Raw genomic sequence first — 101,924 nt, 5'->3', positions numbered from 1 at the left:
GTAGTTCTTTATTTTTACTTTCAGTTTCCTGAAGTTTATCTGAACATTCCTCAAGCTCCTTCTTGTTACTCTTGAGCAACTGTCCACTCTTAGCATTTAGGTCGTCACCATAGATTCTGAAGCTGTCTTTGAGATCCAGATTAGCCACCCTAAGTCTTTTAATTTCTCTTTGCAGCTTCTTGACCTCTTCCTCTGTTTCAGAAATTGTCTGTTCATATTGTCTTACCTCCTGTTTCAGCATACTGATCTTAGTGTCTGCTTCCTGCAGCTCCCTGGCCAACTGCTTTCTTTTGCTTTTCTCTCGGTCAATTTTCCCTATTGACTTGATCAATTCTGCCTGTTCGCTTTCTAGCTGTTCTTTGAGCTCGTCAGTCTCTAAATCAGCGACATGTTGGCTCCTCTCTGCTGCAGAATACCTTTGAAGTCGTTGCTCCAGCATCTCCACTTTTGCAAGAAGTTTGACTTCAGTTTTAACTTGCTCTTCACCAACTTTCTCAAGGAGGCTTTGTGTTTCACAAACTTCATAATTCTTTATCTGTAGCAGAGCCTGGAATACTTTGAAAATATGTATGATTTTGTTTGGAGCTTTACCTTCAATGTCCCACTCTTTGGTGGAAATAAACATGTCCACAATCATGTCAACTTTGTCCTTTTTCAAGTTGCGAAGAGCGGGTGGGTCAAGGGACAAAACTCTATCCCATTCAAAAATGGCTTCCATCCTGACAAGTCTTGTCGATGCTAAGATTTATTTGTACAATAAACTACAACTGAGCAGATTTGTTACTGAATCAGTCGGGGTTTGTGAACAGGTATAGAGAAACACAGCAAATTTACTCACCAGTTGTAAGGGCAATAAATCTCAAAGGACAGTCATAAAAAAAGAAAGATAAAAACCTTCAGTTTCGTTGTTGGACTTGCTATCTCAGTTGTTTGACCAGTGTCTGTTTATGTCAAATCACGTTTCTAGAAGGTTTTCCCTTTACTATAAAGCTTACTTTTACTGTTGGTAAGATCCACCAGTAAAATACTCCAAAATAAATAAATATGGCAAATATTGTATGTCGACTTTTGAAAAATCGGTCTGAATTTCAATTTTTTAAATAAATTTTGTTAAAAAAAATTCCATGAGATCGGTGATGATGTCATCAGTGTCCTTTGATGTTGCCTATTGACTAATATTCTCCGCCCCTGAATTCCATTACTTGTAACTTTTTCCCCTTTCTAGTGTTCAAAGCTGGAAGGGGTGAGAGTCACATGGGAAAAAAAATAATAAAATAAAATAAAAAAAACTGAAATTGTAACTGCAAAAATGTAGCCAACTTCAACAAGCCAATGTAAGAAACAAAGTAAAATGGGCCAAGTAAAATAAGATGGTATGACCATAATTACTTAAATTTGGGATTTTCATGAGGTGGGTCTAGGGTGCAATAACTAACAATGGATTAAAAAAATGTAAAAGTCAAACTCTAGACTGCATCTAGCTAGAATTGAACTGTGTAAATATTTTTGTATTTCTTCATTTTTTGCAGTTTCACCTTAAAACAGTCAGCGATTTTAGTTGAAAGAACCCAAACAGTTTAAATTTATGATATTCCTCACTCTTTGAAAAAATGCAAACAGATGATAATGACAACAAGAATTTCCCTCCTGCCTGGAAGTTTTCGGAGCAAGATAAATTTATGTTGCCACCTGTCCACCTCATCTGTAGGCAGGATGCTGCTTACAATTAGCACTTTCTGTTTATTATGTACTGTTTGACATGCACCCTGTGCACATATGCTGCTCTCTGACATTAGTCAACCTTTATATTAAGAATGAAGTCAGTGGGATCAGACCTATTTTGCCTACCAGCCTGATAAAGCCTCCAGAGCTGAATTAACTTTTCACAGTTCTTCCAATTTGACCTCAAATTTGGACTTGTGAAGTTTAAATTTGATCCTCTCTTTTTTGAAGTGTTTTTTTATGGAAACTTATTAAAGCCTAGCTGTGAAATCTCTGCAGGTTCTCTGTGCTGCTGCCATGGATTCCTAGCTTTAGTTTTTACCCTCACTTATTGTGTTGTCTGAGTTTTGTTTTTTCTTAATTTTATAATATAAACTTTCTGCTTTTGCTCCTCACAAATGATTTTTTTTATTTAATTTTTCTACAGTACTATAAAATGTATTCGCCCTTCACAGATTCAACATTTCTGTCACACTTAACTGTTTAACACAAAGACAATCCAAGTAAGTACTCTCTCTCTCTCTCTCTCTCTCTCTCTCTCTCTCTCTCTCTCTCTCTCTATATATATATATATATATATATATATATATATATATATATATATATATATATATATATATAATTATTATTTATCAGGATAAAAGCTAACATAACCTTCACATATATTTTCACATATTCCCAAATGTGAAAATATAATTTCTCCCTAAACTGAATAATTTCTCACATTTTTTGGAGCAAAACCAGTTACTGTCAGCTAATATTTCACTATCTTGCACGAGTCGTTTACATCATGTTGGGGAATTTTTTCACATTGGGATCTGGTTGACGTCAAACCACAGAATCTCAATTGAATTGAAGATTGGACTTTGACTAGGTCACTCCAGTCCTGAATCAACAAAGTCACTGACCTCTAAGGGATCTCTTCCTGAGAGAGCTCTCCGTCTCTGTGTCTTTGTGTTTCAGCTGCCGCAGGTGAAATGCATTGGAACTCGTCTGCCACCTCATAAAGAGCTTCATTCTGGAGATGCCAGATCCCTTTCGACGCTGGGCCCTGATGTCATGTGATCTTGTCTGACTGTGGGAACTTAAGTGGTTGTGCTGTGAGCATATTGGGAGGGATCTAGTGTTTAACTAAAGTCGTGTTTTTCTGTTCGCAGTGGAAGCCGGTAGGGGTTCTCTGCCATTTTTGTTTCTCCTGTTTTGTGTTAATCCAGGGAGTTCCGGTTTTGTATTTTCTTTTAGTGGTTCTTTAGAAAGTGGTTGTTTTATTTTATAGTTAAAAGGGATTGTTTTGTTTGTTGTTTTGGCCTTGGAGACCCTGAAGCTTAAAGCTTCCCTGTGTTTTCTGCCTCCCGTAGTTATTTTACCAGATTTGTAAAATAAACTATTTTGTTGCATCAACTGTTCAGATTACTGATTTTTATGTTAAACCCAGTGCCAGAACGTACCTTAGGGGTCTTGGGGTGGGGTTATAACAGTCCCAGACATTCACACTGTATGATTTTCTTTCTCTAAAATACATCCAATCATATTTATTAGGATCCTGAAACACATTTCTTGTCTTATAAGATAAATTTAAAACTGTATGTGATATTTAATCCAGTTTTCTTTATCAGACATTAAAATTGATTTGAAAACATTTCACTGTAAGCAAAAATAAAATCATAAATACTTTTTGAAAGGACTGTAGCTTCAAAGCATTGTTTGCATTTTATATGTTTTTACAGTCTGTTTTTGCTATTTTGCTAAATCTTGTCCACTATGACAACCTGGCGGCCATCTCAATGGGTTTTTATTTGGTTAAATGTAGGTTTAAAAAAAAAAAACTGCTTGGAGGTTCCATGTGTTCCCAGTGCTTAGCTGTAATACCTGCTATTTTCTGTCTCTGCCTTATCACCACCTTCCGGCTTGCAGTTCAGCCCCACCATCTGGTTTGATTTTTACAATGGAGTTCTGTTGTTCTTTAACAACATTAGCCCCGCAATAGTCACCACATTGTTCTCAATTTCCTCTGTATAGTACCTCACCTGCTTCATAAGCATCTTAATTTTATTGGCTCATGCTCTTTGATGGTAGTAATGTGATTTTTTTTTTAATCCAAGTCCAGCTGAGCTAAACTCAGACGTAGCCTGAGGTTTTGAGTCATCTGCTAGTAAGAACTCATAGAACAATTTTCTTTTCTCTTCTCAGTTTGAGTTTTTTGTTGGGTGAGTGAGTTTGAAACTTGATTTTTATTTGTAAACTTGAGGATTGAAACCTTTTCTTGTCTTTCGTCATCTGGCCCATGACCCTAATGAAGGCCACAAGCTGAAGCAAATTGTTCAACTATCTCGGTAGGATTTGGTTTTGTTTTGTAGATTTTATTGCACATATCCAAAAGGACAACAGACTTTTAGCTTTGAAATGGACAGCATTTACGTCACTCACTAGGAAAAAAATATATCACATTCTCCTCTTGAGACCTAATAAGAAAGTAAAACTGTTTTTTTTGTCAACACTGACACAATATTTTACAACTTAACGGTTTTTAAACTGAGATATGTAATTTTGTGCTCTAGTCAAGATTAAAATTAAGTTGAAACTCTAAAAAAACACATTCTGTCTTCTTACAACTGCTTCTTCAATTAGTGAATTTATTAATTTACGACTTAGAAGAGTCCGCCTTAAGTGTCAAGACACAACAGCAGATTTTGTTAAAAGATCTTCAGTACTATAATGTAACTCCAGAGAGTTTGGGTGAGTAGGATGATGATATGAAGGGAGAAAAGTATTGTACTCAAATCTAATTCAGAACTATTGAACGCCGTAGGAAAGAGAATTTGACCTCTTTTTCCTACCTAATGAAAGGAAAAGGTCATTTTTTACAGGGTGATCCTCTAAACAGTGTAGCGTGAGCTCAATCTATTGCACTTGAAGGCACAATGCTAGGAGAAACCACTTAATGCAGGTTATTATATTACAGTCTGCATGTACGTGCACTGCAATAACCTGCCTTCTGGAAGCTATGTCATTAATCATGTTTCTCTTTTTATTCTCTCACAATGTGGAAATTGCTTGACATTCACAAAATTAGTTTTGTTTACAGAATAAGATAGGTAGAAAAAAATCTATTACAGTAACAGAAATTTCCACTGTTGATACTGTGTCTCGTCTTCCCTGGATCCATACTGGTAAAGAACAACATATACATGAGCTTTTCTTAAAGCCTGCAGACTGATTTCTAAGTGAAGACCTGCTCATCAGTTCTAATAATTCAGAAGTGATGCTTTATGTTTACCTACCATAGATAAAGCATTTAAGTTTTGACTGCTTGAATGACATCTGTGCTAAATGTTCTGCAAAAGAGAGAGCAAAATGTGTCAAACCAGTGAGAAAGGGTTAATACGTTTCCAAGTGGTGAGTGTGTCTCAGTTCCTTTAAGCAGGTCAAAGCAATCAGGAAAAACTGTATTGTTGGTACATGTGATTTACAGCGTGGACGTCTCAGTCAGGATTGTTTTGGACCAATCTGGGTCACGCAAGGTTAGGTATTTGCTTACAGCAAGTCCCAGTTTGATACCAAGTTAATAAAATCAGTTCCATGTATATGCTTGAAACCCAGAAGCTCTATATTCAGAGGAAACAATCTCTCCTTCTTGTTTTTCCTGAACAGCAGCAGGTAATTTAACCCAAGTGGAGTTTAACATGCTAAACACACAAAGGTAACATTCCGAAAACATGTCACTAAATCAGGCATAATTTTATCATATTTAAAAAAACATATGTATATCTGACCTGACATATAGATCTTGTTGATGAATTAAGTGCAGTTTTCTGATGTGCTAGGCTAATGCTAACATGCTTCCTCTCTGTTTTGATAAATCTCTTTCTTGAACTTCAACCCCTGCCTCTTCTTTAAAGTATGTACACTGAAAAAAAGTGAAATAGACCCTGTAGCATTAAAAAAACAAAAATCAACAATAACTGATCATTTTAGTATCTCCTACATTTATTATAGTTATCTAAAAAATTCAACAACAATGATGATTTACCATAGAGGGGTGTATCATCATGACATCCTTGATTTTCTTTACTGGTTGTGTGACCAACTGTTCGACTGCATGTTTAGAAAAATAAACATCAGAACAAATTTTAATAATAAGAACCCGATTTCTTCTTTCTCCTTTCCTAATTAGAAATCCCAGAGTTTAGTTACAATAAATGTGATATTCAGTGAAGCTGCTTATTTATTCTCTTCTTTTCCACTTCTGCTTTCCCCCAGTCATTTTATTGAGCTTTTGAAAACAACAAATGCATTTAGTTTGATTTCCCTGCCTGATATCTGGCAGCTGCAGACCAAACTCCAGGCTATTTCCACTGAACTCATCCAGGTGGATGTTAAACTCTCCTTCCACCAGGAAATATTGTGCTTCTTCTCCTCCTCCATCACATTTACTGTAGCTGCAGTGATCTGTGAGCAGCTGGTCGAGTCTCACCTGTGAATGGCAGAAAAAAGGTTGCAGAAATTGAATAATAGCTGCCCTAATATTTGAAAATATGGATTAAAAAATCTCGATAAAAACCTTTTGCCTGTTCATTCCTCCCCTTTCATGCATTTTTGTAGATTAGTTTTATACGCTGTGTCCTTCATACATGGCAACCAAAGGGAAGCTTTCAGCCTGGAAATACACTAAAAAACGGGTATGCACATCCCTTCAAGGGTCTTTTACAGTTGAAGAATCACTTTTTATTCTGTTCCACATTTCCCCGTAATCAATTCACGTCATCTGGCCATATTTTATTTAACACATAATTGTGGTGCTCTCCATCCGACGTCCCCTGCAGCTCATTTGTTCCCATGAAGGAAGAAAGAATTAGGAGCATGTTCCTCCTCTCTCCTTCACTCACTACGTCCCATGTCTGAAGCACGTGGCAGAAACAGGCCATCCATTACTGGACAGGTTCTGTAATCAATTCTTCATTTCGCACAGCGGGGGGCTCATAAAGGATCAAGATGTCATGAAATAACCATCACACGTGTAAAGATGAACATTTCTCCTTTATATATATATATATATATATATATATATATATATATATATATATATATATATATATATATATGTATGCTTTCCACTGGTGTGACACATTTTCTTCCATAAAGCAAACTTTTTACTCCACTTTCCCTGTGCAAAATAGTTTGAACTCATCGGCCCCCGAGTCCTTATCACAGCCCCGTCCCAACTTTTATTACATACGGAGGAGAAAATTAAAATCTGGCTCTGTTTCTTCAGACCCGGGGGGAAACGCAGTGTAGACCCTGATTGTGCTGAAGAGGCTCATATAGAGAGCAGAGACTCAGCTGACAGCGCTCTAAATGGACATGTTTGACCGTGCACATTGCCAAGGCTGCTTTGAGAGCTACTCTGTGCACAAGTGGCAAATCCTGAAAGCCTAAGGCTGTCTGGACTGTAAATCATTGCATAATCAGTAATGAGTGCTAGGCACTGGCAAAAAGAAATTAGTTATACGGCATATAAATTAGTTATGTGGTATGGATGCGGGAGGTGAAAATAATACAGAAATGTTGGAAATCATTTCATCTTAACTCAACAATTTATGAATACTCCTTTTTCATATAATATGCATTTTGGAAACATCAGTACACTAAAACCATAACCGTTCTGTGAAAGGCAAACTGAGAGGGTTTCATGGTTGAAAGTGTCTCAGATTCAAGCTGTATTATTTTCAACCATAAGGTTTTTATGCCACATTATTCAAAACAGAAAACAGCATGTTTATAATGATTAATGTTTGAAAGTAATGTTGGAGTACCTCAGAGTTCCACACTGGGTTCACTGCGTTTTAGTTTGTAATTAGTTTAATGGAGTTAACGACTTACATGCAAAAAACAAGTGGCAGATTGAAAACACAAACAGGAAGGACACATTTGTTTAGTTTTTAATTTTAGATCGCTTTGCAGAACAGATTTAAAATTGCCAACACACTACCAGTTGTTCACTTAAGGAACTGAATATAGCTTAGAAAATATGTCAGCTTCACCGCTGTTTTCCCCTGGCAATGTCCTGGTTCAGGTTTCCTGCAGTTTCTAAAACATCAAAAGTCACCAGTTGTTCACTTCCAGTTGTGACAGAAATGTTTTCTACAGGACAGTGGACTTCAAAAGATTTCAGGCACGACAGTTAAGGGACAGGTGGAGATACTGCTTATCATCCCTTTGTCATATTTCCCCGCAAAATTGTGCCATGAATAACGCTGAAACTCCCAAAATCTGAACTGCTTCCTGACAACACAATAAGTAATACAGATACTATTTAACTGTTAATATTCATCCCATAATTATGAAGTTGGTCACTGCTGCTTGGTTAGGTCAGAATGCATGAAAAAAGCTGTAATGTTGTGTAGTAAGGAGAACCTAAAAGCTAGAGAAAGCAAGCGACTGGCTGCAAAGAAAACAGAGTGCTTGAGTTCAGTGAAATAAAGCCCAAAAACATACAAAAGTCCAAACAGAGGCAGCAGGGGGAAAATAACACATGACAACACAGGAAGCATAAATGGGACTGACAGACGGCAAACTAGGGATGAATATAGAGAAGAAGACAAAGAAGATATGGCAGGCACAGAATGAACAGGGAGGAATAACGAACAGGGAGACTGATAGCTGGGACAACCGAGTTTTGGAGGATGGATGGCAATAAATAGACCAAGGAAGAATAGATTATTAAACCAAAATAGCAAATCAGGATCAAATGCAAGACATGGAGTACCGAACGAACACGACAAAACCACACAATGAACACAAGTTCCTTTTTCTGTTGAAGCATAAAAAGGGAAAGAAAAAAACCACTCCAGCAGGGAATACAATTCAGGTTGATTGTAATCCTGTGAACCATCTAACCATCCAACATAGAGTGGAAGTGACCTGAAGGTCACAAGATCTGATAAGAAAGCTTGGGAGGATCTACCATCAGGGGCCCAAAGGATGGCACAGAGACATACACAACAAAAGGGAGTGATGCTGAGGTTGCAATTGGGCCAATTGGGTCATTTTGAACTGTCTAATGAAACACAGCAGCCTGGACAGGTGACCAAGCCTCAATTCTCTCTCAGGTTTAAACAGGTACTCGACTCCATCTGTGAGCTGAAAAGACAGACTGTCCTTTAACCCCAAACACTACAGAAGTTGGCACATAAGGAGCCAGTCTCCAATCCCCTTGGAGAGCACATGGAGTTAAAGAGACAGCGCGCATATAAGAAGTTCAAACAGGAGCAATTAGTACAGGTAATGAGTGGAAGATAGGAGGATTTCGGGCTGTGAAAGCCAGAATCCTTACAGGTTGGTAGATGACCAAAATGTTATCCACAGGTGTTTAAATATTTAGTTACATCTGTGTTTCTGGTTTTTGTCATTTCTTTATTGTTTATTTAATTAATTTCATACTTATTGTGTGTTACCTAATTGGCTTATTATTATTTTAGGCATTCAGATTTATATTTAAGGTTTCAGATGTGTGGTTTTCCTTCAGTTTATCTTTCACCTGCACTCAGGTTGTCCATCAGTTTTACATCATCTCATCCCTCAGCTGCTTCTACTTTCCTCTGATTAGCTCCACTGGTTTTCTTTATTACTTCCACTTCTCTCACTATTTAAACACTCTGGTTTGCTTTTTCCCCAAACGGTTCCTTCTGTGACAACTTCTGTAATTTGTTGTAATTTCCTCATTTTTATCTTGCAATAACCAATGGGTTATTGTCGATAACCCATTGGTTATCGACAATAACCAATGGGTTATTTATTTATTATTTACTAAAGATTTCATCATGAACTTCCCAAATTCTTTTCTGAATTTTGGTCCAATCTTCCATACACGACAGCAAATCAATTTCTTAAAAATCATACAATTTGATTTAATGGACTTAAAATAAATAGATTCTGTCTCTCGCAGCTGAAGCGAAAACTACAGACCACTTCATTCTTTGGGAATGAGGAAACATGAAATATTGAGAGTGTGTCAAATACTTATTTCCCCCCACTGTTTCAAATAATCCACTATTGAGATGCCGTATCTAAACCTTTAAATAAAAGCTGAAGTAAAGCTGCTTTTGTTGCATTTGCTTCCCCTTGTAGAAACTATATTCTGCAGAAACCTCGGCGTTGCTCACTTTTTCAAGTTGCAAACCCACTGACCTATTCTAAAGATTGGCTCAAGTAAACTGTGAATGACCCCAAAATGAAATCTTTTTCACTTGTCTGCACAACGATAATGATTGAAGCTGGTGTAGGCTGAAAAAGGGAACAAGTGGGGCAAGAAAAACACATTTTATTTCACATCAACGGCAGCATAACGGTCCTGAGACCATTATGTACTGATTCTTACTGCAGCAGTCAAATGTGACTATTGCTCTTCAGGACAAGCAAATTATCTGCCTGTGAAACAGATTGCATTCAGCAACACAAACTGCTGTAATTGCTGCGGGAGGCTACATTAGACCTGTGACCACGAGAACAAAAAGCCCCTTTGGATGTTGACCTTTACTGTCCCCACTGTTTCTGTCTGATTTGACGCAGAAATGTGTTACATTATATGACACGGCCATACAGCAGCCTAAGCAGTAGGGAAGAGCTTGTTCAAGTTTCAACAAGAATAGCCATTGAAGCACCAAATGATGAAAAAAAAAGTAATTTTTTCATCTGTACAAAGCCTTCATTTAATTAGCTGTTTTAATGAAGTGTAGTTCGGTTTCAGAATTACCATTTTACATGGTGCCAATTTCAAGAATGTGCTCTGCTGCTTTCTCTCATTAGACGGTAAGTAAAGACACCAAATGTTAAATTATTCACGTCACGCAGTTTTTTAAGTGCTGATTGTTTGTGCTGTTTACATGCAGTCTTTCAAAACAAACCTCTTGAACTTTTTCATATTTTCCCCATGACTCTATCGCAAGTTGTCTGGGATTTTAGGTGTTGGATCATTTGCATGTTTGTGGAAGTAGAAAAACCTGAAAATGTTCAACATTTTTAATGAATACATATTTATAAACTGTGGCATGATGTGTCAATCTTTGATAAAGTAAAAAACATTTGGGCTATGTCTGCACCGTCTTATCTGGGAAAACAAAATTCTTACCCACTTAAGTAGCTTAAGATTTTTTAGACGATCATTCAATAGAGCCTTATTTGGATTTACCTCTGGACTTTGACTACACCGTCCTAACCCGTCTTTAACATGGTTTCTTCAAGTATAGACCAGTACAAGCATCATTCAGTAACCTCTGACCAGCTCCCCTGTCTCTGCTACAGAAAGGTAACCCATATCTCTATGTCACAGTGGCAGTGGTGTGTTCAGGTCGCCATTTTAATTTTTTCACCACATACTGCATTTTACCTGTTGTGTCAGTCTTCAAATGGGACTTCTCATGGCCTTCATTCAACTATTATTTCTTTTTTTCCACCACTCTTTCATGAATGCAGATAAAACGTTGCTTGATGGGATTTTACGTCTTAACCCTGCTTTGAACTTCTCCTCTACTTCCTCTCTGACCAGTCGTCTGTGTTCCTCGGCCTTCGTGATGCAGTTTGTTCACTAATGTTCTTTTACAAACCCCTGAGGCCTTCCCAGAACAGCTGGATTTAAATTGGAATAAAATGACACACAGTTGGACTCTGAAAGCAACCGGTCATGCTCAATTTTACTTAGATGTATCAGAAAAATGGCGCCCGAGTAGCTTTTTAAGAAATATTGCAGATTTTATTTGTAATATATATATATATATATATATATATGGATAAATACATGAGCACGGCACAGAAGGGCATCGGCATAAATAGCAGAGGAGCCAAACACCAACTCCTTGTAGACCACACAGTCGCCCGAGACTGCAAAACCCGACACACCAACCTGTGCACCGCTTGGATTGATTACAAGAAAGCCTATGACTCAATGGCACATACCTGGATCACTGAATGCTTAGAGATGTACAACATCAACAGGACTCTGAGAGCCTTCATTGCAAACTCGATGGGGCTGTGGAAAACCACCCTTGAAGCCCACTGCAAACCACTTGCACAAGTGTCCATCAAATGTGGCATATACCAAGGAGATGCTTTGTCCCCACTGCTGTTCTGCATAGGCCTGAACCCCCTTAGCCAAATCATCAACAAGACTGGCTACGGATACCGACTTAAGAATGGGGCCACAATCAGTCACCTCCTCTACATGGATGACATCAAGCTGTACGCCAAGAGCGAGCGAGACATCGACTCACTGATCCACACCACCAGGATCTACAGCACTGACATTGGGATGTCATTCCGACTAGAGAAGTGTGGCCGGATGGTTACAAAGAGAGGGAAGGTCGTCCGCACAGAAGGGGTCTCACTCCCAGAGGGAACAATAGCAGACATAGAGCACAGCTACAAGTACCTGGGAATACCACAAGCAAATGGCAACCTCGATGAGGTCACAAGGAAAGGAGCCACAGCCAAATACCTCCAACGAATAAGGCAAGTCCTGAGAAGCCAGCTCAATGGCAAGAACAAGATCCGTTCAATAAACAGCTATGCCTTACCAGTAATCAGATACCCTGCCGGAATAATTAGCTGGCCAATGGAAGAGATAAAGGCCACAGACGTTAAGACTCGGAAGCTACTAACCATGCATGGAGGGTTCCACCCCAAATCCAGCACCCTGAGACTGTACACGAGCCGTAAGGAAGGAGGCAGAGGACTAGTGAGTGTGAGAGCCACTGTCCAGGATGAAACATCCAAGATCCATAAATACATCAAGGACAAAGCCTCAATGGACGATGTGCTCAGCGAATGTCTCAAACAATGGGGAACAGAGGACGAGGTGCTGGAGGTACCATCATGGGAAGACAAGCCCCTGCATGGGATGTACCACCGACAAATAACTGAAGTGGCTGATATCAGGAAATCCTACCAATGGCTGGAGAAAGCTGGACTCAAGGACAGCACAGAGGCCCTCATCCTGGCCGCCCAGGAACAGGCCCTAAACACCAGAGCAATAGAGGCTCAGATCTACCACACCAGACAAGACCCAAGGTGTAGGTTGTGCAAGGAGGCCTCTGAGACAGTCCAGCACATAACAGCAGGGTGCAAGATGCTGGCAGGGAAAGCGTACATGGAACGACATAACCAAGTGGCGGGCATAGTGTACAGGAACATCTGTGCAGAATATGGACTGGAAGCCCCGAGGTCAAAGTGGAGAACACCCCAAAGGTGGTGGAGAATGACCGAGCTAAGATCCTGTGGGACTTCCAGATCCAGACAGACAAGATGGTAATGGCGAACCAACCGGACATTGTGATGGTGGATAAGCAATAGAGGAAAGCCACTATGGTGGATGTAGTGACTACAACAAAAGGAAAAAGGAGCATGAGAAACTGGAGAAATACCAGGGCCTCAGAGAGGAACTGGAGAAGGCCTGGAAGGTGAAGACCACAGTGGTGCCTGTGGTCATCGGGGCCCTCGGGGCAGTCACCCCCAAACTGGAGCAGTGGCTCAAACAGATCCCAGGAACAACATCAGACATCTCAGTCCAGAAATGTGCAGTTCTAGGCACAGCCAAGATACTGCGCAGAACCCTCAAGCTCCCAGGCCTCTGGTAGAGGACCCGAGCTCAGAGGATGAAAGAGACCACCCGCGAAGGGTGAGAAGGGAATTTTTTATATTTTTTATATATACAGCCAGTCTATAACTTTTCTTCTGCTAGGAGGTCGTTCACTATTTAATGTTGACAATCATATAAAATCCCAATAAAATGCATTTTGTGGCTGTAAGAGGACAGAAAATGAAAAATGTCTGGGTTGTGAATAGTCTTGGAAGCCACTGCATAAAAAAAATCCTCTCCTGCTGTTTTGGGTATTAGTTTTTTTTTCTTTTTTCTTCCAGATAGACATTTTAATTATTTTATCTGAAGCAAAGGAATAAACAATGTTGCCTGCTATTTCTCTCCTTTGTGTGAAATTCCCCAGTGATTCTGGCTAAGTAAAATTCATGAAGATATTGATGGCAGTGCGCTGTAGTTGAGTTTGGGGAGTAAGAACACATACTGCCTGTCGCTGCTACGGAGTCCAAAAAGAAAAAAGAAAAAAACAAACATAGATTTAATGTCTTTCTAATGTTCCAATGCAACATGAACAGGCTGATGGTTCAGCCTGTTCATGTTGCATTGCAGCCACATGTATGTTTTCTCCATGTTTATGTCAAACAAAGAGGCGTCTGTACATGTGTGAAGGAAGCTGTGATGTTTCTGAATCATTAAAAAGTGCAGAATTTCACCCGCCAATAAAGAAATTGACTGACAGACAACCAACAGCTCTGTCCTCTTCCACAGTCAACTTAACCCTCCTTTTATCTCCTTTCATCCATCACATCTGTCTTCCTGTCAGTTTTATTATCTCTCTGTCTCTGTCCTCCAACACCTCCACCTCCCACCTGCAACCTCCTCTCTTTCGCTCCCTCTCTGCCCTTTCTATCCCTCATTCCCTGCCTCCCTCCCTCCCTCCCTTTTCATCTCTCGTCCTCCTCCTGCTGTGCTGTCTCCTCTCGCTCCCATTCCCCCTCCAGCTCTCACACTCATGCAGCATCCTTCCCTCACCTCTTCTACCTTCACACTCACCTCCTCGAGCCTCCGTCTGCCCGCCGCCCTCCTCTCCATCACCTACTAACACACATCATTTGTCGCCTCTTCCTCGAGTCTCGTCTCTGCCTCCTCCTCCTACTCTTCCTCCTCCTTCTCCTCCTCCATCTCCCGCTGGTTTTCCCTCCTTCTCACAACACTCTGCACCCACTATCCACACACTCATGCTCATTGGCACCCAAGGACAGAACAGCTTCTCGTCTGAACCGGCGATGGTTTGATCCTTTTGGCCAGACTTCTTGACACTGAGCTCAGCTGAGGAAGAGGACAAGGACAGAAAGAAGGCATGGAGCACAGCCACATCTTCCCTGTGTCCCACCACAATGGAAGCGCCAGGGGATGCCCTCTCGGACCCCTGCCTGTTATCTACTACAGCGTCCTGCTCTGTCTCGGCCTGCCTGGTAAGAAAGTCTGCGTTGCTGCCTGCATCGCTGCTCTCTCCCAGAGTTACGCTTTGCATTTCGATTTGTTGTGCACTTGTTTGCAGGACTGAGTAAGACTGCTGTGCACCGCTGCACACACACGCTTGTTGATTTGTCACTCTGACCTTGTGGCTTGTCACGCATGCACATGCTTTATGTGTATTTGTTTCTACTTGTGCCTGTCATTCTATCTTTAGAGTCTTAAAACATCACAATAAGCACAAAATTCCACCACTACTGTCTTTTTTTTTTTTTTTTTTGAACGTCAGATGAGGTGTAAGTAGGTGCAAGCAGATGCTTGAGAAGTTGTGTGAGTAATCTTACTGGCTTGACCTCCAGGACAGGTGTGTGCTGCACGGCTTTTTCTCCAGGGAGCCGATTTGATAACACATCTGTCCTCCCCGTTGAATGATTAGTCCATTCACCATCGCTGTCAGACTCATTTACTGCCTCTGTCCCACTGCGTGATCCATGAGCAATGACTCGCTCTCACACGGGGAGGCAAAACGACGTCTGTGCATGTGCGAAACAGAGAGACAGGGACTCTGACGGAAAAAAATTAGAGGTCAGACTAAAGATTAAATTTACTGATGTCTGAATGGAGGTCAGGGTTTCGATGTCAAAAACCTACCAATACACACATCCAGTTTACTTAAAGACACCAAGACATTAGAAATTTATGATTAAACAAAACTAATTTCCTGAGTGCTTACTGATATTTACTTCTCATGCTGCTAGGAGAAACTTATGCTTATTTTATTGGGAATATATATGATCAACCAACACAAAGTGAAAATGAAAATGTTGCATGTTTTTAAGTATTTGTGTGGTGGGAATTTCTATCAAGTTACACTTACTCTAACATCAGATCAGTGCAATCAACGTGCGTGGGTAGAATGGAAAGATTATGGCAAAGCTAACCTGTCAAGACTAAATTAACAACAGAAGATGTCTGTGGTGCCTCTGGAGGAGCTGCATAGATCTACAGCACAGCAGAGAGAATTTATCAACATGACAATCATTGATTGTGCACTCTACACACCTGGCTATTATCTAAGAGCAGCAGGAAGGAAAACGTTGTTGAAGGAAAACTGTAAGAAGCCAAAGAGAAAATGTGTCAGACCCAAATAAAACTTTCTGACCTACATGCAAAACCCTCTGTGTGCCAGAAAACTCACCCAACTAATCACCTGGCATAGACCACCCCCGATATTTAAAACATGGTGGTGGGAGCATCTTGCTTTGGGGAGGCGTTTCTTCAGCAGGGGCTGATTGGAGTTGATGGGAGGATGGATGTAGCTGGAGGGAAATTACAAATGCATGCCAAAGTTATGAACCAGTTATTACCAATAAACAGTTGCATGCAGTTTTAACATGCATAAAATCCCAGTGAAATTTATTGCAGTTTCTTGTTATAATAAGAGAAAAGTCAAACATTTCAAGGAGTTTGATTACTTCTGCAACTTACCCAGTATTTACAATTTTACTCAGCGAGTTTTGATGTCTCTCTCAGCCAGTTGCCTCAGATTAGCAAATCTCCCTCAGATCTGATTGCTTTCCCTTGATAAAGATTGAAAATGAGATGCTATCACGAGCGTAAGCCGTTTCGGTCGGAAATAAATCTGCAATGCAAAGTCCAGCGCTTTTGTGAGCCAAGACTGCAGTTGCCCCAGAGATTTGCTGTCTTGTAAAAATAAGTCTTTCTTTCTGATCAAATCCTGCCTAATTATTTAAGTCAGGGGCCAGCAATTTGCCTCGCTGTCATTTCTTTTGATTCTGCTGCCGGGTTGCCTTTAGAAATGCAACTAAGGCTGTTTATTTAATCACCTAGTAAGAGTAACCAGGGGAGAGCGAGGGAGTACAACAATAAGGTGCCTGAATTGATGGCTAAGTTAAGTGCAGCAAGCTGATATTTTGCAGCAGCGACTTGTTCAATCATTATGACACAGCTCATTCCACTCAAGCTGAATCATGAATGTTTCATGGGAGCAGCGTGCACGAGAAGCAGCCGCATGACCTACAAACACACATGCAATAAAACCTCTTTATTGACAGGAAGCTATGATTCAGGTTTTTCATCAGCTAACTGGGGTCCCTTATGCATCCAAACACTGACTCAGAGCTGCATGTTGCGGTGCAGGCAGGGGTCACATCAGAAGTGGAGATTTGAGGTAAGAAGGCGCTGAGAGAGGGATAATGCATGTCAAGTCATGGAACAAAATAAATCAGTTCGACCAGTTCAAGGAAATTATAAAGTAGGAAATACTGAATATTAATGGCCGGAAAAGGAAGGGAAGAAAAGGGCACAGAGAAGAAGAACATTGGTGTTAGAAGAGGGATCAGAGCGCTAATGGGCAGAGCGATGTAGCAGAAGTAGCACCTCAGAGCACTGAGAGCGGCTGAGATGACAGAGCTGAAACTAATTGCCGCGTTTTTAATTAATTGCTAACTTGAGCTTTCTGTTTGTGTCTCCACACCCCACACCACGCTACTGGAGACGGTGGACACATGTGCAGGCAGGGCGAGCGGCGTAGCGAAGCTGTCGCTAACAGGTTGCGATTGTAGATGTGAGGGCCTGCTCCTTGGATTGTACGCCGTGTCTTAAAGCGCCGGGTACGCCGTGCGCAGGAGGAAACCATTAGCTGATGAGCAACTCTACGGGACACGGAAAGAGTGTGATGAAGTTCCAGTCTCTCTTTGTGGTTCGACATTTCTGCACACAGTGTGCTTCTGGAAATTTTATCGCCAAACTCGTTTAAAAAAGGGAAATAAATAAATGAAGAATGTGCCAGGCAGTTTCAGCAATAATAACTCCCTCAACATTTATTAACACCCCTGGTAGAGATGAGTGATGTACAAAATACATTGATCTTTTTTTGTCAAAGTGGCACAATGTCACAATGAAAAATGTAACTGAAACTTTTTGTAATTTATAATGTTACTTTTTATGGGAATTCTAACATTTTCAGCTGTAAAGTTATTTTAGGAGCTAAATTATGAAGACAATGTAAGAGCAGCATTCAAAATATATTTTTAGCTCTTTTGCTCTCATTCTTTGTAGAAGTAGCAGAGGGACTGTCACACCATGTGTGAGAGGCTAACATTTACTTTTTAAAAGACACTAAAACTGTTTTAGCTTTCCTTTACCATCTTACGTTAGCGCTGTTAGCATCGCTAAACAGCAGGCTCCAAATCTAGTCCTTTACCTGAACACTAAGATGTTCAAATGGTTGAAAAGCTAATTAAACTGCTACTTCTCTGCCTTCCTATTACTGGATATTCTTTGAGACGTGCACACTGTCCACAGATGGTTGAAATTTCGTATTCAAGCATATCAGATGTGCGCATTTGTTGTGCAAAACTCCAGATTTGCATCAAGAAGATTCAGTTTCCTTTTGAACAGCTTGTTACATCTTTTGACTTTGTCTGACTTCATTTGAAACACCGTAATGATAATTAAGCCAGTCCTGACATGTGGTAGTGTGTTCTGTCTGTGTCAGAATGGACCCAGACCAGGTTCAAATATTAGTTGAGACGTTGCTGCACTGACTAATTAAGATACAGGCTAAGCAACACTTGCTGTTTGTCTCCCTGCATTACAGGGTGAGACATCAGGAAATAAATAAATATCCTTAACCCTAGACTAGATTTGCTTCCCCCGGTGTAACATCCAGCCACTGAAATCTGAATATAAGGTGGTAAATGATGGACAGACAATGTTTTAGTGCCTTTTTGTATGCCATTCGATAACTTAAAAGTCTTAAATTTGACTGTTATACTATTACAAAAACTATCTTTTTGTAAAACTGACAATGTTGATGCCTAATCATTCGATGTGTAATTTAGGGAGCAAACATAAAACTGTGATATTAGGTAAAATAATTTCTGGAAGAGTGCGGGTAAGAGTCGTAAAAAGGTGAAGGGAAAGAGGTTTAAAAGGTGCACGGGTGCTCTGGTGTGGAGGGAGATCATTTCAGTGACACGTGGGTGCTTTGCCTGCTTAACCCCCTCTTCTCTTTAAAGAAAAAGGTTAAATGACTTGAGAAAATACAGCCGCACGTAGGAGGAGTGGAGGTGTTAAACCTGGATGAGCGACAGACTAATATAAAAAAGGAAATCGGTTTCTGAGAGATGTGCTCCGTCCTTCTAAATCTGAGTTCTTTCATTTCTTTCAAATTACACACTTGATGCTCATTATTCTGTTTCCAGTGTCCTGCTGCTGAGGTGGTTTCGCACTGCAGCCTAACGATTTCACACCTTTAAACAAGTCTGACGTCGCTGAAACATTCAGGCAATCAAATTGCGTCTCTCCTTTTCTTCTCCCATGCAGTCATGCCCGATTTGTTTCTCTTTACAGATGCAGGTGTCTCCCCAATTTAAAGGATCAGGCTGTGAAATATAGTTAAAACAACCAGCCCTGCTAAAGTGAACATTTCTCCAACTAATTGCACAAAAAGTGATCCGACCCTGCACAGTTGTCACGGCTCTGGTGACTCCTCCAGAGGCTGACTGGTGTCTGAGCAATCTGGACAACATCTCCTCCCACGCCCACTTATCCGCCCGCTCAAGGGGAAAAGGTCGGGAGTCGTCAGCGCCAACAACCGCTTCTTCTTCCGCGCCGCGGTGCGGGCCAAGTGTCAGCCGCTACTTAATGAAGAGATGGGCTCCATCGATTTTCAGTTTGAACTATCGATCCATCAATCTGCACCCGTGACGGGGCATCTGGAGCGGGATGGTGTCTTGTTAATAGATGCTATCACTCTCGAAGCAGGGTTTGAAATTGGTTGAGATAAGTCGAGATAAAAAGGGGGAGCAATAACAGATTGAGCGTTGCAAATGAATAAATTAGGTAGGCTGAGATTGGAAACAGAGGTTTGTTCTAGAAAAGGAAAAAAAAAAAAATAACCCGACGAGGGAGGTGTTGTTTGAGGCAATAAATCAGAGATCTGCTGTGACAGATCCGACTTTGTTTGGCCAGCTGACACAGAAAACTCTGTCACAGCTGCTGGAAATGCACCAAGCTAAACCTCTGTATTTGTTTGTTGGTTTTCACAGCAGTAGCAATGCGAGGATGATAACAGAGATCTGGAGCTTATTAAGGTATTCGCTTTCCTCTTTTCAGTCAGTCGATGTTTATTTCATTCTGGTTTTACCTCGACTCTCTGCTTTATCTGCATTGCTTCACCTGTAATTTATTTTTTGTTTGGATGAAATTATTGAAAAATTGAGCTAACCTTTGATTTAGAGCCCATAAAAATCACTAAGCTGGCACTTCTCATGCATATCAAATAGGTAGTTTTAACAATACTTATAGTGTTGGTTCTGATTTGATCTTTTGTGTTGCAGTATTGTACAAATACATGTCAATACTTATTTTGTTTGAATATTTTCATTTCTTTTGCTTTAACTCTTTTTTTTTCCCCTCGTTGGAGCATTAATATCACATCCCGTAGTATTATTTACAACCTGTTTCTTTAGAGACATTTCTCTAAATGTCTCTGAATTATCTGTATTCCAGCCACTTTCTCCTCTGACTGTCGTTTGCAGTTTTTGCACTCCCTTGATTTGTTGATTCAGCATTGGATCATTCGTTAATGTCTCAGTCAAGGTCTGCTGTTTTCAGGATTTTTAAACAGTTCCTGCAAGCACTTTTTGTTTCCAAGTCTTAAGCATCCCCTTGATCCAGAAGTGTGACTGTTCTTAAACGAATAGCTGCTGAGGTGAGCAGGCAGAATACTGCATCAGTAGTTTGATGCAGCAGCTTCTTTTTTCCCCTCCCAATCTGTAAAATATTCTTCAATTTCCTGCTTCGACACAAATCTCTGCTCCCTTTTTTTTTTGTGCTACCCCCGTCACCACTCAGCCCACATGTTAAACTTATCTTCAGATTAAAACATTCTGCACTGATATCGCTCCATTTGCATGCGATGAAAGCATATAAATCAGAGTTTAAACTCTGAATGAAAGCTTTTCAGTGGGTTTGCACTGAGGACGTGCCCCTGCTTTTGCTCTGAGGATTTAATAGATCGCCTCGCTTTATGTCCGCTCTGACACTTAAGAGAAGACAAAAGAGAAACGGTTGTCATCAGGAACAAAGTGCCTGTGACCTTTGAAGCCAGCTTTGATATTCACCTCCTCTCTGTCTTTCGCCTCCCTTCTTTCTCCCCTGACAGTTCTCCTCTGCACCTCTTTTTGTCTTCTTTAGTACTTATAATCCTACCTCTTATTCCCTCTTATTCACCTGTTCTCTCCTTAATTCTGCAACCTTCATCAGAACAAGGTTTTCTTCTCTTCCTCTTTTGCCCTTCTTTGCTCTTCGTGGCATCCAGTCATGCTGCCAAGCTGCAAATTGCTCCAAATAATTTCCAAATGATTTCTTTCTTCTTTTCTGTGTTTGATACGAGAGCCATGAGCAACCCTCAGTCACTCATGTTTCTGACTTTGGTTTTTCTGGATTGAACGGTGCAGGGTCATATGTCGACAGCCCGCCTCTAATGGCGGGATGAGTCAGCCTCGTTACACGCATCAGGAAGCACGCTGTGTCTTCTCCCTTCCTGCTACACGACGTCAATGGCCATGGATGTCCTTATAATGTAGAGCAGCAGGGGGAGAGGAGACACAAACACCCACCTTGACAAATGCACAATCAAAAGCAAAATGAGGTCTGATAAAGACCGTGTTTTATTTTTCCTCTCAGCTGGAGATGCTTTGTTTTTGCTTTTTTTGTGTTTGTTTGTTTGTTTTTTTTAACTAAACAAAGAAGGTGAAACTTTGGATTCATCAATCTGTGAGAATGATTTGTGTGTAGCGCCTCGGCTTTCCCCGCTGAGACAAACCTGGCCTCTGCGCCAGCATCCCTGCTAAATGCCAAGCAGATCCACAAAGACAACGTAAAAAAAAAAAAAAAAAAAGCAGGAATCAATTGAAATGGATGGGCAACCCCGTTGCAGGGCGGCTGCAGCTAAATGGAAAATGTCAAGCTCGCAAGAGATCCCTTTTGTTCATCTGGAGAGGGCCCCTGCTGCAGCCCAAACAGAATAACGTGCAGGCAGGGACAGTAAATATCTCACATTTTCCCATTTTATGTCACTTCAACTGCAAGTGCTCTGATAGATGGAGATACTACAGAGAGAGAGGATTTGAAATGTACGGTGCACAAACCCGAAGTAGCACAAAATTGTCCAGTTTCATAAATAAAAATCTGGAAGGTGTGAGGTGTATTTGGTATTCATCCCTTCAGAGTCGATACTTTATTGAACCAGCTTTTGCTGCAATGACAGCAACAAATCTGGAGCAAACATGTCAAGCTCTGTCAGATTGGATGGAGATGGAGATTGCCCATGGGCATCTGTTTAATTGGATTTTTTTTTTTTCTGGTCTTTCACTTTTTAATGGGTGAACATTCTTCGACCCACATCGTCATATTGTAACACGGCTGTATGTTCAGGGTCTTTGTCCTGCTGAAACTTAAACCTCTGCAAACTCAAGGCTTTACTGAGTAAAAGGTTTTCTTCCAGGATTGCTACCTCCATTTATTTACTATTACCCCTGACCACTGACTGCCACCATGTTTCACTGAGATGGTTTGTTCAGTGAATACACAGCACTTTGTTTACAGGTTGCATACGACCAGAGCACCTTTTGCCACATGTTTGCAGCATCCTCTTTGTGACTTGTGGCAAACTGAAATGCAACATCTTACAGCTTTCTTTTTGGCATTCCTCTCTACAGGCCAGATTTGTGGAGTGCACACCTAGTTTTCCTGTCAGTATTTTCTCCCAAATGACCTGTGGCACTTTTAGCAGCTGTTCTGATTGATGCTTTGTTCACCCAGTCTGTAGGTTTGGGTGGATGCTTATGTGGGCTTGCAGTTGTTATTCTCTTTCTGCTTTCAGACAATGGACTAACGAAAGTTTGGGTTATTGTTTTATAACGTATCTATGGTCTCCCCAACTTTCTCCTTTGTCTATCTGTTGTGTCTATTGATCTCAATGCTGTTTGTTCATTAATGTTCTCAAACAAACCCCTGAACTCTTCCCAGAACTGTTGGATTTCCACCGAGACTAACGAACACACACGTGGGCCCTATCTACTTAGAAGTGTGGCTTCTGAAGAATCTTATGCGACGGATGTCAGAAAAAAGGGGTGTGAATACAAATACAAAGTAATAATTTTATCATGTCTAAAAACTAATAAAAACATGCATCATTTTACTTCCACAATTATGTTCTGCTTTGTGTTGGTTTGTCACATTGAGGTGTGTGGATGTGACAAGAGCTGTTCAAAGCTGTTTAATACAAAATTAATACAAAATTACATGGATAAAAGAGTCATCCTATTAGCTTTGAGGATATTGGATTGAGTTTTTGTTACATAACAACCAACAATGACTCTTTACATAAAATCAAATATGTTGATGAGACACTAAAAAAATCCCTAATGATCCATCATATAGTGTATTGAGTCATTTGTTGCATCAGAACAACCATTTTATTTGATTAGTCAACCAAAGGACTTGACACTATTATCAAATCTGATAGGAAGGAAGTAATCAATGCAATTATGATTAACCTTTTTTTTCTTCTTGTTGTTGCTTTGCCATCCCTGTGGCAAAGTGCTGTCAAAGTCCCAAAGGATGATACCATTTTGAATGCAGAAAACTGTGAAAAAGGTTTAAATCACACCTAATTTATTCATGTTTTGATGCCGAGGGAGCCGGTTGATGTATAATCTTGTAAAACGGTCTTAACCAGAAAGAAGATATGTAAAATTTGTTCTGCAAAAGAAAAGTGAACAGACACAGCCCATGAGAAAAAGAGATCCACCATCTGAATTTCATTTTTTTCTTCTCTCTTGTGTCGAAACTTGACAAAAATCCAGCAAATACCTGAAGCATAACTTAAAGGAGATATGACTTTCTGAAGTTTTAACATTTCTTCTTTTGTTCTTCACATGTCCTTTATCTTTAATTGTGCAGCCACTGCCAAATAAGTTATGACCAAGGACGAGCATTGGACATAACATCAGAATAAAAGCTGCCAACAAAAACTTAATTCAGTATTTTTGTGAAAGAATTATGCGTGAAATAGACCTAATTACTTTCCAAATCAAATGTGGAGTGCAATCATGTTGATATATCTGTTAGAAACCACAAAAACATAACCAAAATACTTATTTTTAATAGAATACAGCAACATTTTATGGAAAAAAAATACTCAAATCTTCCAGAAAACTCAGTGCTAAAGATGATTTTCCATATCCTTTTCTTGATATTAACCAAGCTGGAGAGTGCAGCATTCGGTAGCCCTTTATGTATTGGTGTGCTAAATCTTCCAAACAGCTTCGGCATGTCATTTATGGTTATTGATAGATCAGACCCTAATGAATTGGCTCGTCTCTGATGATCTGTTTGTGTGCACATGTTCAGAGTCCAGCACTTGCTGATGTGTGCGCACTCTGCTGCACAACCTCCCAGCCTTGCAAGCACATCTTTAATCATTATCCAGAGCCATCTTTGTAATTTGTAATCACTGGATAGTGGCTGAGGCTGTGAAGTGTGATCTCCCAGACTCCAAGCTGCCATATTTAATCCAATCCCAGATGCATTATTGCAGACAGGGACACGATCACACAAGCTTGCATGTACAGTGATGGCTGCTAAGTGGATTAATGTCTCCGAAGCTGCAGTAGGATGTCAGAAGTGTCTCTGTTTGAGGTAACTCACTGGACATGACTTGACACGGTGCCAACAGGTTGCATTGAAATATTCGTCTTATTCACTGAAAAGAGGACAGGTACAGTACTTACAGTGTTTTTGTTAGCTGGGCAACTGAAGCACAAGTTATCATTTTAAGGTATTTATTAATTTGTTTGTAAATGTTTGTGAAGAAAAAAAAATCCAAAAATTGTAATATTTTGAAATTCTTTATACATCCCACAAAATGGTTATACCCTTTCACTTAAATTATAGTGAATTGCACTTAAATAAGAGCCAATACGCCATTTATATCACAATTAAATTACTAGGTTACCCTCAGTTGTTATGAAAGTGCTGAATCAAAAATGACTTAAAAGAAATTTGACTGTCCATCATACCCACGTCTAATGCCTTAAAATTGTAGTGACTTCATAATTTCTGACATCGGTACATTCGTACATGTATATCTTGTTTCAAAAGGTTGATAATCTCAAAACTCAGCCCAGTACTTGAGTCTGTTTATTGCTTTGTTTTGGGTCATCTTTATGCCGTTGAGTCAAGCGCTACTTGGCTTTCATTTTTCACAAATGTCCTCACATTTTCATTTACACAGACGTAGAGGCTTCTTACAGCCAGCTTTGAAGGTAAACTGACGCATACTGCCCGCCCTGGGCATGTTGGCAGTTGTTTTTAATGCCCTCCATTTTTTCAAATTGTTTTGAGACCTATTTAAGTCCCTTATCTAATAATAGACAATTAAACTGCTACAATTTTCTTTCTTATGGCTTCAGACAGCTCTACTGCTGTCACAATGGTGTTCGTTTTCGCTTCAACAGTCAGGATTACGCTGACTGTCGAAGCAAAATATTTAAGTATAAGAATAAGTGGCTTTCAAAATACTTAGTAAAGGTCCTCTAATGACATTCACCTAATATAACACCTGTGTGGGATTTAACCATTATAAGTGTGAATAAATGTGGAGGTGTTCCTCTTATCAATTATATTTTTCATCCTGTTTTATGAAAAATGTAAGGCTATCCGAGTGTTTTCTGATTTTTTTTTTTTTCAAAAACCCTTAATTTACCAACACTATCTGACCTACGAATGCAAGGTAGATGCAAATTGGCCAAAGATCTTTGTCAACATCAGTGAAAATGTTTAACGATTATTTCTGGGTGAAACCATTGATCCGAAGGTGAGGCAGACTGGGGGAGGTGGCTTGACTTTGAGCTTCATTTCAGAAGCTAAATCACAGGCGAATGGACGGCAGACAGTACTGCCAAGACTGTGAGGCTGCATGTTGCCCTTGTCACTGTGTTGTGACTTTACTCCTGATTGGAGATAACAATCTGGCCAAAGGGAGATGCAGTTGCTCCTGGAATTACCCAGCAGGTGTCAATGAAGCGAAGAATCAGATAGGAGGAACCAAGACAGACAGGGTTGGCACACTTTTAGCTTGGCAGAATATTTTTTTTCATCTTGTTCATATTAAAATTGCTCGCATGCTTTTGTTCTGTGCAACTTGTGTCAGTGTCTGCAGCATTTCTGTCGCCGTTAGCTGCTCCTGCATTTCTGTGTTGTATATTGCTGGCTGTTTGCAATCACCAGAGTCCACTAACAATCAATCTCTCTGTTTCCCTCCCTGCCCTAACCCTATATCCATTTCTTTTCCACCTTCACCACCATTTTCCCAATTCCTTCAATCACCCTCTTGCTCACCACTCCCAGCTAACATCCTGACTGTGGTTATCCTGTCCCAGCTGGTGCTGCGTCGTCAGAAGTCCTCCTACAACTATCTCCTGGCTCTGGCTGCTGCTGACATCCTTGTTCTGCTCCTCATTGTGTTTGTTGACTTCATCCTGGAGGATTTCATCTTGGCTTCCTTCCTCCCTCCATCCATAAACAACGCAGTGCAGGTTCTGGAGTTCTCTTCAATCCACACCTCCATCTGGATAACCGTGCCTCTCACCATCGACCGCTACATCGCTGTTTGCCACCCACTTCGCTACCACACGGTGTCCTACCCCGCTCGAACACGCAAGGTGATATTTGCGGTGTACGTCGGCTGTTTGCTATCTGCCGCACCCTACTACTGGTGGCCTGAGTTCTGGCACAGTCTACCCGGGGTGGGCAAAAGCGATGAAGGAGGAGGAGGTGGAGGAGAAAGCAGCAGCAGAAGAACAGTGGCCGAGCACGTCCTAGTTTGGGCTCACTGCGCCACCGTCTACCTCCTTCCCTGCACCGTCTTCTTCTCCCTCAACACCGGCATCGTGCGGAAGTTGCGAAAGCGCCGCAACTGCTTCAGATTACGTGGCTATTCCACCGGCAAGACCACCGCCATTCTCCTCGCCATCACCTCTGTTTTTGCAGTTCTGTGGGCTCCGCGCACCGTCTTGATCCTCTACCACTTCTACTCTCCGCCACCCACCTCACAAAGCGCCGGCCGCCTGCTCCACGTGCTCACCGACGTGGCGAACATGCTTGCGTTGCTCAACACTGGCGTCAACTTCTTCCTCTACTGCTTCATCAGTAAGCGTTTCCGGGCCATGGCGACCAACATGCTCCGAGCCCTCATCCACTGCCGGAAGCAGCCGAAGCCATTTTACGCCAGTCACAACTTCTCCATCACAAGCAGCCCTTGGATTTCGCCGGCCAACTCTCACTGCATCAAGATGTTGGTGTACCAGTACGACAAAAATGGAAAGCCCATCTGCATCTCCTCTTGAGTCCACACCTACCAGCAGTGGTCCCTTGAATCTTTCAGGCAAACTGTGGCCACATGGGACTCATTGAGGCCACACAAGTTTATCCTGTTAGCGATAATAAAATAGATGGCTCAACAGGTGCAATGCACACATCAGATGCATGGTGCAAAATTTCAAAGCCTCTTGTGATCAACAAAGTTATCATAAAGCAGCAAACAGCATCAGTCAGATGCTGTTTGGTCCCTTCGTGCAAAAAACACATCTGCTGAGGATTAAACTTTAGGACAGATGAAAGCATATCACCACCATCGACCCGTGAAAATGAGCCGCCATTTGCAAAACATAAAATAACAAAACAAGATGACGATGAGTCCTTGGTGAATCATCAAATATGTTTTGGTCATGGATGGTCCTTCGTGTTCATGGCAGAAAATGAGGAAGAGCTTTTAACAGATGAGTCTTTTATCTGTTGGGGAAATTGTTGCCGGTCTGACCCCTGCACATCTCACCTGTGGGGGTGATTCACTCAGGCACAACGCAGACAGACTGCCCACTGCCCACGGTCGTGACTGTCTCTGTCCAGAAATGTAAAACAGCTCTGTCATTTCCATTTTAATATGCAGAGGAGTCTCAAATGCATTTTAAACAGGGCTCTTACGAAATGAACAACACGTTCTGACTCTTCTCCTGACTGTGCTGTGCTCATAGTTCGCCTACACGTCAACGCTCACGTCAGAACTCAACCCTGACCATCACTGGACGAAGGAGTTTTCATTCCTCTGTTTGTTGGTGAAATATTTACTCATGGTAGAGATGACTGTTACTGTAGCTTTGCAAAAACACAAGAAAAGAAATGTGACTTGGTGTCAGTGTAGCACTGAGGTATTTTTAAACTAGTTATCACCTTTTCCATTATTAGAATGAGGAAATTTCTGCAACCAGGAGATAGTCCTCTATTAACTATTAATGGTCCTTGATGACTTACTGTTAGCCATCATCCAGATGCATTTAATGAAAGCAAATTAAGATGTCTTTAACCCTTTATCTTTCCAGGAGACCAAGACAGAGAGAGGTAGAGAGGACTAGATATTCTGCTCTCCCTTCCTGTTGGTTTGTTTTCCCCCATCTAAAGCTTTCTGTCCCATTATGCCACGCTGAATCCGGTCTCAGGGCCAAAGTGACGCATTTGAGGTCTCGTCATTCTGCTACTTGCTCTACACATTTTACAGCAAACCATAACCACATTAACTGCATGCCATTGAAAGAACACATTTAAATAAAGACATTCCCATCTCTTTTTTTTTTTTTTTTTTTTTTTGCTGTATGGCCCAAAGACAGCAGACTGAGATCAGTGCACGTTCATCCTTTAACCCTCCATTGCACATTATTAGGGATCATCTATCTAATGAAGCTCTGCTGAAAGGCAGAGTTCTACTAAAACATGTCTAAAGGGATCAGACACATTAAGCTTTTTCTGAGCCTGTAGCTGATCTGAGCATATTTAGGAGACAAATAAACTCCTGTTTAGCGCTTCGATGTCTGAGACACTTCAAGAAGCGTTACTTCGTTTTTGTTTGTACTCTTTAAACAAGACCTTCTAAAGGGTTCCTACATATTTCTCCAGTCATAAGTATAGATACAAGAGTTATCTAAAAATGGAAGATAGAGCAACGGATGGATGGATAGATGGATGGATGGATGGATGGATGGATGGATGGATGGACGGACGGACGGATGGATGGAATTTGTAGGCCACTGAATCGAGATTGAAGTCTTAAAATTGAAACAAATGTTCAGACTATTTTCTTTTTTTTCCTTTTTTTTTAATGAAAATCAAATTCCCTACATTTCTGCAGATATTTGAAAGCTAGAATCCTGTCTGTAGGAGAGATGGGATGGAGTGGAAAAAAGTAATCTTTTACCAGGTCAGCTTCACTGCCGGAGTAAATGATTGTGGCAAATGATTAATTTTGACTTTCAAATCGAGTAACATAACGATGAATAAAATATGACCGTTTGCATAGTAACTACCGTAGTATGAAGATTTTTAACAGTTGGAAATGCTTTGTTTGATCAACAGTATATACACTAGCAAAAACTAAATAACATAATTTTTTATGTATTTATTTATTTATGAAAAACTTTACACCCTTATCTTGATCCCTGCTGTATAGACTTTGAAAAAAATACCAGTGTTACTTTACATTTTATTCAAAATAGCATGTAAAAATAATGAATACACTTTTTAGTAAACAATAGAAAAATTTACTGAATACAATTACATAATTAATCTGTCTTTAGAATTGTGCTCCAATGCCTCCTTCCCATCCAAAATGGTAATGTCACTACTGGACAGTAATTCTTTGAATTTAAAAGATTACTTTAGACCTAAATCAGTCACAGTTACTTTTTTTTTTTTTTTTTACTATTATCTTGCATTTGTTTCAATTCAAGTACCATAATGATTGCCAGTAGAGGTTGGACTGCACTATGTTTACAAAAGATTTAAGAGAAACATATGATGATACCTTCGTCTGTGATTGAAAATCTGATTTTCTGAGTTAAAAATCAGCTGTGTTGGTTAAATTACAACTTCTCTTTGTCACAAGCCCAAAACTCAACATGCAGTATGGCTCCTCCGTGTACAAAATAATAAGAAAGCTGCTGGATTTAAGATTTTTTTTTACCGTCCTACTTGACGGTGTACATAGTATTATAGCATAACCTGTGGGAACAATCAGATCTCAGGTTTGGATTTAGTTTCAATACATCTGTGTCCAAAATACTGACTTAACTATGTTGGCTCAGCTGCCTGAGAAAATGTTAACATCCAAAAGATGTACTAAATTATATTTTACAATGTTGCAAGGTAAGCGCTAAGTTTATGTATGAAATAGGAGAAATGTAAGTCTTCTCTGTAAGTCTTCTCACACAATTAATGTAACCAAACTGAAGTGCTACAAACAAAATTATCAGCAATCAAAACAGATAGCAATCACGCCGACATTAGCTTAGCAGCCTAATGGTGCTGCACAAAAACAGAAGGAGAGATTCGTTCCAAACAAATGATAAAGCTATGCTCCTGATGCATCGTCAGGACAGTATCATAGCTTAAACTTTTAATATTGGAGAAAAAAAAAAAAAAAAAAAAGAAAAAAAAAAAAAAAATATATATATATATATATATATATATATATATATATATATATATATATATAAACCTGGAGAAACAGCAGTTAGGACAAATATTGGTTACTGTACAGAAAAAATCTACTAGAGTCCTGAGAATCAATGGTGAGTAATTGAAGTTTGCACAATCACAGGGCTGATGTCGACCATATAATACCAATGAAGTTTTGGTATTATCTGCACTTTATAGTTAGTTAATTGTCAAGCTTAAAGAAAGCATTAAGTTAATCTCATTAACACACACTTGAACGGGACTAACAGTATTAGCAAATGTCTAATCTTAAACGTCTGAGGTCGTCAAATGTTCCTGACAGGAACGTTCTTAATAACCTCTATTAGTGAAATGCAGAGAAATACATTCTTATTGAAATGTTTATAATTAAACTGATCCGAGAATTAGGATTTGTAAGGCTTTACTACAGTATTTAAGCATATTCCTTTTAATGAGAATATAGTCTCTATACATCAAAATAAAAAATAAGGACATTTTCACATATTAAATTTAAAAAAGGAGAAACAAGAATTTGTATATCAATCTAACATAAAATACAACATCTTAAATGATTAATATATATATAGACTGAAGTAATTAGTCAAGAGGTCCATGATAATAGGTATAGATGTATATATATATAGAACAGGTTGCCAACATTGTGTCTAAAGATATTTTTGCATTGAAACTGATTTGAAAATCCTTCCTTAGCAGTTTTACTGCAAAGGCTATTAAAAAATGAAAGTTGTTATTACAGAGGAAATATTTATATTCACCTTTAGATTGAAATGAGACGTAGTTAGCAACTATTACCTTGCAGGAACAGATTTTCTTATTTACCTAATTTTGAAAAACCTCCAATATCCCGCTTTCTGCTGCTCACAAGCCTAAAACGGGCTTGTCTTCTGCAAATTTCCCACTTTTTTGTGCTTCACTAATTGATTTTCTCCACAACTGCGAACTGAATGAATGATTGGCGATTGCCATCTGTTTCTCACCTCCTCCATCTCATTCCTCTTTTTCCTGCACGTTACGCCTTAAAGCCCTCGCTCAAAGTTAATTTCTCAAGTGTCCTCTTTTACTCCTTCACTGATTACCTCGGAGTCTTTCATGCTATGGGCGCACTAATGATTTTACTCCATGTTTTGTCATCAGAAAATTGATGCCCGTTATTGAAGACCATGAGGGGAAGCCAGTGGATGTTGTGCATTATTTAATGGAGATGAATGACCAGCGGGTCAATAACCAATAATCACTCAGTGAGCTCCTTAACTACCCCCCACTCTTCCCCGGCACTGAATGTAATGGAGCTAAAATTTGTGCTTTATTTTAATCAATACTGCTAAATGAGCAGGTTGCGGTCATTAGGAAGGTAAAATTGCGGAAACATTGTTTCTGCCTCGGCCCTGAGGAGCTGGTGCCAGATCGGCGTTGCGCTGACATTCATTTCCGCGTCCAGCTTTTCTCTCATGTTAATGTGACATTTGTGAGGGACTCGCACCTTAATGCCATGCTGGAGGCAGACATGCTGGGAAACCAAAACAGTGGTTAAGTGTAACATCCAGCAGTCATCTCCACTCTGCAAGGTGAGGTCTCTCATAGAGGATGGGAACAAGTGTGGGAGGGGAGGTCATTGCCAAGAAATATTTCCCAGTATGAGGGGGAAAAAACAGGGGCTTTATATTTTCTGGAGCCTGATATTAAGAAGATAACCAAGCATAGATCAATGAGAGGGGTAAATTGTATTTTCTCTCCTACACATCCTCAGTTTCCTCTCTTTCTCTCTCTCCTAGCTCAGCTCCTCAGAGTGAGTGACTGTGTGCGTGGGTGAACAAGTGTACGCACAAATAAAGCTTGTCTTAGACTGAAGCTTTAAATCAGTTTGTGCCATAGAACTAGTAACATATAAAACCTATGACGTATTTAATATAAGACGAAGATGAATACACACAGCACACTGTCATTGTTATATATACCTGAATGTGCAAATGAAGCTTCTTGCATTTCAGTTCAGTGTTTTATGGGATTGTGATTTTCTACAGAAGTACTTTCTTTTTATTTCTCTCCATGGCAGTATTTAAAACTGTTTTATGTGACTGTACAGGCTTGCATAATTAAACATTTTTTTTCAGCCTCATGAATGTATCAAAATGTATTACTGTGCTGTATAGAGTATGAAGTGAATTATTGCCTCAAATTTTTTGAATAAAGGAATAAATACAAATTTGTCTAAAGGTTGAGCTGTTGGTGAAATGTGTCTTTGTGTCTCAGTTCAATAAGCTATTCTACAATTAGCATAGAAGATGTTTTTTTTTTTTTAATCACACGCAGTCATAAAGTAGGCAGACAATTATGGCTAATAGTGTTTTTTTTTTATTAGTTTTGATTCATGTCGCTTGCAGCTGAAGCCAGATATTTACATTTACTGTTTGAAAAAGACACACAATCCATTTATTTCTCACGTCAAGACATTAAATCAGTTTAAACTCTTACTGCTTTTAGTCAGTTTGCCAAATCCAATAATAATCAGAGAACTGCCTCTTGTCCATTTGAATACTTGGGTCCAAGATAAACTTCACGGCTGCCCTCTTGAATGCTTTCGTTGTCCCCTGCACCGTTTTTATTATTAAAAGTTTGAAAAGAGCTGGCAGATTTAGACATAAACTTTATTTTTTCTTTAACTATATGGTAGGAACTTGCCGTCCTTTTGAAACAAAAACCCAAATACTCACGTAATAAGTCCATTACTTCTCCAATTTACATTCAGTTTCAGGAAAGGTAACTATGATGATTAGAAACAAGAGCAGGTGTTTTCGTCAGTGATAAATGTAATTATTTGGACAGTGTTGACTCAGCCGAGCGCAAAAGGAGAAAATCGTCTTCATCAGATGACGCACACACAAACCGCACTGTGCTCGGCAAAAATCATATTAGATTTAAATTGAAGCAGCAACACTTTTTTTTTTCCACCTTTCAAACAACATCCACAGGCACAGAGTCAGCCTCTCTTATTACCATATTCACAGCCAGCCAGTTGTTAATCACAGATCTCAGGATAAACCAATTAACACCTCTTGCAAGGGAAGAAATTCTGCTATTTTCGAACATTATGCACAAAACGCCAGCAGTAAAATAAAAGAACATTTGTCTGTTTCAGAGAGACAACCTTTCACAACCCCCTTTTTTTTTCAATAAACCCACATTATTGTAGATTATATGAGCTGAGGTCACTGTGCTTTTCATCTCAAGGTAATATAAAATGGGTTCATCTGATAAATGTCCTGTCGACTCCAAACCAGGAGAGGCTCTTGCTTCTCTGTAAGGAGAAAAACAAGGAGAAAAGAGAGAATGAGAGGGGGAGGTGGAAAAAAATCGAGGAAAGATATGTGGCTTCATGTGTGTGTCTGCGCTTCATGTCTGGCGTGGAGATGCAGTAATAAAGATTGATGGGGCTGCCTGATCGCACTGTGATGGGGTTTGCTGCTGATTGCATGTACGAGAGTGCACGTGCGTGAGCGCACGAGCAAATGTTTCTTAATTCATCAATTCCTGTACACCTCAGGCTCATGGAAAGACCAGTGGACCAGTTTGCTGTTTGTTTGTTATTATCCAAATCAAAGGCTGTAAATATTTCAGTGAAGTAATAATTATATGGATATATTTAAGCTGAGCACGAGCCTAAGATGCAGATCCTCCATGCATTGTCCTCATCCGCTTATTCCACATCAGAATCATTCTTATTAAGCTGGGTAACCTAAAATACATTACTTTAGATGACATTGAGTGTCTACACATGCACAGAGAGAACATGCAAACTCCTGACAACATGCATTTTTCCAGCCATTTTCTCCGTGCACAGAGTTTGCATCTGTTCCCATGTACTCCAGCAGCCCAACCCAAGGTGTGTGTGAGCGTGTGTGTTCTTAGTTGTTGTTCTGGTGCACTGATGTTTTACCCTGGGATAAAAATGCTCTGTCCTGTCCAGAAGGTAGCACACATCTCACACCTTGACCCATTGGTGCAACACGGCTCAATGGAAAGTAAAATTGCACTTTACTTCCACACAGAAATACTGTTTTCTCAGAAATACAAAATTTTTCTAAAACTGTGTCAGCTGTGTGATTGATTTCTGTTGCTTTTTTATGCTAGAAACTGAAAAAGTAAACTTAATTTCTAATATTCTGGCAAGTTTTTGTGAAACTTTTAAATTAATAGAAGTGAAAGGGGGAAAAGATATGCAATCACAAGGAAAAAATCTGTCTCCACATTCAGAGTTTTGTTTACTATCTGTTTCGTGATTGTGTTCTTCAGGCTGAGCTTTGATTGAATTCTTGTCAGCCATCTGGTTGTTAATATTTTTTTCCCAAAACGAGTCCTTGAAAGAAACAAAAACCATCTGCACTTGTGGAGAAAAGACTTTTGGTTTTCAGTTCCATCAGAGACATAAATGCTCCTCTTGCACATGCTGGCTTTTAAAATAATAATTAAAAAAAGTCTTTAAAAGTCCCCAAAAATGTATAACTTAAGCAGTTTGAGATGGAAAAAATGAGAGTGAAATTTTAATGAGACAACCACTCTGATTTAAGGCCCAGAATAAGCTTTCCACCTAATGCCTAATGCTGACGTCCTCAGAGGTTCTGACAGAAATGATAAAGTGGATAATGGCAAATTCAGACGAAATGATGCCACTGATAAAACAGAGGACTGAGCAAATGTCACAGCTGCTACGTTCTACTCAGAAATGGACTTAATGGAAGTTTTACAGTGAACTTTTACCACCAGGAACAGATGGTGAGGCCTAACAGGGGAGATTTCTGTCATGATTTAGTGATTCAATTAAAGCGTTGATGAACATTATTCACATGCTGAGCAAAGTCATTTGCTTTTTGCAGTTTTTACTACAGGATGGCACTCAGAGGAGGAGGTTGGCAGGTTTGTATAAAGTGAACAAACACATCCACTTAACCTCAATAATGCCTCACCTCAAAAAGAAAAAAAAAGCTTTGATCCACAATCAGCTAATGGAGTATCAAGGACAGTCATAAAAACAAATGTTAGAACATTCAGTTTTAAATACAGCAAAACTGTTTCTGTTTGGATTTCATCTTGAGCAGCTTATGAGCATCTGTGGATGTTTTCTTTTTATATTATTTTCTTCTCAGAGGCTGTCTTTATTGCGGCGATGTCGAAGCACTGTATTACATTTTGTCTGTGATGTACAGTAGGTGTCCGTGCCTGCGATTGCTCCAGGCTCACTCTCTGAAATACTCAAGTAATCTTCCTTATTGAGCAATAACCGTAAGATTTTTTTTGTGTGTGTGCGTGCAGGCCTTGAGTTTGATATAAAAAAGAATGACGACTATAAATCAAATAAGATGCAAAAAAAAAAAACGGAGCGGTTCCAACCTGCAATAACGTGACTCACGCTTCCTTTCCTACTGAAAGTTGCCGAAATATTGAAACAGATTTCTGAGATAGTTCCTTGCACATCATCCACATCAGTAATCTGCAAAATTACAGTCACTGCATGTCACACCTGAGCCCTCCCTCTGACTGTGTCTGCCGCAGGTGGGAAATTACGCTGTGAGGGCGACAAAATGACAATCTGGGGTAATGTTTCTCTTCAGAGAGGTTCATTCTGCTTTCAGCGAGGAAGTGACTCAGGCAAAACATGCTGTATCGTTCCAGGCAGCTTCGTGAACAATTCACTGGGGAAAGAAATAAAGCAAGTGATTATCTCAGAGAACAGGAAGGAGTCGTGTTATTCTCAATTGAAGGGCCCTTACAGACAAAACCAAACTGTTAGAGATTGTTTTAATGTTCCCATTATTGGTTCCACGATGTCCTCAAGATACCTTAGCTTGTAGTAGCCTAAGCCACTCTAACTATAAGCTTTATCAAAAGGTAAAGTTTTATGGCTAGTCTTAAAGGTAGAGGTGTCTGCCTCATCGACTAAAACTGGAAGCTGGTTCCACAGGAAAGGAGACTGAAGACTGAAAGATCTTCCCCCCCATTCTTCTGGAAGCTTTAGAAATCACCAGTAAACCTGTAGTCTGAGAACAAAGTGCTCTGTTGGGAATAGGTTGAACCGTCAGATCCCTGATGTTTGATCTGAGATAGACAGACACTAGTTACTTTTACTCAGATTATTCTTTTAAATACTCCCAGGCCAAAACTTATCCCTCAACGTCAACCTCTTTCAGAGAAATCATTGTATATCTCTCGGAAAACCAATTTAATCCCACTGGCAGCAACTGTTGCGAAACATTTTTGTTTTACTTCAGGAAGCTCTAAAGGTGATGTTTTGGCTTTTGGCAGCTGATTTAAATTTAGAAATAAAATAACAGGTTGTCTACTCTAAGCAGTATTAATTTAATTTAGCTAGTGAATGGTAACATGACCAGACCTCTTTACTTATTGCATGCACTGCTGGAGGTAAATCTGTTGCAAACTTGTCAGTAAAATACATTAACAAACATAATTAAACTATTTTTGTACATATGGTCTATACAGGGTCTTCTGCTGACGTATAATAAGAATTGTATCCCTGCATGCAAGTAAAAGTAAGCATGGCAACAATTGTTGCCGTTAGCATGCTACACAGAAATCGCTACTCCAGCTGTCAAAGATTTGGCTGTTTCTTCTGTTTATCTAGTGTTTTTCCATGTAACTTAAACAAAAGTTTCACATAGCTTAAAAATGTTTGAGATCTTCCAGAGCTGATAGAAAGACAGAATAATGTGTTGTACATCATTGTCATTCCCAAAGTTGAAAGAGATGTTTTCATTGTCATGTCCAAAATAAAATGTAATAATTCACAAATACTGTGTTTTGGAGATCTATGGATTGAAATTCATGCACTTATTTTGCAGGGGGACATTTTCAGATTCAACTTGGTGGTCTTGGTGGTCTACCAGTTCTAGCATAATGTTCATCTATCCATGTAATCATCTGCAGCCGTGGTCGCTGAATCCCACCTCACCTGACTCCTCTACTGAGGCCAATTTGAAACTGGAGACACCACCAGGGGTCAAAGCCAGATAAAGCATCGCCCCTGGCATCATTCAGGGAACTCAAAGCCCTCCAATGTGTTTAGCGACATGTCAAGCCACTGTAGATTATAATCCAGCTATTAATAAATAAAACCTGCAGAATTGGGTGTGTTTGTTTCGTTAAACTACCCTCGCTGGAGGATTTTCCTGTTACTTATGTTTTGTGTCTACAAACAAACTTGGTGCATCTCTCTCATTAATAGTCAAGTTTCATATGACTCTGTTTTTACCGCTGTGAAGAATCGTGAATCCATGCTAATCCTCCTTTTCATGCAACGCAGATCCCCGCTGCAGCTGCCCTGCTTTTGACCGTGAAAGCCGGCCTGTTTAATGTATTACGAGCAACACAGTTCCCTCTCCTTTCATCCGGCCAAACCACATCACCTTGATGTTGGAGTGGCGCTTCATCCGAGCTGGTCTGAGCATCAAACACACTGCAAGTCTAAGCAGAAACAAAGGATCACCTGTGAAGATGACACACATGATGATAAGCGTTTGCACCTGAACAGCCTGTTTGCATCATGAAGGATTTGTTTAAACACTGGAAATCGATGGAGCTCTGCAGCTTGGTGGGTTGATTTATTTGTCATATAGCACTGTTGAAACCAGACAGATGGATATGCAGCATAAAAAGAAACTCCATCTTTTTTTTTAATTGTTCTGGCATTAAATCAGATTAAGAATTAATGTCCAGCTAAGAACATTGAAATTATTTTTATTTGCAGAATGCTGGGGACATGGTCTTTTTAGATGTTTTTTATTAATGTGTTTAATTACAATTACCATGCCTTAAAACACTTTTGAAAAGTCTAGGCGATAATGTTTCTGATTCTGGTCATTAAGTTTCGAGATTTTATATTTGAAGACAACCACTTGGATATATCCTAAACCCTCCCACACATTGTTTTCTTGTTTGACATCATAGACAAAGCAAAACAAATCAGCCAAGTTTCCAGGAGAAAAATGATGAACCTTCAGAAGTCTTATCCATTATTGATTGAACTTTTCAGATACCTGGAAGTTCAATTGTTTGACCAATTCTGTGTAATATAACCAACATGTCCAACCGTCATATCATTCAGAAAGGAAATAGGCTGTGTGTCCCAGTTAAGAGCATATTTTTATATTTCACAACAAAATATGGGCATCAGAAGAAACAAAAGAACCTGCTGAAGATGCTGTACTAATATGTGCTGAAATACCACTCAGCAATAAAGATGCCATTGATCCTTAAAACGATATAAAAAGCCAGAATACAGTTTACATTTTCATGAGAAAAAAGACTTAATTTGCCTATAATGACCGCCGTCATGACATTTGCGGGGATAAAGGGAAGAGCTTGTAAACCTGATAACCTCATCCCAACTGTGAAGTAAAGAGGTGGGAGTGCCATGTTTTTGGTGTCAAGGGGAAAGATTATTGTGTGGAAATACTGAGGCAACTTTGCAAGATTTTAATCTGAGACAGTGGAAAACATGTCTACTTACAGTGTATGTAAATATATGTATTTTACTCTACAAACTACAACAAAATAATCTTTTTCGAATCCACACAAAAGACACAGGTCTGCTGTAACCCTTCTGCCTGTCGGTTCAAAACAATCAAGTCAAGGTTTATTGAGTGAGTCCGGCGGTCTAACAGTAAAGCTGTGATTCATGGCCACAGAAGCATCCAGGCCTTCCTGAGGGAGTTATGAAGTGACGGGAACTACTGGATGTTGGCACACCATCCATTCCCCTCCTCTTTACTGTGATCCATCATTGTTCTCTTTATTGTAAAACACAAAAGGCCCAGCGAACAGGGGCCGCATCACCCCTGCACACCCGCTTTTCACCTTTAATTCCTCCCTCTTTACGTTTTAAAGTTTGGCTTCTCATCCTGCAGCGACTTTCAAACATCTCCCCCCTTTAATCATAATTCAAGCGGTAAATCACAATGCGAGAACACACGGCCGCGACAGCCATTCATCAAACTCCGAGACGCTCAGAGACAAACTGCAAATGTGATGAAGCTTGGAAACAACACCAGGCAACAAGATTTTGCTGATCGGCTTCAGCCTCTTTTATTTTTTATTTTTTAAACCCGATGACCAGGCTTTTTGAGCTTCTCCCCCCCTCATGCTTTGTAATTCAATCAGATCTCGTTGAATTTGTAACCGATGAAAGTGTTTTTGGTCGGGACGCGCCGGCAGTGTTGACTCGTTGTAATTTAATGTCGTGAAAAACTCTGATTAAATATTGCAAATTTAATTACAAAGCTTGATGAACAGGACGGCTGAGCAAAAGAGACTCGCAGATTGCTGGTGGAAGCAAACAGGCGACCTAAAGCATACATGCAGAAGGATGATAATTGGAAAGGAGTTCATAAAGAGATTGATGCCACTTGGATGTCAGTGTATAATTTCCACGGGGAATAAAATCCTATTTCCTGATCATCTTGCTGTCATTGTTGCTGGGGTGATTTTCTCACTGTAAGAATTACCTGCTGGCTCAACACAGCGTCTAACAAGTGTTTCTCTGACTGTATCAGATGAGCATGCTTGGAAAAGAAATGGCAAAGCACACCTTAAGAGCTCTTGCAGATGGAAATTGCTCATGAAATATACATGAAGATCAAATTGATAACACAAAAATGGATTTAGGGTGATGCTGAGCTTTAGAGTAGATTTTATTATACTCCACAGTTCCTCTCCTTGCCTCTTAAATCACAAAACTGGGTATTCATTATTTAAAGCAGTAAATGAAGTTCCTCATCTGCAGCAAAATGCAGGAAAGTACTCGCACCCCTTCATTCAGCTTTTATGGGACAGGTCAACACAAAGAACATGACTGTGAGTTTAACAAAAAATGATCGATTATTTTGAAAGTTTTTTAACACTCAAGCGCCATCTCAAAATTGTGACATGCATTTGAACTCATCCACACGAGTCAATATTTTATTGAACCACATTTCACTGCAATTACAGAGGTTTATGTTCCTGTGAGAACATAAACCTCCATGCAGTCTCAAGGCTTTTGCAGCCTCCAGCATATTTTCTTCTAGGATTGCCCTCTATTTAACTCTATTCATCTTCCCATTCGCTGCGGCCAGCTTCTATATTTTATGTATCTCCATCTCCTAACACATTTATCTACTTGCGTCCTTACATGACTTGTCGCAAAAAGACTTCTAATGGCTTTTATCTTGCCAGTCCTCCAAAAAGGAGGAGTAGAAATGGAGTCCACAACTAATAATCCCCTCAGTAAATTCTCCCACCTGAGACATGGACCAGTGCAGATCCTCCAGAGCCTCTCTGATTAATGCTCTCCTTTTTTTACAGAAAAATAACAATAAAAAAATCTTTAACATCAAAGTGAAACCTGAATTCTCCGAAATAATGAATATTAGAGATTTAAAAAAAGTAACATAAAATAATTGATCACACAAATATTCACCCCTTTTAAAGAGCCAGTTGACGTCAAAATGTCTCACAATGAGTTGAGGGGTATTTTTATATATTTATTTTTTGTATAGGCACTGTGAGTGACTTCCAAGGGCATTTTTCCTGCACAAGACTTTATTTTAGGATAACAAAGTAAAGGGAGGGGAACCAATTTTCTCTCAATCTTTAGATTTTTAGAAAATTGTGAAAATCTAACTTCATTTGATGTCACACAAAATCACTCAAAAAAAACAACATGAAAATATATCTGTGTAGTGATACAAGATGATATAAAGTTCAAGTAACACGAATGCTTTTGAAAAGTAATTTATTCAGTCACTCCGGTGTTGATTATATCTTTGACCTCATCCTAAAGTGCCCTTTATCACTCTGCAGGGAGTTTCGTTTGAGCCATTTACTCTCCCCAGTCAGAATACTTGTACCAAAATCATCCCCTATCATCTAACAAAATCACCGCCACTACTGTCAATAAAAGCCATCCTGTTTGACACTGGGATGACTCTGAAGGAGATCTTTTTTTCTTGTGGGGCCAGCTGCCAGCTGAACACCCTTTTGCAACTACAAAGGGACATGAACAAAGTGAGCACTTGCAAAGAGGCAGAGGTAGGAGGTACGAACAGACAGTGAGATGGAGAGGTTTGGGTATCAAGAGTGACGTACAAAGAGGAGAAGAAAAGGCACCAGGTTGCCCTAATTTCTCTCATTAAGCACAGAAAGCTTTGACTGCCGAGTGTCAGCGAGGGACAGACGTCAGTGGGACACGTGTCTGGAAACCTCACATAAGGTTGCACGTGAACTGGTTATGACTGGCTATGGCAGGAGATTTCCAGCTCCTCATTGCCTCTCCTCCAGGCAGTAATTAGGTTTTACAATCACGGGATGCAAATTGGAATTTGCTGACAGCCCATCCATCATGTTTTGGTTACAATCTGTTGAGCAGGGCAACGCAACCTAGCAGATATATCACACACTCAATTTGCTCCCAGACAGTTGAATGCATTTCTTTGTAGGACTCGTTGAATATTTTCAGTTTTCATTAATCCAAACAACAACAGTGTTCGTCGCTTGACGTCAACAAGTGGGACATCTGACAGAATAAATCCGCGTGAGCCTCAGAGATCACCAGATTCCTTTGGAAAAGCACTAATTTTGTTGAAAAACCAACTTTAATATTTGTGGCTTTTCTAAACTAAGTGGATTTCTAATGGTCCTAGACTTTAAATTGGGGGTGGAGAGTTATCTTCAACCTTGAAACATATAATCAGAGCTACAGCGGAATCATTTAGATCCATTTGTCAAAATGGCCTAGTCAAAGTTCAGACCTAAACCCAATTTAGAATCTGTCAGAACTTGAAATTTATATTCTCCTTCCAGTCTGTAGAAGAATAAGCAAAAATGTCTGTATTACTTTCTATACCAAGTATTAGGAAAAATCTTGGATGTCAAACGTTCACGTTTATTCATTAGAAACAATATCACGCAAACATATTGTCTGTATTCTTTTCTGTTTTCATCAACATGTATATTTGCTTAAAACCCCAAAAGATTCACAAGATAATTAAGGATTTAACACTTTTAGTTCACTTAGTTTCTTTTGCTTTGATTCTGCCTCCATGCAACCACTTACTCTATGTGAAAAACAGATTGTAAATAAATATTTTTGAATGTCCTTTGAAGAGCTCTGCCATGTCTCTCTCTATTGAAGTAACAATGGCAATAAAAGAGTCAGTGAAGATTCTCGAAAAGTTGCACTATGTGAAAAGAAAAAGCCATAAAAGTAATACTGTGGAAGTCAAGGCGACAGCAGCAGAAATATTGAAAGTAATAATTGGTAGCTGCATACACATTTGCACAACCCTCTCTTCTGTAGCTCCTGCAGTATTGGTTCACTGAGTTCACAGTGTTTAGCAGTCTGGAGGGATGGATGCCGGCTCGCTCCCATTTCTCTCTCACCAAAACCTCCCCTCCTCTACTCAATACAAAACACTGTGATTAATTAGAAAGGCCGGCAGCTGTAAAGGCTCCAAATAAGTTGTCATTGCAGGACCCTCAGGGTGTTTATTGGTGTGATTCAAAACCAATCACACTGCCCCTTCACTCACTCAGGCCTTACAGGTATGTACCAACACACATTTAATGCTGTAAACTCAAAGGGCTCGGCTTAATTTACGAGTAATTCTTTCCTTTGATGGAAGTAGTAAGGAGTGGTCAAGACGCAGTTCAGTCCCTGGAGATTCTCATCATCCACCGTCTTCGCAGTGAAATGTCTCTGTTACCATATGAAGGCGACTCTACTTTTTATTTTATTTTTTCTGACGGTCGTTTCGGCCTGATGGCTGCAAAGCAAAAATGGAGCCCTGTTTCTCAATTTCCTGTAGAACTGCCTTGATTTCCCTCATGAAAAACCTTCCACAGAAACTACATATTGCCTCACCTATAACCTAAGGCATCTTGCGCTTTATGTGCTCCTGTTCCAAGAAAGATAATGTCACTTGTAATTGATTTATTTTCCTAATTACATTAATGAAAAATGCACAATCTGCCTTCAGTAATACACACACATATAATCCTATAGTCTGTCACTGAGCCCATAAACATGAATTTATGTTTTTTTTTTAGCTCAGTTAGGCAGACAGGGTGCATACCAGCATTGTTTCATGGACAACAATACATTTGGTTCAACAAGTGGTGATCAAGTTGTACATAATTTACAGCGTGCATGGAAAATGCAAAAGACAGAAAATAAAAACTTTCATGTTTTGATGAGACACTTTTAAAATATCCTCATCTTTTGTGTTTTTGTCTTATTGTGATTGCACGGTAAAACAATGTGATAATCACACCGATTACCAGCAAAGAGTACAAGACAGTGAGAAGATTGAACTAAAACAACTCGACTAACACAATGTATTGTTGCAGTTTCCAAAACTAGACACAAGAGGGAGGCATACCATTAGACAATCAGGCAGTAAATTCAGTTAAATATAAATGTCAAGTCAGTTTTTTGTGTACATCATATTTCAGCAACGAGGCACTTCAAAGTGCTTCATGTGATAAAAACAAATAAAAACAACACAAATAAAAAATATTAGAGTGGCAACACGAAGAGAATTAAAAAGTTGTAAACCAGAGGATTGATTTATGTTCCAGCTTTCATTGATCAGATGCAACTTGAAAAAATATTAAGATTTCCCTTACACATATGAAACCATAATTTATTTTATTTAGAATAAAAATATATCCAAACCAACCAAGTAATAGCAGTTGTGCCAAGCATTTGCTATAATTAACCAAGAGTATCTCAGGAAAAATAATGAACCCCAGGAACCTATACATTTTTTAAAAATTCTGTCTTATGTTTGAACTAAAATAATTCATAGGAAAAAAACCACAAAAACAGGGGTCAGAGGTTTATTGATATGTTAAAACTTAAATAAAACGTTTTGGTGTTGGTATTAGATCAATACCAACATATGCAGTAGTGCACACCTCTATTACATGGTCAGAAATTCACACTACTATTTGTATTCACTTTTGAAAAGACACAATATATTCAACCTTTACTTATGTACCATCTGTGATAAACGTAACACACACAGACAACATCTTTGTATCAATTTTTAATGGAATTAAAAGGTTTTATTATGCACAGAGATACACAATTCTTGATCTTTGGAGTCTTTAGACAACGCCCAGTGTCCTGTATGTGGAGGCTGTGGAGTTCTGTGCACTGTTTCAGTCACATTTTCTGTTGCATGAGATGAATTTGATCAGCCAAGAGAAGAAGTTCCGGGTCTTCATTGCTGATGTCTTCCGAGCTTTAACTTCCACAAAATCAGAAGGGTTCCGGTTTATACAGAAAATGCCTTTTCTCTCTGCAGCAGAGCATTTCTTGGGAGTTTTAGTATCAGTGGACCCGGCTTTTTCTGACGAAACATCTTTCTTGTCAGCTCTGTCTTTTCCGCCTTGATCAGCAGAAGAATATGGCTTTACTTTGATAATGGTCCTTTCTTTCCACTCTATATCTTTCAGAGGTTTTCCAGAGGCTTTTGACTCAGACCCCTTCTGCCCACTTCTGTATCCAAAGGCTGGGTCAAATGAAATGCAAGAAGTTGCTTTAAAACTTGAAGCAAAAGAAAAAAACGTACTCCAGGGTTTTGGAGACAAGGTCTTACCTGGGGGTATAAATTTACTCTTGCCTGACGTTTTGACGATAGTTTCAGCTGATTCTTGGTAAGCAAAAATATAAGGCCTTACTTTGATGATGGTCTTCCCCATCTGCTCCTTATCTGGAAAAAGGTTTATCATCTGTACTGGAAATAATTTTTAGTATTTGAGATATATATATATATTCTCAACGGTTTTAGGTAGAGATGCACCGACCCAATAATAATATCTGTATTGGTCCTGATATCGAAAAAACACTTCTAGATTCTGTATCATGACCATGTGCCTCCTAAGTGAAGCAGCTCCCCTGCCCCTCTTCCTTCTCCAAATCAGACAAAATTGGTGTCAAATGTTTGTATTATGTTTGTGCAGCAAAAATTTCCGTTTGTGCCGCTATCATTTTAAAGATATTAAGACATTTTCCCAGAAGTCATAAAAGGTCAACCAGCCCCCCCAACCTTCTTCAAATTGGTGTCAATCAACTCAGGTATGTTTGTGCTGATTTGTGCAGCAAATATTCTTGTTTGTGCTGCTTTGGCTTTGAAGGTATTAATGAAAGTTTAAAGGTCATTTTGATTTCATAAAAGTGGGGGGGTTGGTTGACCTTATGACCTTTAAACTTCCATTAATAACTTCAAAGCCAAAGCAGCACAAACAAAATTTTTCACTGCACTAACCAGCACAAACGTAGTCAACTTGATTGACACCAGTTTTGTCTAATGTGAAGAAGGAGGGGCGGGAGGCTGATCTATTCAGTCTAATTCTACGTGTTGTGCTCTGAGCGACACCATGCTTTATTACTTATTTTACATTATACTTAGAATTTCTAATTGCATTTTCTAAACCATTTGGAAGGTGTGTCGCAGTTTATTTCTACACATTTGCCCAAGGTAGTCAACCTACAGTTTTGTCATTATGAATCTATGTGTATTTACTAAGTATGCTGTACTGGTGCCGAGTTATCAAATAAATTTGTAATTCAGTACATTTGTCTGACTCTAAAAAAATGTTTAGAGTCAATTCTGCACTGATTACTGTATTAGATCAGTATTCAGTACACCTCCAATATCTGTATTGGTATCAGAAGTGAACAATTGGATCGGTGCATCTTCTGTTTTAAGTGCTGACGAGTTAGTGTGAGCTTCACCTGAGGGTTCTTCGTTTCTTCCATCGGCTGCAGTGTCTGTCTGGTCCACACCTTCTTGCTGAGCTTTTAAACAGGATGATACTTTCATTAAGGCCCTTCTTGGCTGTTCTTTATCTGAAAAAAGAGGGTTTGTAAAAGTGGTTGCAATGTTTGATGATGGGATTTTTGTACTAATTATGAGGACAGAATCTCTAGCCTCACCTGGCAGTCTTTCGGCTGCATCTTCCATTGTTCTTCCAGCTTCTTCACTTGACATGACATAATGGTCTACTGCAAACTCGTGAATTTTGCAGTCAGTCACCATTTTCGAAGCTGATGCTTCACTGGAGTTATTTCTCCCACCTGAGAAACTTTGCATAGTTATGAAACGATGACCGAGAGCCTCTCCTGGGGTGATCCGGGCATCTGGATCTACCAACAGTATTTGTTTTAGCAGGCTAATAAATCCAAGGGAATCTTCACGCTCCATTGGGTCTATCGGCCATGGGCGAGTCTTGAGCAGGTCATCGAGGCCGGATATGCGGTTGTAAATGCCGCTTTTAAATTGTGTTCCATACCCTGTTGCATTTGTATATTCAGCTGGCGTATTGAGTCTGAACGTACAGTGAGAAGAGTCAGTGAGTTTAGTGAAGAAGTGTTGCACATCCATGCCATCTTTCAACACATCATCTGGGGGTTGACCATGAATGTGGACGATAGCCCTAATGACCTCATATATGCAGTGTGTAGGATAGAGGTTGTAACCAAGGTACATGTAGGCCAAACTGCAACCCAGAGACCACATGTCGACACTTTCATTCATTTTTAGACCTAAGATGACTTCAGGGGCCCGGTAACCGATGGCTTGAACAGTGCCCACAAACCACAGTTTGGACGCTTTCACAGCCAACCCAAAGTCAATCAACTTCACTTTCAAAGGCTGTGACCTATGGTTGACAAACATGATGTTGTCTGGCTTAATGTCAGCATGAACCAGACCGGCGCTTTTCAAAGCATTCAAAGCTACAAGCAACTGTTGAGCAATTACTCTGATTTCAGGAAGACTGAGCGGTACAAAATCTCTGCTCTTTATAAAGTCAAAGACACTCACATCCAGAATTTCAGAGGCCAAACAGAAGTAGCCTTTATATTTGAAGCTTTCAATGAACCTCAGCAAGTTGTTTTTCTCAGGGTTGAGTTGCAGGATTTTCCTCAGTATTTTTGCCTCTTTTTTTCCTTCTTTGAAGCAGTCTTTGCGCAAAACCTTCACAGCTACAAGTTCTTCATTGTCAAGCTTGGTGCACTTGACCACTTTCCCATAGGAGCCCTCACCCAGGAACCCTTCAGTGTGGTACACTGATAGCTTACCTTGAAGAACCACATATTTCTCAAGTTTGATATTGAGTTTTGTCCCTTCTTCCATGATATTCTTTAAATTCGCTATCTCTAGGTTGAATGGCAAAAGCAAAATGCAAGTCTTAAGTTGGCTCTTCTGAAGCAAGTGTTGAAGAGAAAACAGAATGTCATTCTGTCATAAGCGACAGAATGAAGTTGACGGGTTTCTTCGTTGCGTTCTTGCTGACGGAACATTGACAGAAGCCACGCCCACAATTCGCACGATCAGAAAATTAGACATTTTACATTTTATTTGAAATAAAAAAAAAATACATTTTAACAGAAACAAGTAATCAAAAGTGTGGGAAAGATTGGAACGTGACGAGTATCCCAAACAACCATTGGCTTAATTGGTAACCTACCAGTTCTTTAATTAATAATATCGGGCAAATAAATAATTGTTCAATTTACAGGCCGCAGTGGGACCATTGTAAAGCAATAACAATTCCTGTATGGGTCGGAATTATTGAAAAACACTTCATATCTAAATGCGGTCCTTGTTGCATGTACAGGATGGTGTGTTTTTAATTATCATTGTGTATTTAAATGGTCTCATAAAAATGTTTGATCCAGTTCACAGCCAATATTCGACTTTTATGGTTATTTTAATGTTCATATTTCAACTGTTAAGCATTATTATCATGCAAAGATCCCACTTCATTGCAAATTTATTAAAGTCACAATTGCTTTTCTTAAATTAAAATAATCCTCAGAACAAATCTGGCTAATTTGAAAGAGTTAGTTTGTTTTTAATTAAATAAAAAAAGATCGTCAGAATAACTGTTGTCTTCTGTTGGTTTAAAAGAGGTTGGGTTGGTTGGTTCGCCAAAAAAAAAGAAAAAAAGTCATGCTCTTTATAGACTTAAGCACAAAAAGCAGAATTAGTAATAAACAAATGCATAGATTAAATTAATTAATTTATAGAAATAGCTAGGGAGAAATTGTTTTGGTCTGACTTTTGGTATGCTCATGTATCCAAATTAAAATTCAAGTCAATTTAATTTCATTTTAAAAATGAAATCATCCCGGTATATTCCTAATACTAAAAGTAAAATACAAAAGTTTCCAGAGCGAAGATATTGGAAAAACGTTTAAATAGAGTAATGTTTGTCATCTGTTTCTGTGCTGATTGTGCTGCTGTAATTTCTTTGTTACTAATTAAACATTTTCTTCGGTCCGAAAGAAAAAGCAAAACAATTATCATCAATTAAGTCTCGTTGATGAAAACATAAGCTCACGATAACCACAAGGTGGCAGTAGAGCATTAAACACTGGGCTGGGCAAACCAGTTTATGGCAACTTGCGTCTTTAAAAAATAATAGTAAAATAATTTGAAATATATACCCGATAGCTTGGTAAACATTCTAGCCTGTCGGTTAAGCTGTTTAATGTCAAATGAAATATTGTCAATCGGATTTTAAATAGTACATGAATGTCTTGTTGAAAACCGCTTGTGCTCCAGTATCTTTAGTCAACAGCAGAGGGCAGCAGTGAGTCCCAGCAGCCGCTGCATGAAGAATCCGGAGGAGGAAGATGGGGGAGGAAACAAAGAGGAGTGCTTATTTAAAGGGTGTGTTCCTCACCATGGTTTGTAAGAGCTGTGGGAAGCTTCAGGATTTGGTGTTTTATGCTGAGAGCAGCGAGGTGCTGAAGGTCAAAGCAGGGTCACTGTGAGCGTTTTTCTCAGGTATGTGGATCCAGCAGAACTTTGTCGTGACTCCAGAAACATTAAGTTTAGGTCTGTTTCTGATCGTATACGTGTCAGTAAAGTGTCTCGGATTGCGTAAACCTTCATTTCAGCATTATTTTAATTAAATAGATACTAATTCAGATTTAGCCTGCATCTCTTTGTAAAGACTTGTTGGATGGACTCGTGATGGCTCTTCTGTTTCAGACGTGCACATGAACACGTTTCACTTCTCCACTTGGGTTTGTTTACATTTTACAGCTCCGCAGCTCATTCATTCCTCTTACAGTATTAAAAATTTAATTGCAAACGTTTGAATGTTTGCATTTAAACCTTAGATTTTGAGTGTGTCTATGTTTTCGGATTATATGGGTTTAATTAATACAGGTACAAATTGCACATTTTTGGTGCGCATAGTGTCCTGAGATGTCGTTTATTGCTGACCTGACTCAATTTATTGTAGCCTATTATGGCCGAAAGATGTATTAGTAAACCTCAATCAAGTTAAGATTTGTCTTATATAGTGAGTCGTTTGGAAAAATCCAACATATCCCACCTTGAAATCTTTGTTGTGAGGAATTTCTGAATTAGCTGAAAGCCACTCTAAGGATATTCTCTTAGATATAAAGCTCGGTTTCTAATTTTCATTTAAGGTGGAAAGAAATGAACATGGAAAGAAACAAACATTTTCAATATTTAAATCAGAAAACGTTTATTTCTCTTTTTCCTTTTTAAATATGTGACTAAGCATCTTAAAAAAAGAAACTACACAGTTGAATTTGTCAAAAGAATACATACACCTATTCATCAAAATTAACTGAAATGACTGAAATATAACCCTGTGTGTGTAAGCAATCTACTTAAGAGTTTTACTTTTTGAATTGCATTGCAACCGCAAAATAACATTTTTACACTTTTGTCTCCCTGTCTGCATCAAGGTTGAGTTGTGTATTCAAGAAGGTGCAGTCAGACAAAGGGGGGAAAAAAGCTTTTAAATTGAAAGTTTTGGACAAGAATTCAGAGGCACAGTCAGGTTAAGAACTATGAATATCTCTGAGAGTGTTTTGTGGCTGATTTTGTTTTCACAGGTGTGTTGAGATGCAGCATCACAGCAGCAACAGCAGCTTGACTCAGCAGCTGGGAGAAAGATGGCTGACCTTGATGAACCGCCTTCAAGAGGATCCCAAGGTCAGCCCAAACGTCCCACCTGTATTTGTCTGACATTCCTCAGTCATCCATTGTGTTTTCTCCACTTATTTGGCAAATTGGAGCTTCCAGGTGTGTTTTCCTCTCCTACAGATGGCACAGGTGATGAGTACAAAGGCCGGGCAGTACCTCCGCCGTCGGCCTTTCTTAGCTCTCGCCCTGCTGCTGTTCAGCGCCATGGCTGCTCTACCTGTTGGGCTCTTCCTCTTGTTTGCCCTCATTACGATAGTTATGTCGGTTGTGGGGTTTGTTTTCTTTGAGGGTACGTTGCAACATCTCAAACTCAACAATGTGTTTTTGTTTTTTTTTTCTTTCTACGTCAAGCTGATTTTAATTCTTCCGTTTAGCGTTTCTGCTGTTAGTTGGAGGAATGACTCTGCTGTCTGTGCTCTCCGGCATCGCCCTCTTCTCCCTGGTGGTCTCGATCATCGTTACCGGTGTGTTCGTCACCATTCCCAACCTGCTGAGGAATTACTACCCTCATGTGACAAAGGTAAAGGGAACAACCCCAGACAGATGTAGAGTGCCTCTTTTTAACATTTAAACCAGAAACTTTTCCTTATTTTATTGGGAATGTGAAGAAAGCAATTGTAGAAGGGAAGCTACAAGTAGTCATGTTTGCATTTTGGATTAAGACGTGTAGAAACCATGAGGGTTCTGATCAGATGAGACAAGCGGTGAACTTTTCTGCAGGCACACACACACCATGCAGCGGAAAACTCTCACTGCACATAACTCTGAATGTGCTATCCCCATGGCGAAACATGCTGCAGTAAGGTCTCTTAAAGTAAATGCAGAAATATCCAAGAAGATGCAAAAGTTTAGAAACTGGAGAGGAGGGTCTCCTTGCTCCATCCCTGAAGATGCAGCCAGACTTACAGTGAAAAAGTGTAGATCACACCCTTCAGTGGTGAAAAGCGGCCAGAATAAAAATGCATTGTAAAATCTACAGTTTGTGGCCTCTGTTATTAACTTTTGACCGTCATTTGGTCATTTGCTTCCTTTTCTCCTGAACTAGAAGAAGGAGAGTGAAGAAGAGACTCCAGGACTGAAGCAGCATTAGGGAAATGTCCCCGTCTTCTCTCTGCCTGGCGTTTTGGCGCCGCTCAACAGAAGATGCTCAGGATCTGAGCCGCTAAGCTTAAAACCTCTGCCAAGGTCTCTTCTTTATGAACACCAAGTGTCCTTGCTGCATCAGTGAAAGGAGTGTGAAGTTTTACTTGTTTACAGTGCAATATATGTATGAGTTTCTATACTGCTCACTTCTCCCATTCGGGCTTAAGAGCTGATCTCTGTTGAGCAGGTCAAACCTTCATCCTGTTTCAGGACAGTGATGCAGCTACAGCAGCACATTTCCTCCAAATGTGTTCTAGGTCCATTTTTAGTTACAAAAAGTATATTATATTTATATAGTTTGTTAAATAATAATATTACACAGTAAAAAGCATATCCGACCACTAGTCTCCTTCATGGTAATTTTAATCATTTCTAGGAATCTAATATTCCTTTTTCTTACAAGAAATCCCAGGGGCAAATGTTGTGGTATTAAGAGCCGAGACCGTACTTAAACTAACCGGAGCATTAAACATTTAGTCATCCTCATGTGAGCTGATGTTTGATGCTGGAGGAGGAGAGATTGTAACCCAGACTTTGTGTTTTATGTGCCGTCTCCTGCCAAAATTTCTACGTTTATGTTAAGAATTGTTTCGGGGTTTTGTTTGTTTGCATCATATTTATCATCCAAGTTATTAATTTTGTTCTCAATGCTATAATAAAGTAAAAGTATTTTTATCTTACATTCTTTCAGTCGTAATTCTATAGGTTTTTAAATGAAATGCACACGTGGAAAAACTATTTTCTGACAATAAGAGCTCAGTTTTAGAAAAAATTTGTTTATTCTAGTGCTTCAGGGAACCAATGCAAAACACTTAATGCTGACGATTAAAGAGATTCTTTTTCTTATTGTATAATTTGTACTTCAAGTGTGACCAAAGTGTCAAAACATTAAGACTGCCTGCCATGTATGTGGCGCGTTTGCTTTCAGCATTATGTGGGATAAAAGCCAAGATTTTCCGGCAGAAAGTTGCTTTATCATACGATCAATTATTATGAACAGATGGAAAAACATGATTCACCGATTTCAATCTCTATTAACACGTTCACTGAATTCTGTGCTCCTCATTTAATTATCATGAACTTCAGACTAAGCTGCTTTTTCTAAAGGTTTGTTCAAAAACACTGTCGTGTTTTGAAGTACAGTTTTGTAAAATCTGTTTTAAGACATTTTGTGTATAATTAACATATTTTGCTTTCTTTCTTCATTTGAGTTTTCCACATATTGGGAAGAAATAAATGGATTTTGTTTAAAATGCCCTTCATATACAGTACTTTGCAACTGCACAATGATTTACTGATTTTGAGGTGGTCTTATGCAATACACAAACACAAAGTAGTAAATATTTAAGAGAAAAGGAAAAATTATATATATGGTTTTAAGTTTTCACAAAAAAATAAAAACTATAAACATTCCCTGATAGGCTAGAAAAAGACAACATATGAAGAGAATGGGTCAAGAGGAGCAGCTGCAGAGAAACCAAGACTTGAGAATTGCTTGCCAGGAAAAACATGTTTTGATGGCCACAAATTTGGTCTGTATCATAAATGGGCAAAAAAAAAAAAAAAAAAAAAGCCACAAGTCAAGGACGGGACAGAGAACGCATGTGGAAGAAGGTGTTCCTGTTTGATCAAACCAAAAATATAACATTTTGACTACCTGTAAAAAAAACCTGCAATACTTGCATCTGTGATTGCACGTAAAGGTGCTTCGAAAACTATTATAAAGACAATTCCATGCCACACTTCTCAGATTTTTATTTGTGAAAAATTTTGAAACAATGTCATTTTCCTTCCTCCTCCCAGTTATGCACTCCTTGTGCTTGTGTCACATGACACACCAGGGAAATGCATCAAAGTTTGTGGCTTTACTGTGAAAAAATTATCAGTGGATTTGTGGAGCGATTGGCCAAAATACAATTTGCTCGATCTGTGTCGAGTGCTGCACTTTCTTAGAAGTTTTTGTCATATGAAACGGTGATGTTCCCATCACCTAAATTTTGCTTAAAATGTATACTTTAAACTTTAATGGAGTAGAGGGCAGAATTAAACAGAAAACTTAAAACATACATCAAAATCAATGAAAGTATTTGTGATTTTCCAGCAGCCGACTTCTGGAATTTCCTCTCAAGTTTGTGAAAAGCGTCCTCTCTTCTGTCGAGGTCAGGTGACTGATTCAGTCCTTTCAGAACATTCCCCTTCGTCTTTATCTCTGGTTTTGTGTCATCATCCAATCCCACATCCATTTAAGTCCTCTGGTTCTCCTTAATGTTTGCCTCTTTTCATGAATGAGCTTTAGCATGAATTTGCTGCACCTAGTTTGAAGTTTCCATTGCCTGCTTGCTCTGCAAGTATTTGAAGTTTGAGTCAAATGATTAAACCTGAGGTGGGACCTGATAGTGAATTTTCAAAAGGTACTTTTGATCTCTCAACCTTGTTTCACTTAGGTTAAACCTAATTAGGTCTGCCGTGTTTGTTGGTCTTCTTGTAGCTGCAGGTTCTCTAATGTTTTCTAACAAACCATTTAGGTCTTCATAGAACAACTGGATTTCCACTGAGCTTAATTATAATACTATATACATGATTTCTGAAGGTAACTGATTGCAACAGATTAAATATTGTATTGTAATAAAAGCTGCTGAACAAAAATTCATAAAAAAATGGTGAGAATTTTTTTTGCCTCAATTATGCACCATTTGTCAAACATCAAATTCTAATAAAATCCCTCAAGATCAGTGGTTGTGTGACAAAGTAGATAATTAAAAAAAAAAAAAAGAGTATGAATATTTTTTATAAGGAATTTTACAATTATATGCAGTGAACTTCCAGTTTTTTTGTTTTTTTTTCAGTAATCAAACAAGCCACTTAATTTTGATTATAATAAAATCTTTAATGGAGGTGATCTCATGCAAAAGAGAAAAAAAAATAATAATTGACAAAATTTGGAAACCCCTAAGGAATGCCTACTTAGATAAAGTTGACAGGGCCTTTTGATTTAACAGAAATGCACTTGTTGAACAACATCACACCTACTCAGAAAGCAATAAAAAAAAAGGCAGAACTGTGCTCAAAAGCCCATTTAGAACAGAAACCAATCAGCTGAGATACAAAAGTTAGTCAACATGCCAGAGGATTTTTCTAAGAAACATGGCAATCTTTTCTTTTTAACCCCAGTTTCAGGTTTGGAAAAAAAAAAAAAAAAAAAAAAAAAAAAACTATGGAGAAACTACTGGAAGGTGTTCATGAGTTTGGTTCTGGAGTGCAATAACAGCTAAAACCAGGCCTGAGGCTCCATCTGCTCCGAAAATGTGACAATGCAACGTTTTAGGATTTTATTGAACTCTACATATAAGTGATAAAGACTAGTGAACACATCTGAAATGGAATTTTAAACAAAATGAGCACCATTTGAAAATACTGATGTGCCAAAATGATTGCTGGTACTTTGATCATCCAGTCTATACTTTACATTTTATAGTCAAAATCCCTCTATGAGCTCCCCGTAAAAATCTGTGATGTTTAAACATATAACCTGTTAAAATGTTTTTACTAAAGCAAAGTTTACAACAAAAAAAAAAAAAAAAAGCACTTCTAATATTGGCTTCGCTGAATGTTTTTCCTCAAAGCATATTTGCTTATAGCTACACAAATAATCGAAAGATTTTTAGATAAATGAACAAAAACACTGAGAAAATGGACATAATCCTCATCAGGCACTCTGATACATTATGTTTTATCTCACTCTTTAATAAGACTGTACATTTTGTGCATTTTCTTACTTTACCAAGTTAAAGTCAAACAAGGTACTCAGAGTCTACCTTTTGTGTGACGTTATGTAATAACAGAAAACAAGGGTATACACCTCACATGTAAAAAAAAAAAAAGAAGAAAAAAAAGAAAGGAGCAATGCATCCTATTTTGAACAGCAATGAAAAGAAGTTTTAAGGCAAGATGCTGAACATAGAAATCCAAAAGTCGATGATCTTTGTTCAGCGCCGGTGTTTTGTTGGCATTTACCAGTTCCATGAGCAATCATCAAGACGACTAGTGTTTTTATTCCCCCCAATAGTTGGTCGTTCCAGGTATCTGTTGCTGTCGTTCATGAGACTCCACAACGTCATCTCCGCGCCCCCTGAGTCTGCTGGGACTGCCCCGTCTCCTCCAGTCTGTCTTTATGCCGGCAGGCTCAACTTCTTACCTTTCAACACTGCAGGGAGGGAAAAAAAACAACAAAAAAACTTGGACGTCACTTAGAAACCATAACTAGAACTGCCTAGGTTTAGAGGATGTCCTTTTCATAAATCATTGTCAGATTATTTAAAACCACAAACTGAAGCAAAGTGCTGAACATGAAAAGGAAACATAAGATTCAAAAGCATTAAACACTTAAGCAGTAATGGAACTGACCGTTATATAAAAAGTGATTTTTTTTTGTCTTTTTTTTTTGCAGTGCCACCACAGACATTTTGGTCATTATTTTTGGCTCTTTAAGAAGCTTTAGATTAGTTTTTTTAAGCATATTTCATAAATTTCCAATATGGTTACTCTAGAAACTTATATACATTCAAAAGCCATTTTAGTTGTGCATTTGGGTTTATTATAATTTAGGAACACCCAACTGTGTCCACGTTTTAACCATCTACATGATGATTATTATTATTTTTTTTTTTTAGGTAGCCCTTCTTTCATTTACCTACTTTGTGCAATGAACAATCACCTCTGACAACTAAAATCACAGCACAGGTTTACTAATATTTCTCATTTCAAATTCCCAGCATCAAGTTTAAAATTTTTTGTGGTAATTTAAAAACGAATTGAGCACATATGACGTTTGCCTAGTTGAATTTTATTGTCTGCATGTTTCAAAAACAACACGATATTGATAGTGGATTTTGATTTAACGGTTTGGTAAAGGACCATTTCCCAATTTTATTTGACATCTGGAGCTTCTTCAAAACCTGCATGCAAACTTATGAATAAGTAAAGGGTTCTGAAACGTCTCTACTGAAATTACTGTCTATAGTAAGTCACAGCAAGTGAAAACCCAAAAATGTTAAAATATACAGCATGTTTCTAAGTTCTCGCTGTGGTATCCAGTGGATAGTTGTGATGTCAATACCTTGAAAATATCTTGAACCGTGGCAAATTATTTTAGCTACGTCTCAGGCACATGAGAGGAAATTCACGGAGCACGTCAAGTGTTACAGCACAACAATTTTTCTGTGAGGAACTGGGATTATGTATCCTCTGATTTATTGCAGAATGACGGGATCATAATCGGCAAATATGACTCGAGACTTTGTAAAAAAAAATAATTGCTCCTTTCAGAAATTTTAGATGTCTGGAACCTCCAATCAGCTAAGGATGAACTTTCCAGTGAGGTTTTTCAGGGAACAAGCAGAGACGATAACATGAATGAATGTTATTCTAGGAGAATCAACAAATTATCCCAACAAGTGACTAAGAATTCACTTTCAATTTGTCTATAAACAATAAAACAGATGTTCATCCTTTTTTTTAATGCTTTGAGCCATCGTGTTTGGCAATTTCCAGGTACAAATTGAGAACATGACCCACCTTTGGTAACATAAAGGTAGAAGAAGTCACAGTAGAGGACAGTCTGGACCACGCCAGCCACAATGGCGATCATGTCGAAGAAACCCTCGAAGTAGTAACGCCAAATCCAGTTGAATAGGTAGAGGGCCCGATACAGGCCCAGGCAGAACAGGTAGTGGGTGGTGATGGTTTCGGCCTCTCCAGTTTTGCTGATCATGAAGAGCTGTGGCAGGATTGCCACAGACTCCAGGTAGATGGAGAACGTCCAAAGGATCTGCAGACAAAAAGATTTCAGTTAAAAACACCACAGAAAACAAGTCGGCAATACGTTCTGAATAATTATTGTTGACAAAGTCAATATTGTTAATCCACCAGTTTTACATTTAAAATTTCCAGTGGGAAGAAAAAAAAAAAAGCCCCCCACCATCAATGATCCTCTGCCGTGCTTGACTACAAGGTTCTTCTCCACAAACTCAATATATTCTCATTATGAATAGCTGTTTATAACCTAGACAAGTTAGTCTGCATACCCTACAGCAGTTTTAAACAAACCTCAAGGGGAGAGAAGTCATGGTTGATGAGAACAGCGAGACCCCCAACAGGAACAATCAGGAACTCCACCCTGAAACTGTCATGGTTTCCATCGTAGGTGGCCCTGAACTTCATGTAGATCAGGTAAACGGTGGCGTACGAACAGCCGATGTATATTACCTGGTGAGCAGCAAAGAAGCGCTCATCAGTGGCGACGCACAAAGAAACAGCACTTGTGTGTTTGGTTAACAGTAACCTCACCTTCATGAATGTGTTGTACAGTGAGATGAAAGAGGTGAGGAGATCCAGGTAACGTGTGGTGAACACCAGGGCAAAGAGAATTTGGCTCTTCCCAGAGATGCCTTTAACAGGAAAATATCAGCAGATACAAAGTTTCAGTTCGGTAGGCTGTGGGCTGGAAAACAGTCTGGAAAACTCACAAGTCAGGCTCATTGTAGCATACTGACATCTACTGGAAATGACTTCAAACCATAACAAAAATATTTTTTTGATAATACCAAATCCCTTGGATATTATCCTCAATATACTTTGAAACTTGTGTAAAGTTGTATAAGAAAAAAAAATAATAATTCTAGCTTTTTTTTCCTATTGGAAACTGAACCTTAATCAGGCTAACTGACCAAACGCTGACATATCAGATTGTGGGTGTTTGAACACAATAACCCACAATTAAATTTTCTGTAGTGAATTAGATAAAGAATTGTTTTAAACACGTCAAACGCAAATACTCATAAGGCTATAAATCAGATTTCTCAAATTGAAGTAAAGTATTGACCCTATATCTGTAATCTAACAAGTGAAAATACGAGGGCATTTGAAAACCTTGTTTTGTATACAAACAATCTGTTAATCAGAAATTTTCAACTATGTGAATCAATGTCCAGTACATAGTGGTGTTCTCTGGACTGCATCGTTTCATACTGTCTCTGCTGTTGGTCACTGATGTTGGATATTGTGTGATATTGTGACGTTTTAAACTTTTTACATCTTTTTTTTTTTTTTTTTGCAACAAATGACGTTATACAGTACTGTGACAAAAACTAATTCCCTCCTTGGATTGTTACAGTTTCCGTCTCGCCTTATTTTAAAAGAGAAAGCTTTAGCATGTTGCTAACTTCCGTAGCTTCTCCTACAGCGCCACGTCAGAGAACAGACCAAAAGAGTCAATCCACAAACCTCAGAGCAGGATCTCTGGGGGTGTAGAGCTGGCAAAAACCACCCAGTGTGAATTCAGCAGTTTATATTTAAAAGATTAACTTAACCTAATCATAAATAATAATGATATTAATAATAATCTCTACTAAGCAGCACAAATACAACGGAGTGCAGCTCGCAGCAAATCAAACCAGTTACTCAGCAAAGATCATTCATATAACGTTACAACAGTAGACATTCCCCCAAGCTACAACATATGTCTTCAAGTGAACAGAAATCATTGATTAGGCGGGCTGTTTTGTGGATGTATGGAATTACAAACAGCAGTTTTTGACTGCCAACAGTTAGCTCTACTTTTAGCCGTTAGCCTTTGGCTCAAATGAATGACCAATACCATTAGCATGTGAAGCTAGCTGGCAGAAAGGCTACTGATCAAGACTCATAACACACATTCTAGTTGAAGACAGAGGTCAAGCTTAACAAATGTCATCAGGAACGCCACAATGTAGCATATTACAATACGACAATACTTAAGTCGAAGCTCACCTGCACAAGATCTGCTTTTCCATATTTTAAGTAGCAGGATGATGATAGCAGCCAGATGAGAGAGGTCTCCTGTCAGTCTGAAGATGTTCATTGTTGCAGAGCGGAATTACAAGGGGAAAGAGCTGGGAAGATAAAGGTTTCACTATTTACTCCGACTTAAAGTGACGCGTTCTGCTGCCTTACAAGTCTTCTCCTAGTAACTTAGAGGGGGACACAAATCTGCGGGATCCACAGGGTTGAAAATATGGCGAAGGTGCAGGTCGACGTGGAAGGAGGCGGGCTGATAACACAAAGCTCATCTCTGATTGGATGGAAACGTGACTGACAGCACAAATGGCCCCGCCTACAGAAATCGAAACAGAAGAGGGAACATCACAAGCCCTTATACGGTGGGTCATTTAGTTCATTTTCGTTCATAATTTTTGCATGGTAGTAAGAATTAGTATACGTAGAGAAAGCTGATAAAGGAGCTTTCCGCGGCAGGTTATAACGCATTACAAGCCAATATGTCAGCTCTGAGAGTACTAGTGACGGCTCCTTTTCAGGGTGAATTCATATTTTTGATGATTTTACGTCTTTTCAGTTTAAGCACTAGGCCTTTTTATTCTTAATAGCACAAAGTAGAGTAAAATACTGAAGAAGAATCGATTAATATGTTTTTTTTTCTTTTTTTAAAAAACAAATGAATGTGAAAAGTGTGGTAATCATTTGTATTCAGCTCATATTATTCTTATACTCCAAAATAAAATCACAGTGCGAGCAATTGTCTTAAAAAGGCAGTTATAGAGAAAACAGTGTACCTGCACATGACTGTGTGGCACAACAAAGAGCATAAGGTTCAAGAAGAGCATCAATGAAGAGGTATCCCAAAATCTACAGGACAACTATTTGCAGTGTAGATCACAGATCTGATCCTTATGGAAAAGTGGCAATAAGCCATAGTAAAAAAATAAATAAATAAAGGTTTATTACAAACCATACACAGTGAATATCTAGAAACCTTAGAGTGGTGACATAATGTTGTGAAATTTTTTTTTTCTGCACAGGACAGCCACAGAGTTATGGTATACCGACAAGGGGAAGAATATGTGCAATTAAACCGTCTGGCTTACAATACAAAGTGGAACAAAATTATCACTGCAGATTACTCTAAGCAAACAATTTTCAAATAGAGACTCTTCAGCAGGGGATAGGGAAGTAGGAAGCAGGACAGACTTAATGGAAAAATTGATATAAATAAAGGACAATCCTGGAAGAAAACCTACAGAAAAACAACTCTAAAACAAGCAACTGGAGCTATAATGGAAAAGTTCAGACCAAAATAAATCCATGTGCAAATACAGGTAAAACACAGGCCTTAATTCAACAGGAAACCTGTCGCAATCATTAAAAATTGTGGTTGATAGACTTCCTCCATCCAATTTGACTGGAATCAAGAAAGTTTATATATATATATATATATATATATATATATATATATATATATATATATATATATATATATATATATATATATATATATATATATATATATATATATATATATATATATATGAGAGGGGAATTTTATTAATCCTAATAAAATACATTGACATTTTGTAAAATTACAAAATGTGGAAAAGTTAAGCAGCTGTGACACGGTAATAAGCTTAGAAATGTGTTCCACTCAAAATGTTGTAGCTGTAATTTGCTTAGTGGAGTTAAATAAGGAAGTTAGAGTTGAGGAAGTTTAATACAACCTTCTTCCCATGTTGTAGTCATTTCTCATCACCTCATTCAGGAAATCATAAGATCACTCACAAGCTGTCAAGCTACAGACATGAAGCGAATGCTTTGGCTGCTTTTCCTGCTTGTGCACCTGGCCGGGACAGGTAAGAAATGAACATATCTTTTGGTGAATTACATACCTATTGATTCCCCTGTTCCACATTAGTACAATGTAAATCCTTGAAAGTGACTTTTGATTTGACAGCAAACCTGCTATTGTTCTAAAAGACTTTAAAGGTGGAAGATAATCAAAGGTTATTTCTTGCTCTATATTCCAGGACACACAGAAAAATCAGAGAGATGCTTGTTTCAGAAGCAACAGTTGATGTGGAAAAATATAGGTGAAAAAGCTGTTCTAAATTGCAGCATTTATTCACACTGTTCAGCTGGAGAACTGGAGTTCGAATGGTTTCTTGTTAAAAAGGATTCCCATAAGCGTCTTATGCAGACCCAAAGGTACAACATACAAAAAAATCTTTTAAACATCGATTCTGTTAATGGCAACGACACTGGGCTTTACCTCTGTGCTGCAAAAGAGACAGAATGCTGCCAACCCTTTGTAGCAAATGGGACTCTTCTTGTAGTGGGAGGTAAGGAGACCGTAAGCTTGGAAAAAATATAGCTTATCGACGCTTTGGTGACGTGAATCAGATAACTAATTTCTTCTTTTATGTTCCAGGAAAACCTAAGGTAATGCTGTGGAAGATTCTTGTGTGGGTGTTATTTACTCTCTTAGCCATCTACAGCTTGGCTTTGGTTACGCTCATCATAGTAAGGAAGGTAAATCATGAATATCTCTTATGTCAACAATCATGCATAGAAAACAAAAACTGAAAGTTTGCAAAAAACTTTTATTTTTCTGTTTCCAGCGTGACTGTAACTTGACCTTCAGCAACAAGAGCTCTAAAACTGAAACGGTAATTGAAGTGTCTCTTTTTTTTTTAAATTGTGTTTCTATTGTGTAAACTGTTTTCTAAGTGAGGGGAAAAGCCCATGCGTAAAAAGAGGAACAAAATCGAAGGCGCAGTAAATCCCTGACTGAAAAGGCTCTCGAAACACAGCGACTGCAACTCTCGACGTACCTTCAAATACACGTGACAAAAATTAAACCTCTGCATGTTTTATTGATCATTTGAAACATTTACCAGCAGAATAGCGTAAGGAAGAAAACACAGTTCAGAGACGTACTGCAAGAACTCCACAGCAGGTCGATGGTGAACAAAAGGAAACAAAGCACAAGAGGAAACGGTTCCCAAGTTGGGGTAAATTATGTTGCAGCACATCAGCGTCAACATTACTCAACAGAAACACTGCAATAACACCTACTTTTGCATTATGTTTAAACAGAAAAAAAAATGTGTTAATGTCTTTCCAGGCAGCAAGTGGGCACAGCAACATCTCTACTGATGACATCTACCAAAATGTCTAATGGTCATCTCACCCTGTTAAATAACAGGAGGATGTTATAAAGCTACGAAACATGTGCCTGAGGTGACTGTTCTGTTGCAAATGAAAGGACAAATGAGTCAGGGGACTGGTTGGACCTTTGCTCAAGTTTACCAATGAAATGAGACATTTACTGCACAGTAATGATGCTGACTCAGGGTTTTCAGCAGCGTCACATTGACTGTCTCTTTCCATAGTTCTGTTCAAACTTTCTGCTCAGATGAACTAGTCCATGCAAGTTTATTCTGGAGCTGTAATTGGAGGCATTTATGCAGCGCAGAACAGAGGATTAAATGAGAAATAGTTGTTTCAAGCAGTCAACATAGATCCAAAAGTTGAACATGGCATGCATCCTTATGTAATAGGTGGTTTTAGACAGCAACATTAGTAAAATAATACATTTTAACAGTGCTGTGTAAAGATCCTATGTAAGATTTTGTTGTAAGGTTGATGTTTTCTTTCTTTTCTTTTTTATTTTTAATTCAGTTTGTGAATTTTAAAGTCCTGTCACGCTCTGTAAATGATTGACACTGTATTGCCAAAACTTTCGGTCACTTGCTTTTAATATGAACTTTGATGACGTCCCGTTTTAATTGCAGATTTAGGAGTTTGTTCATGAGAATTTTTGAACCATTATTCCAGAAGTGCATTAATGAGGTCAGACACTGATGTTGGACGACTTTGGTCATAGTCTCATTCATATTAAAGGTGTTCTGTTGGGTTGAGGTCGGCAATCTGTGCAGGGCAGCCAAGTTCTTTCACACCAGACAAGATTATCCATCACTTTATGGGTTTTGGTTTATGGTTTGGTGCCCAGTCACAGAAGTGAACATCCCAAAATTGTTCCTACAGAGGCAGATGTTGTTCTGGCATGTAAAGCTTCTGAACTAATATCCCTTCTTCACCAAACTTTAATCTTGACAAAAAAGTAGTCATGGAAACCCAGACTCTGGTGGGTTGCGTTGCTTCCATACAGAGAGCCTTGATTCATCACTGCAAAGAAGACGGTCATAATATTTTATATTTCTTTTAGGAACTGGTTAATTTTTTTTTCCTATTTGAAAGAAAAAGCTGCATTTTTGAACCAACAAAATACTTTTATAATAAATATGCCAAAGAAATCTTGTATTAAGGAGTTTGTTCTATTAGTTTTATTCTGCTATGTTTAAAATTTCTAACAGATCAATAAGGCTTGGAATGTAGCATAGACAATTGTTGCTGTGATATTCCTATAAAGCCTTGAGAATAAAATGAAAATATTACAAATGTCTCTAAAAACAGTAGAAATTGTTAAATCTTTTGAACACGAATGTCATTGCACATTGAGGCCAACAATCCAGTTTTATCATAAACCTGGTTCTGGTAAAGTTTGCATATGCCTTTTTCCTTTCATAGTCTTTGGTGCTGCTGCAATACAAAGATATCATGCTGTTCTTTAAAACGCTTTCTGTTGTGCATGTTTGATAACTGATCAGCAGTTTCTTTAACTTCCTCTTTGAGAACTTAAAACTGGTCACACTCCATGTTCCCTCTGTGTTACATAGTACTGGACTATAACAATAATTTGTCTATTCTGGTGTTCAAAATCAGGTTGTTAGCATCAAACTTTGTTAGGTTCTGCATCTATTCTACATATGCTGTATGCATGTCAGTCAGAAGAGCTGTTGCCTGCAGAAACACACCAGGAACTGTGCCTCCTTGTAGGTAAAACAATAGAAAAATAAAGATTACCTTGGGGAATTCTGCTTGTTACTTTAAGAATCATGTTTAAAATTGGAAATATGTTTAAAATCTCTTTTAATAATACCTCACAATGATTTGAACAAATAAAAGCAGAACAGGTTGGCATTGACATTACGAAATAAGCAAATATCATCTTTATTGCACCAGTTTATATTAAGGCAACTCTAATAATAATTCAGCTGTGACAGTGGACAGTGTACATTTAAAGTTTCATATGCATACACAACACGGATTCATTCAGCATAAATTTCATTTGACATATACATCTCCTACAAAGGAATGGCTCTAATCCATTTTCAAATTAAATCTGGTATTTAATTTTTATTTCTGCAATTGATTTTTAATCATTGTGACATTTCCTACTAAACTTTTTTCCTGTGAAACCGTTTACTGCATGTTTTCACTTGTAAGTATAAAGGTCCTCATCTTTCATGTTTTTTTTTTTTTTACATTTTATTCTGTTTCTTCGAGGTAAATAAAGATTAACCTATTTTTGCATACACGCTGGAGTGTGTTGTCAATATTACATGCAACTGAGCTCACTGTCATTTATTATAAACATAACTTGCATTGTTTTTAATGCATTTTCTTCAACAACAACAAAAAACAGCTATCAGAGCCTACATAAGTAAAATAAATCTACTCATTTTCTATTTTATGAATGCATAGCTTTCAAAGAAACTTAAAATAACAGTTTTTAGCTTTATGTTAGGGCAGAAAATGGAAATAAGACAAAGACCAAACCTGAAATGCGACTGTAAAAGTGTGAAGGTAAAACATTAGACACGCATTAGTTCAAAGGAATCATGGGTTGTAAACTCAAAAACATTTCAAGATGATTTCTTTTGCAACAAAATAAGTTTGATTACTGTTGTTCTTTTGAGGTACTTTGCTCCGTCGACTTAATGCAGTGTGGGTGATTTTGATTTTTTTTTTTTTTTTCCTTCATGGATGTGCAGAGGACAGCACAGACCTAGAATCATGACTGGGTTTGTCAGACAGATCATTTAAAGTCACAGTTAGTTAACACACATCTTATTTTTACACCACAGCTAGAAGAAACCTGACACTGTGGATGTTGGAAATCACAAGAGGAGGTTGTCCTCCTTTGATAGATTTTTTTTTTTTTTCATCCATCCATTTTCTGTACCCTGGACAGGTTGCCAGTCTGTCACAGGGCAACACAGAGACATGGTTCTGGACTGTGGGAGGAAACCGGAGTACCCGGAGAAAACCCACTCCTGCACAGGGAGAACATGCAAACTCCATGCAGAAAGACCCCGGGCCGGGAATCAAACCCAGAACTTTCTTGCTTGCAAGGCAACAGTGCTACCAACTCCGCCACTGTGCAGCCCTTTGTATTTTTTAAATAAGTCAAATATTAAGAAGAGTTTGATTTCTATCTAACTCAATATTATTTCACTGAAAACTGTTATAGACACCGGGAAATAAAGTACACCCTGTTTGAGGTCAAGGCTTTGTGGATTAGGATGATCTGGTCTTTATCAGCTCCTAACATTATTTACATATAATCTAAAATGTACAAAACATACATCAGAGTCCAGTTTTTAAGAAAAGCAACACCACAATGGAAGCCTACATAAACCCTTTCAGATTTGGTAAAATTCAACAGAGAAAGTAGCAACAACAAGTGTGACCAGCACCTCTCATTAGACTTTAGGACCTGTAAAAGGTCAAATTATTACCTTATAATGTCTTTAAAGAGAATGCGCTTTTCCCATGTTTCCCTCATCACCTATCAAATTAAAAATACATATACTTTAGCAAGATTAATGAAGGAGGCCCCCGAAACACCAACAAAAAGAAACCATGTATTCATCCGTCATCTAACACGTTTATCCTTCCAGGGTTGGGAAGGGTGCTGGTGCCCATCTCCAGCAGTCACAAAAAGAAACCATCCAGTGGAAGCTTATCTTTTCCACTCTGAGAACACTGATACTAGGTGTCAATGTACTTGGAATCAACTGTGTGACTGTTGCGGATGGAAAATGGCCTCCAAGCCAGAACTTGCAGAATGGCGACACACATGGGTATCAGACAGACCAAGTAGAACATAACACTGTGGAGACTTTCCAGAGCTCTAGAAACAAGGAGATACAAAACAGCCATAGGTTACTTTCATTTGCAGCTGGTCCTCCCTTCAACCTAGTTCACCAGCAAACTCTTAAAAAAAAAAACGTTTCAAAAACATTTGTTTTCTATAATAATAGTACATTAATATTGTGCCATTTCTTGTATACACCTTATTTATATTTAGCACCCAAAGTAAATTATTATATTACCAGCGACTTTAGAGCTGAAAGAAGTAGGACACAATCTGTAGATGATTAACTGTGACTCAGCTGAAGATAAAACTATGAGAAGAAGTGGAGCAGTGCTTGGTTCAGTTGCCAGAATGTATTTCGTTCCACAAATTTCACCTTTTAAAGCATATTGATCAACTGTGGGAGTTGAACAATATGCTTAAAATAACAGTTTGTAATCATTAAAACACAAGAAAACACAGTAGCAATTACATTTAAAAACAGTTTAGAAAATATACTCAATTAAGAAGGAAATAAACTTAGAAATGATTTAATAAATTCAATTTTAAAACTTCTTAATTGTCACAAGGGCGATGGTTTACTTGCGAATGTGTGTTTTTGGGTTAACATGGGTTAAACTCAGTATTTTTGATTTTTTTCAAACATAATTAATAATTGAGTATTTTGTGAAATATTTTCTATTTTTTTGGAACTGTCCGTCAGAAGTTGATTTTACTTTTAAGATGATCAACTAGTTTTCATTCTAAACAATTTACGTTTCAAAACAAAAATTAATGGCAGAGTAATTATTCACAAAAGAATTCAATTCTGTGCTTTTACTGCATACTAAACGTTTTTACTGTTTATAAAATAAATAATCGTCGGTGCAATGAACTGTCTACCTTTGATTCGACTCCTGTCCCACATCTTTCAGCTTCTCATATCCAAAGTGGTTCATGATATTAAGGACTATCATGGGAGCCAGAGACTGAGCTGGTTTGGTGAACAGAGCATTTGTTCCAAACACCATGGAGGAGAGAGGGGAGCTAAAAAAACACAAAAAACAACACCAGTTATAATAACTTGAATGATAGTCCACCTTTATTGGAACCCAGTGAAAAGCTTTTCTAAATAAATGGTTGTTATGGAAACTGAGTGAGCTAAAGATACCACTCTTCACTGAAGTGGGCTGTGGAGACATTTATTTACATCTTTTCACATCCTCTTCACTAAGCGTGGTGGAAGATAAATATCAGTTGTAAAAAAAGTATCAGTATACAAGAATATTTGTCACATTTCAATTTTCTTTTTAAACTGAGAGTTTGATTGGAAATTTGGATTTTAAGTGTAAATGACAAATGGACTGGACATATTATTATACTACTTCTTAAAATTTTCATTTGCAAAAAATGAGATCATACTTTGCATAATTTTTCTACCACTTCTTCTTCCACTTGGTCTTTTACATTGAGAAAAACAAACTACAGTGAATTTGGTTTTGATACCAGGCATATGAAAAGTTAAGTCATGCAATTTTCTGAAATTTTCCAAAGGAAGCCACATGAAAATGGTTGGGAACATTTGTTGTCAAAAAAGGATACCTGTTGAGGTATTTCCAAGAAAGCTGGGAAATACTGTTAACCAAATGTTCACACATGCCTTAGAATAAATGCAGTACTTGTGTGTTTTCTTACCTGCGTTTGTATTTCTGCAAATCCGTGTCAATAATGTCCGCCAACGGCAAGCCAAAGAGACTGAAGGCTGCTTGTATTATAACCCTGCATAAATGAATCACACCACAAAATAAGCTTATATACAAAGGACAGTCTACAGTGCAATCAAAGCTAGAGCTTCTTACATATTAATAGTGAGGAAAAAGGCCAAGAAGTAGTAACGTTGAGGACCAAGAATAAACATGAGGACTGCCATCCCACCCTCCAAGATAAATGTGAAGAGGATGATCTTGTAGTAGCCAAGACTTTGCAGAAGACTCTGACTACTCAAAACCAAAAGCTACAGAGGGAACAAGAGGTTAAAATCATAAATATATATTTTTTTAAATTTGCAGAAATTTGACAGATGGACATAAAAAAAACACATAAGAATTTGTTTTAACCAATAAAACTTGAGTATTTAGGTTCTAATTGATCCTTTTATGCAAAACCTTGAAGCGTCTTAGAAAATTTACCTGTGGTAAGATGAATCCTGCTCCATACATGAAACTCTTGGCTAGCGACGGAAGCGCATCTACGGGAATCAGGTGCTCCATGAATATCATGGTGAAGTTATTAAAGAAAGCCAAAATGAACACCTGGAAGAAGTTCATGACCACAAACAGCTGGAAGTCCCTGTTGGTGAGAATCTGCCATGTCAGCGCCTTCAACATGGAGAGGGAGCACGCCGTTTTACTTGCCCCCTTGTCGGCACACTCTTGATCAACTAACTCATATATTTTACTATCAAAGCGGCTTTTACTGTAAATCCCAGTGTACATCATGCAGATGCAGCTAATTATAGCAATGAGCACCGTGAATGCCTGGAAAGCTTTGAAGTTTTCCATGTTTGTCGACACCATGCCACAGAAAAGAACGCTGGAGGACCCAATGAGAGAAGCCAGCTGAGGAAAAGACAAGACGAGGCATGAGTAGGATGTAGTGTTTAAACTTTAAAGAGTTTAGGGAAGAAACAGTGGGCTTACCTGGTTGTATTTTATAAGTCTTAAACGATTATGGTGGTGGCTTGAAATCTCTGCAAATAAGGCACACTGTGCGAGCAGCACAAAAGTCAGCAGCGCGTCAAAGGCACACAGTGCCACTGTCAGGTGTAGGCCACTCAACCAGTCACCACTAGAGTAGGTGCTCCATGGGAACCAGGCAATGAGAAAGGAAAGCGAGTAGAGAGGAGCGCCATAAAGGATGGAGAGACGTCGCTGAGAGCAGCAAGGCACCCTGGAGTTATCTTGTAGGTAACCAAACAGAGGGTCATTGACAGCATTCCACACCATGTACACCACCTGTGGGCACATATTATTTTAAACAGGTAAGGCCAGATTTATTCAGGTCATCAGGTTAATTTTTCCAAGAACACGTTTAACAAACAATGCTTTGAGACCATTTTCAAGTCATATACAACATAATACACTCAAAATGCAATAACGGCATTTAGTGAATTTGAACTGGGTGAACTGAGAAGTTTCAGGTAAAACATATTTACAGACAAAAGTGTTTTTATTATACATGCAAAACATACATATTATTATTATTATTATTAGTAGTAGTAGTAGTAGTAGTAGTAGTAGTAGTAGTAGTACAGTCTGTGTTTATAGAAAGATCATTGCAGCTCTAAATAAGGGCTAGTGTTTACAAACATGTCCTTGTTAATCTATTATGTAGAATTCTAATAAAATATAGAAGTTATGTAATTTCTGCAAGCAACCTAGTTAAAATGATAAAAACCTCTGGAAATGGCCACAGCAGACAATAAGACATTTGTAGTAAATTCTAAATTAGATGATAATATTTGGAAAAAAGTATCTAATTAATAGAATAGTTGATTGTAAAAGATTACTTGTGTAAATAACCGGTTTAAGAAAGAGCAGAGTATATAATACAATCTATAACAGGACTTTTAGGTGCGCAAAAACAGGAAGCAGTTTTTGCAAACACGAGTACGTTTAAACAGATGAATACTTTTACATACTCACTTGTGATTGGTGGAAAGCTGCCTCAGATATATTGTACTTGTTCAAAAAAAGTTTGACATAGTAGAAGCTAAAAATATTGTTGATCATGGATGACCCCAGTGTAGTCATGGCATATGCAAAAGCAGCATGGTTGATTCCACAGTTTATCCATTGTCGAGCCATCCTGCTGGCTATTCCTCGAAGGCACCAAGCGGAAACTGAGGTCTCTCCTATGTATCATGAACGAAGAAATGCTACACGTCATGTATTGCAAAAAAGCATTCTCAAAATGTGAAGTTAGTTGATCTTATGGAGGAAAACACGCCCAGAGTAGTTTTGGTTGTTTTCTCTTTTTTTCGTGCGTCTGTTCCCGTCAACACCACTACTGCAAGCCTGTTTGACAACAGGAAAAATCTTCACAAACTGCATGATATCCGCGATCCTGTCTAACTCGATTTCTGACTGGACTTCGGTCATGATAAACAAACAGTTGATTGGCTGCAGAAACGAATAGCACGCAGAGCTCTGTGATTGGATGATAGACAGGCCAATCCCGTAACACTGAAGACGCAGCTTGTCCGCCATAATGGGAGTGGCCCGTTCCCGTGGAAATCATGGCCTATTTCAATAAATGCAGGATATTAATGAAAAATGTGATTATTCTCAGTAACTCACTTAAGAACGTGAAAAACATTATACATATAAATTACACGCGTGGAGTTGTTGTTTTGGTCCTCCATACTTTTTAAGCTATTATTTCTTTCAATTCAGTCGTTTAGTATGCTTCTATGTTGTTTTCAAAATCAAGAGCCTCCTCTACTCAGATGGCACACTGAAATTTATTGAACATAACTGTATATATGATCCATAATGCTCTTAAGTATACCTTAATCTACCTCTGACATTAAGTCATAAACAATGCAGTTGATCTACTTAATAATTGGTTACCATAAATTACTATTTATACATTAACAATTTATGTACGTTCTTACTTCCGCTTTATTCCAGATATTTTTGCAAAAAATAAAAGCAAAAGTCCACAGTGTTACACATTTCTATAAAAAACTGGTTGTTACTATTATGTAAATAAATCTAACAAAACTTAATAGAAGACCCCTCAATGTCAGTGATAAAAATATTGTTTGTGCAGACCATGAATTGTTTATTATTTGCCCTTTACAATATGGCGGCGACGTTGACGGTTTTTCATTTCTATCCGCTAGTTGGCGCCCTCTAATGCCTCTCAAGGAAGGCAGGAAGTTGCGAAAACAAAAACTGTTTTTACATTTTAGACAGTTTGACATTATTGTGGGCTACATGGACTAATTGAGAATACAATTTAAATGAGGCGAAATAAGATAAGAGGAACTTTAAAATGTTTCTTCTAAAATAATTTCACATTTTTTGTTGTCTCTCTTCTGCCTCCTTCTGGATGCCGGGTGTGTGTAAAGGATTTTGCCACGTTGCCGTGGACAACAGAAGTTAAAACCTCTCTCTCAGACTCGTAGAGGATGTAGTCAGTCTACAGCCGGTGGAGGACACAGGACGACTCTGAGCTCTCAGGCTAACAGTTTTGAGTTCCCGCTTTCTGAGAGGAGGAGATTCTTCAGGCTGAAAGATGCTGACAGACATGATTGTGGAGGAAGAGTTTGAGAAGAAGGGGGATTCCTGGTACAACCAGCAGGACCTTGAGGACGGTAAGGACGCGCCCTAAAACCCACGTCTGATTGAGACTATGCTACAAGTGTTGTTTACGATAACCAGTGGAGAACATCAGCACAAGCTTTTATATTATAAACTAAACTGTTATTGATCACAAAAGAAAGTATCATTGTCTTCCTACATAAGAAAAATTATAACATATGTTTCCATGTGGAGAATAATGGACTCTTGTGATCATGTGTTTGAAGCTTGATAATTAGATAGGAAGGCTCAGGATTTCCTCAGGCTGTCACATCCTGTGTTCGTTGTTTTCTAAGAAATAAATCTTGAATGGAAGACGGAAATGAAATAAATAACTAGGATGCATTTCTATGCATTTATTGACGCCATCGTAAATATTTTCCGAACTTTTTTCACATATAAAACGTGTATATTTGACATTCAAATAAACAATAAACCGACCTAAAGTTTTTTTGGGGGTAGTGCATTAACCAGGTGGAAAGTGTGTGCATACTTAAAACTAATGTTTTTTACTCAACTTCAACACTCAGTTTTACTTGGAATTCAGTTAAAATAAATTTATTCTTTATGTAGCACCAATTTAGAAAAGTTGTCATATTAACAGTCAGTATGCAACTATTTTATTTTACTATGTCTTCCAAATCTACTAAATTGTTGCATGGAGGTTGTTTTTTTTTCTTAAATAATGTACAGCGGTTGTGTTTATGCAAATTGTAATCAGAAATTAGTCAGAGATTGTAGCCAGACTTGTACGTTTTCTTCAGAGATCAATAATTGTGTTTCTCAACCTTACTCCTTTGGACAACATAGAAGATCGTAATCGCATGTGAAACATAAACAACACTAGTTGGAAAGTCCTGCAGCTCCTTCAATGTCGCTGACCAGTTTCTGTATCATCTTTTCTTCAGTTTTTAAGAAGAATCTAGTTTTTGGAAGCTTAGAGTTGCCCATATTTTCACCAGTGACTGATTATAGCTTCCACTGTGCTATGATGTAATATTGTGAATTTTCTCCTGATACCTTTGCACAATAAAGTCCTTCTGGTCTAGTCTGCTAACTATGGACTTAGTTATTGGATGCAAATGAGAAAATTCCCTGAAATTCTTACTAGAACAACTTAGTTAATCAGATTCAATATCATTAATGGCACGGCTAGTCCTAATCCTAGTTATGTGTCTGTTCCCTTATGCAGCAAGGTGATTGCAGCTTTTTTATTTTTGAATTGTCCTCTTATAGATTTTTTTTTACCTGAACTGACAATAATCACAAAAAACGTAGCATTTGTGCAGTATGTGTACACTTTTTACAGCCTCTGGGTCTTATAATGATGATTGTTGTAATAATAGTAAAAATAACTTACTGAATATTTTAAAATGAGAATAGTACCAGATCAACAACAAAGCCTGCTCTATCTGTTCAGCAACATGTATCAGTACATTATTATTATTATTATTATTATTATTATTATTATTATTATTATTATTATAAACATATCTTAAAATGTTTATGTTCATGCTGTTTCAGGAGTGGAGCTACTCCTGGAGGCTGAATGAATCTTGTTGGGTTCAGAGTTTAGAGAGAGGCATTAGTAAGGAGTCACTGAGATGTTCATAACTAATTTAGTACTGAACCGTCCACCTGCTGGCGTCAGGGCAGAACTCGAGATCATGTAGAGATGACAAGTTTAAGTTGAACATTTCAGACCATAGTAGTTGTTTGGAATAGGTCTTTAATTTCATAAAAATATTTGTGATTCTAATGATGAAAACTGCAAAAAATTAGATTGACTATGATTAGCCCTTGATTTTAAGATACTTCTTATCCCTTCACAATTATACAATGTGTCGTATAACCATGGGAAATAAAGGCTGAAGATATGCTGGTATGTCTGTGTTAGACCTGCTTCAGTGCAGATCTGCAGGAAACACTGACAGCTAACAAGGTCCAGATCTGGTGGGAATGAAGCAGACAAAGGGAGTCACAGGACGTTCCAAGCAGTATTCCACGAGTGCAGAATATTTATAGTGTACAATAAGTTATGTGTTTGTGTGTGTGTGTGTTCCTTGTATAAGCCTATACTGGTCAATTTCCATTGTAAAGGATGTGGTTGGGAATTTGCTTCTGCTTTGTTTAGATCTCCATCTGGCAGCAGAGCTGGGCAAGACTCTCCTGGACAGGAACCATGACCTGGAGCAGGCCCTGCAGCAGATGTATTCCACCAACCAGGAGCAGCTGCAGGAGATCGAGGTCAGGAATGTTTGGGGAAAGGAAAACAACAGCTGCTTTGACCCTCCAGTTGTGACCAAATTCGCACTAGTGAGCATGATGCAATTTGCAGCAACGGGATCGAGAGGAGTCTACGTCAACAAAAAAGCTGAAAAACAGGGTCAAGTAAAATCTAATCCTGTCTGACCTAATGAACCATTTGGCAAAATCTTAGTTGACCTAATTATGTATAAAAGTCTTTGTAGAACGCTTGCCACCTCTTTGCATCCATTGATATGCAGTATTTCAATTTATCTAATTTACTGGATATAACAGTTAGTAAAGTCAGACAGTTTTCTGGCTGAATAGCATTATTTTTGCAAAAAGGCCAAAACTAGGTTTTATATTTCACTGCCAAGACGTCTCAGCATGTCCACACAGCACTGCTCTGTACAAGCTGGAGAACACGCCACTCAGTGGGTCAGCAATTGTAAGAGTCTTAATGTGTTTACGGCATCGAGAGGGCTGCCGTCTGAGGATTTATTGAAGTTGATATGCTAATCCCAATACTTCTCTGTGACCCTCGTACTAATGTGTCTGGCACTGGAAGTACCACAGAGCTGTGAGAACACGTGAGTTGGGGCTCTGTGGAGCAAGAGCGTGTTTCTGTTTGACTAAAACCAGTTCTGCAGCACGTGATGTTTGCTTAGAGACAGATGTCCAGGCTGATGTTGGTGTCAGTTTCACAAACTATGATTATCAGATCTGGAGAGCAAGCGTGAATTTATTTCCCGTTTAAAGTTAATCTAGGAAGCGACTTAAAATATGTGTAATTTGAGAAAAATACAAACCGCCTTTTTGTGTTACTCTCCCATTGTTTTTTTTTCACCTCCCTGGTGAATCTGTTTTATCCAGCTTTATTGTAATAAATTGGATTGATCTTGATTCTATTATTTATTTAAAGCATAAAATAAATTTTAATTAATCTCCTGTATATTTTGCTGTTGTACTCTGTATTTAAAAGACAAACATTCCCATATTAAACCAAATAACGGAAACTTTAGGTTGTTTTATTTTTCTTTCTTTAATTGGAGTAAAAATGGAGATGGTGCTGGAATGTTTTAAAATATGCATCTAAACATTTACCTGCTGTTTGATTAATAGAATATCAGCAAGAGTTGGATTTTTCATTTCTTTTTTCTTGTGCATCAGTACCTGACCAAACAGGTGGAGCTGCTGCGTCAGATGAACGATCAACACGTCAAACTGTACGAGCAGCTGGACATGGCCGCCAGGGACGTGGAGGAAAGCAACCACAGGCTGGTGCAGGACAACCGCCTGGCCCAAACCAAGATCAACAGGTTGCCTAACCAACCAATCAGCAAAACTTAACGTTATTTTTTTTCATTATCTATCCTTATGGTTAATTTTTCTCTCTTGCACCAGTTTAACAGATATGATCGAAGCCCTTCAGACCCTCATAGAGGACCTGCAGTCTCAGATGGACGAGCTAAAGGCGGCTCAAGCGGAGCGAAACAAGAGAGAGCTGGCAGAGCAGCGGCGTGGTTTCAGTGCACAGAGTGTGTCCTGTCTCAAGGAGCTGTATGACCTCCAGCGGGACAGGTAATACTCAAGAGAGGACTTCATTACAGCCTACGCTGCTGCAGGTGGAGCCTCAAGCTGTGACAGAGGAACTCTTCTCAAAGAGGAAGATGTGTGGTAGACCGAAAAATTGCTGTGTCATAGAAGCTTTGTTTATAGGTTTATTGGTGTTGTGTAAAATACAGAGACATCCATCAGCTGAGGCGTCTTTCTATACCCAACTGTGTCTATAAGAGCGTAATATAACTGCAACATGGTGCTAAGGCCTATTCTGTGATCCGCAATACTCTCAGCCTTTGAATGCTGAATTGACATCTGCAGGTCACCCAGAGCAGAGCCGTTACCTCAGAGCTAATCTGCAGGACAGGAAAGTTAATCCTTGCCTATTGTCAGCACTGTGTAAATACATTCAGACATACAGCTGCTACTTTAGGAAACCACTAAGCGTGCACTGCAAAAGGTATCGTTTCCATACTTTGCTCTTGGGACTTGTAACAGACCATCTGATGTCAAATAATTTTAGTTTTCAAGTGTTTTCAAGTCGATAACCTCCTGAATATAAAGTCACTATGTCCCGTTACCTAGCAACCCGAGCCGAGCCCAGTCCATCACCTTTCAACCCAAGCGGAGCTCCAGCACATTTGGTCAGCTGGTTGTAGCGTTGTATGCTCTGTACAATGGCTGCTGGAAAAGACAAGTGTTTTGTTGTTGACTTGCCAACCAGAAAGCACTAACCACAGAAATGTTGAGTTGGAGGGGCGTGGCCAGCTGCAGCTTATTTGGCAAGAGGCCCCATTCTGAAAGGAGCTCAAAATAGCTGAGCAGACTAAAATATTGTTATCTAAGAATTATTATGTGCAAAATGTGTAATGAACATGTTTTCTATAAACCATAGACTTGTCCTAACCTGTTCAAAGAAGCATAAGAGGTCACCTATAGAACACAGATCATATTCTCTTCACCTAAAGTAAACTTAAGAAAAGTAAATGTTTTAATATTAATGACTCTACAAAAAGACCTCATTTGTCACTGTAAACATGCAATAAACAAACATTTCTGTTGCAGGTATCTGACTCAGAGCGATGGACTGTGGTCTCCTCAGAGCTTCCTGTGTGACAGAGACAGATATCCGGACCCGGAGGAGGAGAACCAAGCTCTGCAGCGTTCCATCCAAACCCTCCAGAGGCAGATCGCCACCGAGCAGAGCCGAAGGGAGGCCGTGGAGCGAGAAATCGAGTTCACATCCAGGGAGAACAGAGGCCTGGAGGAGCGGCTGGCCCAGCTGGAGGGCTGCTGGACCCGGCAGGCCGAGCTGGAGGAGGAAGTGGAGCAGCTGCGGCTTCTGTGGCGAGCCAACAGGTTAGAGCTGCTGTGTTTCTGTTCAGCCACGGTGAATGTGTACTGATGTAGAACCGGAGTTTGCTGCAATTACAGCTTCACCTCACTACCAGTTTTGCACATTTAGAGATTGGATTTGTTGCCTGCTCTGCTTTGCAAAATACCCCCGATCTGGGCTTTAACTAGACCCTTTTAACGTATAAATATTCTTTGATTCAAACCATAAAGTTTCAACATCTCTTTCTTGTGAGACTTTTGGTTTTTCATCCTGTTTTTTCAGGATTGTGCTTTGCCTAGAGTTGTCCACCTTCTAATGAGCTCAGCAGTTTTCTTGTCTCTGCTAATGAAAAGCAGCTCCACAGCATGACACTTCCCCCGCCATGCTTTACATTAGGGATAAAAGTCACTCACAGCAATTTTGCACGTAAGCCAAAGTTTATTGTGTACCTTCTGGAGCTAATTGTTTGCACCAGATTTTATTTAGGACTGTCAGAGTAAAGGGTTTTGAACACAGTTGTATGCCGCACTTTTTAGATTCTGATTTGTAAAAAAAAATATTAAATCCTACTGCTTTTCTGTCTTTGTACTTAAGTTGGTCTATGTTGTAAAATTTCAATGAAATACAGAACAGTTGTAGGTCAAGTTTGTTTATTTTGTTTTTCACATTTCAGCAGCAAAGCAGTCCAAAGTGATTCACACCATGAAAGCAAAATAGAAACCAATTATGAAACAAGTCATAAACAATACATTCTGTCAAATGCCGTCGTCAGTGTTCATCCAGGACCAAATATTAAGAAGTTAACTCTATATCAAGGAACTGTAAATTCATCTTGTTTGATTATGTTTCCGTTTCTTTCTGCTCCCAGCAGTGTGAGAAGACCGAGCCAGCTGCTGTTGCCCGAAACTGTGTTTTTTGCCTCCGACGAGAGACAGAGCGAGGCAGACGAGACGTCGGAGAAGGAAGAGGAGCAGACGAGGCGAAGCCGACAGAGGTGTCACAGCGACAGCATTTTAAAGGCCACGAACGCGGACGAGCTCCGTCGCGGTCACGAGCAGCTGTGCATCAGGCGGGCGGAAGCAGTGAAACAGCGAGGCATCTCTCTGCTCAATGAGGTGGATGCACAGTACAGTGCCCTCCAGGTGGGAGAAGCAGACACGGTGTGAATCCCCCAAGTTATATACAGCATCAGGCAGGACTCTTATTATTATGAATGTGTTGGTGTTTTCCAGGTAAAATATGAGGAGCTGCTGCAGCGCTACCATAATCTAACAGACGGACTGAGCCACCAAGCTGTCCAGCTGTCCAGCTCCAGCGGTTTCTTTGCCACCGCCTGGGTGCGCCGCCGCCTCTCCAGCTCGGCTGCAACATCCGATCTGAAGGCTCTTCCTGAGGACGGCCACCAGCCCGAGTACAAGGTTCTGTTCAAGGAGATCTTCACCCGCATCGAAAAGACTAAAGAGGACCTCAGCAATAACAGGCACCCAGCACGCGACAATGATTCTGCAGAATGAACTTCACGCTTTCATCTTCTCTGGATTTGCTTTGATTTCTGTTCAGGAGATGCACTGAGGCTGCTTTTCTGAAAAGCTTTACAGAGGGTGCACAAGCTACATGTTTTACACTTTTGTTAGTTTGCACAGTTTGTTTTATTCTGTCCTGATGGGGGGGGGAAATGGTTGGTTAAAAAAAAAATTAATCCAATGGTTATGTTTTATACAAAACTGAAAACAATTATAGAAGAATTTGGTATATAAAGAAATTATGTTGGTGGAGAAATTTAAAACTGCATTTCAGTGCAACAGTCCAGAAGTGTTATTGTTTTCTGCTGTATTTATGTAATATGGACTCACTTGATCTTTTTTGGAGTTTGGAGGGGAAATGTATGCGTGTTGCTACAGCTTATAGATGCATTGTGTAAGCAGATCTGTTGCATAAGGACGGAAAAGTGCAGAAACGTAATCGGAGGTTTCTAAAAGTTGAAATACTGGCTGGGTTTTACGAAAGTTGATCATGGTTTGGTTTCTAAACCTTTGTTGGGGCGATAATATAAAGTATTTAGGGCGAGCTCTGTTTTTTTTTTTTTTTTTGTTCATTTCATATCAGCAGCAACATTTTTGCTCAACTACAAGATGCAAAAACTTTGCACAACTTCTGTTTATTTATTACCAAATGTATTTTCTTTGTATACAACTAATTAGATGAGTCTAATCAGCTGATTAGAAGTTAAACTCGGCGTAGCAGCACTGTGTTGTAAATGTATGTTATTTATAAAGGTATAAGCTGATGTTCTAATCTTTAAGACGATTCTAACAAAAAATAGATGAATTATAAATGTTCACAATCTCAGCTGTTGAAAAACTGAAATCAGAACAATTATGTCACATGGTTCATGTTTTTGCCCTCTTGTTACGTGTTTTGTTCAAAATTAAAACTATTTGGCATGTAGCAACATGAGTATTTGGGTTTTTGTGTTTTGGGGTCATAGTCTGAGTACTCCTTCCTGCATGTATTCCTGCCAGGTAATCATGAGAGGAAAGCAGGGGAAATTAAGTCCTTTTGGTCTGCATGAGCTGTCGTCGTGCCACAAGACCTTTACTTGGCCGACAAATGACAAACAGGTCAAATGACAAATGCGTCATTTGACCTGTTTTGAGGATGAAGTGTTTCCATAAAAGTGATTTCAACAACCTACCCTACTTTTTATCAGCCTCGAAATCCACTAAACCTTGGAGCAAGAGGATTGCATACCAAGCTCACAGAGACAGACAGGTCTTTGCAAAAGCTGAGCATGTAGGCTCAGATCACAAAACAATCAGCATGGATAAAGTCACAACAAAAGAGCAGACATCAGATAGAGCGTGTTGTGGCTTTAAATTTGTGCAAGATTACGTTTTGTTTCATGTACAACGTGTACTGTGGTTTTCTTAGATGGCAAGTGATACAAAAACTGTTTCTATTAATCGTTTCTCAATTTTTTTAAATAATGAAACAAATTTCAATAAGGCACAGCTAACATGAGGAAATACAAAAAAGCAGATTTTATACAATGATTTTATTTATGAAGGAGGAAAGGCAGTTACTGGTTGTGCCACCCTTAGCAGTAACTGAGGTGGTATGCTTTGACAATATACCAGAGTATCAATCTCAAGTTTAAATTCAGGCTTGGACTAGGCCAGTCAAAAGCCTTAATTAGGAGGAATACCGCTTGATTACTTTGGGATATTGGGAATTATGAAGGTGTTTGAAAAATATGAGGTTTTGTGAAACTTTTGCCCAGTCTCATTCTTTTTGAGTCAAAAAAGCTGACGTTAAGTAAGGCAAGTGAAGTGAAGTGAAGCTGTCGCTGTTTATTTTGGTTCTTTTATGGCCGAGGTCCCAAAGCCTTAGAAATGTCTGCATAACCCAGTCACTTATTTGTCTTTCCAGACAAATAAGTGACTGTTTCTGCTTCATGTGGTTGATTTCTTGATTTTTCAGGCAGACCTGTGTGTGGGTTGTCAAACAACTAAAAATGTGCTTACTGACTGTTAATTAATGATTAAAAGAGGGGGCATATGCCAGTATCTGGTTAGTGTTTCTAAAGAAGAACATTTATGAAATTGGACCTGTCTATTAATGTGAAAACTATAGATTTTTTTAGATCTGCTTGGTAGTCATTTAATATATTTTTTCACCCGCTTTTGATTACAAAAAGAAAAATAAGCTATTATTGTAATCCTTCAGCCTTTTCACAACTGAAACCAAAAATAAGTTATTGTTTAGTATATGTGTTTATTGTTCAGTACTGATTTCTGACGAGAAAATCAGTTAATTTTGCTAACTTTGGCAACCAAGTTGCCAAAATATTTTAAGTAGTAAATTAAACTATATGTCAAAGTAGTTATTTGAAATATCTGGGGGGGTTTCAGATTAAATCGTTTGTTTTGATGTAGAACTGTTTTGAATTAAACTGTAGAGCTCTAATTATCCCTTTAGCTTAGCAAGGATGGGTGACAGAAAGTAACTACTGTTTCTACATTATTATGCCACCCTACGCTGAATTAACCACATTTCTGCACGCCTGATGATATATTTGTGACTCCATCTCAGCGCAGATTCCTCACATTCCTCATCCTTGAATTTCCTGGAACTCAGTTCCTTATGAACGTGTACACCGCCAACAAAGGAAGTAAAGCTTACATCCATTTTAATTAAACCTCATTATATAAGTCAAAAATGAAAATCTCATTGCACTGCACTCCAGTTTCTGCGTTTTTTACTGTCAGTTATCTAAGAAAGATTTCCGCGATCGTGCAGTCACGGTAGCGTGGCCGAGTGGTCTAAGGCGCTGGATTTAGGCTCCAGTCATTTCGATGGCGTGGGTTCGAATCCCACCGCTGCCAAGAAGCTCTTTTATTCATTAATATTCGTTTTCCTTGAAAAGTGTTTATATTATAACTAATACATTGATGTCTATTAAGCATGTTAAGCATAAAAGCTCTGCTGACTTCGATAAATTCCTCATATTAACGGCTATATGTGCTATTAAAATGATTAGAAGTGCATCGGCGCTCTCTGGTGGGTATATTAAGAATAGCAGTAGAAATTTTAAGGAACTCTGAGTCTGAATATTTCTTTTATGCTTTTAAATATAATGTTTAAACAACTTTGGCTGTGTATATAACAGACGATTTGAAAAGACTCACTGTTTTGGTCATTTTTTTCTTTATTATTTTAATTTAAAGCCTTCTGTAAACCCCGTTTGAAATAAAAACGCCAATCTCTGTCATTTATCATGCTATTAACTCCAATTCAAAATACATTTTTAAATAAATTATTTTAATTTGATTTCGATTGTTTTTTTTATTCTCTATTGGTGAAACCGTTTCAGAATTTGACATTTTATGCTAATATTTTATATATTTTTCAATCTAATCCAATTTGCTTGCATTTGTTTCTACTTTTGATTCAATTGTATGCATGTTTGTGCTTTTTCATGTCTTATTTTATATCTAGCTTTCAGTAGGTTTCTTTGTTGTCATAGTTTTATGTTAGTAATTAGCATAATTACTAATTTGCAAAGTTTGCGTTAAAAGATTATGATTGTGTTAAAAATAAATAAATAAATATGCATTTAGGGGAAAAATACCTTTTGTATTTTTTTTTACAAAATAAAGAAGAAAGAGGGGAAAAGATGGAGATATTTTATTCACAAGATATAGAATTTAAAAAGATAGAATTACAGAATGTTCACAGCTATTTTCTGTATAGTGAGAACTGAATTTTGAAAGGATAATCAGGAAAGAATTGGGAAATAAAATATATGTTTCATGACAAAAAGGGTGTCTTTTGGAGGTGTAGCACAAAATGCATGCAAGCCCAAGAGTTAAGATTATTTTTCTTTAAATAGAAATCAATTATTTCAATGATAAATCTTTTCATTACTTTTATTAATAACAGAAAATGTTTGATTTTAACATCCATTAAACATTTCATTCATTATAATTATTATTTTATTTCTAAAAGTGTACAAAATAACAACCGCTGTAGTAAATAGCAGTCACTAAAGAATGTTATTATACAAACTGGAAGCATGCTTCAATAAATGACGATTAATCACATAGACCAAAAATTAAATAAGCTGTTAAATTCATAAATATAAATCTCCTTTAATACTTTCAAGCTTACATAATTTTAAAAGAAAAGGAAATTTGTCTAAACCTACATTCAACAAATGAAGTCTTATTTGAAGAGGAGAAAAAGAAAAAGGGACTCTTGATGAATTGAACTCTGCACAAGTGAGAGAAGAGTTCAAATTTGTTGCAACAATTAGTTTTGAGAGCCTCTCCATCCGACATTGCAACAACTATTTAACTCTAACTGAGGATGCCGTAGATTATGAGTAGCACCAGGCCGAGTCCCATCAGCAGCAGCAGGACGCCTCTTTCAGCCAGCTGCCTGACAGAGGGCAGGGATAACGAAATCGGGGTGTCACGACTTTGTCGGATCTTGAGGTAATGCTCCACGGAGTCTGCCAGGCTGTACAGCTGTGGGCAGTAATCCAGTTCTTGACGGGCCTTGTCGATTTTGAAGGTGTGGCTCACTGTGATGTTTCGGACCTGCGAGAGAAGATGGAACCCTCAGAAAATCATTTCAAGAAGCTCCCGAAGCATTTGCAGGTAAATGTCATCTCATTCTAATTTCTAACTCTGATAACCTGATCTGATTCTGAAGTAATCCCACAGAACTATGCTGCCACTATCATGTGATGTGTGTGAAGTCCAGACAGAGAAGGGGAGTTTTTCTAGTTTTGCATCTTCATAACTGGCTTTTTTTTTCCATTCTCAAAAGCTCACACCTTTTACAGGATGTCAGCATAAAGTTTTTACTGTATGACTCATGCACAGTTTATCCATATGATCTTGTAAAAGACACAGAACAGCCAGGGAGTAAAAGACTACGGAGTCTGGATCATCCGGTTGGACCTGAAGATAGCTGTGGCTTTTCTCCTCCTGTTGTCATTCCTTTGCGATGTCTTCAGGATAATGACAGCGTGTTTGTTTAACGCAGACTTACTAAAAGTACCTTGATTTGGCATGTGAAATTTCTTCATGTGATTAAATTACACACACAAAAAGAAATAAAAATATAAAAAATCCACATGGCACCATGGCAACGGCCACTCCACTGATGTCACTTCCTGTTATCAGCATGTCAAAACTTCCTTCTTTGACCCTAGCACTTTATGTTTTATTCATGGGGGCAACCATCGATCTGAGTGGCCTGCAGTCGCTGTCTGACAGAACGAGCGCCAGGTAAAGTCTGTGCCGCCTCAGTTTTGGTTTCGGTTTCATGACACATTTATGAAGACCCAATGGGCCAGCAACCAAGACTCCTCAATGAAGGCCTCCAGACGATCATTCAGCCTTACAGCAGCCACAGGAGGACTCGCTACTAGTACTTAGTGATTTTAGACAAAAGTGCTGCATGGTTTAAAAAAATAATCCACTCAGTCAACTGGTTGCATCTCAGACTAGATTAAATAGACAATGACACAAAACATGTTATTTCTAAACTCCACAGTTCAGATTTATGACAAAATAAAATCTCTCAAAAATAAATGTGTGGAACAGTTTTTAAAATGTCTTAAAATTATGATGGTAAAAATAAGGAAAAGGAAATTCAGTGCTCTACCAAAATATTCACAGCCCATCTAGAGACTGAATGCTTTGAACATTCGTCATGCAACATGTCTCAAACTCAGGCAGATTTGAAGAAAGGCATGTCAAATTAATTTAGGTCTGGACTTTGACTGGACCATTTTATCACATGAACAAACTTTTATCCAAACCATCCAACTGTTTTTCTTGTATGTTTTACAGCGTTCAAAAGGTTGTTTTTTTTTTTCTTGTCAGCTCTCACCAACTTCCTGGCTTTCTGAGGGAAAGTCTTCACTCAGCATGATGCTGCCACCACCATGCCTCAATGCAAAGATGATATTTTCATCAGGACCTATAATGTTAGGGTTTTTTTTTAAACTCATTTTGAAGGCTGTTAGCCAAACTTCATTTAGAAATAAGAGTAAAGATGCACAGCAAGCTTTCAGATTTTTATGTATCCCTCCCTTGTTGTCCCATCAAATTAAATTATAGAAAAAAATTAATAGAAATGTTGTAATGTGACAAACATATAAAACAGTTGGAGATACGAATACTGTTTTTCTGAGAGAGAAGACGACCATAAATCTGACCATAAAAGAAACCTTTTATTCTTTCCTGCATGCTGTGACATCAGCGTTAGATCAGGTTTTGGCATTTACAATTGTTCTTACTCTTCATTCTGGAGGATTAATGTCTGAAAACTAAGAGATAGATAAATTAAATAGGTTTTCATCTCGCCTTACAAGCATTTCTGCAGTTGTCATGATAATATTTAGGTTGGAATGTTATTTCCTCAAGCATTACAACAAACAGGAAATGTTTCTTACGTTGGAGAAAAGAAATCACAACCAGGCAGAAACTGGCCAAGTTGGTAGCCAGTTTGTAGAATGTGATCTGTGTACAGGAGTCTCAGCATTTTATTTAAATGACTGTGACGGCTACTCTGAGACAATTTTTTTTCCTGCTAGCATTTTTTGTTCTTAGGGCTAGAGGAACAGCCTTTACTTCTCTCTGACTTCTCCTAAGCCAAATAGAAACCCTAGAAAAGCAGAAAAAAATAGACAGAAGTGGGCTTACCTCACTCCTGGTAAAAAGCAGAGGCACTTCGATCACCGGACTCAGAATCACATGTAAATACTCCACCAGAATAGCTTGAAAAGAGGACAGTCATAGAGTCAGAGGTAAATCTTCGCATTTGAATGAAAATGTCTTATAAAAAAAAAAAAAGAAGAGGAGCGATGAGCTACCTGCTGAATAGACAAGAGAGACTGGGAGGGTTATCGATGGTCTGCTGTAGCCCAATTTTTCAAACTGCAAAGATTTTTTTAAAAAAATCACCTTAGACTAAACTAAATAAATTGTATTTTGTGTGTTATCACAAGTCCTTATAGGTTCACTCGCAATAATGCATAAATTTAACCCACAGCTTTTGACTCACCAAAGGTGTCAGCCACTCAAACAGATTGACTGAAAGGCCATCGTTAATAAAATATGCCTGCCCGCTCTGCAAAATGGCAGAAACATTTTTAAAAGGACACATAAGTAACTCCAACTGAGGCAGAGATGAAAGTGTGTGTGGAACCGTGTCTTTACTACTCACAGCGATGCAGCCTTTCTTCTTTGTGAGAGCCTCAGCTGCAAGCTTGTGGGCCAGGACCAGATTATCTATGTGGACCCAGTTCATCCTGGCTGCTGGGTCTCCAAACCTGAAGCTGAACAGGCGCCGCTCTACGTTCATCTGACACAAAAGAACAAGAAGTAGGCAGCTTTCATCAGATACATGTGACATAGTAACATGTTATAAAATGTGTCTACCAGTGTTTAATTCAAATCAATTTGATTTTTAAAAGTGAGACAAAATTAAGAACATAGATCTATAGTGGATGTAATTTAGGTATGTCAGGAAAAAAAACCTCACTATTTACAGGCTTGTGTTTTCTATTAAAACGCTCATTCAGTTGGTTAATTGGAAGTTGATTAGAATGCAAATAGTTTGCTGAAATGTCTTTGTAGCTGTCAAACCAAAATAATTTCTATGTTCATCGAAAGGTACCTAAAGAAAACCAAACTGTACAACAACTTTATTGGCTAAGTGCTGCCAGATGTAACGCTGCATAGCACAAATTCTTTGCCAAGGTTGCTACAATTGTACATCACTTGCAGAAAACTAAAAGTTATGATCTCGGCCAAATGCCAAATCCCTTACTACACCCAAACCTCCAACGACCGCTGCCATGCAGGTGGGGGAAAAACGAGAAGAAAAGGCATCGTAACTGGATGCCTGGAGAGCTCCATCAATAATGTAAACTCTTCTAACAGGAGTGTGCGCTGCCAGGGCGGCCCCTCAGACATGGCCGTTTCCTCACCATCACTCTGTGAAGATGTCTCCTTTCTCCAGGTCCATAGATGCCACATGGCCGCAGGACGCAGGTCTCCAGTTTCCCTCCACCTTTAGAAATAAGAGCAGGAATGAATATGCAAGTTTTTTTGGGGGGGCGGAGGATCAAACTAAACAAAACTCATGCATCCGATGTAAGAAAATATGTCAACAAAGACTTGGTTTCAATCATTTGACTGCTCTGCAATGATGGATTGTCGAGACTCATGCAAATAACACAAAACAAACAAACAAACAAAAAAAACAACAGCATTCTGCAGTGCTTAGGGCTGAGGCAGGTTTTTATGCAAGGTATCATTCTGAAAGTCAAATAAGCATAACATGTACAAGAACAACAACGTAGCATGAAAGCATAAGAGCAGAGCAGCTACAGTGAGGTAAGAATGTAAATGTGCTTTGTTACATCCCCCTGCTGCTGATGTGACTTAACGCCAGTGGAAAAAACGTCCTCTGATAGCAGATACACGCACATTAAGCTGCAGTATATAACGTGACACCTGCATGCTTTATGCCTAATTAAATGTATGGGAAAATGATCAGTCATAGTGAGTTGGATTACACTGAGGAATGTTTTTTTTTTTTTTTGTCAAAGACCAGCACAAAGCATATATATATATATATATATATATGTATGTATATATATATATATATATATATATGTATGTATGTATGTATGTATGTATGTATGTATGTATGTATGTATATATATATATATATATATATATATATATTCACTAATGAAAATATGAATATGAAAATATGAATATATTAGTTTCTTGCCTAAAAAAAATCCAGTACAGCCAGTTGCCTTTACAAGTCATGTCATCAGTGAGCATAATCCACCTGTCACGCATTGTAAATACAGTGACGATCTCAGGAGTTTCACAGAAAAACTGCAGGAAGAGGTTTAAATAAAACAACATATAAAGCACTGGGCATCTAGAGTGTTTTTTGAAAGTGGCAAGTTTTTTCTTTGGTATTGTTTCTCCTCCACTTCATGATTATGCACCATTTTGTGTTGATCTAACACTTAAAATCAAAGAACAATTTCAAATTTGTTGCAACATGATCAAATGTTCAGATAAATTACTTTTGCAAATGACTGGAAAAGTCTTAGAGATTGGCATTAACTGCTTCTGCACACAATGAGCTGAACTTCGCTCTCAGTTCTCACATCTGAACATACAAGACTGATAGCATTCTCCCTTAGGTGCAACCTGTTTCTATACATCTGTGCTCTGGTTGTCACTTCTCTCACTGAATATCTCTGCACCTTTCACTGGGGACCCATTGGCCGAGAGGACCATCTGCTCTGCCACTGCTTTGGTTCTGGAGTAGTGGTCGATGTGCTGTTAAAAAAAAAAAAAACACACACACACATTCCTTACATGTCCTGATGTTTAAAAATACAATATATGTGCAAGATTTAAGATGTGTTTGACTGCTGTTTACCAAATCACTGGGCACATATGGCACCGAAGCCTCATCGCCATCCACAATTGGTTTCCCAGCAAACACCACGTTGATGGTGCTGGTGTAGACCAGTCTGGGGATTCCTCTCTCTTTACACACTGACATAAGCAGATCACACCACAAAGCAAAGTTGACAAATGACAGCTGGTAGAGGTTACTTCTTCCCACGACAGAGCAAAATTACACTCATCTATGTAGATAGTGTTGTAGGAAACACTATCTCTGATCACATATTTTAAGCATGAGACAGAAGTTAGTGAAGCACTTGTTGTCGAGGAACAATATCTCACCGTTTATGACATTATTGGTTCCTCCGACGTTGACTGATTCCACCTGCTCCTTCCTCAGCTGGGTTTCAGAGAAACACAATATAAAGATGGAAAAACATCAGCAACAACTTTAAAGAAGTAATTATTGCTTTAAATCAGTCTGGAAAAGGCAGTTCTTAAAGTAATTGAAGTATTTTATTCTACATCTATTCAAAGATAAGAAAACTTTCTGGCAGTCTTTGCAAGGGCTTGAGGTTTCAACAAATCACAACAAAGTCAGAAGTGAACTATGAGTCACAACTCAAATACTGCAGGTCCCACTCACCATATTAAGTTTGTAAAAAAATGAAAAGGTAATGATTTGTTGAGAAGTTTGTCATATTCTAACAAGAATATGATCCTGTTTAAAAAGTTACACTTCCGAGCCGAGCATAAAATACATAATAGTAACTATTAACCACGGTGGAGGTGGGGTGATGATTTGGACTTGTTGTACAGCAACAGGATCCTAATATATTCATAGAGTTGAGCTTAAAAATTACAGTATTATAGTCAAATCTCAGACTATTTCTGAGGCAGCATGAACAGGATCTCAAACACAGCAACAAATCTCCTTTAAAGTGGTAAAACAATAGAATCAAGGCCTCAACTTGATGAAAATGTTGAGTTGGTACATTAAGAGGGCTCTGCTAAGAGAATACATCAAGTTTCTGTACGTTACACTGACAAAATAAACTTAATGTGTTTAAATACCTAAGTTTCTAGTCCAGATCAGAAGTACCAGAGTATTTTAATTCCAACTGAAGTTAATCTGAGTAGATTTTGTCTCTTGCAAAAGTCTCCATTTTGCAACCACAAACATCAGTGAATTATGTTAGAATATCATGTGACAAACCAAAACAAAGAAGTACATTACTGTGAAGCATGGCTTATGCCGACACTATTACATTCCTCTATATTTATTCCATTCATCTTTCCTTCTACTCTGACCAGCTTTCCTGCCCCCTCACCATAATGCTGCCACTTCATGAGGAGCACTGATTTTGGGATTTACATTGGATTTTAAAATTGTTGTTTCTCCAGTTGTTGTTTTTTTTTTTCTTTTTATGGTTTTCTTTCAACAAGGTCAATTGCAACTCTTCCATGCTTTGGAAGAGTTGTCCTGTCAACAAAGTCTTATCAACAAATTCTTCCACCCGAGGTTTGGATCTCTGCAGCGCCACCAGAGTTTTCATTTTTGTTGCATTTTGCCAGCTGATAAACGTCTGACACTGCCACAGTGCAGCTGCTTTTCCACTGAGGTGAAATTACGCACAGCTAGGCTCTATTGACCAATCAGGTGATTTCCTCAAGCAAGCCGTTGCGGTGAATTTTATTTGGGGGTGTCGGATTAAAGGGACTAGGTACAAATGCTACATTTCTCAGATTTTGTCCATAAGAATTTTTTAAAAACCGTGGTTTAACTAATTTGCTTTCAGTTCTCATTTTTTGCACTTTGTGTTGGTCTGTCACATCACTTTCCAACAAAACAAACTGAAAACGTGATAAAGGTCAAGGCTTGTGAGCACCTTTAAATGGATGTGTTCAATCACAAAGAGATAGCCTTTCAGTAAGGAATGATCTCACGTGTTCTCCAATTATCTCAAGTCCCATTTGACACGTGTCACTTCACAGCGACTCCAACAGGAATTCAGATCGCATTACTTTACTGCAAGTGCAGTGTTTTGTCTTTCATGATGGACTCAAATCAAGATTCCCTTGTGAGTTTTTAAACCAAAATCAGCAGTCCTTTTAATTGTTACTACTTCAGTACTTTTAAGCTAAAGTAGACTTTAGCTTAAAACTCCCAAAGGCATCACTCAGCTGGATAGTTTTACTGCTTGAGAAGGCGTTTTATGACTAATCCACCGAGAGCGTCGTGGCATTACATACTGACAGGTACGGAGACAAACACCCTGTCATTCAGGTTGGAGGACTTCTCGGTTGCAAGGAGAACGTGTTAACAATTTAGAGGCTTGTCCGGCTGCTGTGGGTTTCAGGGACATTCAGTATGGCCGACTCTGGCTCATATTTAAATAGGGAAGAGGAAGATCACCTGCTCTGGTCCAGACATGCCATAAGATGCTGTGTGAAATATGCAGTCCACTCCTTCACACACTTTGTGCAGGGAGGAATAGTCCCGAATGTCGCTCTGAAAGAAACAGTGAAAACCACGTTGAGGGGGTAGTGTCTGCTGCATGTGTACTTTAAAAAAACAAAAAACAACAACAAACATTTTAAAACTTTTTTTTTTTTTTTTTTTGTCAAGTGAAAGCCTGCCAACAGCGGTGCACAGGTGAAACCTGATTCATGTCTCCTCCCTCTGTGACCCAGCAGGCAGCTGGCGCTCTGAAACAGATCGCTCACCTGCGTCTCCAGCCAGCACGCTGACCTGACGCGCTCACAGTAACACTAGAGCTCAACTTCACAGCTAACAGCTGAGTGAGCCGCACGGTTTGGCTGCAAGAGAGCAGATACTACAAGCCGAATACGAAACCAAACTCAGTCATGTCAGAGAATAAATTCATTAGTTCAAGAAAAAAATGTCCTTTCAAAGTATTAATAATGATAATGATGATGAAAAAAAATATATTAGGAATGACTAATATACACTATATTAATAAATAAATAATAAACAGAATAAATAATTCAAAAGAAACAAAATAAAAATTATAAAAAATTATATTCTCTGCTTGAACGTAAGGAAAAATGACAAATAAATTTAAAAAATAACAAAATGAATAAACTAAAAAATATATATAAAATGGACTTTCATTGAATTGCATTAGTGGTGAAAACATTCAACTTGAGGTTAATGAATTAATCAGTCATTATATTATGTGATGAAAGTTCATTAGAAACACCAGTGTCCCCTGGTCCACCACTTCAAAATAGTCATATTTCCTAGTGCAGCACATTAATGAGAGCCAAAACCTAAAATTTAATTAACACTATAAGTGCAGAATATTTCTACTGTTGGAAACCCTGTAAGAAGAAAAGCACGATAGTGGAGAAAAAAAAAACAGAAGAATTGGGGTTTCTTCCCCCATGAGAATCACCTGAAGGAAGATTGCTCCATCAGGAATATCCCAGAGAGGCTTGTTGACATCCAGAAGGATCACAGTCATCCCCTCACTGGCCAGCTCTTTCCCCAGCCTGAAGCCGAAATATCCCCCTCCTCCTGTCACCAGCACCTTCCCTTTGCAGCTGTCCCAGGCTGCTGTTCCCACCTCCTGTCCCAGTCTTGAAGCAGCACAGCAGGGGCTGTTGCAGGTGCCCGCCGTGGCCCCGCTGACCCTGTGGCGGAGGGCCGGCACGGCCCCAGAGGAAGCGACCACGGATGGATCGCTCAAGCACGGCTTGCGAGGGAGGTTTGAGTGGCTGAGTGTGTGATGCCCACAGGCCTGCAGGCGAAGCAGCGGGGCGCTGTGGCAGGGCAGCTGCTGCATCTGGCACATGGAGGCCCCACTGTCACCCACGCTGGGGGTGTACAGGTCAATAGACATCCTGATGGAGGGAACAGGGAAAGTACTGAGGGGTAGCCAAATATCTGAGTTAGTTGTTTAACATGTATTTTCAGCTTTTTCACAGAAATTCAGCTTGTTATTTTTCAACCTCCAGCAATTAGCTGAATGTGACAAGTTTAAACTGTCTTAGCTGCTTTTATAGAAAAGTTATCATTAGATGCTTTGTATATAATTAATTTTAAAGTAAATACAAAAAGCTGAAATTTCCACATGATAATGAACATTTTACAAGTTACTCCAAATGTCTGGTGCTTTTTTCCTAAAATGATCTTAAGCTGCTGGGAAACTTTTCTCATGAATTGACTCACCTTATTGCGGTCCTCCTCGCCTCACATCCATACCTGTGCCTGTCAGCTGTCTTATGAAGAAATTCCAGCTCTGCCGTATCTGTGGGCCCTCCCAACACTCCACCCTTCAGCCGGCCCACCTGAAGGATCTCCTACCGTAATGTCTGGATGAAGCGTGCAGGGAGAATCCTTGCTCAAACAGCAGTGCCTCTTCCTTCATTTAATAACATAGGCCAACATTTAAATAGAATGTCATATATTAGATGTTTGATGCGTGTTAAATAATAGAAAAAAGGATTTTGTGTATTTTTTTTTTTCCGATTCATATCAAATTTTGAGTAAAACTCTGGGGTTTAAAGTAAGGCTTTATAAAGTGCAATTAAAAGTGTGTCTTCTTAAAGGGAGCACCAAAAGCTCTGATAACAAACTTGTTTATTTGCAAATTGGAATTTTGTCACAAAAGACAAGAGCAGGGAGAGTGTTTACACAAAAATCTGGTCTCTGGAAAAGTGGTGAACGAAAGCCAAAAGAATGTACACATTGGGGTACACAATTAAATGTATTGGCATTTGTGGAAAAGGTTAAGATTGCACATTACCCTAAACACAGCCAACTAATCTGGATTATCTCACTTATTTTGCAGAGAGACCATTTTCAGGAAAGCTGGTGCAGACATGTGCCAGAAGATCTGTGGCTCAAACTGCAGGAAACTGTGATAAATTTAGAAAATCAAGTATGATTTTCGGTAACACTTTATTTGAAGGGGGGGTGAATAAGACTGTCATGACACTGTCATAAACATGACATAACACCTGTCATGAACATGAATAAGCCTTCATGAATATTTATGACTGTTGTCATAAAGTGTCATTCGGTAAATTATGACACTTTTAATACAAAGTTGACATTATTCAAAATGTCTTTGTTATGACAACTTGACATTAACCAAGAAATCATTACTGATATAAATTTGTTATAAAAGTATTACTGATTGCACTTTAAAAATTAGGTAACTTTATGTTATTAAAGGTAAAGTTTAAACAGTAATGATTTATTGGTTCATGTCAAGTTGTCAAGTTGTCATAACAAAGACATTTTGAATAATGTCAACTTTGTATTAAAAGTGTCATAATTTACCGAATGACGCTTTATGACAACAGTCATAAATATTCATGAAGGCTTATTCATGTTCATGACAGGTGTTATGTCATGTTTATGACGGTGTCATGACAGTCTTATTCAACCCCCTTCAAATGAAGTGTTACCTGATTTTCCTTTGACGTTACAAATGTGTACCACTTTTTGTCAGTCTATTGCAAAGAAGACAATAAAATTAATCAGGGTTTGGTGAAAAAGTGAAAAAGTGCAAGGGCTATTCATAACTTTACAATGCACAATGATCAAGTGCCCTTAACAAAGCAGAAAGAAACTGTGATGATTTAAAGTGCTTGTGTTAACTTTATCTACTATAGAGAAGACAATGTTATAGAGTATTTAGATTTGGAAAAATAAAAAGTGTGCCGAGCAAAGAAAACCTCTATAGGTTTCAGATCACGTATTTCACACAGTGTAATATGCTTTAAGGCTTTAAACTTTATCTGGAAATTTAGTCTCTTTTTATTCATAGATGCAAATGACAAGACAACTCCTGTCATTTCCTCATGTCATTTTGACTGAAATGCTGAACATTTACAAGCTAAATATCTTTACAGCATGCTGTTTTGTTATGAATCTCCAAACATTTGATTGATAAAAAATAAAAACTGAGAGAAAAATCAAATGTGTCAAAAATGTTCACGAGATGGATCTGTGTTAAGACGATAACAAACCATCAGCTACTGTAATCATTTAGATAGCAAAGAGTCATCATGTAACTCTGCCTCCATTATCTGCTGAGAAACATGATGATAGTCAAGAAAAATGATAGAAACAGTGACGAGATGGAAAGGAAAACATAAGACAACAAATTAAAGCTGTATCATTTGGAGGACAAGTAACTCGACCAAGGCCAAATCGGCAGCCGCAGTCACTTCCTGAGCCCGGCGGTTTTGGGGACAACAGAAATAGAGGCTTAATGTTTTATTTAGCTGGCAGCAGACAAGCAGCTGAACCTGAGATGACGGCTGAATACGCTGCAAGTAATTAAAGAGAGGAAGGGAAAATGCTTTAAGCTGCAGAGATCTGATGCATTTTCCAGATGTAGCAACACTTAAGGTTCTAAAAACCCCTTTTTATTGGTATGCCATCATTAATTAGTGATGTGATATCTTGTTAGATTTTTGGCTATGTTTTAGTAGCATGCTATTATTTTTTTATTTGATCAGTATGTTGTTAGTGGAAGCACTCTGAAATGCAGATGCATTTCAAGACCTTCTTGGATTCATTATATTTAAACACATTAACACATTAGCTGAAGGCACAATAACACTGGATATGAAACTGACCATACTCATTATGAAACAAGGCGGTGGCAGCATAATGCAGCATCCAACATGATCTCACCTAGAGGTAAATGTCAACACTTTAATTTAATTTGGTCCTGGTTCCTTCAGTGGAAATGCAGAGGGGAGATAAACTACCCAAGGAAACTACAGGAGTTCATCAAGCTGAAGCTCACCTTTACGGGTAAAGTGAACGTTGTTTGTCTAGCAAAACTTCATGAGAATCTGTGACTTGAAAACTGATGTTCAGCTGCAACTACAAGTTACGTCTGTGATCAGACGTTGTGTGAAACAATGTGCTTTGAGATGTTCACAAACTAGAATGCCGTTTTAAAACCTAACTCTGTTGTGCTCCTTTGTCTTCTTGATGCCGTGTGACCACCAATGTTCTCTAACAAACATGTGCACAAAACAGCTTGATTTAATCTGAGATTAAATTGTACACATGTGGACCTTATTTGCGAATGAGTAGACTTTGAAGGCAAATGGTTGGACTGGATTTTATTTAGGAGTAGAAGGGTAAACAAATGGTGCCAAAATCTGACTTCATTGAACTCTAACCTATTTGTGTTGGTTCGTCACATTAATCCCAACCACATTTATTGACTTAAAAACAAAGGAGATACCATTTGCTCCTTTGTGCCCATTTCAAAACATTGTTTTAAATTATGGTATGTTCCTACACCTACACACCACAGGAGAGAAGATTGCATTTTTAACACCAGTAAATCACTATATACCGCTTCTTCTGACCATCAGATGTGTACCGTCTGTCTGCTGCTCTTCGCTTGTTACCTCAGCACTCGCTGTGACAATGGTGGAGTTGAGTTACTTCCTCATTAAATGTTCTGCACTGCCTTGATTCACCGTCACCCCGGCTGACCTGCTCACTGGGAGCAGTGCTCAGGTACAGCCGGAGCCCTAAGGGAGCGATAAATCTGAAATTCAAGTAAAGAGTGGAGGGTGAAACCACAGAGGACATAAGAGATGTATAGAGAACAGCTTCCTGTTGTCACGTCTATCTACTTAACTCCATGTTGGACAGCAATTGGTGTGTGAATGAGAGTATGATTGGGTGAATAGAGCTCTAAATTAGATGTTCTTGCATTTTGAAGTTGACCATGATCCACCTTGATGTAATGGTAGTATTTGTAGTTTCTTACAGAATAGGTTGTTTTGGCTGTTTGGGATTCTCATGGAAAGAATTCAAATAATCACTTCCTATCACTGGTATTTGGGTCATGCTTTTTTAGATCCACAGTTGTAAGGCTATCATCTTAAGCTCTGTTAAGCAGCTAACTGGTAGATAGCTACTCAGCAGATAATCCAATCATTTTCTTAGCTAATGTTGAAGAAGAATGACTATGTTGTTTGTGCAGTTTTAGGAAAGAAACATATGGAAACCCTTATGACAAAATTTAATCGATAGAGTGATTTATGACCATAATCAGTAATTGCCCCCAGCTCCCATCCTTGTTAATCTAAAAATACATAAGTGCATACATAAACATTCCTTTCACACCTGTTAATAACTAAAAATAAATATTCCCATCTTTGTTAAACTTTTTCCCACCACCTCTGTGAATTAGCCAATAGAGACACAGACAGGTATCAGCAATAAAACATTTCTCTCTGGTAGGTACAATTTGAACCCAGCCAGGACATCTGTTAATATATAAAAATAAATATTTCCATATTTGGTAAACTTTTTCCCACCGCCTCTATGAATTAGCCAATAGAAACAGAAAGGTATCAGCAATAAAACATTTCTCTCTGGTAGGTACAATTTGAACCTAGCACAGGACATCTGTTTGTGAATGATTTAAAGTACAACACGTTCACGAAGGGGAGGCTTGATGGCACTGGTGCTCAGTGTGGGTACTCTTAGGGAATTAAAGTACAACACATTTTAAGTAGCCTTTGTGATTTCCTTCATTCAATCAACAACAACAACAACAACAACAACAACAAAAAAAAAACAACCTGAATCTATAAGAACTAAACTTTAAATGTTCCTCATTTGTACATGTACTTCTTAAGAATATGTGACTGGCAGTAAACAGGCCTACATGAGACAAACTGTCTTCCTGCTGCACAGCGTGGAGGGGAGCGACCCCTGACCCTGCTCACCACAGCTACCGTCCCTGCCCACGCTTACGCATGGACAGATACCTCTGAAGGAAATCAACAGTTTAACTGTTTTACTGCATTAGTTATGGTAGCACGACTAGTCAGTGCTGACTATGAGTTAGTAATTTCCTTCATCCATTCCAAAAACAGTTGCTTAAATTTTAAACTCATAGATTTGTTTCTGTAACACTTGCTGTAACAAATGTTCCTCATCTGTAAATTTATTTCTTAAGAATATGTGACAGGGACTAAACAGGCCTAGGTGAGGCTACTGCTCATATTTATCTTTCAGCTTTCCCCAAAGTTGAAAGTTTGTTTTGTTTTTCTTTTTTTTTACACTGCACAGCCACACTCCAAGAGTTGCTCCAACATGGTAAATTGTTTTGTTTCCTTTAAAATTATCTACAATTTTTGTCTCTGACTTACAAGCTGTATTTTTTCTTGGCCCTAATGATTCTTTCCCTCCATCCATTATGTCTGAAAGGTAATGTATCCTTTTTAGGGAACCTAGGCTGTATGAAAATAATGATTGAAATATACTATGAAAATATTTAATTGTGTTCCTCATTTGTACATTGCAGAATCCTGATGATAAAACTTCAATTGTGAACCGAATGATTAGATTGCATCTGGACACAAAAGAATCAACTGTTAATTAGTAATCATACTGTGGAAATTACTAGCAAGATCTGAACAAACAAGAAACCTGACTACCTCAACGGATTTCACACGTTGGAGAATGAACCATCTGACTTTCTTTAGCCAATTAAATTTAATCTTACCAAAATTTTGCCTGAGAGCAAACAGGTACTGAGTTTGAAGGTGGATCAGATGCCTTCAGCCGTCTGGTAAACCTAGACTCTGGCTTTCCTCACTGTAAAATAAAACATTCTGCTTAATAAAAGAGTTCAAGTGAACTTAATTTAATTCTCATCAACTTGTTGTTTGTACTCATCTTAAACAAGTGGCAGGAACTTTTGGATTTAAAAAAGAAAAACAACAACTACAGGTGTACTATATTTTGTTAGTGAACACACTTAAGCGTGTAAGATAGTGGACGGAGGGAAAGAATCATTAGGGCCAAGAAAAAAATACAGCTTGTAAGTCAGAGACAAAAATTTTAGATAATTTTAAAGGAAACAAAACAATTTACCATGTTGGAGCAACTCTTGGAGTGTGGCTGTGCAGTGTAAAAAAAAAAGAAAAACAAAACAAACTTTCAACTTTGGGGAAAGCTGAAAGATAAATATGAGCAGTAGCCTCACCTAGGCCTGTTTAGTCCCTGTCACATATTCTTAAGAAATAAATTTACAGATGAGGAACATTTGTTACAGCAAGATGAAGGAAATTACTAACTCATAGTCAGCCCTGACTAGTCGTGCTACCATAACTAATGCAGTAAAACAGTTAAACTGTTGATTTCCTTCAGAGGTATCGGTCCATGCGTAAGCGTGGACAGGGACGGTAGCTGTGGTAAGCAGGGTCAGGGGTCGCTCCCCTCCACGCTGTGCAGCAGGAAGACAGTTTGTCTCATGTAGGCCTGTTTACTGCCAGTCACATATTCTTAAGAAGTACATGTACAAATGAGGAACATTTAAAGTTTAGTTCTTATAGATTCAGGGTTTTGTTGTTGTTGTTGTTGTTGTTGACTGAATGAAGGAAATCACAAAGGCTACTTAAAATGTGTTGTACTTTAATTCCCTAAGAATACCCACACTGAGCACCAGTGCCATCGAGCCTCCCCTTTGTGAACGTGTTGTACTTTAAATCATTCACAAACAGATGTTCTGTGCTAGGTTCAAATTGTACCTACCAGAGAGAAATGTTTTATTGCTGATACCTTTCTCTGTTTCTATTGGCTAATTCATAGAGGCAGTGGGAAAAAGTTTAACAAAGATGGGAATATTTATTTTTAGTTATTGGTGTGAAAGGAAGGCTTATGTATGCACTTATGTATTTTTAGATTAAGAAGGATGGGTGCTGGGGGCAATTACTGATTGCCCCCAGCACCCAGCACAACACTATCGAATAAATTTTGTCATAAGGGTTTCCATATGTCTCTCTGTCAGGAAATGGGTTAGCATTCCAGGTCACCTTGTCCTGAAAAGGATGTTTGATTGCTTCGGTAAAGTTCATTTGGATCCAGAAAGTCAGAAGGGAGATTAAGTTTGGTTACATTAGGAAATTACACCTGGAAACACGCATATAGGCCATTTTGATATACTCCATTGTGGTCGATTACTGGAAATCTCCATAGACTTTCATTTTGGACTGATCCAACAGGCTGCACAAGCCGAAGGAAGGAACACCATTGGTCAAAATGTCCAAATGCACACCAAAGGAAATGTCATTCTATGAAAGGTTTTGTAACCATTAAAAAATTGGGAGATTTCAGATATTTGTGAGATCTTGGAAGATCTGTTGTAACTGCTGAATTTGTAACGTGTATGCAGATGTGATGAAAAAATATCCTCCTGATTGTCCTGACTGGAGCAGTGAGAAATACGAGTCCGATATGTTTTGTTTTTTTTTTTTGTTTTGTTTTGTTTTTTATTTCATTCGAAGAGTTCACCACTTTTCATTCCCCAATACTATCAGCCTGTTATACAGTTCCACCTGAAATAATTCCAAGCACATTGGAAATCAGGTCAGAAAACTAACAGATGTTTCAATAAATAAATCACAGAAAAATATTTGAAGTAGCTCAACAAAACTATTATTAGGATAGTTTTCTCTAGCATCTTTAGGCTTTAGCAGAGCAAGCTTTATCTTTTAAGACTGACTGCAAACATGAGTCATGGCCAGTCACCAGATTTGGCCACATGCCTGAGGAATCTCAGTCCACTCCACATGGGCAAAAGCCTCCAGTTCGTTAACATTTTGGGGGTTTATTCAGCAGCCATCTTTTGAAAAACAGACAACTAGCTACTCTCAATTCTCTTAATATTGTGGTGGAAAAGATTCAGGTGATTATGAGTGAATCAGTGCATAACAGTGCTGTGATTCCTGTGCTATGCATGTGCTCAAGGGAAAGTCTTCTGAAGTTGTTTCTCTGAACTTTGTATTGCAGTAAAGTTATTGAATTTCTTGTTTTTACCCGTGTCCTGTTCAAGGCTCTATTTTTTTCCTGACTATGATCAGTGAGCAGATTCTTTGAACGCTGTAAGCCTTTGAATAAATACTGATTAACCCCCTCTTCCCTAGAGGCCAAAAAATAAATAATTCTGGAAAAATGGGATTTATTAAATTTTCTGGAAAAATTGGATTTATTAAGTGTTCACCAACAATTCAGGCACTTCAATACAAAGCACTCCTGATGCAACCACTGAAACCACTGATCGGTTACTTTAGGTTGTTGTCTGGGACCACGGCTAATTAGGATCTCTTCAGGAGAATGAATAATTCAATGAATGCCTGGAGGTAGGATATAGTGCTATATTTAGATAGTCTTCTTGTAGCATTTGCTTTATTTAAATATCTAAGCCTGCTTTATTAATTTGAATTCAAATTTATAAATGAACCGTGGGCGTTGAATTACTTTAGTTGCAGCTGCACTTGTGTTAAGGATGGGAATGCCAAACAGGGATGTTTACTTGAAAACTACTCATACATTTCAAGTTAGTGTATCAATGTAAAAACAACAACATTGCAGCAGTAGAAGTAACTGTTACCTCTGTGTTAAACTGATCACAAATTTCTGATCCACATGTTTCTTTATTTACAGTGGTGTCAGGAGATAATAGTATTTTTACTGAAGGTTAAGTAAATGTGAAAATCTCCTTCTGGTCTGTACCGTCCAGCATGTATCCAGTCTTCTGTTCTAAGACTGATGGATTTGGCTCTACAGAGCAGATCTGGTAAACAAAATGAGTATTTGAAAAAAAAATAAAAATACAGTATTATTGTTATCATTAAGGGTCAAGAACTGAATAAATGGCATAGCTTTACCAGATCAATTACACATTTTTGCATAACAAATCTGAAATCAGAAAAGCATTATGTTTTCATGATTGACACACAAGAAAGCAGTTATGGGCCCACATCCATAGAGTTGTTTCAGATACTTTAACCAGCAGATGGCGCTAAGCAACAACGTTTAATGTACATCCATAAATAGTCCACATCATGTCTTTATTATTATTATTATTATTGGGGCATGCCATTAGCAATGCATAAGGAGAGCAGTGACTGACCTGCGAAGCAGGTCAGTCACTGCCTCCATGCATTGCATGGCAGGCACCTATTGTTCTTCACCTAATAGAATGTCTCTTTATTTATTGGGGCATGCCATTAGCAATGCATAAGGAGAGCAGTGACTGACCTGCGAAGCAGGTCAGTCACTGCCTCCATGCATTGCATGGCAGGCACCTATTGTTCTACACCCAATAGAACGCCTGGATATTATTATTGGGGCATGCCATTAGCAATGCATAAGGAGAGCAGTGACTGACCTGCGAAGCAGGTCAGTCACTGCCTCCATGCATTGCATGGCAGGCACCTATTGTTCTACACCCAATAGAACGCCTGGATATTATTATTATTATAACAACTTCTTCCATTACCGTTAATGCGGCTCGTACCGCTGCGTGCCCACCCACAAAAGTGGTATCAAAACGTGTGTCTCGATCCCGGCATTGGAGCTATTACTTTTATTGGGGATCGGAGTTACGACGGCGACGTAAAAAGCGAAAAACGAGCGAAATTTCCAACTGCCGAAACCTTAGAGTGTAACTGAAACCAACTGCCGCTTTTTAGAGTGAGAAAAAGAGTGGAATTTTGACCCCAAAATAATTTTGAAATCGCTCTCATGGGTGCAAAAATTGCTCTATTGGTATGAAAGTCGGTCATGACATTGATACGAATGCCTGCTCCGGTAAAATGTTTTCAAAATTTCCCTAGGGCTTATGGTTTTCGGTCCAGGTGCTTCAGAGCAAAGTTTTGGGACAGGATAACTGACGCTCCTCTCCAGTGTTTTACATACATTTCTGAAAAATCTCTGAGCTCAGCGCACACCATTTTTCTCTCATCACTGCAATTACTGTGATTGAGCTACAGATATGAATCGCGGTAATAGATGAGATGAGAAATAGCCCTCTCATATGCTTCAAACGGTTTTTGGATCGGACTTACGGAACCCGAACGGGAAGCAGTCGTTCGGACTGCTTTTTCCATTAAAACTGACTGGGTGTCTCATAAAGATAGATAAGTCTGACACACACAGGGCACTTTCATCACTATAGCAACAGAATGCAGAGAGGGAGAACTGCTGGGGTTTGGACTACAAAGACTCTGTAGTTCTAAATATGGCGGAACACTTTAATGCA

The 101,924-nt window shown here is 38.6% G+C and overlaps 8 protein-coding genes and 1 non-coding gene across 14 annotated transcripts; 5 read left to right on the top strand and 4 right to left on the bottom strand.

Moving 5' to 3' along the window:
• The first annotated feature begins 14,355 nt into the window (after positions 1–14,355).
• On the top strand, positions 14,356–30,375 carry gpr139 (G protein-coupled receptor 139). The gene is made up of 2 exons (XM_015006242.2): positions 14,356–14,784; positions 26,231–30,375. The coding sequence occupies exons 1-2, from the start codon at positions 14,670–14,672 to the stop codon at positions 27,226–27,228; spliced, it is 1,113 nt and encodes a 370-aa protein (XP_014861728.1). The 5' UTR covers positions 14,356–14,669; the 3' UTR covers positions 27,229–30,375.
• A 14,228-nt stretch (positions 30,376–44,603) lies between these two features.
• Positions 44,604–47,598, bottom strand: LOC106928247 (homeodomain-interacting protein kinase 1-like). The gene is made up of 4 exons (XM_015004354.2): positions 46,398–47,598; positions 46,197–46,310; positions 45,058–45,171; positions 44,604–44,970 (listed from the first exon to the last, which is right to left on the bottom strand). The coding sequence occupies exons 1-4, from the start codon at positions 47,596–47,598 to the stop codon at positions 44,618–44,620; spliced, it is 1,782 nt and encodes a 593-aa protein (XP_014859840.2). The 3' UTR covers positions 44,604–44,617.
• A 1,483-nt stretch (positions 47,599–49,081) lies between these two features.
• LOC106928260 (lipid droplet assembly factor 1) lies at positions 49,082–52,832 on the top strand. 2 transcript variants are annotated; one of them, XM_088008339.1, is made up of 5 exons: positions 49,082–49,257; positions 50,344–50,445; positions 50,557–50,725; positions 50,811–50,956; positions 51,485–52,832. In XM_088008339.1, exons 2-5 carry the CDS (start codon positions 50,356–50,358, stop codon positions 51,524–51,526), a joined length of 447 nt encoding a protein of 148 aa, XP_087864465.1. In that variant the 5' UTR covers positions 49,082–49,257; positions 50,344–50,355; the 3' UTR covers positions 51,527–52,832. The 2 variants fall into 2 exon arrangements, with proteins under 2 accessions (XP_087864465.1, XP_087864464.1); XM_088008338.1 differs by having other exon boundaries at positions 49,087–49,257; positions 51,482–52,832.
• A 1,613-nt stretch (positions 52,833–54,445) lies between these two features.
• LOC106928259 (ER lumen protein-retaining receptor 2-like) lies at positions 54,446–59,661 on the bottom strand. The gene is made up of 5 exons (XM_015004371.2): positions 59,386–59,661; positions 57,925–58,025; positions 57,685–57,843; positions 57,154–57,406; positions 54,446–55,783 (listed from the first exon to the last, which is right to left on the bottom strand). The coding sequence occupies exons 1-5, from the start codon at positions 59,474–59,476 to the stop codon at positions 55,749–55,751; spliced, it is 639 nt and encodes a 212-aa protein (XP_014859857.1). The 5' UTR covers positions 59,477–59,661; the 3' UTR covers positions 54,446–55,748.
• Positions 59,662–61,140: 1,479 nt separating this feature from the next.
• On the top strand, positions 61,141–64,839 carry LOC106928264 (uncharacterized). 4 transcript variants are annotated; one of them, XM_088008337.1, is made up of 6 exons: positions 61,141–61,256; positions 61,431–61,742; positions 61,832–61,932; positions 62,022–62,069; positions 62,304–62,414; positions 62,528–64,839. In XM_088008337.1, exons 1-6 carry the CDS (start codon positions 61,205–61,207, stop codon positions 62,579–62,581), a joined length of 678 nt encoding a protein of 225 aa, XP_087864463.1. In that variant the 5' UTR covers positions 61,141–61,204; the 3' UTR covers positions 62,582–64,839. The 4 variants fall into 4 exon arrangements, with proteins under 4 accessions (XP_087864463.1, XP_014859871.1, XP_014859870.1 ...); XM_015004385.2 differs by having other exon boundaries at positions 62,301–62,414; XM_015004384.2 differs by having other exon boundaries at positions 62,304–64,839.
• On the bottom strand, positions 64,447–70,537 carry mfsd13al (major facilitator superfamily domain containing 13a-like). The gene is made up of 7 exons (XM_015004386.2): positions 70,090–70,537; positions 69,085–69,399; positions 68,575–69,003; positions 68,245–68,399; positions 68,081–68,164; positions 67,289–67,432; positions 64,447–66,442 (listed from the first exon to the last, which is right to left on the bottom strand). Exons 1-7 carry the CDS (start codon positions 70,249–70,251, stop codon positions 66,301–66,303), a joined length of 1,431 nt encoding a protein of 476 aa, XP_014859872.2. The 5' UTR covers positions 70,252–70,537; the 3' UTR covers positions 64,447–66,300.
• Positions 70,538–71,385: 848 nt separating this feature from the next.
• On the top strand, positions 71,386–79,342 carry cdr2a (cerebellar degeneration-related protein 2a). Of its 2 annotated transcripts, none has more exons than XM_015004382.2 (7): positions 71,386–71,765; positions 73,886–73,998; positions 75,169–75,317; positions 75,403–75,579; positions 76,624–76,917; positions 77,766–78,036; positions 78,127–79,342. In XM_015004382.2, exons 1-7 carry the CDS (start codon positions 71,687–71,689, stop codon positions 78,406–78,408), a joined length of 1,365 nt encoding a protein of 454 aa, XP_014859868.2. In that variant the 5' UTR covers positions 71,386–71,686; the 3' UTR covers positions 78,409–79,342. The 2 variants fall into 2 exon arrangements, with proteins under 2 accessions (XP_014859868.2, XP_014859867.2); XM_015004381.2 differs by having other exon boundaries at positions 71,389–71,765; positions 77,763–78,036.
• A 1,855-nt stretch (positions 79,343–81,197) lies between these two features.
• trnal-uag (transfer RNA leucine (anticodon UAG)) lies at positions 81,198–81,279 on the top strand. The gene has a single exon. It is a non-coding gene; the product is annotated as a tRNA-Leu (tRNA).
• Positions 81,280–82,064: 785 nt separating this feature from the next.
• sdr42e2 (short chain dehydrogenase/reductase family 42E, member 2) lies at positions 82,065–92,112 on the bottom strand. Its single transcript, XM_015004351.2, has 12 exons — positions 92,051–92,112; positions 91,275–91,722; positions 90,272–90,367; positions 88,198–88,255; positions 87,887–88,005; positions 87,708–87,783; positions 86,403–86,485; positions 85,637–85,774; positions 85,475–85,540; positions 85,284–85,347; positions 85,114–85,187; positions 82,065–82,995 (listed from the first exon to the last, which is right to left on the bottom strand). The coding sequence occupies exons 2-12, from the start codon at positions 91,719–91,721 to the stop codon at positions 82,753–82,755; spliced, it is 1,464 nt and encodes a 487-aa protein (XP_014859837.2). The 5' UTR covers position 91,722; positions 92,051–92,112; the 3' UTR covers positions 82,065–82,752.
• Between the last annotated feature and the right edge of the window lie 9,812 nt (positions 92,113–101,924).

This window comes from Poecilia mexicana, unplaced genomic scaffold (assembly GCF_051168715.1).
Source record: "Poecilia mexicana isolate PSO_F unplaced genomic scaffold, ASM5116871v1 scaffold_8, whole genome shotgun sequence".
Lineage (NCBI taxonomy): Eukaryota > Metazoa > Chordata > Actinopteri > Cyprinodontiformes > Poeciliidae > Poecilia > Poecilia mexicana.
The sequence above is the reverse complement of the archived record's forward strand: the minus strand, read 5'-3'. Positions and strand labels throughout refer to the sequence as shown.

Bases quoted from the DNA above. Each gene is read 5' to 3' on its own strand.
- gpr139 (XM_015006242.2), top strand. From the start codon at position 14,670: ATGGAGCACAGCCACATCTTCCCTGTGTCCCACCACAATGGAAGCGCC. The intron at 14,785-26,230 runs GTAAGAAAGTCT...CACCACTCCCAG, and splicing joins GCTCTGTCTCGGCCTGCCTG to CTAACATCCTGACTGTGGTT.
- LOC106928247 (XM_015004354.2), bottom strand. From the start codon at position 47,598: ATGGAAGAAGGGACAAAACTCAATATCAAACTTGAGAAATATGTGGTT. The intron at 46,311-46,397 runs GTGAGGCTAGAG...CTCTTTTTTCAG, and splicing joins TGCAGCCGAAAGACTGCCAG to ATAAAGAACAGCCAAGAAGG. The intron at 45,172-46,196 runs GTGAAGCTCACA...ACCTTTTTCCAG, and splicing joins AAGAAACGAAGAACCCTCAG to ATAAGGAGCAGATGGGGAAG.
- LOC106928260 (XM_088008338.1), top strand. From the start codon at position 50,356: ATGCAGCATCACAGCAGCAACAGCAGCTTGACTCAGCAGCTGGGAGAA. The intron at 50,726-50,810 runs GTACGTTGCAAC...TCTTCCGTTTAG, and splicing joins GGGGTTTGTTTTCTTTGAGG to CGTTTCTGCTGTTAGTTGGA. The intron at 50,957-51,481 runs GTAAAGGGAACA...CTCCTGAACTAG, and splicing joins ACTACCCTCATGTGACAAAG to AAGAAGGAGAGTGAAGAAGA.
- LOC106928259 (XM_015004371.2), bottom strand. From the start codon at position 59,476: ATGAACATCTTCAGACTGACAGGAGACCTCTCTCATCTGGCTGCTATC. The intron at 58,026-59,385 runs GTGAGCTTCGAC...TTCCTGTTAAAG, and splicing joins GAAAAGCAGATCTTGTGCAG to GCATCTCTGGGAAGAGCCAA. The intron at 55,784-57,153 runs GTGGGTCATGTT...CCCTCCCTGCAG, and splicing joins CTACCTTTATGTTACCAAAG to TGTTGAAAGGTAAGAAGTTG.
- LOC106928264 (XM_015004383.2), top strand. From the start codon at position 61,205: ATGAAGCGAATGCTTTGGCTGCTTTTCCTGCTTGTGCACCTGGCCGGG. The intron at 61,257-61,430 runs GTAAGAAATGAA...TCTATATTCCAG, and splicing joins TGTGCACCTGGCCGGGACAG to GACACACAGAAAAATCAGAG. The intron at 61,743-61,831 runs GTAAGGAGACCG...TTTATGTTCCAG, and splicing joins GACTCTTCTTGTAGTGGGAG to GAAAACCTAAGGTAATGCTG.
- mfsd13al (XM_015004386.2), bottom strand. From the start codon at position 70,251: ATGGCTCGACAATGGATAAACTGTGGAATCAACCATGCTGCTTTTGCA. The intron at 69,400-70,089 runs GTGAGTATGTAA...ATGTGCCCACAG, and splicing joins CAGCTTTCCACCAATCACAA to GTGGTGTACATGGTGTGGAA. The intron at 68,400-68,574 runs GTAAATTTTCTA...TTCCCTCTGTAG, and splicing joins CAGGATTCATCTTACCACAG to CTTTTGGTTTTGAGTAGTCA.
- cdr2a (XM_015004381.2), top strand. From the start codon at position 71,687: ATGCTGACAGACATGATTGTGGAGGAAGAGTTTGAGAAGAAGGGGGAT. The intron at 71,766-73,885 runs GTAAGGACGCGC...TGCTTTGTTTAG, and splicing joins CCAGCAGGACCTTGAGGACG to ATCTCCATCTGGCAGCAGAG. The intron at 78,037-78,126 runs GTGGGAGAAGCA...GGTGTTTTCCAG, and splicing joins CACAGTACAGTGCCCTCCAG to GTAAAATATGAGGAGCTGCT.
- sdr42e2 (XM_015004351.2), bottom strand. From the start codon at position 91,721: ATGTCTATTGACCTGTACACCCCCAGCGTGGGTGACAGTGGGGCCTCC. The intron at 88,256-90,271 runs GTGATCTTCCTC...TCTGAAACCCAG, and splicing joins GCATGTCTGGACCAGAGCAG to CTGAGGAAGGAGCAGGTGGA. The intron at 85,188-85,283 runs GTAGCTCATCGC...CCTCTTTTCAAG, and splicing joins CTCTCTTGTCTATTCAGCAG to CTATTCTGGTGGAGTATTTA.